This window comes from Crotalus tigris, unplaced genomic scaffold (assembly GCF_016545835.1).
Source record: "Crotalus tigris isolate CLP2741 ecotype Arizona unplaced genomic scaffold, ASM1654583v1 scf7180000024427.8105951120:4207309, whole genome shotgun sequence".
Classification (NCBI taxonomy): Eukaryota; Metazoa; Chordata; class Lepidosauria; order Squamata; family Viperidae; genus Crotalus; species Crotalus tigris.
Window position 1 is genome coordinate 1701172 of NW_024100595.1, and position 109072 is coordinate 1810243.

Genomic DNA, 109072 nt, shown 5'->3' on the forward strand with positions numbered 1-109072 from the left:
GAACAGAATAGAATATTCTTTATTGGCCAGGTGTGATTGGACACACAAGAAATTAGTTTCTGGTGCTTAAGCTCTCAGTGTACATACAAACCACCAAGTAATATAATCATAGGAGAAGGTAGTAGGAAAGATGAGAAAGATAATACTCAGTCCTATTACATGGGCAAATATTCTTAGATAGTGCTGTGGGAAGTAGGTGTGATGGTACGAGAGAAAAAGCTGTCTCTATGTCTAGTTGTTGACTATAGCAGTATTCTTAGGAGAGGAGTTGGAACAATTCATGCCCAGGAAGTAAGGGGACTTTTGCTGCAATATAGATGTTTGTCTGCTTTAATTAAGTACCTGAGTTTACCTTCACACCTTGTGTAACCCTGCTGGGAGTAAATAATTCTTTGCTTTTCCTTTCCAGGAACAACACACACACACACACACACACACACACACACACACACACAAAACCACATGATGAGGCAGCACAGCAGAGGGTGCTAGTGGGAGAGGTGGAATTAAGTAATAGTTTTAAGCAAGGAAATAGATCCCAAATCTAAAAAGCAATATGGAAGTGCAGTCGAGCATCCTCTCAGAGTATCTTAGATTATGCAGAGCATTTCAAAGGGAGGCAAGTATGATTCACAGCTTTCCTTGAAGTCTTTGTCAGCAGAAAAGTGCAAAATTAAAAAAATAAAATAAAATAAAATCCAACCTATACACCTCATTGGATATGCTGGATTCACTTAATCATGTGGTTTGCATAAGGACCATGTGGTTCACTTTACGACCATCATAAACACGGTTGTAAAATCAAGTCCGGTCACATAGTGCCCAATGTATGACTGCAATGATTTAAGACTGAAATTCTGGGCTCCACAAGGAATACTTGTAATGCAAATTCAAGTTTGGAAAACTGGACCTATGGATTGGATAGCCTATGCCTGATGCAAAGATAAAAGCTTGCCCTTGAATGATGAGGAACTCAAGCCTGGAAGTGTGGGGGTAATAGTTCCTTGTTGCCTGATGGTGTCAGGAATAAAAGAATGTGGCAAATGTTTTTCTCCAGAGCTCCATTCGTGTTCCTGGCATAAATCCACTCATGGCAAAAGTGGATCTTGAAGCTGGTGAAAAACAGAGCAGGAAATTGTGGAAACCTGTGCATAGCTTTCCATGAATAGTGCTCTGTGGCTTATTAGCCCCCCAAATAAGAACAACATAATAATAGTAGTAATAATGATACTACTACTACTACTACTACTACTACTACTACTACTACTACTACTAATAATAATAATAATAATAATAATAATAATGGACCTGATAGATGGATAAAAATGCCAAATCCAGCCTGAACATCTGGCTGACTGTGAAATTAACAACAGCAACAACAACAACAATAATACAAGATTGCACACACTGACTACAAGCAATGCCATGACAAAAGCGCAACAATGACACATGGGAGGATTTGCAAGAAATACCTTTTTCCTGCAAGGAAGAACTGGTGGGATCATAAAATAGAGACAGTAATACAAAATGAAGGTAAAGTGCTCTGTATTTTAGAATTCAAATCAACAGGCACCTGCCACATAACACATAACAAATGTCGGTAAGAAAGAGAAAAAAAAAGTCTTGACAGTGAATGTGGCAGTAGTTGAAGGCAGCAGAATGGAAGAAAAAGAACTTAAGAAGAGAAGATAACAGATAATACAAAGACCTGCAAATGGAAATGGAACGACTGTGGTAAAAGAAAGCAAGGGTAGCACCAACAGTAACAGATGCCTGGGCTGCAAACATCTGGAGCACTACTTGAACACCATCAGCACTGACAAAATCACCATCAGTCAATTATGACCAACAACTTTACTCAGAACACTTAAATCCCATGACAATACTTTTAACACCATCTAACATTCACATCTGCCAGGTTCTTAGGAGAGGCTTGATAGATGGTTTAAAATGTCTCAAAAGTGCTTTTTCAAAAAGCAATTGGACTTTCTTGTTTTTCTTTGAAGACGTTTCACTTTTCATGAGTCAGAGCTGAAGAAGCTTCTTGGATGAGAAGCGAAACATCTTTGAAGAAAAACATGAACGCCAGTTACCTCTTGAAAAAGCACCTTCAAGAGAACCATGACCTGGATGACTGAGAATCTCCATAGATATTTAGCTTTGGATAAAAATGCCAATTCTGTGTCACAAACTATAATAATAAAGTCCAGCCCAGAGGAAGCCTGAATTTTCTGATAGAAAACTCACACAAAGACACACAGGCATTAATCTAAAAAGGCGTGTACAACATCTATTCGACATACCTCACAAAAAATACTAAAGGAGGAAGGGTGACAGACTAATGAATTAAAAGGGCAGGGATGAATGAAAAATACTCAGTGTCCTGTATTGGTAATAAAAAGAGGCTAAAGGATAAATTTTATCACCTGAAAGCAAGCCAGTCAATTTGGATAATGGAATTAGTATATATCCAACTTTTGCCTCCTTAGAAAAGAGTAATACAAAGTCTATTTGGAAATGTATCTTTGGATAATGACTACGGTTTCATTAAATATTGGTTATTTGGGTATGCCATATAATTATGATCATGAACGGATTTATTTTAACCTGTAGTTCTTCTACATTTCTATAATAAACATATTAGTATTTTTTAAAACATTGTTTAAAGTACATTTGCAATATGTTTAAGGTTCCAGGAATCTTTGAGCTTTAAAACTGTGCAACAACCAATTGCTTGCCCAGACTGGGCAAATAGCCATATATAAATCCTTTTTAATGTTGGATAGGGACCTGAAAAATCTTCATTGGCTTTTCTAGTGTGGAATGACATTGTGGGCATCACAGTGCTATTGTGCAATGCGAATGCGTGCAACTTAAGTCATTTGCACCATGACATTGTAATACATCATGACATCATGACGCCAACAACATCATAATAGGCAATGATATCTTATCAATGGGGCTTGTACTAGGTAGATGCCTCTCTTTGCAGTGTAATCCCATTTCACACAGAACCTTTATGATAACGGGAGATCCCTCCATCTTTCCCTGCTGTTTTTGAAACATATTTTCCACCTCTTGTGTCATGCTCACCTGAATAGGAAGGGTTCCAAAGTAGCTGGTAAAGGGAGGGGGGGGGGGTAATTTAATCTTCCCTCCCTGGGGCACAGCGACCCCTGCTGGGTTTTACTTGCATTATTAGTGAGGCTGCAAGAGAGTAAAGCTAAGAAACGGGAGTTCTTGTGAACAAAAGTTCTAAGAAAGCGCTTCCCAAACCTGAGTGAATTCACCCAGAATTGGGTAAAAGTGAGGGTTTTTTTGGGGGGGGGGTAAGAACACACAAACCCATTACCCATCACTATGAGGACATTTAAGTTGACTTGAAGATTGCCACATGTATTAAAATATATTTTAAAAAATTCCCAAAGTATTTCCTGTTAAAATGAAAATTGATGAAATCACCAATGGTAATTTGTGGAAATGACATAAATCCTGTTAAGATGAAAATCGATGAAATTGCCAATGGTAATTTGTGGAAATGACATAAAGTTCATTCAGTGATATTGTTTTTAATAATACAGGTAGTCCTCAAATTATGACCATTTGTTCAATGACCATTCAAAGTTATGATGGTGCTGAAGGAAAGGTCCTACAACCTTGAAGTTCAATAAGATTTTTGGATAAGCAATTTGCGGTAATGAAGGAAAAGATTTGGGAAGCACTTCAAGATCTGGACTCCTTACTGCAGACATGTCAAACACAAGGCCTGGGGGCCAGATGCGGCCTTCGAAGTGGTTTCATGTGGCCCGCGAAGCCATCCTGGAAACAGTGAGGGAACGGCCCCCGCTGCCTTGGCCCTGGCCCAGGCCAGCCGGGAGCCAATGTACAATTTTGTGGTGGCTATCTATGCTGAAACACATTCAGTCCTAGCTCCATAAGCACCCCCCCCCCCCCGGCATGGCCTGAGAGGAACAGTGAGGCTCCTCCAGTGGACTATGCCTTGGCACTTGCCCTGGTCCCACCCCCTTCTGCCAGAGACCCTCAGATCTGTCCCACTCCTGCCCAGGGCCCCACAGCCACCCTTGACGCAAACGATGTAGAGCTGGCCACACCCACCCAGTAGACCACACCCACTCTACCCATGCCCACCCAGTAGGCCACACCTACCCTGGCTACACCCACTTGGCCCCCTGAGGGCAGCCGCAATGCTGATGCGACCCTCAATGAAATTGAGTTTGACACCCCTGCCTTATTGCAACTGTAAAACTGGCTTATTAGGGCTGTGAACATGTTGCTTGCTTATCCTACTGTCCCAGAAAGACAGAGAGCTGCTTTTATAAGTCATCAGCAGATTCTGCATTGATACTTTGGCATACTCTGAAAGTTCTTTGGGGAATTAAAATGAAAGCTTTGCGGGCTTGACTTTTTCTCCAAAGCACCAGAGGGCAGAACAAGAAGTAATAGGTGGAAGCTTCTCAAAGAGAGATACAACCTAGAAGTAAGAAGAAATTTTCTGACAGTGAGAGCAATTAATTGATAGACTAGCTTGCCTCCTGGACTTGTGTGTGCTCCATCCCTGGAGGTTTTCAAAAATAGACTGCTCAACCATTTAACCAGGATGTTATAAGGTCTTCTGCCTTCAGCGGAAGGTTGGACTACAAGACCTCTGAGGTCCTTTGCACCCCAATGATTCTGTGTTCTATGTTCTACTCAATGTCAGTCTTTCAAGGTACAACAGGCGAGGAAACAACTTCACAAGAGCTACTGAAACTCTATTTATTATAATCTGCAACAATAGAGTTTGTTTCTTTCCAAGAGAATGAAAGGGAGTAATTTTGAGCTTCTTCTTCTTTTATTTCTTTCTCTTTTTCAAGGCTAAGCTGATATTTATGTATCTGCTGTTCTATCCTTTCTTCATCCATGCTTCTCAATGAATTCTATTCTAAACAACTCATGATTGTATTATCTTCTCTGCAAAATCTGGGCCTATGGGATCATCTCACTTCTTCAGATCTCTTATATTAGGCAGCCCAGTATAAGCACACAGCAAACAATTGACAACTCAATTCCATCCTTCCATTAATGGACACTTCCAAAAAACATATTCTCTCAGAAATTAAAAAAAAAGATCTGCAAGGATCTGCACAGAATAAAAATAAAAATTTAGCTGAAAAAAAAACCCCAACTTCCCACTTTCTTCTCTCTGTGTTCTTTGTGGAAGAGGTCCCATACCATCCCCAACTTCCTTTGAGCCTTAACCATGATGTAGCCAGTTTTTGTCCAGGTTCTGACATACCATCTAATGTAGAGTCCAGTGCTTTTATAGTAGCGGTCATTATAGTTCAAGGAAAAGCAATATAACATAAGATAAAGACATTAAAAGAAGTAGAACAAATTAAGAAGGAATGAGTTGCGCAAGAAGAATGTAGGAGATGAGAATAGTAAAAACACTCAGAATAGAATAACAGAACAACAGAGTTGGAAGGGATCTTAGAGGTCTTCTATCCAACTCCTGCTCAGGCAGGAAACCTTATACCAGGGGTAGGCAACCTTGGCTCTTTTATGACTCATGGACTTCCCAGAATTCCTGAGCCAGCTGGCTCAGGAATTCTGGGAACTGAAGTCCATGAGTCATAAAAGAGCCAAGGTTGCATACCCCTGCCTTATACCATTTCAGACAAATGCTTGTCCAATCTCTTCTTAATATAAGCTCAATATAAAGCTCTTCAGGAGAAGCCAATCTTCTCTAATTTGGGACTGTAATTCCATAATTTCCAGCTGGCCATGAAACTGGAAATGTTTTTCAAGGTCCCAAAAGTAATTTATTTACTTAAGTTTATTTAAACTTGCAACACACTTTATTTATTCTTTAAAGACAATCACAATTAGTGTTCTTTTTATTTTCCCTTTTGTAGATTTTGCAAAAACTAACACATTTTTAAAAATTATTTGCAAAACTACAGAGGGGAAAATAAAATGAAGACTGATTGTGATTATCTTTAAAGAACCAACAAATAAAAAAGTCTACAAATGCATCTAGAGTATATATAAAAACACACACACAAAAAATCCCTAAGAATATAAAACTGGTTTTACATTTATATATTTATTTTCATTTATTTATTTGTTCGAAGGGAGGACAAAAAAAAAATCTGATTTTTTGTTGTTGTTGCCATCTATTGGTTTTCTGAATTTTGGCAGTCCAAACATTAATGCAATATAGCTATTCATGCCCAACATGTTAATTTCTCAAAATCCTCCACACAGAAAACAAGATAAAAGGAAGGAAAGTGTTGTCTTGCTCCCAAGAGACCTTCTGCAGGGCAGAAGGCCAACTCATTTACAGCTAGATCAAGGAAAACAAGCTGAAATTAAATCCAAACATAATTTGATTGGTAAGGAGGAAGCTGGATTCTGGAATTGAGGTGAGGCCTACTTTGAGTGGGGTTACACATCCACCGATAGTTTCACACTTAACCCTAAGCTCATATTGACTTTGCAGGTCACCATTAGAATAACAGAATAACAGAGAACTGTAACAGAATATTATAATAGAACACAGTCACAGAATAATAGAATACAGGTAGTCCTTGACTTACAACAGTTCATATAGTGTCAAAGTTACAATATTCAAAGTTACAATGGCACTGAAAAAAGTGACTTATGATCGTTTTTCACACTTACAATCTTTACAGCATCCCCGTGATGTGATCAAAATTCAGATGCTTGGCAACTTGTTCATATTTATGACCTTGCTGGGTCCCTAAGTCATGTGATCTGCTTTTGCGACCTTCTGACAAGCAAACTCAATGGGGAAGCCAGATTTACTTAACTACTAAGTTAACAACTGCATTGATTCAGATTAACAACTGTGGCAAGAAAATTCGTAAAATGGGGCAAAACTCACTTAACAAATGTCTCACATAACAACAGAAATTTTGGGCTTCATTGTGATCATAAGTCGAGGTTTACCAAGACCTTGGAGATCTTCTAGCGCAGTGTTTCCCAAACTTGACAATTTTAAGGCATGAGGACTTCAACTCCCAGAATTCCACAGCCAGCAACGCTGGGTGTGGAATTCTGGGAGTTGAAGTCCACATGCCTTAAAATTGTCAAGTTTGGGAAACACTGTTCTAGCGCAACCCCTATTCAGGAAGGAAGCAAATGGTTCTCCAATCTCTTCTTAAAGACCTCCAGTGTTGGAGAACCCACAACTTCTGGAGGCAAGTTGTTCCACTGATTGATTGTTCTAACTATCAGGAAATTTCTCCTTAGTCCTAGCTTGGTTCTCTCCTTGATTAGTTTCCATCCATTCTTCCTTGTCCTGCCTTCAGGTGCTTTCAAATATTGGAACGCTGCTATCATGTCACCCCTAGTCCTTTTTTTCATTAAACTAGACATACTCAATTCCTATAACTGTTCTTCATATGCTTTAGCCTCCAGTCCTCTAATCATCTTTGTTGCTCTTCTCTGCACTTTTTCTAGACTCTCTACATCTTTTTTATATCATGGTGACCAAAACTGGATGCAGTATTCCCAGTGTGGCTTTACCAAGGCATTATAAAGTGGTACTCCTAGGGAAGCTTCTTCTTCTTCTTCTTCTTGTGCCATATCCGTTATCGGACCTTGGTGATCATGTTGGCAATCCTGTTTTTATCAGCAGCCACACGAAAAAGTGCTGCTGAGTTTTCTCCAAACCAATCCCTTAGATTTTGAAGCCACGATATTCTTCTTCTGCCTGGACCTCGTTTGCCTTCAGTCTTTCCCTGGAGATTGAATGGCGTATGCCGTATTTTTCTGGGTGTCGCATCACGTCTGAAATATTGTAATTTTTGTTTTTTAATTGTTTTGATGATTTCCCTTGGCTTTCCCAGGCAGCTTATCAACTCCGCATTTCTGATCTTGTCAACCCAGCATATATGTAACAGCCACCTGTAAATCCACATTTCAAATGCTTCTAGTCTCTTCAGGTGGCCTTCTGTCAGAGACCAACTCTCTACTCCATAGAGCAGGATAGAAAAAATATAACATCTGACAAGCCTGATTTTCAGTTTTAGGCTTCTGTCGTGACTGCAGAAGACCTTTTTCATTTTGAAAATGCTGTTCGGGCTTTTCTATCCTTGTCTTTATTTCAACAGTCATGTCCCAGCTTTCATGTAAATTAGAACTGAGGTGAGTGATCCTTTCAACTTTTTCTAGTGGTATTCCTCCTGAATTTATTGGTGGTAAATTAACCCTTCTTAAGATGGTTGGACTTAGCAATTGTTATAACTGTTATCCACCTTTGGTTACATCCTATCTTGACTAGTGCAACTTTTTTTACTGGGCCAGGATGGCAGCTGTCCTTGAAAAGTGTCTGGAAGTCACAATCAAATAGGCTGCTAATGGATGCAAGGGATGGGAATCATATGATGTTTGTACTGAAAAGTCTCCACTGGTTGACAACTGCTTATCAGACAAAAGTGCTGGTACCCTTAAAGCTGTAAACAGTTTAGGCCAGGAATTCTGGGAGTTGAAGTCCACAGGTCATAAAAGGGCTATAGTTGCCCATGCAGACTTGGGCTCTGGCCTGCTTAACACTTTGAGGGACTATTTCTCCTGCCATGGACCCGCCCAGTTGCTATTGTATTTTTCAAACTTGGTAACTTTAAATTGGGTGGGAATTCTGGGAGCTGAAGTCCACCTGTCTTAGAGTTGCCAAGATTGAGAAAGACTGACTTATTGGTGGGAGTAATAAATCAAATCTGATTTAACCTATTTTATGTGTTGGACTACCCACAAATCCCAGTCAATATGACCAGCGTCTAGGAATGATACAAGGATCCACAGCCAAGTCACCATGGGACAATTCGCCAAGGGAGAATTCACCGTGGCCAACTTGCCTTGGGACAACTTGCCACGGGACAGGAGTTACACTAATATCGAAGAAATAGTAGAACAGAATCATTAAAGAAAGGATGCCGAAGGAGGGACAAAATGAAATGTGAATGGCAAGATTAAAATAATTCCAAATTTCAGATCATTTGGACAAAACTATTGGATTGCATTCAGTGTAATAACTGTAGGTAGAAAGTTAGAGCAAGTTGCTCCAAATCTTTTCTGTCTGAGAAGCCTAAACAGTCCTTGACTTATAACCAGTTGCTTAGTGACCATTTGAAGTTACGACAAAGCTACTTATGACCCAGATTCAAAGTTCTGATGTTTAGGGCCTCCCCAGAGTCACGTGATCAAACTTCAGGCACTTGACAGTACAGCTGAATTGATGAGTATAGTGTCTCATCAGGTGACCATGTTTTATGATGGTTTTGAGGAAAACCATCACTTCCATTTTTTGATAAAATAGTGCCATAGTAATCAAGGAGTTCACTTAACAATCACTGTGTTTGTTTTATGACTGCTGCATTTGTTTAATGACCACCACAAAAAAGGTCATTAAATCAGTTCAGTCAGGTGACCAACCTGTTTTACAACTGTCATGACGTACGACTATAATGGGTAAGTTTCATTAAAGTTATATGTTGAGGACTACCATTGGCTGACTGGGGAATTCTGGGAATTAATTTCACTTGTTTTAAAGTTGACAAGGCTGAGAAGCTCAGGTCTAAATCTTTCAGAGCTAAAACTTCAGTGAACATGAAGTGAAGTGTTTTCCAGCAAGGGATTTGGCTCAAAAAGTGAAATTAATGTTTAATTTAACCATGCCAGCAGCAACACTAGATGCTCAGTTCTGAAAGAACGCTGAACTCTTCATCACCAGGAGAGGAAATTTGCCTTGAGACTATTTTTCTTTCTCCTCTAAAATGAGAAAAGATGGCATCATCTATAAACATTTGGGTCCATCTTATAATAAAGACAAAGAGTGGAAATCTTTCACTATTAGAAAGCAAAAGGAACTGCTGAAATAATTCAGATATATTATAGAAATAATTTGAAATGTTTTGGTGCCATACAAATATCCATTTAAGGAAGCTCACAAAGAAAAGTATGTGACATTCCCCCCCCCCATGCTGAAGAAAATGGATTGGGCAGAACCAGTTCAAAAAAATCTTCTGGTTCAAATTTAAACACAATTAAAATTAAATTAAATCTGTACAATTTCCCTGGAGATCTAATTATTTGCTCTTTTGTCATGCTAAGAGTTGCAGTTGGATAGTAACTTTCTCCAATGGTTGAGGAGGTAATAAACATCAAGATTTTTCAGACAGCCTGGGCAATCAGAGCCAAGTTGTGCTGTTTTCAGAAATTCATCTCCAGAGTCCTGGACAGAGTGAGTTGTTGAATGGCAGGCAGTTTGTCAGAGATTGACCTAATTTGTGGTAATTTGTCCTTTGCCCAGCTGCCTTGCACTATATTTAGAGTCCGTGATTATCTAGTGACCCAGGGGTAGGCAACCTTGGCTCTTTTATGACTCATGGACTTCAACTCCCAGAATTCCTGAGCCAGCCATGCTGAGGGGAAAGGGAGAGGTTTTCAAACTGAGCCATGCTGGCTCAGGAATTCTGGGAGTTGAAGTCCATGAGTCATAAAAGAGCCAAGGTTGCCTATCCCTGGGCCTAGTCTAACTTTTATTCCCTTATTAATTTTTCTTTAAGGGTGATGGGGAGAATTCGGGCTTGATCTGTCCAGTGGGTTTATGGATGAGGGAAGAAGGGAACTGTCTGCAGCAAATATGCAATTATTTCAATATTCTAAGTTACTTTTCTGCTGCCTGAAGCAAACATATTGGGGGCCTTTTTCCACTCACCCACCGCCCCAATTCCACAGGAAACTGTTAGAGAATTTTAATTTCTCTGTTGGTGAAAAATAAATCAGAAGCTCTTACAGTTGATTGCATTTAGCTGATTCAAAATAACTTTTTTATATTTATATCAAAATATTTACAATACCATACATTCTTCTTTACAGCAACATAGCTTAATGAACACTTCTTACAGAGAGATACAGAAGCAAACCTGAGACTGAAAATCCAGCTCCTAACTCAATACCTTTTTTGCACAGACTCAGTAGCACTTTCTTCACATTGGTTGACTGAGTTACCACATGACTCTTCCTGCTCATGAATATTCCAACAGAAACATAGCAGTCTCTGAAGAAAAAGAATGCGTTAAATGATGTCATACAATCTAAGTAGCATTAAATCTACTGGAGCCAGCAGCTAGAACAAAACAACAGCAACTTTTCCACATACAGATAGTCCTCGACTTACAAAAGTTTGTTTAGTGACTGTTCAAAGTTACAATGACCCTGAAAAAAGTGACATGACCGTTTTTCACACTTACAACCATTGCAGCATCCCCACAGTCATGTGATCAAAATTCAGACTCATATTTATGATGGTTGCAGTGTCCCAGAGTCACGTGATCACATTTTGCGACCTTCTGACAAGCAAAGTCAACGAGGAAGCCAGATACACTTAACAACTGGGTAACTAACTTATCAACTGCACTGATTCATTTAACAACCGTGGTAAGAAAGGTTATAAAATGGGGCAAAACTCACTTAGCAAATGTCTCACTTGGCAAGCATAAATTTTGGGCTCAGTTGTGGTCATAAGTCTAATTCTGCTAATTAATCTTTCTGCTAATTAACCAACAACCCAGTCCTATAATATTTCTTGTAAATTTACTCTCCTGCTACACAGGTACTCTACGACTTACCACCACAATTGAGTCCAAAACTGAAGTTGCTAAGCAAGGCAGTTTTTATGTGAGTTTTGCCTCATTTTATGCCTTTTTTTAACCACAGTTGTTAAGTGAATCACTGGAGTTGTTAAGTGAATCGTGCAGTCATTAAGCAAATCTGTCTCTCCCCCCCACATTGATTTTGCATATCGGAAGCCAGCTGGGAAGGTCACCAATGGCAATCACATGACCCTGGTGTCACAAGTACATGCCAGTTGCTAAAGGCCTGAATTTTGTCTACATGACCTGAAGATGATACAATGGTCATTAAGTGGGAAAATCAATCATAAGTCACTTTTTGTGATACTATTGTAACTTTGAACAGTCACTAAATGAACAGTTGTAAGTCGAGGACTACCTGTACAATGAATGCCAAGTCTTTTGAGGGCCATTACTACTGATTAATTTTAAAAGGCAATGCTAATCAAGGGCTCTCACTTCTAGCCCCATAGAATTGAAATCTTCACAAGTTGTGGCCGATTTGTGTCTTCCCTATTGTGGGAAGGTTTATTGCAGCCTTTCCCAATCTGGACTCCTCAAGATGGGTTGGATTATGGGTAGTCATCATAACCTGTTCATTTAGCAACTGTTCAAAATTACAATGGCACTGAAGAGAAATTACAACTGATCTTCGTACTTACAACTGCTGTAATGTCCCCAGGGTCATGTGATCCAAATTAGGGTGCTTAGCAACCGACAGGCTTTTATAACAATTGCAGCCCCCCCGGAGTCACATGATCACCATTTTGTGACCTTCCCAGTCGGCTTGCACCAAGCAAAGTCAATGGAGGGAAGTCAGATTTGCTTACCATTTGCTTGATTCACTTAATAACTGCAGTGATTCACTTAACAACCTTTGTTTAAAAATAAGGTCATGAAATTGGGTGCAACTCGTTTTCCAGCTGTCTTGCTTTGCCACAGAAATTCTGGTCCTAACTGTAAGTCAAGGATTACCTGTACGCTGATTTTAAGCATCTTGCTAGAGCAGCGGTTCTCAACCTATGGGTTGCGACCCGATTTGGGGTCGCCCATTTTACGGGGGTCGCCAAACAATGCGATCCGCCATTTTCCCCCCTCAGTGGGCACCGCCGCGCATGCGCGCTGCGCATGGGGGCGCTGCCGCGCATGCACGTGGCGCCACACATGCGTGGCACGTTTGTGTGACGGGGTCGCCATCACACAAATGTTGAGAAACGCTGTGCTAGAAAGTGTCAGATTGGAGAAGATGGATGTACTTATTTACTACTTGTTTCTAGGTCAGCCCCATTATATTGTTATATGTGAAAGACAAGCTTACTGTGGCTTTTCTTTTTCAGCTCAGAACTCAGGAGGAAGTAAATGAAGAATAGGAAAATATTCCTATTAGCAGAAGCTCCTGCCTGGAGTCTCTGCTTGCAGTTTTATTGACAAGCCCTTCTCAATCCTTCCAGTCAGCCCTGCAAAAGATTTGATTTTCTCAGGTTATGTGAGCCTTCTTTGTCACAAAATTGCCAGCTGGTTAAACCATTCTTGTAAACTCTTCCCCACTGCAATTCTCCTGCACAAAAAGGAAGTGTAGAATGTTCATTACTTTTTCACTGATACTTCAGCTGTTAGGAGGTTAACATCTTGATGGCTACAGGATGGAAGCCTGGACTGTGGAAAGAAAGAAAAATTCATCCAGTCTATAAAGATTATTATTAAGCTTTGTAGACCGAATTAATTAAAAATGAATATATATATAATTTTAATTGTTAATTAATTCGGTCTACAAAGATTAGTAATAACTAAATTATATATATATATCCATGCATACATACAAACAAACATACTTATTAAAGACATACATATATATATATGTATGTCTTTAATAATTTTGACATTTAAAGTCAATCAGATAAAAATAAAGAGCTTTGGGATGTAAGATAAAAGGCTTTTTTTTTTTATTAACTGCTGAGCTTTCGTTAACAACCTGTTAACATCATCAGAGCAAAGGGCTAAATGAGAAGGGGGAGCATGTGCATAAATTTACATAACAGTTAAAAAACAGTTGAAGTGAGGCATGTGCACACATTGTGCCCAAGAAGCTCTTAAAGGCATAGAGCAGTCAGTCTCAAGACCATTTTAAAAGTCGCGCTTGTCAGCTGTTTGGCGCGTAGATCCAGCATGCCTTTTAGCCAGCCTCTTGGATTGTATAGTTTGTTTGGTGTAGGGTTGTTGTGTGTGTGTGTTTTGTTGGGTACGGTTATTTGGAATGTTTGTGTGTGTTCGTTTGTTATGCTTATTAGTTGTGGGTGGTTTTGTGGTGTTTGGGAATTGGGCTGTAATATTTTGTTCCATTGAATGTGATAAGTCATATTTCGTTGTAGGGGGGAGTTTTGGTCTTGGTCTTAATATTCTGTTGTTACTTAGGTGTTGTGTGTGTATGTTTTGTTGTGTGTGAGTATCTTGTGAGGTTGCCGGATTTATGTTTTGGATGTTTGTGTCCTGGATGTTGTGGTCAGGGCGGTTGTTGTTTCTGTGTGTGAGAATATCAGAACATGGTGTGTTGGTTGTGTGAGTTGTCATGGTTGTGTTAGAATTATATTATTTAGTTAGGTTTGATGAAAAGGATTGTGTTGTAGAAAGGATATCTATTGTGTTGGTTTGGGGTTTGATAAGTGGCTGGGGTGGTGTTTTTGTGTTATTATTGGTTGGGTTGAAGTGTTTAGGTACTTTATGTTTTTGTAAATGTCTTTTTAGGGTTTGGTAAGGAGGTAGTAGGTCTATGTGTCTATTAATAGAATGACAGTCTGAAAACCAAGCTTCTTTTAAAAGACGGCCTCCTTTGGTGGAATCATGAGCAATGACTTCTGCTCCTTTAAAGTTGAAAGTGTGGCCATGCTCAGCTATATGGGTCCAGACTTGGGAGCGCTGTTCTTGTCTTCTTACTGCCAAAACATGCTCATGTATTCTGGTCTTAAGTCTTTTTGATGTTTCTCCAATGTAGTTACATTGGCATGTGTTGCAGCTGATCTTGTATACGATGGAGGACAAATCACTGATTGGTAATGGTTCTTTGGGTTGCATCAACTGGGAACGTAATGTTTGGTTGGGTTTATGTGCTATGTTGATCCTGGCGGTTGCTTCTGAGACTCCATTGATGTATGGGAGTGTTGCCCAAGTTGTATTCGTTGGAGCATTGTAGTTTGAGTGTGGTGTTTTATCTTTGCAGCAACGTTTGATGAAGCTTGGTGGATAATTATTTTGTTTGCATATGCTGAGAAGGTGTGCTTTCTCTTTAGATTTTGCTGTTTCTGTGCTGCAGTGGGTCTTGATTCTTTTGAATAAAGTTCTTAAACAGCTGATTTTATGCGATCTAGGGTGATTGCTTTGGTAGTGGAGAATTCTATCAGTGTGAGTGGTTTTGCGATAGACGGTGGTTGATAGGTTGCCATCTGGAAGGCGATGGACCAAGACATCCAGGAAGGGTAAGGTGTTGTTGTCCTCCTCTTCTGCTGTAATTGGATGTCTGGATGGAATGAATTCAGTTTCTGTAAGAATTTGGTGGTATCACATCGCTTTATATATATATATATATATATATATATATATATATATATATATATATATATACACACACACATATATTATAATTTACAATAAGGTAAGGTAAGGTAAGATAAGATAAGATAAGATAAGATAACCTTTATTGTAATTTTTTTACTGTGGGCACAACAGCACACATCAAAAATGAAATTTAGTTGCCCGCTCTCAACACATACATGACACACACCTAAACATACTATGTACAACATATGTATAGACCCACATCCCTACATATACGTAACAAATAAATATTAAATACTGTTCATCTTGAATATATAATGGAAGGAGGAAGCTTGAGAGTTCACAAGGTTAATACTGTATGGAATGAAACTACAACTGACTCCGGATCAGTGGTTCTCAACCTTTCTAATGCCATGACCCCATAATACAGTTCCCCATGTTGTGGTGACCCCCAACCACTTATACATCACCGGGTGCCAGGGGCGTGGCCAAAGAAAAGGGGAAAAAATAGCAGACAGCCTTGTTTGTCGACCCCCGTGAAATGGTCGTTCGACCCCAAATGGGGTCCCGACCCACAGGTTGAGAACCACTGCTCTGGATGTTCTGCTTCAGATACCACGAAGCCTCTTCCCAGAAGGTAACAAGGAAAACAGGTTGTGAAGAGGATGTGTAGTGTCCCAGATAATCTTACGGACCCTGCTCAAGCAATGCTTCTGTGCAATGTCCTAGATGGGAGGGAGGGAACAGCCAATGATCTTTTTGGCCATTCTCGCCACTCTCTGCACCGCCTTCCTGTCTGAAGCAGCGATGCCTCCAAACCAGACTGTGATGCTGTATGACAGGATGCTCTCAATCATCCCCCTGTAGAAAGTGGCCAAGACAGGGGAAGGAAGATGTGCTTTTCTCATGCGACGCAGAAAATGCAGGCGCTGCTGTGCCTGCTTTACCAGTTTCTCACTGTTGAGGACCAAGCCAGTCTACTTGTTAGCAGCATCAAGTTTCTAAAAGTACATGGTTTCAAGTTAGAATCTTCAAGTTAGAATTCCATGGATTGTTCTCATGTACCCAAGCAGTCCTCGACTTACGACCACAATTGAGCCAAACATTTATGTTGTTAAGTGAGACATTTCTTGTTAGTTTTGTTCCATTTTACGATCTTTCTTGACATAGTTATTAAGCAAATCATTGCAGTGGTTAAGTTAGTAACATGATTGTTAAGTGAAACTGGCTTCTCCATTGCCTTTGCTTGTCGGAAGGGGATCAGATGACCCCTGGGACACTGCTGCCGCCGTAAATATGAACCATTTGCCAAGCGTCCAAATTTTGGTCACATGACCAAGGAGATGCTGCAATGGTCATAAGTGTGAAAACGGTCATAAGTCACTTTTTTCAGTGCCATTGTAACTTTGAACGGTCACTAAATGAACTGGGGTAAGTCAAGGACTACCTGTAATATTTTCTGCTTGAAAGTATTTTTGAAATTATTGGGTTTTTTTTAAAGAAAAAACAAAGCTGATCATTTCAATTTTTTAAAAAAGTCTGAGGGGCACCACTTTCATGGGCTAGTTTTGATTATTCATGCTAAAAAAATCTTCTATCTGGAAGGTGTGGATAAGTACTGTTCAGTTTAACATGCAATTGGCCTCCCTGCCAATTTGTTAAAAGAAAGTTTTCCTGCACTATTCACATCCATTCACTGTAAAAACATCCCCACCAGATTCACTCTCACTTTTTTTGCTGGATAGGTGATCCACCTTCCTAGGAAAGTTCTAGGTTGCACCTATCTGATGTTTTCAAAATTGTGCATGGAGAACATGCAGAGTCCAGAGGCATTCTTGCAAAGAGAGAACATGGTTTTTTTTTTCACACCATGAAAGCTTCCTGTTGGTTGATTGATGTTGAGATCAAAAGAATCAATTTTAAAAAGTGGGAGGGCAGGAATTCAAGATGGGCATCCAAATATTACATACATTTTCTCTTTCTTGGTCACCTGCTGAAGCAAACAATGCTTCCCTTAACATCTAATTAACCTTCTCCTGGTAGGAATTTCTCCTATCAAAAGTTGGTGACATTAAGCAATAAAGACTGGAACGTAGTCAAATGTCTTCTTTCCATTCTGCAGGGCATGGAGATGCAATTTTATGGCCAAAATAACACTTTTGGAAGGAGCCAAAGTTGTTCGCTTTTCTTGATATTTTTTTTTTATTATTATTTTTTGGAGGGATGGGGTGAATAACCAAAATGGAATGAATAGCGAATAGCAGTACCAGAGTTTGCTTTCCATTAGAAATTCAGGCTAGCTTCTGCCTTTTGGGGATCAACTATCAGTGGTGAAAGAACCAGCAGCCAAAAATACACCACAGACCAGCACTTGGTAGGGAAATTATGCAAGTCTTGGAAATGACATTCAGATGCTGCAGTGAGTCTATGCTGTAGAGGCAGTTTGGTATAATGGTTAAGGAACCGGGCTAGAAACCAGAAGACAGTGAGTTCTAGCTCTATCTTAGGCATGAAGGCCAGATGGGTAATTTTGGGCCAATCACGAGGAGACTGTGAGTTCTAGTCTCACTTTAGGCATGAAAGCTGACGGGTGACTTTGGGTCAGTCATTACAAGCTTATTGTGGGAGAAATAGGAGGGGGAAAGAGTATTGGATGTTCACTGTTTTTGAGTTGTTTATAAAAATAACAAAGGATACAAGAAATAAATAAAAATATGAATGAATGAATGAATGAATGAATGAATGAATGAATGAAAGACCAGAATCATTCAGACAATGCTTTTCCCCATGACTCTCTGCAGAAGCAAAAGCTGGGCTTTAAAGAAACGAGATAGAAATAGGATCAAAGAACAAGATAGAAAGAATTTTGGTGCTTTTGAAATTTGGTGCTGGAGAAGATTCTTGAGAATGCCACAAATGATTAAGAAAATAAACCAATGGATTGTTGAACAAATCAATCCAGAATTCTCACTCAAAGCATAAATGACCCAGCTCAAATTACCATATTGTATTTTGGACATAGACCTTTCTCTTGGGAGAAGTCCATCATGCTGGGAACGTTGAATGGAAAGAGAAAGTTTCAGTGGCCAGGGGTAAATTATATGGGCTCTCTTATAGTGGTGATTGAAGATCTATATCTTGGAGAAAATCTGTGTGGATACCAACAGTCAACACTGAATTGATGGATTATAATAAAATCAAAGCTTTCGTTGTCTCTTCTTGCTGAGCTGAGACGTACATAAGGGAAGAAGGATTTTCTGCTTCTCCTGCTGTTTTAAAATATCTCAGGCAGGGTGGTGGTTTCAAGCAGAGAACTTGGATCAAGTCCTCCTGGATTGTGGAAGTCAGCTGACAAACGTTGGGCTAGCTAATATCTTTTCACACAACTTAGCTTACGGGATTGCTCTGAGAATTAAAGAGCTACTCTCTGGAGATAAGGTGACATAGAAATAAATGCTTAGCTGCTCAGACACAGGGAAAAAAAAATCAAGGCTGCTAACTAATAGAAAAAGAAGTGATGGTCCAGGCCAGTGGTATTGTATCTAACCTGGACAACATTAAGATTTATGGACTTCAACTCCCAGAATTCCCGAGCCCTCATGGCAGGCTGAGGAATTTTGGGAGTTGAAGTCCATCGGTCTTAAGGTTGCCTATGTTAGACAACCTGATCTAGACACAAACTAGCTTAAATGAAGGTACAACAACCACAAGGGGAAGGGAAGAACATACACATTCTGCTTTGGTTTTGTGCAACCAAACATCCCCATCTAGAGATATAGATCTGCATTGGTGTCTAGCATTCATCGCAGTTAGGGATCCACAACAAGGCCCAATGCAGGTGCCACAACACTGATGGGTCAACTATCCTCAGGTGTTCCTCCTGGCCCTGCCCATTAGAGATAACTAGTAAAAACTGAAAATATTTTCTTTGAAAATGGCCAGTATCTCATGAGATGGCCCTAATTATGTGACATTTCAACATTCTCACATGGGGTTTCAGACAAGAACACCAAAATCTTGGGAGGTCTACAGGATTGCAGGAAACGACATAAGAGTGCCTAGCAACTGACAGTTATTGATTCCAAATAGCTCACTTGGTCTTCCTTTTTACACGGAGAATGCTTGGAATTGATAATGTCTCCAAGCAAGAGATTCTTAGCAGCCCTACAGGAGCTTCCATATGGATCTTCATCTTCTTTCTTTCTTCTTGTCGTGACACAAAAATACCATTTTTAAAGGCCATATTTTCACGCAATTGCCTTTATTTCATCCTTGGCTAACTACCAAGGGGACCTGAATTTATCCTTTATCATTCCTATGTTACGGAAGTGTTTTCCACAGTCTGCTGACCATGCACAACTCTTCATTGATGATATTAGTGAGGACAAGTTCAGGGGAGTGGATTTGCCAAGTTTTTATTTATTTAAATACTGGCTTTATTATTTTTATAAATAACTCAAGGCAGTGAACATATCCAATACACAGCAATCCCCAAGCTTTCTAATTCGGTGGACTGGTGGAGGCGATGGCAGCAGCAGCAGTGGCGGGGGGGAAAGAGAGATGGTTTCTTGCCCGCATGCATGCCACTTTCACAAATACAGCTTCAGGCACACATGCAGGAACACACATGCTTCCCCATCACTTCTTCAGCCCCATTCTAAACAGGCTGCAGCCCAGCACCAGACTGTGGACCCCTGCAATAACAGGATCCAATCTGAATATTGTATATTCTGATATCCAATATATCTTCCTCCTCCTATTTTCCTCACAACAACCCTGTGGATTGTTGGGCTCAGAAAGAGTGACTGGCCCCAAGTCATCCACCCGGTTTTTCATGCCCAAAGTGGGACTAGAACTCACAGTCTCCTTGTGAATGTCTAATGGAAAGCAAACTTGGGTAGCGGTGTTCAATATCTGTCCCATTTTGGCTATTCAGCCCATCGTAAAAGCCAAACCCAAGAAAAGCCAACAATTTTGGCTCCTCCCAAAGTTATTTTGAGGGCCATAAAACTTACACTTCCAAGCCCTGAAAAATGGAAAGCAGATATCTGACTACTTTCCAATGGGACTAGAATTCACAGTCTTCTGGTGATTGGGCCAAAGTCATCCAGCCGACTTTTATACTTGAGGTGGGTCTAGAATTTACTGTCTCCTGGCTTCTAGGCTAACTTGACGCCCTAGGCTTGATTTAGACTTCTGCATCACTGCACATCAGGGAAAATGTGTGTCTGTTGTTTGGGGATGTTTGCATAGCTGTTGCATTTATACTCCTGCGAATATTAACATGCTCAACATGCTTAAACAACAAAGCACACAAAACATAGAAGACATCAACCAATCAGCTTTTTTTTTGAACCTCCCTCCCCACAAAACAACCTTCCATCCATTCCAGCATCATTTATCTTTTTTTAAAGTGTATGGCTGGGTTTGTACATCACACCAAAGCATAACATGATTTCTTGGGTTTGGCTCACGTACTGGTAGTCCTCAACTTACAACCATTCATTTTGCAACCAGTTGAAGTTACATCAACACTGAAAAGGTGACTTATAACTGGTCCTCGCACTTTCAATTGTCAGAGCGTCCCCAGGGTCACGTGATCAAAATTTGGACAATTGGCAACTGGCACGTATTTACGATGGTTGCAGCATCCCAGGGTCATGTGAAAGCTACCTGTGACCTTCCCATCTGGTTACGGTCAAACAAAGTCAACGGGGGAAGTTGAATTTGCTTAACAACCATGTGATTCACTTAACAACCATGGCAAAAAGGTCGTAAAACTGAGTGTGACTTAACAAACACCCTGCTTAGAAATGAAAATTCTGGTATGGTCATAAGTTAAGCACTACCTGTATGTCAGCACAGCCGTTATTACCTACTCAAGAATTATGGTTAAAGAAAGCTATGGCTTGGGTAAAGTGCGTAAGTTCATTCATCTTCACAATAGCTTTAGAAAAACAGCATTATTTTGTCCTTTCATTTATATCAGGAAAGCTAAGGAGGCCAGGTAGCAGTTTACTTAGGATCAAACAGGAAGGCTGTGATTGAGAGAAGAGTAGGAGCTCATGGTTGATACCTTTAAGCATTGCTCCATTTTTCCCATTATGTGAATTCATAATTGCAAAATTAGGTTGTAAGAAATTCCTATGTTATTTCAGCAGAGTGATGGCACCAGCTTCAAGGGTGGACAATCAGCAAATAAAAACAACGATGCTTTGTTTCCAGTTTGCCTTTTATTAGCCACAGTGTTCAGGGCTGGATCCTTTGTAGGAAGAACGGCTCCAAAGCAAAGTTGAGGCAGATCAGATGGATGGTAGCTTTTCTTTCCTTTCCTTTTAAGGATAAAGGAGGGGTGGGAAATATGTTGGAAGAAAAGGTTGTTTCGGTTTAGGATGGTTTATTGGTTTAGTAGGCATCTGTAGAGAGACAGATAATTGGCAATAGGGCAAGGGAGGCTAGTATCCTTGGAGGTTGAAGGAACTTATTACACTAATCTCACGGGTAGCAGAGGCTTTCCGCTACTCTGCTCACTCTCTGCAACCTCTTGTTGCTGCGTCTGATTTCTACAATTGCTGCAACTGCAAGGATACTTATCCCAGTGGAATCCAATGGCATCAATGAGGGAACCGGAACGTCCGCTGAAATAACGCAAGACGGTGTTTGGGTAGAGTGGTGCCCCACTGAAACTGGTGCCGTCGTCCCTGCCGAGAGGAAAGTAGCGCCCCCGGTTCGTGACGAAGACCACTTTCTGGAGATAAGTTTTATATCTTCCAGATACTTGAATGATGGACTCTCCTGGGAACAAGAAGATTTCCTCCAAATCTCCCGAATTGCCACCAAGGTAGTTACTCCAGTCTTTTCCATAACGGACCTGCAAGCTAGAATACATAAACAGGATCTTAGTTCTCTCGGACCAATTTCAATCTGTGAAGTATGAGTTTCCAGATTAGAATCATATTATTACCAATAAAAAGGCATCTTAGTTTCCTTAATAGATTTTCTTTGAGAAGAACAATGAAGAAATGAGCAATGGGGGGAAAAAACGGAGGTTAGAAACTGAGGCTACCTTTGTAATAACTCTTCTTAAAATTCTGCAAAGAACGTCAAGACAACTGCACAATGGAGCTTTTGTTTGGTCTTAATTACACCTACACTGATTAAAGGGAGAACTGGCTTAATGATGACTAAACCAACATCGGGAACAGTCTTTATTTCCAACAAGTGTAGAAATTATTCCTGGGCTGTCAGAAGCCTTTCTCCGAGAGTGTGTTTGCTCGCATACTAAACCACACAGGTTATTCATTTCATCTGGCACTATACATCAACGTTCGGTTAAGTAATCCTATAGTTACTCTGCCATGTGAAAAAACATGGGTTGGAAGAAGAGCCATTGACAATTCAAAATGAAACAACAGAAGAATCTAGATGAATATTTCTCAAGCTTGGCAACTTGAAGTTGCATGGACCTCAACTCCCAGAATTCCCCAACCAGCATTCCGTACTTCCCTGCTCTTGTGGGTTGGGTAGATATGATTGGGAAAACATAGGCATTCAAATGATGTGGTCCCTATGTTAAATTTGATCCAGTGTCTTATCCCAAAGATACTATAGTGTAGATGAGTGTTTCTCAAACTTGGCAGCTTGAAGATGTGTGGACTTCCAGTCCCAGAATTCCCCAGCCAGCATAGGAATTCTATGGATCCCTTCTCCTAAGGAAGTCCATCCAGCAACATGAGAAAGGGCCTTCTCCATGGTGGCTGCCTCCATGTGGAACATCATCCCCATGACGTTCTTTCACAAGGCCCCTAAGTTAAAGTTTTACCAAGAGGCTGGAAACCCCAAAGTGGGATGGAGTTCGTTAAGTGACTTATTTAACAGAGGAATAGAATCAAGATCACGTGAAGTATTAATACCACTTTAAATGCCTTGGTAAGGCCACACTTGGAATACTGCATCCAGTTTTGGTCACCACAATGTAAAAAAATGTTGAGACTCTAGAAAGAGTATAGAGAAGAGCAACAAAGATGATTCGGGGACTGGAGGCTAAAGCATATAAGGAACGGCTGCTGGAATTGGGTATGTCTAGTTTAATGAAGAGAAGGACGAGGGTTGACATGATAGCAGTATTCCAATATTTCAGGGGCTGCTACAAAGAAGAGGGAGCAATCTACAAAGCAATCTAGAACTAAGGAGAAACTTCCTGACAGTTAGAACAATTAACTAGTGGAACAATCTGTTTCCAGAAGCGGTGAATGCTCCAACACTGGAAGTTTTTAAGAAGAGACTGGACAGCCATTTGTCTGAAATGGTATAGAGTTTCCTGATGACCTCCAAGGTCCCTTCCAACATTATTATTATTATTATTATGGATCATCGCACAGTCAGCCAGATGTTCAGACTGGATTTGGCATTTTGTCTACCTATCGAGTCCTTACCCAGGACCTGGGATAGGCAGATGTGGATGTTTGATGGTGTTACAGGTATCGTCGCAGGATGGAAGCAGTTCCTAGTAAGGCCGCCTTTTGCAATTGACTAATAGCGAATTTGTCAATGCCAATTGTGTTCAAGTGGTGCTCCAGTTGTTTTGGGATTGCACCCAGGAGCCTATGACTATTGGTACTACCCTTGCTTGCTTTTGCCACAGTCTTTCTATTTCTATTTGTAGGTCTTTGTATTTTGTTATCTTCTCCAGTTCTTTCTCTTCTATTCTGCTATCTCCAGGCATTGCCACGTCCACTATCCAGACTTTTTTGTCTTTCTTATCGACAAGTGTTAAGTCTGGGGTGTTATGTTGCAGGTGCTTGTCTGTTTGAATTCTGAAGTCCCAGAGCAGTTTAATTTATCATTTTCTATGACTTTCTCTATTTTATGATCCCACCAGTTTTTGCTTACAGGCAAATGATATTTTTTGCAGATCTTCCAATGCACCATTGTTGCTACTTTGTCATGTCGCTGCTTGTAATCAGTCTGTGCAATCTGCTTGCAACAGCTTACCAAGTGGTCCACTGTTTCTTCAGCTTCTTTGCATAGGCGGCACTTACTGTCTGTTGCTGTCTTCTCAATTTTGACTTTGTATGCATTTGTCCTTAAGGCTTGGTCTTGTGCAGCCAGAATTAGTCCCTCGGTCTCTTTCTTCAATTTTCCTGCTCTTAGCCATTGCCAGGTTTTATTATTATCTGCTTTCCCAGCTATTTTTTCATGTATTGGCCATGTAGTGCTTTGTCTTCCCATGCCTCTATTCTGTTCTTCATTTGGTCTTTCTTGTAGGCCAGTTTGGTCTCTCCAGTAGTTAGTAAGCCTTCCTGATATACTAATTTCAGTGCATCTTCATCATTGTTCTTCAGATATTCTTACAAAGCCATTTTTTCTTCTTCAACCATCTGATGTACTTGTAGCATTCCACGCCCACCTATTTGCCTTGGTAGATAAAGTCTATCAATGTCACTGCGTGGATGAAGGGCATGATTCATTGTCATTATTTTTCTGGTCTGCCTATCCATTGCTTTTAGTTCTGCTTGAGTCCAGTCCACTATTCCAGCTGTGTACCTAATGACTGGGATTGCCCAGGTGTTTATTGCCTTTATGGTATTTCCTCCATTGAGTTTGGACTTTAAGATCTTCTTCACTCTCTTGATGTATTCACCTCTAATCTTTTTCTTGACTTCAGTGTGCTTGATGTTGTCAGCTTGAAGAATACCCAAGTATTTATAGTACTCTTCCTCATCCAGACTCTTAATGTTATTTTCGTGGGGCATCTTGATTCCTTCAGTTTTCACTATTTTTCCTTGTTTGATAGTAAGTGTGGCACATTTGTCCAAGCCAAATTATTTGATTATGGTCAACTGGGAGGGTAGGGAGTTATTGCTTTTTATTGTTTTATATTGGCCTTTTATTTTTGCAAGCTCCTTGGAATCACTGAGATTGAATTGGGCGGCCATATAAATTTTCTCAAATAACTAAGATTGAGTATCTCATTTCAAAGCTGAATTTGATAACAAGCAGAGTAATTCAGTTTCAGATCCAGCACGAAGTTCTCAGAGCCATGGCTTTAATATGATGTAGCCTATTATCTTTCTGGACTCATCAATGATTAACAAGCAAAAAACATGGATTTAAGTATAATAACTGGGGAAGGAAAGAGAAAAAAAGGATGACCAGCAGTCGAGATGGTTCCTCTTGTTGGAAGATCTGAAGGACAGGTCAGGGACAGATCATCATGAAGAAAACCTAATTATGGAGTCGGGAATTCACAACCTAATGGCACATAATCATAATTATAAGCAATATTTTCATAAACAAGGTTTAATCACTACTCTGCTGTGTACAACAGGGGTCCCCAACCCCCGGTCCGCAGACCACTACCAGTCCATGGCCCCTAGAAACTGGGCTGTGCAAGTGACGGGCAAGTGCACAAAGCTCCATATGCACATTCATGGAATTAAGTTGCATGTACAAAACCATCTCCCACCCCTACCCTCCGCTGCCACCATCCGCCACTGCCCCTGCTGATCCCCAGAGCTGGGAAAGTTAGGGACAGATGGTATACAAGTCTGATTCCAGAAATATCCACAAATTGGAATTCTGGCAAACGTAAGTTTTCACATTTGTCCATGAAACTGATTCAGGCTATTTCTAAAACCTGAAAGGGAGCCAAAATCAAACTGAAGGAATACAAAAGTTATCCCCAAGCCTTTCCCTCTTCCACATGAACAGAGAAGATCTCTAGAGCAGGGGTCCTCAACCTCGGCCACATGAAGACTTGTGGACTTCAACTCCCAGAATTCCCCAGCCAGTCATGATCCAGATTAATCTTGCACAGCCAACCTTGCTTCAGATGAACTGACTAAAAATCCCATCAGGCTTGGCCAGCATAGCCATCTCTGAATTGGTTGAATTCTGGGAGTTGAAGTCCACACGTCTTAAAATGGCCAAGGTTGGAGACCCCTGCTCTAAAGAACAAATATCCTTATGATGACACTTGTTTGTGTATGCATCTTACATGCAATAGCGTAGCTGAAATCCTTCCTCTTTTTATATGTGCTGCGTACGTGGTCATTACTGCCATCTTAATCTCTTTTAAGCCCTTCCTTGAGATATCTCTACATATTCAAGTACATTTTAGATTTTACAGACTGGTTGCTTTAATTAAATTTTTTTTATAGTTTTGGAAGTGTAAGCTGCCCAGAGCCATTGATTGGGATGGGTGCTGTGGAAATGGAATAAGTAAATAAATAGGCTTCTGTTTATATTTATGTTGGCTGTTTTGATTGCAAAATGCTTTTTATTGTTTTATTAATATGGGAAATGTAAGTCACCCAAAGTCACTGAGATGGGCAGCTTTAGAAGTTAAATAAACAAATCTGATCTGCTTCCCCACAAAATTGTGTTGACACAGGAACTATATAGAGAAGGAAGGCCCTTCTTCGTGGTCTTGCTAGAGGGACCTCCTTAGGAGAGGGGACCCATAGCATCCCCTACTTCCGTGCTTTGGTGAGTTGGGTAGATGTGGCCGGGAAAAGACAGCCCTTCAAATATTTATTTATTTATTTATGAGACTTATATACCGATATATATATATATATATTTACATTGCCCCCAACAATCTGGGTCCTCATTTTACCTACCCCGGAAGGATGGAAGGCTGAGTCAACCTTGAGCCGGTGAGATTTGAACCGCTGACCTGCTGAACACAGTCAGCTAAAGTGGCCTGCAGTACTGCACCCTAACTGCTGCGCCACCTCGGCTAACGTGGTCCCAAGCCATTATTATTATTATTATTATTATTATTATTATTATTATTCCCTATGTTACAAGTGATCCAGTGTCTTATCCCAAAGATACTCTAGTGAAGATGAGAGTTTCTCAAGCTTGGCAACTTTTCGATGCATGGACTTCAACTCCCAGCATTCCCCAGCCAGCCATACCCTACAAAGTTGTGTTGACACACGGGGTATTTTAATTTCCACCAACCCTAGCAGGTTTTTCCTTCATCATACATAATCCTGAGCCACAGCCCTCTCAACCATTCACGTACTTACCCCACAATGTACCAACTGTTAACCCGGACCCTTATGGCTGTTATGGGCCCCTCAAGTTGGTTCCCAGAATGAGAAAAGCGCTTTCCACCTGTCCCCCCATACTCCCCAGAAAAGGAGGAAGTCCGAGCAAACTCTGAAATAAAATTAGGGGGGGGGAGAAAGGGTTGAGCTGTGGTAGGGATGTGTGGGTAATAGCCCCACTCACTGTGGAACAGACTTTCCTTGAATTTACCTGCATGGAGGTTGAGGCCACACAAAAGGAGGACGATGAGGATGAAACAATTCTTCCTGGAAAGACAATTGTGTATACAATCAATAAGCTTCCTTTTTTTTTACTATTATAGGTAGTCCTCGACTTATAATCATTTGTTTAGTGACCAGTTACAACGACACTGAAGCGAGTTTAAGCCATTCCTCACAATTACAACCATTACAGCATTCCCCATGGTCATGTGATCAAAATTTGGGCACTTGGCGACGGGTTGTCACACCATCCTGAGGGCCATGTGATGGCCATTTGCAACATTCCCAGCCAGCTTCTGACAAGGCAAAAATGAGTGGGGGGAAGCCGGATTTGCTTAACCACCATGTGATTCCCTTAGCAACTTCAATGATTCATTTGACCTTGGCAAAAAAAACCCAAACAAAAAAACCATAAAATTAGAAATAACAACAATAATAATAACTCTGTAATACCATCAAACATCCACATCTGCCTATCCCAGGTCCTTGGTAAGGACTCAATAGGTAGACAAAAATGCCAAATCCAGTCTGAACATCTGGCTGACTGTGCAATGATCAATAATAATAATAATGTTAGAAGGGACCTTGGAGGTAATCTAGTCCAACCCCCTGCTCAGGCAGGAAACCCTATACCATTTCAGACAAATGGCTGTCCAGTCTCTTCTTAAAAACTTCCAGTGTTGGAGCATTTACTGCTTCTGGAGGCAGGTTGTTCCACTGATTAATTGTTCTAACTGTCAGGAAGTTTCTCCTTAGTTCTAGGTTGCGTCTCTCACTGATTACTTTCCACCCGTTGCTTCTTGTCCTGCCTTCAGGTGCTTTGGAGGATAGCTTGACTCCCTCTTCTTTGTGGCAGCCCTTGAGATATTGGAATACTGCTATCATGTCAACCCTCGTCCTTCTCTTTATTAAACTAGACATACCCAATTCCAGCAATCGTTCCTTATGTTTTAGTCTCCAATCTCCTGATCATCTTTGTTGCTCTTCTCTATACTCTTTCTAGAGTCTCAACATCTTTTTTACAGCGCGGTGACCAAAACTGGATGCAGTATTCCAAGTGTGGCTTTATCAAGGCATTATAAAGTGGTATTAATACTTCATGTGATCTTGATTCTATCCCTCTGTTAATGCAGCCTAGCACAGTGTTGGCCTTTTTGGCAGCTGCAGCACACTGCTGGCTCATAGTTAAGTGATTGTCCACTAGGACTCCGAGGTCCCTCTCACAATTACTACTATTGAGCAAGGTACCCCCTATACTATACCTGTGCATTTGGTTTTTCTTGCCTAAATGTAGAACCTTACTTTTTTTCACTATAGATAGCGCCCAGTGTTCAAGTCTGTCAGGATCCTCCAGTATCCTAAGCCTGTCTTCTGGAGTGTTGGCTATTCCTGCCAGCTTGGTGTCATTGCAAATTTGATGAGTTCCACATCGATCCCCTTGTCCAGATCATTGATGAAAATGTTGAAAAGCACTGGGTCCAGAACAGAACCCTGGGGCACCTCACTACACACTACACACACTTACCGTAACTGCCTTGCTTAGCAATGGAAATTTTGGTCCCAATTGTGGTCATTAAGTCGAGGACTGCCTGTATATTGTGACACTGCCCTTTTCCCCATAGGTAGCAGGCATACTTCCAATCTGCTCACTGTATTTCTTGCAGTATCTCCAAGGGGTGACATTGGTCACCGAAGCCTTAATATTCCTCATGCTCCAATTTTTACATGGGAACAAAGGGCTTAATGGCAGAGCTTTAAAATCCAATTCTACCGTACTCTCTACAAATCCCAGACTGACTTCTCTTTCCAGAAAGCTGCTGCTAGAAAGAACTCTAGAGCCACCGGGATATAAAAAGCACGACCATTTACGGGTCACCTGTATCAACACAATTTTTGAGATTTAGGAAGTTTTTCCCCTATTAATTATTTTATTAAATTTAGAAACCATCCAGCTCCCTCTCTACCACTGAAGCAATTCTTAAAAACTTAGATTAAGGGCAGTATATAAATTTTTCACCTAGATTGGTAAGAATGGATTGTTGGTTTTCTTTGACTGTGTTAAGTAGAAAAAAAATTCTTGTCCCATTTCTTACTTACATCGTGACCAACGCAGTCCCAGGTTTGGAGATCTGTGGCTATCTCCTAAAAAGTCCTCTATGGGAACCTTCAACCTCTTTTATACTGCTTCCATTGCACCATATGTATCACCGTTATCTTGGGAACAGGCCTGCTGAATCAACATCATAATTTCTTATAGATTTCTTGGGCTGGCACTTTCCTGGAAGTCAGCCAAGGAACCCCCTCTCTCTTTTTCCTGGCTGCCTGGTGGCCCCGGCTTGGCTTCGAATTCTAGGATAAGCCTGTCCTTCTGACCAACTTTGCTAAGGAGTGGCATTTGTCTTTTTTTTTTTTTTTTGTAAAAATTTTTATTTTCAATTTTATAATACATAACAATCTTACAAATACTTCAGATAAAAAATAAAACAAATTGATACACACCACATTCGGTCTTGCCCGCCCATTTCCCCCCAAACCGCATCTCACCTCAAACCAACTTACTTCTTTCCCTCTTTTTCTTCACTCACCCCCTCTCCTCCTTCACCTCCACCTTCCTACTTACTTCTCACCTTCTTCTTCTCCCTCTTGATGCGGTCCAGGGGAAATGCCCAAGCAGTTCCTCTCTCAAAATTAAAACATTAATATTATATACAATAAGACTATTTCTACTTTATCTGAACTACTTAAACTTCAACCCATCCACCCCCACCCCCTCCCCCCGACTTCCCAGAGCAAAATACAGGATTATGCAAACATATTAAACATAATCTATTTAAGTTTACTAATTATACAATGAACAAAATCATAAAAACCCTTAATTCTCTTCAAACTTTAACATTATAAGTTTATAAACAAAATCATTACTCATAGAATAAGTGAAACTTATTCACTTAGGAGTGGCATTTGTCTGAAGGTGTTTTCCAACTAAAGGACTTACAAACTGGTTTGAAGGAAGCAAAGCTTTGAAGTTGCTCATCATTAGTAAACTGAGAAGACCCACAGGTTACCTGAGGAGGTCCATAGTTCACCTGAACAGCTGACATAGCTGGTTCTCTTTGATCTAATGTTTCATGTATGTATGTATTGAAAACTCTCGTGTATTTTTAAAAATGAGGAAGAGCAAGAAAAACAAAAGTAAACAGTTTAATCCAGGATTTATACAGGGAGGGCCTGGAAGAAAGATAAAATGACAGATACCTTAAAAATTAGAGGTAAGAAAATACTCTAGAGCAGGGGTGTCAAACTGCCGCCCGCAGGCCGAACGTGTCATGGTCCATTGCCGGCAATGGAAAAAAAGTCGTGATACGTTGTGACACGTCACGTGACATTGTGAGTTTGACACCCCTGCTCTAGAGCAGTGTTTCTCAACTTTAGCAACTTTAAGATAGGTGGGCTTGTTGGCTGGGGAATTCTGGAATTTGAAGTCCACCTACCTTGGTTATCAAGGTTAAGAAACACTGCTCTAGAGCACAAGCACCACTCCACAGAAAGTCTCCAAACAAAGATTGCACTCTACCAATCTACACACATGAAGCCAGATTCTCCCTTATGTTGCACTTCTCCACTGGCTCTTGATCCTTTTGTATGTCAGATGCTCTCAAGGGAAACAGTAACACAGGGGCTGGCCATTTTGTGGGCAGTCTGTCCTGTCGTATCTTTTTTGGACATCCCACTAATACCACTACTTTGTCACAGGTTCTTTTAAGAATTCCCAAGTCAGCAGGCTCCAGGAGATCAGGTCAATACATACACAAAGACTCAAAGGCTAGTACTCACTGGTCTCTCTTCTACTCTTTCCTATTATACCTTTATTCCTCCAACTAATATTCCTTATGAATCCTACTGCTGGAGAATAATATCTTTTTCTATCTGCTTTAGGCTACTTTACTTCCATAGACCAACACCAACACCACTACCACCCCTCCCTTCCTCCCTCCCTCCCTCTCTCTCTCTCTCTCTCTCACACACACACTCACACACACACACACACACACACAGTGTGTGTGTGAAAGAACAGGTGCTGCCATTTTATAGGCAACCTGTCCTCTCAAATATGCAAACTTTTGAATCAGATTTGGAAGTTAAGTGGCAGTCCGTGCATATACACACTTCGAAAGGCCTGGGCACAGCATTCTGCACCTGCCAGATAAATACATCACAGGACTCTGAATATGAGGTCACCAATGCCTGAACAGATTAGGTCCAGGAAAGGTCGCAGCTGACATACCAGCTGAAGATGATAACAGGTGCTCTTGCCCTCCAATGGCAGTTCAAGAGTTTGTGGTTCCTGAAAAGAGGACATCCCCCCCATTTGAACAGTTAGAATTCCTGCTCCCAATTTTTGTGCCTGGGAACTATCCATCTGAATGTTTTACCAGGATTGAATTTGTTTATCACCCCTCCACAATACCACCACCGTTGCCGGACATTCGTTCAAAACATACAAGCAGCCCTCAATTTACAATCATAACTGGGACCAGCATTTCTATTGCTAAATAAGACATTTTAAGTTGTTAAATGAATCATTAGGTCGTTAAACTGGAATCGGCTTCCCCTTTCCTTTGCTTGTCAAAAGCCTTCTGGGAAGGTTGCAAATGGCAATCACACAAACTGGGGATGCTGAAACCGTTGTAAATACACGCCAGTTGCCGAGCACCCCGGTTTTGATCACCTGACTGGGGATGCTGTGATGGTCCTAGGTGTAAGGATCACTCATAAGTCATTGTTTTTCCAGTGCTGTTGCCATTTAGGTCAATAAGCAAATAAAACTAGCTACAGAACTTTTTCAAATTTAGGTCTTATTGAAAAGTAAAACTGCATGTCATCAGTGCATTGATACCAAATAGATGCAAAACATCTGACGACTGCCCCCAGCAGCTTCATACATGCTAAATAGCTTTTGGATCAAAATTAATAACTTGTGGCTCCAAGCAGCTGTCATTTACAGTGAAGAGGAATGATTACTCAGTGCTGCTCCTTGAACATAACCTTAAGTGCTCAGCCTCTAAATCATGGAGTTAATTCAGGAGAATAGGGTTACCAATCTCATCCAAGGCTGCTGAAGGATCAAATAGGATCAATGGAGTCACACTCTCTTTTAGTCCTGCAGGAGATTACCAAGCAGGGCCACCCAGATTAATTCTGTTCCAAAGTCAATTCTAGCTGGCTTTTAAATGTCCTCAAAGAACATCTGTACAGCTATTATACATCCAGTTTATGTCTTCAGGATTCAAAGATTTGAAAACTACCCCAAACTAATTAGACCAAATGGCACACTGGAGCCCTCCCATATGTATCACATCAAAATGCTGCTTTTAATATAAACTATGGTGAGCTTGTACTGCATTTCAGTGTGATTTATACTTCTACATTTGACGCATATAGATGAATATATGCACAGTTAATGCAAATCAGCGTCCTCTATTGTCTTTCTTTAATGATGGATTTTCTCTTTTATGGAGATGTATAAACAGAACTGATGAAGATGGAGGATAAAGTTAAGAGATGAATTACATGTAAATATTCACCAGGAAGTAAACCCTGATGAGTTCAATAAAAACAGAAGGTGGATTTCTCATTTTAGCAAAAATGGCTGTTAATGCCTGCTATGATAGAAAAGACACTACCAGTCGTTCTCAATCTTTTCTTCATCATGGACCCCCTTTGTGGCCATAGACCAGGGCTCTTCAGACTTGGCCCTTTTATGACTTGTGGACTTCAACTCTCAGAATTCCTCAGCCAGAGTACCAGGCTGAGGAATTCTGGGAATTGAAGTCCACAAGTCATAAAAGGGCCAGATTTGAAGACCCCTACCATAGACCAAGGCCATGGACCACCAAGACTTAACTCAAAATTTAAATCATAACATTTCTTCAAGCCTTTGTGGACACCTTGTAACACGCCACCCTCAGGGGTCCGCAGACCACAGGGTGAGAACCACTGGACTATACCATTTCTCATCAGAGTCAATGGGAAAGTTGTGATTTATACACATCACTCTGTGTAACACCTATGGGGTCAGAATAACACACTCAGTCTATAGAAATCTGATGCCTTTCCTGACTTCTGATTACCTTCCTATCTTTGAATTGGCAGAAAACTATCCAGTCATAACATTTGCTATTTCTATCTCCAATTCCTACTAGATCTATAAGTGGGGCTGGAATGTTTGTTGCTAAGCAAAATGGTCATTAAGTAATTTCTTGGTTTCACTTTCAGATGTTGAGACTTTGGAAAAAGTGCAAAGAAGAGCAACTAAGATGATAAAAGGCCTGGAGACTAAAACATATGAAGAACGGTTGCAGGATTTGGGTTTGGCCAGTCTAGAGAAAAGGACTACGGGTGATATGATAGCAGTATTCCAGTATTTGAGGCGCTGCTGCAAAAAAGATGGGGTCGAATATTTTCCAAAGCACCAGAAAACACGACAAGAAACAATGGATAGAAACTAATCAAGGAGACGCAACCTGGAATTAAGAAAAACTTCCTAATAGTGAGAACAATTAACTACTGGAGCAGCTTGTCACCAGAAGTTGTGGGTGCTTCATCACTGGAGGTTTTTAAGAAGAGACTGGTCAGCCACCTGTCTGAAATGGTATAGGGTCTCCTACTTGAGCAGGGAGTTAGACTAGAAGACCTCCAAGGTCCCTTCCAACTCTATTCTGATTGACTTTTTTGCTGTAATCATTAAGCAAATCACCAAGATTGTTAAACAAAGCATGCTGTTGGTTAAGTGACTCCAGCTTCCTCTATTGACTTTACCATTGGAAGCTGGCTGGGAAGGTTGCAAATGGCAATCACAATCATAAATAATGTCAGTTGCCAAGTGTCCAAATTTTGATCATGTGACTGTGGGGAGTGGGTGTAAGTCACATGATCACATGACTGGGGATTGGGTGTAAGTCATTTTTTTCAGTGCCACTGTTAATTTTGAACAATTGCTAAGCGAATGCTTGTAAGTCGAGGACTACCTGTGCTGTATTGCCTGTTTTGGTTTGCTACTAAATGGCATTGTCTTCTTTTGTATGTGCAAACATCATGGAGAAAAATCTACCCATGTAGTTGCTAAGCATTGACAATGACTTGATGGCACATAATCCATCAATGCCACCAGCCATCTGCTAATAGAATAACAAAAGGGAAACAGGGCAGAAACAGAGCTTGGGCAAGTGATGAGTTCTGACAGATGATCACAGTGTTTGTCCAACTGAGCCATCCAACAGGAGACCAAATCTGTCAATCAGGGAGAACTGAAAGAAAAGAGAGATCGAAGCTCCCATAAAACCTGAATGGCTGGTCACTGGATTGAGGTTGTTGTGCAATAAAGTCAGACAGCTCGCTCTCTCCAAACCTGACAGCACAACCTCTCTCACTTTACCAGCCAGCTTAAGCCAGCCTGAGTTCAGAGCTCTTTCAAATATCTAGTTTCTCCTAGGTGTTGAAGCAACCCACAGCTGTGCCCAACTCTTTTATGACAAGGGGAGAAAATGGCTGTTCCCACCATCTGCAAATCATTATTTTGCAATAAAAGAACAGAGAACTGCACCAGGTTTTCCACATCCTAAAATAACTTAAGGGAAAAATATTGATTGATTGAGGCCTTAAAACCAGCACGGATGCCTGGCAATTGCCTGGAGAAGTCTGCCTTAACCACTATACTAAACTGGCACCATAAGGCGGGTTTTGCAATCTTGCCAAGATGCATGGACTTCAACTCCCAGAAGTCCTCAGCCAGCCATGCTAGCTAGGAAATTCTGGGAGCTGGAATCTACACATGTTAAAGTTGCCAAGGTGGGGAAAACCCAGCTCTAAGAGAAAAAAACATGACTTTAAAATAAAACAGCTTAAGATCATTTCAGCCTGGCACATCAGTGGGATGAAATACAGCCATGGCATATTTGTGTTGCATTTATGTGCAAGTGATGTTTCAGCTCTGAATCAAGCTGTCTGGATTCCCTTTATCCAGCTCCCACCCCTTTTGTGTGGGGGTGAAAAGACAGAATGAGTGGAGAAGCTTGTAGAGAAGAATGGTCAGCCACTATTCCAACTTGTACAGACAAATTGTTGAGAAATAAATCTATTATTTTTTAAACCTTGCAAATAGAAATTTCACATAAGGGAAAGGGTGGGTCTGGACACTGGGAGTTTTTTGTTGAAGGAACTAGTTTTACAGGACAGAACATTCCCAGAGAGCAGGATCTGTGAACACATTGGCAACCACTGACGGCCAACTACAATTGCTTAACTTTCTGAACTATGTGTAATCCTTGACTTATAATCATATTGGGCAAGAACTTCCAGTCCCAAACAAGGCAGTTGTTAAGTGAATCACATCCGATTTCTTTTGACAAGATTGTTAAGCAATCTTAAGTAGTTCTTAAGTGATTCCTGCAGTCGTTAAGTGAATCCAGTTTCCCCCATTGACTCTGCTTGTCAGAAGTGGTTGGCAAGGTTTCAAATGGTGATTATATGACCCTGGGACACTGCATCCATTTAAATACATGCTGGTTGCCAAGTGCCTGAATTTTGATCACGTAACAATAGTGGGATTGCTGCAACAGTTGTAAATATGAGGACTGGTAGTAAGTCACCTTTTTTAGTGCTGTTTTAATGGTCACTAAACAAATGGTTATAAATTTAGGACTAACTGTAGTGAGGTGCTGTGACTTGTCCAGCAAGCGATTATTTAAATCCAAGCCTAGCATTTACATCTGATAACTTTGTTCTGTTGGTTTTTTCTGTGCTTTGGTTATTAGCTCAAATCAAAGGAAAAATATTAAATAAATCAGATGTGTCAAACTTGTCAGCTTTAAGGAGTATAGATTTTAACCTACCACTTCCCTTCCCCCCAAAGTTAAGATCCCTGCCAGCACCAAAACCGGTGCAAAACAAAATGAAATAAACAATAAAACAAAAATACAATTCCTGCTCTTCATTCCTCTCAAAAACATTTCTCTTTTTTCTCTCTGCGTCCATTTTTCCTTACTTCTCTTTCTCCCTCATCTCTTGCCTAGCAGGCAATGTGATTTTGTTTTGTTTTTTTACAGAATTTTTATTAAAAGTTTTCACCTAGACCAGGCGTGTCAAACTCGCAACGTCACGTAATGTGTCACAATGTTATCACAACTTTTTTTCCATTGCCGGCAATGGGGTAGGTGCGGTTTCAGCATGATGCATCCGGCCGGCAGGCCAGCAGTTTGACACCCCTGACCTAGACCAAAGATTGACATAAAACATACCAAGTCTACCATAAATGTACATGTTGTATTTTTCCATTTCTGCTTAACGAATAGACATGTAGAGACACTTAGCTAAGCTACTTTTAGGAAAGGAGATGTAGTAAGCTGGAGGAACAGAGAGAGACTATACACACTGACTCAAAGCATACTTTTAGAATAGTGCACACTACTGTAGAATAGTATATAGTTTATGAATGAAATATTATTCAATTTATATAAGGTTTATTCTTTATAAAAATTGCCCAGAGTCAGTATTTTAAAGCATAACTATGAACCAAAGTGTAGCCCTGTTTAACTGAAGCATGAACTCTATTACATACATAGCTTCTAGATAAAAAGCAAGCACTCCTACAGATAATAATAATAATGATGATGATGATGCCTGGAGACAGCAGAATAGACAAGAAAGAACTGAAGAAGATAACAAAATACAAAGACTTACAAATAGAAATAGAAAGACTGTGGCAAAGGCAAGCAAGGGTAGTACCAATAGTAATAGGCGCCTTGGGTGCAATCCCAAAACATCTGGGGCACCACTTGGACACCATTGGCATTGACAAATTCGCCATTAGTCAATTGCAAAAGGCGGCCTTACTAGGAACTGCTTCCATCCTGTGACGATATCTGTAATACCATCAAACATCCACATCTGCCTATCCCAGATCCTTAGTAGGTAGACAAAATGCCAAATCCAGTCTGAACATCTGGCTGACTATGCGATGATCCATAATAATGATGATGATGATGTTGGAAGGGACCTTGGAGGTCATCTAGTCCAATCCCCTGCTCAGGCAGGAAATCCTATACCATTTCAGACAAATGGCTGTCCAGATAAACAAGGGAAGATATAAATCCTTTTTAACTGCAATTATTCAGTTTAGGTAGACAGGTTCACCTTGTAGATAAACTACACCCTGAGTTAGCAGGATGTTACAAATCATGCCACAGACAAGGAAGGAGAGATAAGACAGAAACAAAAGGGGCCTTTCATCTAATAATTGGAGGGTCTGGTTGCTAAGCAGTAGGAAAGCATGTGACCAGACTGGACCTATTAACTGGGCCTGGAAAAGAAGGATGTGGCATATTCTACGGGACAAGATATAAAAGTTTATGCTGAAAGTGATTCAAGTGTGGTCTCTGGGATTTGCAATTACCAAGAGATCCACCAGCCTTTGCAAATGTTTCAATAAAACTTTTGTTTTCCAACACCCTTGGAGTTGAATTTTTATTCCTTACAAAAGGAAAAGAATAAGGGCAAGTGCAGGAAATAAAACAGGCAAACAAAGGGGGGAGACAAAGACTAACGATTATTAAAGATTCAATAAATAAACAAAGATTATTAAATACTCCTCAGAAAAAAAGAAAATAAGTTACTGGGCTCCCGACCTTCTTTTCAACAGCGATCAGCGAACACTTTGCCCTTCCTCCATCCCTTAAGTGTTGCAAAAATCCAGCCCCCCCCCATTCCATCCTTTTTTTCCCCATCCTCAAATCTAGAAATTGTGTTCCCCCCCCTCTCTCTCTCCGCGGACACACATTTTCAACCCCAAATCCAGACGAGGCAAAGGCTTTCCAGCTAGAAAACCTACGTATTGTTTGGCCACGTGGCTTCTGCAAAGCAGCCGGGCTTTTCCTTTCCGAGCCGTTTTAATCCCTCGGCGCCCCAGGCTGGCTTCCTCCCGCCCGCTCCCCGCAACCCATCGCCCGCCCGCCCGCCTGCCTCTCTCCCCGCGGCCAGCAGATGGGGTCCGCCGGCGTCGCTGGCCTCCTCGCACGCAGCTTGCCTTTTCCTTCCTGCCTGGTTCCTGCCTTCCTGCCTTCCTTCCTTCCTCCGGCCCCGTAAAGATGGACCCCCGGCGCCTCTAACAAAGACCCCGCCAGGCACCCCGCCCGCCCAGCTTTCGCCGCTGCCGCCGCCTCGGCTGCCGCTCCTGCTCCTCTTCCAGCTCCTGCTCGCCCGGGGTTTGCTGGTCTGCCGGGGAAGTGGGGTGCTTGGCGCGTCTGCGTCCCGGGGAACCCCTTTTGTCTCCGACCGCAGCGCCCCCCCTCCGCACCCATGCCTTGCTGAGACGCTGCGAAGCCCACCCGGGGGGGGCGGGTGGGGGAAGGACCCCCTTCTGCAGCATGGGAGCCCCCACCTTCCCCCCCACTGGCCCGTCGCTAGGACCCGTCTTGGGCTGAGGATTGAATCCTTTTCCCTGTCGGGGAAGAAAAGTTGAGAACACCCCAAGATCTGCCTTGCCTCGCTTGCCGTTTTCAAGGCAAGCCTCCCTTAGGCCTCCCTTTGCACCCTGTTTATTCCTCCCCCCCCCACTCACACCTTGCAGATCTAAACCCCTAAACTTTACTTCCGCACTTATCCGGGCATCTTTTTTCCAATCTGTTGCCCCTCTTGTTGCGTAGAAGTAAGGGGGTGGTGGTTCTTTGATATCTCCAGATTTAATCACATATTCCTGTAGCCTAACAGGGCTGGTTGCCAAGAGAGTTGCTTTCTCTGCACCCCCTTTTTATTGGGTCTGCCCCTCCCCCCTTTTGATTGTTGAGAAACTTTCCCCAAAGTGTACAAGTGAGTTAAGGTTGATTCAGATGGCAGCTGTTCTGTTATAGTTATACCACATCCTCATTTGAGGTTTTCCATTCTGTTGGAAGGGGATATTTTTGCAATTTTGGGCGTTTCGGGTCACCGAACCCCCTTCTAATATTTTGCTGGGAATACCGCAGCATTTTCACACCTCACTAGAAAGGCAATAGACCTCGTACTCCAATTCGTGAAGTGCTCTTCCTAAACTTACTTCCATTTCTCTTGCTCTAATCTAGAGAGTGCCTCCCTTGCATAGCTTGTATTTCCTAACGTGTGGATAAGATTCCCAAATTTTTTTTAGGCCTCTTGATATTTCAGTACAGCCCAGGATATCCATCATCTTGGTTATATGGTGAGATAAAACCTCAGTGCTCTGTTCTCTGTTTAATATTTTTTAAAATTAACGTAATCCCAGAAATCCTGTTTAAATGTCTTATGGTTACACAGAGCTCACCTATTAAGAGAAAAATGTTATACAACATTTCTGCTCTTTTCCTATAGATTGTCAAGGCTTTACATCTATTCTTAATCATTCTCCCCTTTTATGTTTAATGTAAGTACAATATTCCAAATTTTTCTGTGCATTCTGGAGAAAACGCACCTTCTTAGAAATCTTCCCTGATGCCCCCCACATCAGAGATTTGGTTAGAGAACTGATTTTCATCAGTTGCTCTGTCGCCCCCCCCCACTTTCAGCCAGGGTGAATACAGTCCCTGAAACATATCAAACTGTCCCAGAATATTTTACCCTTTATTGTAATAATCATTTTAAATTTAAAATAAGCCAAGATACCTCTTTAAAGATTTTTTTAAACCTTAAAGGAGAAAAAATACTACTTGTATAAAAACACTCCTTCGTTGGAGCGCACAATTTTGCATGCATTTATTTTGCTTGTGAGATTTGCCCTAATAAGCCAGGTATTTTCTGCTCAATATTCCCGAGCCTCCTTTTTGCAAACCACAATTGATTTCAATTCCAGAGGGCTGTTTTGCGCCTCTCCCAATCTTCTTGTCCAAAATTAGTGTCTCTCACATACCCCTGTCCTAATTTGTCTGATGGCTTTCCAAGACCCTAACCATCCGCTTCAAGCTCAGCTTTGTAGCAATGTTTTTGGGGCATTGACGGGGTTAATCCAGCCACCTTTTGCTGCTGGGCTAGGTGGGGGGCAGAAATATTATTGCAATAATGGGGTACAGATAGCTCCCCCCCAGCAACAGCAGACAACACTTGGCAGTGCGATGATGGTGGACCCAGAACCAGATCGACCCATCGGTTATGGTGCTTTTGGTGTGGTATGGTGAGTGAGGAGTTATTTACTGCTGTATGATAGTAGAGAAGGATGAAGGTAATAGAGGCAGGAAAGGATTGATAGTTACAATTACAATTCAGACTAGAATTTCCATTGCTAAGCACCCGATTTCACAAGCTTTTTTGCCCTGGTTGTTAAGCGATTCACTGCAGTTGTTAAGTGAATCATGCAGTTGTTCAGCAAATCTGGTTCCCCGCATTGACTTTGTTTATCGGACTGTCAGCCAGGAAAGTTGCATAGGATGATCACATGACCCTGGGACACAGCAACCATTGTAAATACAAAATGGTTGCCAAGGGCCGGAAGTTTGATCACATGATTGGGGGGATGGTGCAACACTCCTAAAGTCTGAGGATCGGTCATAAGTAACTTTGTACACTTGTAACATCGAACGGTCCCTAAACAGGTGGTTCTAAGTCGAGGACTACCTGTTTAAAAATAATTTTTATTAAAGAAATTTTTAGGATAAAAAGCAGTACAGAATTTAGAAAAGAAATAGAGAAAAATAGTGAATTGTAAGAAAGGAAATAGAAAAAAAAAACGGAAAAAAATATAAAGAAATGTTTTCCAATCTTCTTAAGAACAGATCTTAAAATGTATTTTCGTCTTTTGCTCTCTCTTTCTAAAATTACATTGTAATTGCCTCCTTGCTGTGGTCTACCCTTTCTTATTACCAAAATGTAAATGGAAGGACATTTTTCTTCTTCCTGCAGGTCTGTGACAGACCCTCGGGATGGGTCACGAGTTGCACTCAAAAAGATGCCCAATGTTTTCCAGAACTTGGTCTCTTGCAAACGGGTCTTCAGAGAATTGAGAATGCTCTGTTACTTCAAACATGACAATGTGAGTGTGGATCAGTTTGCAGAGCCACTTCTGGGACAGATATGGTCCTTCTATGGCACCCTGGGTTTGGGTTAAGTTTCCCCAGATTTAGGAATGTGCATTGTGGAAATGTGTAGGTGTATATTTTGATTTTCAATCATTCTGACCTTTTTTTTAAATTTTCTTTTATTTACTGTTTTTATGTTCTAATAATTTGTACATTGCCCAGTGTCTCTCTGTGAGGGAAATGGGCAGTTTCAAAATTGTGGGGTCCTTGGTGCTCTCTGATCTTGGTTGTTTTCTTGCAGACAAGAGTAATATAATTCATTGAGAAGCAGTGGAAGGAGGAGATGGCCTCTGATGGTAGGCCAGGGCCAGTGGTAGGCCTTGCTCCCTGGCACAAAGAAGCTGGTGAAGGGCCATTTCACCTCAGGGACAAAGCTGGAAGATTGAAAGAGATGGGCATAAATTGATGGTGTATAGCAAGGGTCTGCAACCTTGACAACTTTAAGACTTGTGGACTTCAGCTCTCAGAATTCCTCAGCCAGCATAGGACGGTTGGATGGTGTGCCTTGTTCGTGAAGTTATGAAGGGTCTCTTGCACTGACCAAGTCATTGCAGGTGTGGGTGGCAGGGCTGACCCTATTATTAGACAAACTGTGCAGGCTGCTCTTACCAGCTAAGTTTCAGTCCTGTTTCCGAGTAGATACATTATTAGTTGCTGTTGTCCTATTTTTATTACTAGGAGGGGGCGAGTGGTACATTAATCTTGATAGGCCTGTCATGCCAAAACACCAGATTACAGTACAGATATTAGGTTCCATCACTGGTTTCATCCTTTCTGTCTGTGATGGGATATTTTCAGATTTTAATAGAATAACAAAGTTGAAAGGGACCTTGGAGGTCTTCTAGTCCAACCCTCTGCTCAGGCAGGAGACCCTATTTCAGATAAAAAAAAATGTCTTTTTTTTTTCTTTTCAGGTCCTCTCAGCACTGGATATCCTCCAACCTCCACAGATTGACTGTTTTGAGGAAATGTATCCTTCATTCCACCTGTAGCTAAGTTCTTTCCTCATTTTCCCTACTGTTCCCATGCTCCATTTTGTGCTACCGTTACCTTTTGTTGCTTTTTCCCCCTCTACACATGCTACATGTGAGAAGAGGAAGTGAAATACTTATTGATTGTTCTTGCTTTTCTTAAGTTTGATTTGATTCTTTTTTTTTTGCAGTATCCTTATGTTCTATTTCTTTTGATTTTTCTCTTTTACTTCTCACATATTTTTTTATTTCCTTCATTTACAGTACTGCTTTGGATTTCCCTCCTTATATTCTCATGCAGTTCTTTGAGGTTGTCCTTGCCACTGTTCCTTGCCAAGTTTTTCAGCCTCTGTCGGCTATTTTCAGATGATCCAAGTTTATGTGAAATCCCTTCCCTCTTGCCCCAGTCTGTATGTTTACTTACCTGAAGATGATTGAATGGTTCACTAGCTTTGCTCCAGTCTTTGGGTTTTGAAGTCAACTGCAGCATGGTATTCCCAATAGGTTCTCTCTGAGCTTGAGAATGCTAGGAAATCTAAGTGCTCAGTCTCCTAAGCCAGATGTCCACAGCCTTTGGACACCAATAGGTACAGTTGCTATTTTAAGTCTCTTATAGTTGGCATAGATGGTCCTTATTTACCTAATGGTAACTTGGTGAAGCTGCTCTCCATCATTCCTTCAACACTCCTAAGAAGTTTCATACCAGTCTAAGTTCCTCAGTTGTTTCTGGGCAGCTTCCTCCACTTTTATGAGTTCCTTGGGGTCTGACCCAGAGGCTTTCTTAGAAATGGTGGTAGGACTTTATTCTGGACCTGCTAGCTTCCCATTTAACTTCTTTGGACAGTAAATACATGAATCTAATGGAATATGAGGAGGGCATGGAACCTGGTGGCCATTGAGGTTTGTGGGGTCTGGATACCATGCTAGAGATTGAGGTCTGAAGTCAGATCCTTGCCGGAGACCGTGGCTTTCTATATATGAAGAGTAATGAGAGTGGATGGTCACGGATGGTCTGACTGTGGTGTCCTTGGTGCTGTCTGAATTTGGTTATTTGTTTGCTCAGAGGCCACCAAGCTCTGTTTGCAAGTTGAAAAGACCATCAGGTCTGATTGTTCCTACTTTATCTTTTCATGCGTAAATGTTGCAGCAGCACCTAGGTAGAGCTGTCATATCTTACATGTTATGTTTTCTTCCAGTTTCATCTCCTTAAAATAGTGCTCACCAACCTTTCTACTTTGGCGGCCTAGCCTGGCAAGGGGGAGCATGTGAGTGCCAGGTGCCTGCACGCGCACAGCTTCATTGGTGTGAGCACTGGGTGCACATGCCCTCCACATGAATGGAGTGAAGGGTGCTTGAGTGGATGGTGCTTCCATTTGCGTCACTCATGTGAGTGGAGCTTTGCATGCACACATGCTTGCCCATCGCTCACAAGGCCTGGTTTCAAAGAGGCTGCAGCCCTATAGTGGGCTGTGGTCCAGGGGTAGGGGACCCCTGCCTTAAAAGAATAGAATCATAACTTTTAGTAATAAATACCTAGTTATAGCTAGCAAGCAGTTTATTACTGAAAGTTATGATACTATTCTTTTAACCTCAGAGGTCAACAACACAACTTTAGCTAGTAATTGTATAATTAATGTGTATTTATTTATTAAATTTGTTTATTTAATTTATATGCTGCTCATCTCATTAACAAGTAACTCTGGGCAGCGTACAATCATCAATATTCACAGAAGCCGTGGCCTCATATATTGATGCTCAGTTGGGTTTTTTTTTTGTTACAAATATTCTAACTTTTTCATAATCCCCCATTAGAGTCTGTGGTGTGATTGTCAAAATTGCATGAAATTTGAGTGGCATTTGTGGGCAGGAAGTACCTCATTTTGAGATTGTGCAGTAGTATAAAGTACTAGAAAAGATTGCTTTTGCTTATTTTATCTGTACTTTTGTCTTCTTTTATTTTCCTTGCAGTTAAGAAAAGGGTTTCCGTACTGATTTTTAAAATTTCTTAGTAGTTAGGTTAGTCCAGTCTCACACACATTTCATGTCTCAGTTCTGCACTGGAGATGCTTTTGAGGTTCTTTAGTTCTTTTTGATTTATGCCAGTCTTTCCTTAGTTTTGTGTCCTCCAAAATTGATATGAGTTGGCATTCCAGCCTATATGCAGAGTATCAGGTTAGCGATGGCTGATTTGTAAAACAGTTTTCTTTCTATATTTTCTTATTTTATTTTATCTCACTTTGTCCTGCTGTTTGGTATATATGCCTCCTTATTCTGAGCTTGTTGGTTTTACAAAATGGTGGGAAAGTAATTTTTCTTTTTGCTTCCAATGGGAAGAGCTGGGTATTCAGATAACCTCCTTTCTCTGTTCTGTTCCCCATCACCTTCCTTGACAATGATCATCAGTTATGTTATCACTGAATTGATGCAAAGTGACCTTCACAAAGTCATAGTTTCTCCGCAACCACTCAGCTCTGATCATATCAAGGTCTTTTTGTATCAGATCCTCAGGGGTAAGTCTGACTTGGAAATGCCATAAATTGGGAACTCTGTCCATTTGGGCAAAGTTTTTTATTTAGATTCAGTGCGAATGTAGAGCTGTCTGGCTTGGCAGCCGTATAACATGGCAAGGATTGTAATCATTCAGGAGAAGAATGTGAACAAATAGGACAATGTCTATACAGAGTTGGCTGATGCTATGCTGTCAGAGCATGCACAGTCTTATTGCGCTGAGGTAACCCAGGAGTAAATACAGTAAACAGTGGTTTGTATTAAATGGTGGTTTGTATTACACTATCTACAAATATACACTAGAAACAAAATACATATACATGGTGATAATTCAGCAAACTCCAATATACAGCAATTAAGAGAGAAAGACTCCAGCAAGGCCTTCCCTTTTATACTCAAGCTCTTAAAGGAATACAGACTCCTGCTGAGTCATTCCTAACATTGCACCATTCATCTCACATTATACAAATTGGTTAGCTTCTAAATCATATGCATAGCCTGCAGTTGTAGAATCCTCAATTCGAAGTTACAAGATTCCATAACTCCACTGGTGATCAAAGTTATGGGTGCCAGAATTTAGTCAAGACTAGAATTAATTGAAGGGGACAAGAAGCGAGGGTGAGAATAATCAGAAGTAGGAAAGTTTAAGGATGAAGAATCAAAGAGAGTAAAGGGTATTTTACATTGTCTCAAAGGGGAGACTGGATCTCAGGGGCTTCAGGTCCCATGAAGAAGAAGGTACAATTCATTGATGGGTTGCTATCTGTCTAATGCTTTGACAGTAGAGGGGTTGGAAAAATGTTGAGATCTTCCTTGTGCATGTTTTTGAATTGGGATGGAGAGCCATGGGGGCGGAGATCCAGCAGGGGTTTGATAAGATGACCAGACAAGTTGTATTTCTGTTAACCCTCTTGAAGGTCTCTTCCATATGTCCTCTAATATTACCAGATTTCTTTTGCCCTTTTGTCCTGCTCGTTTCCTTTGCTCCTGTCCTTCCTAATTATGTCCTGTTGCAAGTCATTTATTTTAAAAGTTCCTCCCATTCCCTTCTTTTCTGACGATCCTTGCATAGTTGCAATTCCATAAAATACACCTGAGAAAATTGATCATTTGAGTTCACTGTTGTAACAGAATTGGAAGCAACAGCTCTGAAGCAAGGAGTTTCTTTTCAGGATTTAAAAATCATGCATATGTGCGACTTAAGAGGCTATTTTCTTAGAAGAGATAATGAGTGTCCCTTTTTAAATTTTCTTAGTTATTTAATGTTAAGTAAAATATATTTGGAATCAAACTCAACACTAGGCTCAGCACTTTGGCAGTAGTTCAGAACTTACATAAAAGTTTTAGTTTTGAAAACTATGTTGATAATGAGTTTAATTTTAGTTTTAATTTTTATTGCATCTGTTCACTCCAGTTAAGTTTGGGAACACCCAATGTATTTTTTTCTTTTGCCTTACTTCTCCAGGGCTAAAATATTTGCACTCTGCTGGTGTCCTTCATCGGGACATCAAGCCTGGGAATTTGCTGGTCAACAGCAACTGTGTCCTCAAGGTAATTCATCCTAGCCAACCCAGGCAGTTTTCAAGATAGCCACCTCTGGGGAGACTGTCACGTCCAGCATTTTTAGCTATTATGGCCAAAGATTAAATGTTTTCACCCACCCTCCCACTCCAATCACTGTGAATCATACTATGCTAAGAATAAGGATGTTGGGTGTATACATATGTGTATAGTTGTGACAAATCTATAAGTTGTCACGTACGCCATTGTACCCAAAGCTATTGGTGGTGACACGGTGCCCACCATGCTGTAGATTTTAACACATACATATCTTCAATAATTCTCTGTCTCATAGTCTTGCAGCTGATATAGTCACAGCCAGCAAATTGCTATTTTTGATGTGACAAAAGAAAAAAAATTAACCATGCAAGAAGTGATCAAATGAATTGTATTTAATTTAATGCAGTGTACTTGAATTTGAGGCACAGAAACCTTTATTTGTGTACAAGTAGTCCGCAAATTATGAATTTAATGGCATCTGCCCATTACGGTTGTAAGTTGTGATGTTCATTTAAGTGAGGCAACCACGTGATCTTGCTTAACGATCCCACCTCTGCCATCCTTCATGTAGCCGTTAAGTGGAGCACTGGATGCCTCGGGTAGGGGATAACTTGGGAAACCTAGCGCAGGCCCAGGCCCACCTGCCCCAGACTCGTAGGGCCTCCCCCATCCTCTGTGATCTGCTTCCTGCCCCTTGATGTTCCCATAGGCCTTGGGCCTGCTTCCCTCACCACTACTGGGGTCCACAGGCCTTTCTCACCCCTCTCCCCCAGCAAGGTCCTTACAAGCCTTGTGAGCTTCCCTAATGCTGGCCAGAGAATTCTGGGAGTTGAAGTCCACACCTCTTAAAGTTGCCAGGGTTAGGAAGCATCCATCCAGCTCCCATTTTAGAATGCATTAATTAATACCATTCAGTGGCATTGAAAGAATATTGATTCCCAGAAGGAGCAGCAAATAATGGAGAAAAATAGGTCTGGAAGTTTTATTTCTCTAGAAGCTTCTTCAGGTTGACCACACCTTTTCATCTTTCCTTCAGATCTGTGATTTTGGTTTGGCCCGGGTAGAGGAGCCAGATGAGTCCCAGCACATGACTCAAGAGGTGGTTACTCAATATTACCGGGCCCCTGAAATCCTGATGGGCAGCAGGCATTACGGACGTCCAATTGACATTTGGTCCGTGGGCTGCATTTTCGCCGAACTCCTTGGCAGGCGTATCCTCTTTCAGGCCCAGAGCCCAATTCAGCAGGTATTGAAGAAAGAGTTGCGAAAGTGTGTGGTTGCAGAAGGCATGAAAGAACATTTCAGCTTGTGCTTCCACAAAATGTCCACTACTCGGCACCAAAGGAGTAACTTCTTTCCCTTTTCTCTCTCTTTCTCCATTTCTTCTTCTTCTCTTCTTCCTTTGATCTACGGGTGGCAGTTGGACCTGATTACAGATCTCCTGGGGACTCCTCCCATTGGTGCCCTCCGTTCAGCCTGTGAGGGGGCCCGGGCCCACATCCTGCGTGGCAGTCACAAGCCGGTGAGTACCACCAGGGCTGGGACGGTAAGAGCCATGGGAACAAAGAAAGTCTTTTAACACTTGGCATTTTTTTCCCCCTAGCCATCGTTGTCTGTCCTTTACATGCTCTCTGGAGAAGCCACCCACGAAGCTGTGCATTTGCTCTGCCGGATGTTGGTCTTTGATCCAGTGAGTTGGCCATGTAGTCCAAGGAAAACTTTAGACTAGTCAGGTTGTCTCTCTCTCACATTCACCTCGCTATTGTTGTTCAGTTGTTAGGGGCATAAAATTGAAGAGGTAGAGATAAACCCTCAGATATGCCAAATGATAGAGACAGTATACATCCACTCCTCACTTAGTGGCAATCTCAGTTAGCAACCATTTGCAAATACAGCAGTATTAAGAAGTTTATTTTCTGAGCATTGTAAGCATTTTTGATCAAATTTTGTGTGCCTTAAGACAATATACACTGGAATAAAAGTGATGCTGGCTGTCTCCTTATAAACTTAAAGAATTAACAGGTAATCCTCGGCTTGCGACCACAATTGAGTCCAAAATTTATGTTGCTAAGTGAGAAATTTGTTAAGTGAGTTTTGCCCCATTTTACAACTTTTCTTGCCACACTTGTTTAGTGAATCACTGCAGTTGTTAAGTTAGTAACATAGTTGTTAAGGGAATCTGTCTTCGCCACTGACTTTGCTTGTCAGAAGGTGATCACATGATCCCGGGACACTGCAATTGTCATAAAGATGAACCAATTGCCAAGCATCCAAATTTTGATCACATGACCACAGGGCTGCTGCAGTGGTCGTAAGTGTGAAAAACAGTCATAAGTCACTTTTTTTTAATCCCGTTGTAACTTCGAATGGTTACTAAATGAGTTGAGGGTTTTAAATTGAGGATTTGTTTTAATCTTTTCAATTCCTTTCTGGTCTTCATTCAGATTTGCCCCCTTTTCAGATTTGTTCTCTGTTTTTCCCAAGAATATATGGTCACTGTCCTTACAGGCTACTCCTATCTGCCAACTCTGAGCAACATACTACTCTCCAATATGTGATTATGCTTGAAAACATTTAATCAAACTTGGATTTATTATAAAGTTATAATCAGTGGTGATTGTTACATGATGTAACTCAGCCATATGTACCATTTGTCTGGTCCTTTTAGTAATCAGAAATTTTATGTTTTTTATTTATGAAATTTACATGCCAGCTATCTCACTATCTGAAGCAACTCTGGACAACATATACATTAAATAAAATTAATTAAAATAGGATTTCTATAGGGGAGTGCATAGAGTTAAAATTAGTGTCTTGTTGGAGGATTGGTTTGTCTCATCTTGGTCTACTGTAAGGCAGAAGCCAAAAAGATACCATGGCTTAAGACAGGGGTCTTCAAACTTGGCCCTTTTATGACTTGTGGACCAACTCCCAGAATTCCTCAGCCAGGCACACTGGCTGAGGAATTCTGGGAGTTGAAGTCCACAAGTCATAAAAGGGCCAAGTTTGGAGACCCTGGCTTAAGAGAATAACTCAAGAGCTCTTCTGTATACATATTGCTAGTAAGTCATAGAGGGAGCCATCTGGATGTTTTTGGCAAAATGAAAAAAAAAATCTCTTTGCAAAATCAGGCATTGAATTGAGATTTTTTAATTGGTTGATACTGTACACCAGTGTTTCTCAACCGTAGCAACTTTAAGATGTGCGGACTCCCATGTTTCTCCAGCCAGCATGTTGAGAAATGCTATTGTACAGGTGGTCCTCAACTTAGGACAGTCGCTCTTAGCAACCGTTCAAAGTTATGACCTACCAGATAAAGGGACTTGTGACCTGGATCTGAAGTTCCGATGGTTCCTCACCACCACCACAGTTCAAGTGGCTGCATTTGGGGCACTCAACAACATGGCCATATTTACCGCCGTTTGCATTATCCCATGACCACATGACTGCATGCTACGATGGTTTTGTCAAAAAAATGGCATTTGCTTTCAATTTTAGGCAAAACCATGCCATAGCGAACAGATCACTCAACGATCATGATGTTCACTTAATAACCGCCACAAAAAGTCATAGAAGCAGGCTGGTCATATGACTGACCCATTTTTTTCAACCATTATGATCTGTGACTAATGGGAAGGCTCCCTTACAGTCATAAGTCTAGAACTGCCTCTATACAATAGAGTTCTCCCAGTGGGACTTTTTTGGTGATGCTCACAGTCCTTCCTTTTTCTGCAGGCCAAGCGGATCTCGGCCAAGGATGCCCTTTCTCATCCTTACTTAGATGAAGGGCGACTGAGATACCACACCTGTATGTGCACTTGCTGCTTTTCGGTCTCCTCCGGCCGCATTTACACCAGTGACTTTGAACCCCGGGCCGACCCCAAATTTGACGGCTCTTATGAAAAGAACCTTGCTTCTGTCTGGCAGGTCAAAGGTAGTTGATTGAGTCCAAACCACCTCACAAATCCTGGGGTGTTCAGAGGGCTCCATTTTTAACATAGTGATGGCGCAGTGGTTACAATGCTGGATTATGAAACTATGAAACGGTATATAAGTCTTAAGTGTTATTGCTAACGGTCTGTGGAGATTCTTAGTCATCCAGGTCATGGTTGTCCCAAAGGTGCTTTTTCAAGAGGCAAGAGCTGAAGAAGCTTGAATGAGAAGTGAAACGTCCTCAAAGAAAAACAAGAAAGTCCAGTTGCTTCTTGAAAAAGCACCTTTGGGACATTGCTATTGCTAGTTGCTAATTTAGGAGCTAAATATTGATCTTAACTGTCTTACACTAAGTACGTGAGAGCAATTAATGTACATAATTCTTCCATGAATTCCACCAGACTTTGTGATTTCAGTTCTTCTTCATCCTCCTTGTTTTTTTTTGTATCATCTTATATAATTATGGAGAAGTCAAACGTTAACACATCCTTTTGTGTCACTTCATGCTAAGAAGCACATCCCATTTGGGTTGCTTCCCAAATTCCAATTCCCCTGTGCAACCATGTAGCACTAATGGCATTTATTCATTTTGGAGGAGGAGGAGATTTACAAAGAGGGGACGAAGATTTTGCAGAAGTAGGGATTTATCTGAATCTGCAGGTGATGTTCTAAGTGTCCATGGGGCAAGTCACTTGGATGGCAAGTGTCCGAATGTGCGATTCGGTTGTGATTTGCTGCTTCTATTATCCCAAACAGGTGTGATGGCCTTGGCTTGCCTGAGTTAGGAGAGGCAGAATGAAAATACATAGAAAAATAGAGGAGAAGAAGAGAGGGGCATATATTATGTAAATATACCGTATTTTCCGGCATATAAGATGACTCGGCGTATAAGATGACCCCCGACTTTGGAGAAGATTTGCATGGTTTAGAAAGTCGTCTTATACGCCGGAAAATACGGTAGGTCTACAGATTTGGGCTGCAAAAATTGGGGAGGGGGGGATTTTTGTGGCCCTGATGGTGACCAAATAAAAGTGTACTCTTTGTTTTTCAGAACTGGTGCACAGGTTTATCTTGGAACAGCAGCATGGGAAACGGGTCCCACTCTGCATCAACCCCCAGTCAGCTGCCTTCAAAACCTTCATCCGGTGAGTCTTTGAAATTGGTAGCTTGTTGTACCGTCCCTTACCAGCAGGTTGGGGGCTCTGTCTTTACAGAAGGAGAAAGAGGAGGTAAGACAGGTACTCCTCGACTTACAACAGTTTGTTTAGTGACCGTTCAAAGTTACCACTGTGCTGAAAAACGAGACTTCTTTACAGTTTTGACCTTTGCAGCTTCCCATGATCATGTGATCAGAATTCAGATGCTTGGCAACTGGTTCGTATTTATGACCGTTGCGGTGTCCCAGGGTTATGTGATCACCTTTTGCGACTTTCTAACAAGCAAAGTCCATGGGGAAGCCAGATTCACTTCACAACCGGGGTTACTAAGTTATCAACTGCAGTGATTCCTTTAACACCTGTGGCAAGAAAGGTGATAAAAAGAGGCAAAACCCATCTAACAAATATCTCACTTAGCAGCAGAAATTTTGGGCTCAATTTTGGTCGTAAGTCGAGGACTACCTGTAATACTTTTTTTTATTTTATTTTTCTCCCACTCGGCAGCTCCACAGCATGGCATTCTTCCAAGGTGTCCAGAAAGGAAGAGAGATGAAGCTGCCCCTTGGATGGTCATGACGGAAAAAGAAAAGAAAGACCGAAGAAAAGGGACAGAGGACACAAAGGGATGGCATTGCTGCTGGCAGCGGAGAGATGAAAAGAAGAGGGAAACGCTGCCCTTCATCCTGCACTCTTGAATATTTTGACTTATGGCCAGACATTTGGGAAAGGGGGTGTCTGGGTCGTTATTATATTATTATTATTATTATTATTTGAAAGTGGAGAAGTTGGGGGAAGGGATTTTTTTTCCCCACTGATGGGTGTCTTTTCCCTTCCCCCGTTCCTGTACTGCACTGGAAAACTCTGGGTTGTGGGCACTGTCTTTGTGAGTTCTTTCTCTTCTCCCTAGCTCTGCACCAATATTTTCCTTTCCCTATACACATGGGGTCTTACCTGGCTTCCTCCCAAAAGAGATGGCCAGGTTGGAATGAAGAGAAGTAGTGTTCTTGAAATGAGGGGTGTCTGTTCTTTCTGGCTGGGGAATTCTGGAAGCTGAAGTCTAACATCTTAAAGCAGACAAGGCTAAACACTGCCTTAGGCTAAGGATGGATGTGTTTCCCTTCAAATCGCTTTCCCCTTAAAAGTTTTCCCAGACAGGGATAGGTGGGAGAAATAGATAAGCTCAATTTTTCGAATCTACAACGGGGTTCACACATTTCCTGCAACCAAGGGTTTTGTTTTGAGGACTTGTCTTTGGTCTCCAGGAGCTTCTGGGAAACCTGTACAACATCCGTGTGGCTTCCTCAAACCTGTCCTGTATAGCTGGGGGGGGGGGGACACAACTTTGAGTAGAAAGAGCACACCAATAATGATATCCCTTTATTCCAGTGTTTCTCAACCTTGACAATTTTAAGGCATGTGACTTCAACTCCCAGAATTCCACAGCCAGCAATGCTGGCTGTGGAATTCTGGGAGTTGAAGTCCACATGCCTTAAAATTGTCAAGGTTGAGAAACACTGCATTCCTTCCCCCTCACCTTTCTCCTTCCCAAACAATTTTCTGTTACCCTAAACAGGCCAAAAGGACATGTTAGGTTGGAGTAAACATTGCTTCAAAGAAAGAGCAGTAGTTCCCCCCCACACACACATAAAATTAAATTTTGGAATAAGATACTAAATTCTTTGGTGTGTGCTTTTGGCCTCTCCCGACTGCCTTCTTTCCAGATTTCCCTTGTCCCAGCATGGACACTTCCTGTTGTAAGAAGCCGTTGGAGGCCCTGACACATTTCTTCTGCATTTCAGAAAATGCTTCTTTTCTTTAAAAATATGTGGCATTTTCTGAAAAATTTGAGTTTTTGACCTTGATGCTGGATGTGGAATGCCTGTAAAAGTCCTCCCCTCCCCGCCCCTCCACCTTTCCTGCCTGCAGTCAACTCAACCTCCTTCCTTTATTCAATGTATTCCTCAATTAATTCCCTCCCCCCTTCAAAAATCTACCTCTTTTCTCCTAGTGGATTTCATGTGTGCATGTGTTTGGGACACTTGTGTTATTAATTTTGTATTTTTATTTTGTTGGTGGTTGATGATTTCTTTACTTGGCTGGTGTTTCATCTCTTTTTGTCAATGACCCATTATTAATTTATGATCAGAGCAGTTTATATACTAGTTTAAATCCCAAATGTGTGCGTGTATTTCTTCCTTGTGTCTGGAAAAAAAAAAAAAAAACGCATGAGAGGGGAAAAAAAAAAACCAATAACACAGAACCAATAACCTGGAAACTTGAACTGTCTTTGGCTGTAATAATCCCCTTCCTTAATTTAATTGTGCTGCATAGTAGCTGAATTAAATTTATGCTGTATATTTTTCTCCTGTGGTGGGTTTGGTTTGTCTCCTAGTCTTTTTTCCTTGGAAGGGGACCAGTTGTTATCACTGCTGAGCAGGGGACAAGCTGTCACCTGAGTTGAAAGATAAGTCTGTTAGGAGGAAGTGCTTTGCTCTTAGCCCACAACTCCGAGTGGGTGTGCCCAGGAAGTGATGTGACTCGCCATGTATCCCACATCCTTTTCTCCACTGTTGTCAAAGGCAAGTCAAGGGTATGACGCTCTTTGGAGGCCAAAATGCTTGAACATTGAAGACAGAAATCCAGCATAATTTCCGATATCTGAGGTTAGAATTCTTTTTTTCCTCCCCTTCTTCCAACTTTTCCCTCTGCCTCCCCTTCTTCCACCCCTCCCTCACTTCCCTTAAGTATGGCCCCTTTTCCCATGCCTCTGAGCTGAAAACATACCTCGCATTTCTTAACCTGGCATCCTATGATTGGGCTGGGATTATGGCTTCAGACATCTCAGCTATCATCTGAAGGGAAAGTAGCATAACCTTACAAGAAGAAAATACAGAGAAACTCGTGGCTAGCTTAGACCCTGCCTTATATGTTTTGGATTTTTATTTTTATGGCGATTAACTAAGTTTACATCCCACCTTTCCTTAAAAAAATCTTTCCATTTAGTCTTGTTTGATAAATTAAGGATAACCTACTTTGTCCAAAGCTATCTTCAGATTTTTTTAAGGCTACCACAGAAGATTGTACCTAAAATTATATAGAAAAAGATACGACAGCCTCCTTTAACCTTGTGTTGTCCAGATATTTTGGCCTATATATGCCTGGTGTAGAGTATAGCTATGCAGCAATTTGGAATTGATTCCAAAAAGTGCTTTGGAACATATGCGGACACGAATATAATGCTTTCCTGCAACTCTTTAAAGCATCCATGTCTTCTGGGATCTTACAACTGCCCTGTGCAGCTGTCATGATATTCTAGGAAAAGATACGGATGCTTTAAAAAGTTGCAGACATATGCTATATTTGGTATATATATCCAAAGCAATAAATAGCCCTAGTATTGAAATAGTTCAAACTGGAGGAAACTGTCCGGGATACAAGATACAGTTGGCTTAGAAGGACTTTTAAAATGGTTGGGATTTGCAAGGCAGAGTTCTTGTTCTATTCTAGCCTTTCTCAGTCATCTGTCTTTCAAATGTCTTTAGGCTACAATTCACAGAATTTCTACCTAATAATAATTACAATGGCTGGATATTTGGAGATCTCATCCTACACATTGGGAAAGCACCAAGTTAGTACTGGTATTGCACTTAGAGCATTTTGTTGGGCTGACGAATATGAGTTGTTTTTGAGTTGTTGGGCTAAGTTTGCACAACTCTCTCACATCCCTCAGTTGCGTCAAAGATTGCTAACTCTTTTACATACGGTTCTCTGACCCGTCTCCTCCCATTTTCTTCTCCATCCAGCTTTTTTCTAACAAAAGTAATATTGGTTCCAGATGCAGCCAACTTGATCTGACTTGGTCCTTGTCCATTCGCTGTCATGTTGGGTCCCTCAACAAGTGTTGAGTTGCCGCCTCCTTCCACTGCCTCCCCACTAAGTGATTGTGGTAACTGCTTGCTGATCATGGTAAGCCTGGCGATCGTTGCAGCTGTGTTCATTGTGGTCTCAGCTGTCCTCTGTGAATGGGTTTTCCGGGGGTCCCTGCCCCAAGAAACAGGAGCTGTGCCAACTGTGTGGAGGCAAGGAGGGACGCTGTGGATTGAGCCCACAAACAATAATAGACAACCAGATGTCCTCTCAAGGCCATCAGCTACAGTCCCACTTTGGATTCAGCGTTCAAATGACTGGTTTCTGGACGTTTCTCCTGCAGGACTGGAGAGCTACCATTCCACTGAGGACCTCCAGAGAGAGACCCCCAGTCCCAGCAGCACTAGCCCTCTCTGGAACCACAGCGAGCCATTGTGGGGGATCCAGCCACACGTAACTCTGCCAGACATAGATAATTTCTTCCGAAAGAATAGCCATGTTACCTATAGTTCTCAGCACTTGGTTTAATGGAAGGTGTCCAGGGCAAAAGGTGCCACTGTTCTACTCTCTAAGGTTCAAAGATCTTAGACTAGCTTACCTGATGGCTGATCAATATATGTTCAACTTCAAAACATACCAAAAACGCTTTGATATGTGTACGTGTATGAGTGAGAAAACACAAACATTGTTCCACAAGACTCTCCTACTTAGGAGCAAGGGAGGAGAATGGAAAACAGGTCTTGGAAAAGATCATTGTCAACCTGGTGACTGGGGCAAGTATTTAAAGACTGGGATGAAAGGATACCAAAACTGGAGTTTTGGAACTAGAGGTGTGTTCCTTGGAAAAACACGGTAGTCATAAAAATAGTTAAAAACAGCAATAAAACTGATATTCTTGACCTATGACCACAACTGAGCCCCAAATTTCCATTGCTAAGTGAGGCAGTTGTTAAATGAGTTTTGCCTCATTTTATGACCTTTCTTGCCCCTTGTTAACTGAATCACTTCAGTTGTTAAATTAGTAACAGGGTTGTTAAGTAAATCTGGCTTCCCTCATTGACTTTGCTTGTGACATGGTTGCTAAGCATCTGAATTTTGATCATTTTGAATTACAGGGAGGCTGCAACAGTTGTAAGTATGAAAAACTCACTTTTTTCAGCGCTGTTGTAACTTCGAACGGTCATTGAATGGCTGTAAGTTGAGGAGTACCTGCAACTGTTGATATTAAATTTATGAACAGTCCTTGATTTATGAACAGTCACCTAGTCACTCTGCAAAGTCATGATGGACCTCCATGGAGGTCCTTCTGACTTGGTTCCAAGTTCTGACAGCCGCCGTCTCCCTCCCCTCCATGCTTGCATCACTGCCTTTTGGGGTGCTCAGCAACTGACCCCACACCTATGGCCATTTGCAATATCCCATGAATGCATTTTACAACTTTTTTACTGAAAACCTAAATATAACAAACAGTGGGTCTTCTTAAGCACAGCAGTCTCTTATCGACCACGGCAGTTGCTTTACAAAAAGCATTGTAAAATTGGGTCCATTATAGTTATAAGTCAAGGGCTACTTGTATCGCTCCTTAAAAAAAAAAAAAGCTTTCTAAACTTTTGTGTACCATTCATCTCTCCTCCATGATTTTTCAATAATCCCTAAATTATATCCCCCAGATTACGTATTTTTTATCATCTGCCACCCAAATGCTGGTTGGCATAAAAGGAAGGAACTGGGATTTTTGTGTCCTTTTAGAGCACAGCCACGAAGGCCTAATTTCTCCTAACCAACCTGTCCCAATATTAAGGTGCATTCTGAAGGCACTGTTGAATTTTCTTGCGGTTCAGAATAAGGCTGGTAATGACCACGAAATTTGCATTTTATCCTGTAGTGCCTTGGTTGCAGGTTGTTCTCCACAGTGACTGATCTGGACTAAGCCCAGGGCCTTTGTGGTGCCTAATTAAGACCTTATATTCTCCTGGTCTAAGGTGGAATGAGAATATTTTGGAACTGACTGTTCCTAAGGACAGAGGGTATGAATGTTAATTTATCTAATTTTGCATTTCTGGAGCAAGGCACCAGACCTACGTTCTAAAGTTCCAATCCTTTAACCTTTATTGTTCAAAGGAGTGAACTGCAATTCTTAAAAGCACAAATATTACAAAAATGTCTACCTAAAAAGGCAAAAAGGATTTTTTAAAAAAACAGTAAAAAAGTGAACCAAATGTATAACACTGGGAAAAGTTGCATGCAAACACTATTCACTCAACACAGTTGGCGCCTTTTGGAGGAAAAGTGATGTATGCCCTTGATTTCTCCAGCCATCTCTATCTTTCTGCTTTTGGCGCTCATGGCTGATTTCTGTGATTTGTCCACCACAACACAGGAAGGGACGTCTGTGAAGATCTCTGCTTATGAAAGATGGCAACATCCCTCGGATATCCTTTGAAGGATGACAGAACCGCAGACTTTAATGCCAAATGCATCATTTCATTGGTTGTGTTGCCAAGGCTTTAATCATGTTTATTTTTATGGGTTCGTGTTTTACTGTTAGAATAATGTTAGTGTGATTAGTTGCTCTGTACATCTTGCGGTGACAAAGACATTGATAAACTACCTCCATGAAACATTGCTTGTGTTCTTTTGTGGTCTTGAGTCATGACTGGCTCTGTAGAGTGGAAGGAAACCATAGAGAAAGGACTGTACCATCACCACCAATGTGAAATGTGAAACTAACCTGGAGATCTGAGTCAGTAACCATTAAAAAAAGCTCTTTGCGTCATACTCCTTGCTTTTCTGTGTGAACTGAATTAGGCCTTCTGTGACCAAAAGAACTGCCGAAATGCAGATGAATACTTTGTTTTCAAGAAAATAAGACCCATCTGGAAAATAAGCCCTAGCAAGATTTTTTAGGATGCTTGTAATATAAGCCCTCCCCCCAAAATCAGCCCCAGTTAAGGTTGTCAGCCAGACAGATGCATTTAGTACTGTATTTCCCCGAATATAAGCCCTAACCAGAAAATAAGCCCTAATGTGTCTTGGAGCAAAAATTAATATAAGACCCGGTCTTATTTTCAGGGAAACACGGTACTACAAACTCAAGTGTAACACTGGCAAACTTCTGGCACTCCCTAGATTCTTGATGCAGCCCTCCCTATTATCAGAGCTATCCTGGGAGTTGTATATCATCCTAGCTATATTGAAGGTGGCAAGGGTTTTGTTTCATTAACTCGGATCATCAGTTTCTTATCTTGCCACATTTGCTCTTTACTGGTTAAATTGGCCTGTAGAAGTTTAGTTATTTGTTTAATTGGCTTACATGACCCCAATCACCATCAGCTCTGAGCAATTTATGGTACATACCCAATCTCTTTTTGGTATACTAAAAACATTTAGTACACAGGTAGTTCTCACTTAACAACCTGTCAGTTAGCGACTGAAGTTACAACAGACCTTGGTTCCAGGGCACTTGACAATTAGCTCACCTTTATAGCTACCTGCAGTGTTCCATGGATCATGTGAGCATTTATGATGCTTCTTTGGCAGTTTCTGGCAAAAAACATCCATGCAAATACATTGGATCACTGAAAAACCACGATGTTCACTTAAGGCCTGGCATTCATTTAATGACTGCTGCGAAAAATGTCATAAAGTCAGGTCAAGTCATATGAGATTTTTGATGTCATGAGTTAACAATGGAATTCTCCATTATGTTGTAGGTTGTGGACTTCCTGTATGTAACACGAGAAATTACCAGAATGGTATATATATACATCTCTTCAGAAGAAGTGAGAGATGCAGATGTTTACATTTGTCATGTCTACAAATGGGGGGGGGGAGGTTACAAGTCTTCCATCTACCCACCTCTCCCCTATTTTTATATCCTATGTGGTGGTTTCAAGAGGCAGGTACTCTATGACTGCTTTCAGCCTATATGGGATTTATCAGACACAGGTAGACAGATCTTAGTCAATGGGGTTCAAACCACTATGGGGGGTTGAACTCATGGATCTTGGCACTTTAGAGCATCAGGACTTAGATCAGGGGTCCTCAACCTTGGCAAGTTTAAGATTTGTGGACTTCAACTCTCAGAATTCTGGGAGTTGACGTCCACAAGTCTTAAACTTGCCAAGGTTGAGGACCCCTGACTTAGATAGCTCCTGAGACTTTGCATATAGTTACTTAAAGTGCTAAAGTCCATTTCAGTTCCCCACTGAGGGTTTGAACCCCATCAAATAATACACAGCTACCTACATCTGACAAGTGTCAATTAGGATAAAAGTGGGGAGCTAGTGCCCGCCTCCAGATGGATAATGTGAGTGGTAAGATCAGGGAAAAAAAAAAAAACATTTAACAAATCAGCAATTCTACTTTGTTTCCCACCAGGTAAGCAAGCCAAGACCCCACTTTGCAAGAGAAAGCAAATTCACAATATCTCAAATCCTGATGGGATATGGAAGGTTTAAGATTGATTGGCGATGGGTTGTTAAGTCAATGTTCATTCTTAGCAACCACATCATCACATGATGATCTATCCCCAATCTGTTCTTTAAAGCCTTCTAACCTTGGTGTTCTCTGAGCTTGGTTGTTTTCCTACAAACATTTCATTACCCAAACTAGGTAACCACATCAGTACTAGTACTGGGACGGGTGATATTTATTTATTTATTTATTTATGAGACTTATATACCGCTTTAAGTGCAAGCACTCTCTAAGCGGTGTAGACCAGTAAGCAATGTATGTATGTATGTATGTATGTATGGGTCCTCATTTTACCTACCCCGGAAGGATGGAAGGCTGAGTCAACCTTGAGCCGGTGAGATTTGAACCGCTGACCTGCTGAACACAGTCAGCTAAAATGGCCTGCAGTACTGCACTCTAACTGCTGCGCCACCTCGGCTCTTACCTAGTTTGGTAATAAAACATCTGCAAAAAAGCAACCAAGCTCAGAGAGCAGCAAGGACCCCTCATTTCAACCCTGAGCTATCAATATTCTCCTCTATTTGTCTTCTAACCCTTCACCACTATCACTCAGTCCGTTCACCTTGCTACTGGTCATCCTCTTTCCTCCTGCCTTTCCCAAGCCTAGTCCAGAGAGCTAGGTCTTTGCATAATGAATAGAATAGAATAAAATAACAGAATTGGAAGGGACCTTGTAGGTCATCGAGTTCCACCTCTCACCAAGCACTTAATGTGTCCTTAGTAGATAATTTGAGCTGGATCATTTGTGCCTTGAATGAGAACTACGGATTGATTTATTCAATGTCCATTTGTTTATTCCCTTGCTGTCCATGGTATTTTCAGGAGTTTTCTCCAAGAACAGTTTTTAAGAAACTTCTAACATCCAGCAAGATTGGACCTAGGAAGGTTTCAGAATTTGATGTTTTTCCAAGGGAGAGAGGCTGCAACTGAAGCATCCATGGTAGCAGTGTTCCAATATCTCAGGGGCTGCCACAAAGAAGGGGGAGTCAACCTATTCTCCAAAGCGCCTGAAGACAGGATAAGAAGCAACGGATGGAAACTAATCAAGGAGAGAAGCAACCTAGAACTAAGGAGAAACTTCCTGGCAGTTAGAACAATTAACCAGTGGAACAACCTGCCTCCAGAAGTTGTGAATGCTCCAACATTGGAAGTTTTTAAGAAGAGAATGGACAGCCATTTGTCCTAAATGGTATAGGGTTTCCTGCCTGAGCAGGGGGTTGGACTAGATGACTCCAAGGTCCCTTCCAACTTTACTATTATTATTATTAAGTTCTTGCTGATGACATTCCTTGATTAAAGAACCTAAGGAAACCTAATATTCTTTATCTATCTGAATAACAATCAGAAGAAGGCTGTTCTGAATCTACAGTATCCAGGTCCTGTAGGTTCTAGAAGTGACAAGTGCACTTTGAATTGCACTTGGAGCCACAACGAAGTGGAGATGTTCTGTGACTGAACAGTTCAGATGTGACCCAGGACTTGTAAGCGTTCTCCAACTGATAAACATAATAAATTTACCTTTTATATGAAAATACAGATAGAAAGTTCCTCCACTTCTCCAGACAGCAGAAGCCCCTCGTAATGTGCCTAGAAATTGTTGCAAGAACCGTCTGTGAAACAATAGGATAGAATGAAAGTTTCCCACAGTGACTATAGTGATGACACGTTAATTTGACAGCAACTTGTTAGCCCAGTTGCTTGTTCCTACCTTGACTAAAATATATTTATCTGGCTAGCCACACAGAAGGAAAATGAAGATTAACTTTTGCAGCTTCATTACTGTATCCTGATCTTATTTTGTCTTCCACTGTTGAGTATCTTCCAATAGCCGTTACATAAAGGCCGTTATCAAGCCCTCCCAGATTGTTTCCTGTTTCTTACAAATTCCTTCACTAGTTTCATTTCTTTTGCTTCTTTCCTTTTCCTTTGTGGTCTTCAACCTGTGGTTGCCACCCAAATGTGTGACGAATTGAAGCACTTCTCCAGCCTGTTGTCTTCAGATCTGACGATATGGCTACTAGTTCTCAACATTGGTTAAGGAGCATCTTTGCCTCCAACATCTCCATGGTTAGGAAAGGCAGCAATTTTACTTGGAAAAGGTGCTAAGTCCAACTCCAGTTTCGAAATAGGCAGGGACTAGGAGGGTGTGTGTGGGGGAAAAGCTTCTAAAAGCAGCTTTTACATTAGTAAGGGAGTCATGGCATCTGGGCTTCTTTTCTTTTTGGTTCGAAACATTTCGCTACTTATCCAAGAATCTCAAAGGTCTTTTTTCAAGAAGCAACTGGACCTTCTTTGTTTTTCCTTGAAGATGTTTTGCTTCTCACCCAAGAAGCTATTTCAATTCACTTCATTTGAGAACTGAAGAAGCTTCTTGGATGAGAAATGAAATATCTTCAAGAAAGTCAAGTTGCCCCTTGAAAGAGCACCTTTGGAACAGCCATGACTTGGATATCTGAGAAACTCCATAGATATTTATTCAAGTAGCTTCCTTAGTCTGAGCACGTTGGTCAGGGGGAACCCCTCCATTTTTCATTTTTTCACCTAATCTAAATAGGCTGCTTAGATGAGTAGGCAGAGAGGCATTAAGGGCCTTGTTCCTAAAACCTTCTCTTAGTTGGGTCACCTTCCTGGTGAACCTTTGAAGTGATCCCTATCTTGGTGGTCCCTATCTTGGGAACTTATGCAAGAGCAGCATTAAAAAAAATGGAGGACAAGTTGGGTCTGAGGCCTCCACCTCTATTGAGGGAAGGATTGTTCACTTTAGCATACATGGATTTCCTCACTTCTCTCTCAAACCATCTATCTTCCCTGATCAAAATGTGAACATTATGGTCCTCAAAAGAGTGCCCTTTTTCTTTTAAGTGAAGGCATACTGCTGATTCTGGTCCTCTGATGTTGCTTCTCCTGTGCACCTGTGAAGAAGCTACTTGGATAGCTTCTTCACAGATAAGAAGTAAAGATGTCTAATTGACATGGCTCAACCTCCAGACAACTCTATCTGTATGATTTGAGAATCTTCATCGACATTACTGTTAAGTCCTTGGTTTAATGGCAAATGAAGAGCACGCATTCTGTAACCAACAGCTCTTTATTTCTCTTCTGCTCACTCCAACAACAACTCTGAGGCTCACAGGCCTCTTATCTTGTGACCGGATCCCTGGACAAAACGGTTACAGGGAATGGCACGCTTTCGTGCCTCACGCATGTGCGCAAGGCTGGCGCCATTCAGTCTGGTCCCGGGCAGCTTGCAAATGCCCAGGACCATAGCAATGTCCCTAGCCTGCTTTTGCAGGCTCCGGACACAACACCCCTTCCCCCCGGATAAAGCTTACCGGGTACACATGTGCGACCTCTCTGAAGGGACGTGGTATCTGAATCCATCATTTAAATGCATGGACTGTAGATATCTATCTATCTATCTATCTATCTATCTATCTATCTATCTATCTATCTATCTATCTATCTATCTATCTATCTATCTCGTGGATCACACCCTTGTATGATGCCATGCCATTGTTTTGGGAATTATGGTACCAGCACTTCAAAACCCAAACTACACCATTTATTTATAGCATTGCTGCCTTGTTTTTTTTTCCTGACTTGACAACGTCACAAACTTCTTAAAGTGTTTGGGTGGGTGTTTAACCTGTTGCGACCTCCTTGGACCTTGGGAACACCCTTGGCTTTCTTGTTCAACTACCAGGGTTGAGATGCCCTCTCTTTGCTGCCCTAGTAGTCCCAGTGACCTTGGTTCTGTTGCCTGGCCTGCTTGCTCGCCCACCTGGCTTGGCAGACCAGGACTTTGTTCCATCCCATACCCAGTTGACCTGTGTAGGCTGGCTGGACTCTCTGAGTCCCACTCAGTATTTCGTGGACTTGTGGTATTCTCCAGATCCACAATGGACCTTCCTTGGGAACACAGTCCTTCACTCCCAAGCCCAACAGAAGGGTTGTCTGGGGTAGCTGCGGTGCCCCAATACCCTATGGTTCCCCATTCTGTGCCAGAGGTACCAGAGTCAGGATTCGCCTCTCTGTCTACCCCCTTTCCCAGTGACTTTCTTCTGGGAGCAATTGCAGAATTGGGCCAGTTTCCTTGGGTTGATGCCAGTTCTCTTGTAGTCTTTGATTTGTTTGGATACCCCCAGTTAGTCTCTCTGTCTGGAGTGCTGTAGTGTGTGTGTGAATAGTGTGGGTACCCCCGTGTGACTCCCTGGCCGGAGTAATTAATGGTGTGGGCATTTTCCCATGTCCCCATGAATTCCTGTTGGGCACACTTGCGGAACCTTGAGAGGTGCCTTCCCTGGCCTTCTCAGCTGCCCTTGACTGCTGACAGTGACCTTCAACACTCACATTATAAACCTCCTCCCGCCCCAGAGAAGAAGTAGGAGCGGAAGAGGAAGAGTCCAGTCTCGTACGCAGATGATCTATGTGCCGCTGAAGAACACAACTGTTGCCCAAGGACATGTCGTAGGACAAAGGTCCAGAGACCTTGCAGATCACAGCTGGAATCCAAAGATGACTGGGCCCATAGTTTCAGGTCCAAACCGGAGCGCCCACTTGCAAACACCTAGGTGCCCGTGGCTGTGAGACTGAAGGTGGCACCCGATCAGGGTGCAATCTGTCAAGTTTAGTTATTAGTCTGCGACCCAGCGGAGTTCATCTGGGCTCTTTCCAGTGGATGTACAAGGTGTGGTGCGGTGTGCAAGAAGAAAGTCTGCTAACCTGTGATGCCAGTCACCGTAAGTCAGTTTATTGAGAGCATCCTTGGTGGTGCTCACCATACGCTCAGCCATACCGTTGATGGTTGGGTAGAAAGGAGTCAAAGTCGCATGACAGATCGTGTTGGCTTGAAGAAAAGCCTGGAACTCAGAAGAAGTGAATTGAGGACCGTTATCTGAAACCAGAACATCTGGAAGGCCATGTGCTGCAAAAATGCCTCTCAACACCTGGATTGTCCTGGCAGTAGTAGTGGAGGAAACAGGAACAACCTCTAGCCACTTTGAATGGTTATCAACAAGGACCAAGAAGAATTGTCCCTGAAAGGGCCCAGCGTAATCTATATGGACTCTGGACCAAGGTGATTGGGTTTCCTCCCACCTATGCACAGGGGCCTGAGGCACTTCTGGCCATGAGTGCTGGCACAAATGACATCCGTGCACATGAGCCTCTATAGTCTTGTTGAACCCAGGCCACCACAGATGGCTGTGCACAAGCACTTTCATCCTGACAATGCTAGGATGACCCTCATGTAGGGAGACCAAGCTTCTTGGTCTCAAGGAGGCAGGGATAACAATCCTGCTGCCCCACAACAGGCAACCCTTAAAGGTGGATAACTCATGCTTCTTGAGCCAGAAGCTTTGGAACTCAGTACCTGGACTTCTGTCAGGCCATCCAGACAAAACCCATGAAAGCACACGTGTAAGAGTGTGATCTGTGGCAGTTTCTGCAGCCACATTCCTGGCATTGAGGGGAGATTCTGGCAACTCCTGAATGGAGAGAATATTGATGGAAGGAGCAGGATCTGCTTCTACCAGCTTCAGAGGTAGACGACTTAGGCCCTCAGCGTGACCCATTTCCTTACCTGATTTGTGAACTAAAGTATAATCATAAGCTGATAGGAAAATGGACCACCTCAGCATTCTAGGGGATATAATGTGAGGGGTTTGTTTGTTAGTGGTAAACAACCCAGCAGAGGCTTGTGGTCTGTGTAGACCATGAAATGGCGGCCGTATAAGAAATCATGAAATTTCTTAATGCCAGCCACTATGGCCATTGCTTCCCTGTTTATTTGAGCGTAATTACACTCAGCAGAAGACAGAGTCCTAGAACAGTGGTTCTCAACCTTTTTAATGCCGTGACCCCCAACCGATCGTAAGTCGAGGACTACTCAACCATTCGTAAGTTGAGGACTACTCAACTGGTGCAGCACCATTTGCAGAATGGGACTTTTGGTGGGCTCAGCAGGGCATAGACAGCCTGGACAATTCATATTGGCTTTTGAAAACCAATAGAATTAGACTCTATTCAAGAGAGTCTATTCTATTGGCTTTCAAAAGCCAATAGAATAAAAGGGAGTAGCACAGCTAAGGAAAAGGGGGAAAAAATGGCAGACTGCGTTGTTTAGCGACCCCCGTGAAATGGTCGTTCGACCCCAAATGAGGTCCCGACCCACAGGTTGAGAACCAATGTCCTAGAATAATATGCCACAGGAACCTAAGTTCCATCAGCCCTCAAGTGGCTAAGTACAGCTTCTACCCCATAAGCAGATGCATCTCAAGCGATGCAGACAGGTAATTGTTCATTGAAATGTGCAAGCACATCATTGGACGTTAGCAAGGCCTTGACCTCATTGAAGCTCTTTTTGTGGATTTTTGTCCACTGCCAAGCTGCCTGCTTGTCTAAAAGCCGATGTAGTAGTCCTGCTACACCAGCTTTGTGAGGTAGAAAAGCATTGTAAAAATTCAAGAGGCCTAGGAAAGCCTGCAGTTCACTTTTAGACTTGGGGCTAGGAACCTGTTGTATAGCCTTCAATTTAGATTTAACAGGGTGAATACCTTGGGCATCTATTCTGAATCCTAAGAAATCTGTAGAAGTGACTCCTATCTTACACTTGTCTTTTTTTAGTTTTAGGCCTGCTCTTCGGAAATGAAGCAAAACAGCCCTTAATCTCTCTGCTAAATTCTGAGTAGATTCTCCAGCAATAAGGACATCATCAAAATAGGGGCAAACTCCAAGGATACCCCTAAGTGTACTCTCCATGACATTTTGGAATATGCCAGGGGCTACATTTACCCCAAATTGCAGTCTCTTGACCTTGAATGCACCCCTATGCATTACAATGGTCTGTGCTTCAGCAGCTGCTTCATCAACAGGTAACTGTTGATATGCCTGTGCCAGATGGAGCTTTGAGGGAGGCCAAAATATGGCTGACTACTGGTACTGGGTATGCATGCTGTTACAGTGCCTTGTTTAGTGAGCACTTGTAGTCTGCACATATGCGTATGTCCCCATTAGCCTTGAGAGGAGTGACTATGGGGGTTTCCCATGGACTTGAATCTATAGGCTCTAAAATGCCTTGCTGGATCAATTTATCCAGCTCAGCATCAATTTTACCCTTTAGTGCAAAAGGTACTCTCCTAGCTTTAACCCTAATGGGTGTGATAGTGGGGTCAAGCCTTAATGAAACTGGAGGCCCATTGTAGGACAAAAGCTGTGGACTAAAGACATCTGCAAACTCCTCACAGACTTCTGCTAGGCCCAATGTTTGCAAATATTGCAGCTCAGTAACCTGGATTCCCAAGGCCTCAAACCAATCGAGTCCTATAAGACTCATTCGTTCACCCCCAACAACCAACACATCCGATGGACTTTCAAAATCCTTGTGCTGCACTGTAAGGGTGGCCTCCCCTTTTACACACACCTTGGAATTTTGAAAATATGTTAAGATTATGTTGGATGGCCTAAGTTTGGCCTGGAACCCACTACTATTGCAAATCTTTCTAAATGTATGAATGGAAATGATTGAAAGAGCGGACCCAGTGTCCAGCTCCATGGTTAAAGGAACCCTTTGCAACCTCACCTTAAGTGACAACTTCTTTTTAAGGGGTTTGTGTGTGCCTGTTCTGCAAATACTTCTGTGCGATGCGCAGAAACCCACCCTGTTTTGGCTGGGGAACCTGGTACCTTTCAGACACAATTCTTCTCAAGGTTGTACCTTCTGGCGACCCAAATAGATGGGTGCTATGTGGCCTTGCCTGCCACACGCTCTGCAGATGGCACCTGAAGCATTTGGACGCAGCTGGAGCTTTCTCTTTGCCTTCCTTCTGCTTCCTTTCCGTGGACTGGTAAAGACAATCCACCTCTTCTTCAGGATCTTCCTCCGAGCCTTCTTGGACACCCTCAGGGTGCATGAAGACTGCTTCTGGATTGTTCTTGATGGGCTGCATATTCTTGACTGCCCCACCTGCTGCCTCCTCGGCCGTCACCTCTCTCAAAGCATCTTGGAATTAAATATCTTCTTTTGCAAAGAGTCTGTTGTAAGTATCTGTTCCTTAAACCACATACAAAACGGTCTCTCAGCCTTTCTCCCAAATCATTGAATTTGCAGGGTTTGGCTGCTCTTCTCAAAGCTGCAATGAATTCCTTGGCTGATTCACCTGCCCTCTGGTCCCTCCGTTCAAAAGTATGTCTCCACGCAATGACAGACATCTTGGGCTGGAAATGTTCTTTCAATAACTTCTTTAAGTCTGTGTATGTTACAGACTCTAGAGGAGCAGGGGCCGCCAAATTTTCCATGATTTCAAATGCATCCTGACCACAGACACAGAATAGGGTTGCAGCCTTCAAGCCATCTTCTCTGACTTGGTTCACCCTAAAGTAATTTTCTACTCTAGCAACATAGGACTCCCATCTATCTGGGTGGGCAACATCGAATCCTGACAAATGATCTATCTTCGCCATCCTTACTTCTAGGCCTGGGAAGGAGTCTATCAGCTGAGCTTACCTCCAGTGACGCTGTACTGGCAGGCCAGACGCTGAGTTTAATGCCGTCTTCCCTTCCTCAAGGACTCCTTGGGTAAGTCTTACAGCCTTCTTCTTTAAGCCTGCAAGTTATCCCACCTTCGTCGCTAGTGTTAAGTTCTTGGTTTAATGGCGAATGAAGAGCACACATTCGGTAACCAACAGCTCTTTATTTCTCTTCTGCTCACTCCAACAACAACTCTGAGGCTTGCAGGCCTCTTATCTTGTGACCGGATCCCCGGACAAAACGGTTACAGGGAATGGCGCGCTTTCGCACCTCGCACATGCGCGCAAGGCTGGTGCCATTCAGTCTGGTCCCGGGCAGCTTGCAAACACCCGGGACCATACCAATGTCCCGAGCCTGCTTTTGCAGGCTCGGGACACAACAATTACAGTCGTAAGTTGTATCAAGGAGAGAAGCCACCTAGAACTAAGGAGAAACTTCCTGACAGTGAGAACAATTAATCAGTGGAACAGCCTGCCTCCAGAAGCAGTAAATGCTCCAACACTGGAAGTTTTTAAGAAGAGACTGGACAGCCATTTGTCCGAAATGGTGTAGGGTTTCCTGCCTGAGCAGGGGGTTGGACTAAATGACCTCCAAGGTCCCTTCCAACTTTACTACTATTACTATTACTACTTACAAGAACATTTAGTACTAGACTGTGAAGAACTCTGGTCACTACTAAGTCAGAAGGATACAAAACTGATGCAGTACCTGCTGAAATATGGAAAGGAATGAAGAGTCAAGCTTCCTACCATCAAAGAAAGGAAACTTAAGAGGGTGTGCAGACTATTGTACAATATCCTTAATTTCACATGCTAGCATAACCAGTCCTGCCTGGGGTATTCTGAGAGCTGAAGTACACACTTCTTAAAATGGCTAAGGTTAAGAAACATTGGTCTAGAACATTGAGCATGATTTTAAAACTGGAGGAAGAAGCATCAATAATCTGAGCTCTGCTGATAATACTATTCAGATAACTAAACATGCAAATAATTAGCAAGCTCTGATAAGGAAAGTCAAAGAACACAGTGAAAAAAATGGGACTCAGATTAAATATAAAGAAGACCAAGCCAATAACAGCAAATATAGCAGCCTATCTTAGAACAAATAGTGAAGATACTGAAGGAGTGGAAAGTCTCTGCCTTTTAGAATTAGTTATCAGCAGTAAAGGAACCAGTAGCCAAGAAACCAGAAACTAGTACCAGAAACTAGTACTTGGTAGAATTGAATTAAAGATCTAAGAAAATAAATTCAGATGCTCTAATGTAATATTTTTCAACCTTAGAAACTTGAAGATGTGCGGACTTTAACTCCCAGAATTCCCCAGCCAGCCATGTTTGTTTCGTGATTTGAAGTCCACACATCTTCAAGTTGCTACGGTTGAGAAACACTGCATAATGAGATTATATCTAAAACAGAATCATGCAGATCATAGTTTTACTAGATACAATGGAAAGAATGCTGATGCTTTCAAGCTTTGGTCAAAAGTTGGAGAAGACTTTTGTGCATACAGTGGACAGCCAAGAAAACAAACAGATCATTGAGCAAATGACCCCAATGTTTTCACTCAAGGCACAAATGCCCAGTTTCAAATTATCCTATTTCAGACACATTATGCCAAGACCTAGCTCTCTGGAGAAGCCTCAAATGCTGAGAATGTTTGTGCACTTATCGAACATCTCCCGCCTAGGATCAATATTCAATAAATCTTACATCAAGGTCCAAATTTAGTTGCTCATCTCCCAATCCATTTTCAGGTTACTGCCTGCAAGAAATTGGTTGACATGATTGCCCAGCAGAGTTGACCCAGACTGCAATTATGTGTTAAAAAACTGGGTTTGATTGCTTCTGGTTTCAGGAAAGTAATCTCTCCACAGACTGAAACAAGATAAGATAAAAATGAAATGCAGTAATAGGTAGGAAGAAAATGGGAAGGAAGATCCATAAAACCCCAACTATTCCCATTTCTATCGACAATAAAGTATTAAATAACTGGCACAGAGAAAGAATGGATTATATATGAGCTAACAAAAGGCCAAGGATTACATTCCAGAACTTGCAAAATTCAAAAGATGGAAGTGTCCCCAAACTTCAGATTCTATTTTCATGCCAGCTGCCCAACCTGAATTCCAGAGCAGATCATATTTCTTTATCATTCTACCTCCTCAATGCAAGAGGCAGAAGCTTTCCAGGGACTACTCAAATAAATCTGGGTTATATTCATAGAAATAAGCTATTTTCAATAGACAATGCATTGTTTCTAGTCCTCCACTTACAGCCACAATGGAGCCCCAAATTTTCATTACTAAGCAAGACAGTGGCTAAGTGAATTTTGCCTCATTTTACAACCTTTCTTGCCACAGTTGTTAAATGAATCACTGCAGTTACATTAGTAACATGATTGTGAAATGAATCTGATTTCTCCATTGACTTTGTCAGGTCACAAAAGCTGATCACATGACCGATGGACACAGCAACAGTCATAAATACAAGCCAAGTGCCAAATGTCCAAATTTTGATCACTTGACCATCCATGGGGATGCTGCAACTTCAAGTGTCATAAGTCACTTTTCTTCAGTGCTGTTGTAAGTTTGAATGGTCACCAAACAAATAGTTGCAAGTCAAGGGCTACTTGTATTATTGCTGTTGTTAATTAGATTTAATATGGACTCTGGGGAGCTTACAACATAGAATACTAAATTTAAACAACTGAAAACATATTGAAGGTTTGAATATGCCCAGGTCTTTCCCCTCTTTTTTCATTCTGAATATCTACTTTTATGGTGATGAAAGCACTAAATGTTTTGCTCAGTGAAAAGTCAGTAATCTGTAAAGATTTTATCATTAACAGGACAAAAATTAAGATCTTTCCAGTTTTTTGCTGTTCAATACTGTCAAAAAAAGACATAGAGGCACAAGAGAATTATGGAGAATAAGGGGAAAATTTTGCTGAATTTGAAAATTGGCTAACTCATCATAGTGAACTTTTACTTGGCATGATTTATAATGTATTGGTGAAACATAACTCAGAACCTCAACGAGTCAAATATTGTTGTGGTGGAGAAAATGAATGTTGTAAATAAAATGGAGGGTGTACTTTTTTTCCTGCCTGTGTTTTGGATGTGCCTGGGGCCAATCCCTGTTTCTCTATTTCTCTAACCCTAATCAGGCTCAAGTTGACCCTGCCCCAAATAAAGCCTCATCCAGCCACATCAACTAGACCAGGAATCAAAACCTCCTCACCAGCACACAGCAAACCCAAGAGTAACTGTTACAGGGAAATTGCAATCTAGAGACACCCCAACCTTTTATCCTCAATCAGGGACGTGCCCTTAATTTTTTAAATATATCTATTAAATTTATTATCTCCATATTGTATCTTGTTAACATTGCCCCAGCTCTGCTGCCCTCTGAAAGGGCTGCTTTGCCTAAATATAGAAATAACCCTGGATGCCTGAACAATGACCTACCTAATTTCTCCCAAAATTGCCAGACAGATTTATTTATTTATTAATAAAATTTATATGCCGCCCAATCCCTAGGGACTCAGGGCGGCGTACAAAATTAAAACAATAAATATAACAATAAAAAGGAGTGCATTCATACAGCATGTCCCAATCGTGTCCTGGCCCCCCCGGGGACATCAACCCCAGGCCTGCCGGAACAGGAGAGTTTTAATGGCTTTCTTGAAGGCCGGCAAGGTGGGAGTAGTTCGAATCGCGGGGGGAAGTTGATTCCACCACATTGGAGCCACCACAGAAAAGGCCCTTCCCCGAGGGCCCGCCGGCTGACATTGTCTGGCCAACGGGACCTGAAGGAGGCCCAATCTGTGGGACCTCACCGGTCTCTGGGAACTATGCGGCAGTATACGGTCCTGTAAGTAACCTGGTCCTAAGCCATGAAGGGCTTTAAAGGTGATAACCAACACCTTGAATTGCATCTGGAGACCCACAGGAAGCCAGTGCAGCTCACAGAGGATAGGTGACACATGGGTGTACCTTGGTGCACCCACAATCGCTCTCGCGGCTGCATTCTGAACCAACTGCAGCCTCCGAACGCTCTTCAAGGGTAGCCCCATGTAGAGCGCATTACAGTAATCCAGTCTTGAGGTGACAAGGGCATGAGTAACCGTGAGTAGAGCCTCCCGGTCCAAATAAGGCCACAACTGGTGCACCAGGCAAACCTGGGCAAAGGTCCCCCTGGCCACAGCCGATAGATGTTGTTCCAAATTTAGCTGTGAGTCCAGGAGGACACCCAAGTTGCGTGCCTGCACTGAGGGAGGTAAGTTTACCTCCCCACCAGGACCAATGATGGACCATCAGGATGACCCTTGGGGGGGCAAGACCCAGAGCCGCTCGGTCTTGTCAGATTCCATGTGGCTCCCAGCTTCTATGTAAAAAAAAAAAGTCTTTGTTTTGTCATTGTTCCAGGTCCCTCGTTCTTGCAAAGCAGGGACCCCTCCCTTTGCAATAAATATGGTTCCGTTTTTGCATGTGCTCTGCATTTCAGAATTTTGCATGACATTGCATGATTACATGGATGTAATATTAGAATACAGTATCTTTATAATGCCTTGGTAAGACCACAATTGGAATACTGCACCCAGTTTTGGTCATCACAATGTAAAAAAGATGTTTGGACTCTAGAAAGAATATAGAGAAGAGCAGCCAAGAGAGGATTGGAGGCTAAAACATATAGCAATAGCATTTAGACTAGGGCAGGGGTAGGCAACCCTGGCTCTTTTATGACTCGTGGACCAACTCCCAGAATTCCTGAGCCAGAATGGGAGTTGAAGTCCACGAGTCATAAAAGAGCCAAGGTTGCCTATCCCTAGACTAGGGGTTCCCAACTGGGGTGCGAGACAATATTCCAGGAGATGCAAAAACTTGAGTTTTCAAAATTATAGTGTATATGCATAATTCGTTGCCATTATTTCGACCTTTGTAAGGGTGCGAGAATATATCAGAAGCATTCTAGAGGTGCGAGGTATAGAAGAGGTTGGGAGCCACTGACTTAGACTTATATACTGCTTCATAGTGTTTTACAGTCATCTCTAAGCGGTTTATAAAGTTAGCATATTGCCCCCAACAATCTGGGTCCTCATTTTACTGACCTCGGAAGTATGCAAGGCTGAGTAAACCTTGAGAGGGTGAGGATCAAACTCCTGGCAGTGAGCAGAGTTAGCCTGCAATACTGCATTCTAACCACTGTGCCACCATGAATCTTAACACATATAACGAATGATTGCTGGAATTGAGTATGTCTACTTTACTGAAAAGAAAGACTGGGGGGGGGGGTGACATTAAAGCAGTGTTTCAATATTTAAGGGGCTGCCACAGAATAGAGGGGGGGGGTCAACCTATTCTGACAGGCAGGACAAGAAGCAACAGATGGAAACTAACCAAAGAGAGAAGCAACCCAGAACTAAGGAGAAATTTCCTGACAGTTAGAACAATTAACCAGTGGAACAACTTGCCTCCAGAAGTTGTGGGTACTCCAACACTGGAGGTTTTTAAGACAGCCATTTGTCTGAAATGGTATAAGGTTTCCTACCTGAGCAGGGGGTTGGACTAGAAACCTCCACCGTCCCTTCCAACTCTGCTATTCTGCTAAATGGACTATGGGAATTTCAATGGAAAAAGTATATTAACTTTACTATAAATATTATATTTAAGAAGAACTAGTATAAGATATTTTACATCAGAAATCTTTACTGCGGTCAAAATTGCAAAAACATGTAAACTCCCTTTCTTCCATTTGTGGTGACAATGTTGCAACAATATTGGAAACAAATTCATCATAGAAAGGAAGAAAGGCATAATTATATTTCAGCTAGACTTATTTTTATTAACCTTTGCTAAAACACCCTTTATACACACACACACACACACACACACACACACTGAACTGACATTAAAGTACATATGATTGCAGGATTATATGCAGTTGCAGGATTATATGCAGTGATGGGATTCAGCTGGTTCGCATCACTTCGGCAGAACTGGTAGCTAATTTTTTGTTGCCCAGGCCCAGAACGCACTTCCAGGAGTGGCATCAACAGAGAGAACCGGTTGTTCACATATATGAATCCCACCAATGATTATACAGTTTTTATTGGAAAAGATTTCTGATCCCCTCTACGGAACAATGATTAATTAAATTATGGGTGTATGCTTTGATATCTAGAATAACTTCATATTGGAAAAGTAACTCTGATATAGAAGTTAGTCTTATTTGGTAACCATTTCAGGATTCCAATTTGTATATATTGTTGTTATATATTGTACCACAGCTCAGATTTGGCTTCTAGAGTTTATATTTTAATCTAGTTTATATATTATATATTATTTAAAGAATTACTTCAATATATTGTTTATTATTTATAATTTTTCTTCTTCCTTTATTGATTTTAACTGTGCTAATTAAACCTTTTTTTCAGATCAATGAAGACATGGCTTGACTGAAAGCTGAATATGAAATCCTTTATAGTATGTTAAAGCATTAATGGCACATTAGACTATATTAAGCATATCACAATTTAGATCTGCTTGTTATTCAAGGTGGCAGTCCGCCTCTATGTTTGTATTGGCTTATCCCCCCCCCTTTTTGCTTATATTTCTTATGTTCTTTTTAAGTAGTGTTAGTATTGTTTCTTTTCCTCTGTTGTTTGGAATTATAATAAGAATAATAAACTGAACAAAACCCAACTACAGGCAGTCGTCAACTTACAACAGTTCATTTAGTGACCATTTGAAGTTACAATGGCACGTAAAAAATGACTTATGACCATTTTTCACACTTAAGACTGTTGCAGCATCCCCAGGGTCACATGATCAAAATTTGGACACTGGGTAACTGGCATGTATTTATGACAATTGCAGTGTCCTGGATCATGTGACTGACGTTTGCGAACTTATGACAAACAAAGTCAATAGGGAAGCCAGATTCAATTAACTACTGTGTTACTAACTTAACAACTGCTTAACAATTCTGGCAAGAAATGTTATGAAATGGAGCAAAACTCACTTAATAACTGTCTTGTTTAGCAATGGAAATTTTGGGCTCAGTTGTGGTTGTAAGTCAAGGACTACCTCTAATTGGGCAAGCTGAGCTGTCCTAGGGTCATATGTATCCTGGGATCATGTCATATAATCGCCATGTATCACCTTCTCAGCCAGCTTCCGACAAGCAAGGTCAGTGGGGGAGGCCAGATTTGCTTAATGATTGCGCAATTCCTATAACAACTCCAGTGATACATTTAATAACTGTGATAAAAGGTTGTAAAATAAGGCAAGACTCACTTAACAACTATCTTGCTTAGCACTGGAAATTTTGGGCTTAAATGTGATCGTAGCCCTTTAACCACTCTCAGTCCATCCACTCCAGATCCATGTGCAGATCTGTACATTGGAGAAATAAAAAAAATGCTTCGTAAATGCAGGCACAACATAGGAGAACCCATCAGGATAAGATTCACAGCCCCTCTGCATTCAGCAGACAGCAAAGTCCACATTTTGGACATAGAGGACTGCTGGTTTAAAAGAGGGGTCAAAGAGGCCATCTATGTCAAAACTGAACAGCCCTCTCTGAAGAGTGGAAGGGATATGACACCATCTAACTCCAGTCTACAACACAGTCCTTTCAACAGTTCCAAGAAGGCTCCACATACATTTGCACATTCAGGTGACATTGAGGACACAGATAAAACCTCCAGGTGACCTCAACGACTCTCTAAAAGAATGCAAATGGCCAGCTGTCTGTAAGGAATATAAATCCTTCTATTCCCCACCATCCAGTCAGAGCTGAAGAAACTTCTTGGATGAGAAGCAAAACGTCTTCAAAGAAAAACAAGGAAGTCCAGTTGCCTCGTGAAAAAGCATCTTTGGGACGTCCACTCCAGAGTTGCTTAGTTTAGACATCAGTAAGGGAAGACTACATATTAGTGGGGAAATAATGTCCTGGTGACCACAACAGAAAGAACTTATTAGTAGTGACTCTCCCATCCCCATCCCTGGCCAAAGAGTAGAATCTCAGCAAGTTTCAAGACCACTGAACTGGCATTTAATATGATAACAACTGCAAAGATTAAATGCTTTTTTTATTGAAAAAGATCTTCAATTGCCTCTATGGAACAATGATGAATAATTTTGAATAGTTCCATCTCTTTGGCCAGCCTCAGTGGGCACAGAGTGTTGAAATTTTTTTTGGGGGGGCACCATTAAAAAGCTCTCTCTGTTGTAGTTACCAGGACATCTATAGAGTCTCTAAGACTTGTTTGGAGGAACTAGCCTGGTTCTGAGGAACTCAGGAGCGGGAGGACCCACCCTTGATAAGAGGAAGACATGCAAGCAATGATAAGACATGCAAGCTTTTGAGATGTATTACTTCTTCTTCTTTCATGTGCTTCAGGCGTACAAAGAGCTGCTGCTTGTAGACCAATCAAGACTGTGGATTGGTAAGCTAAAAATCTCTTCCTTCTGCTAACTCCTTGCAAGTCTCACCTGAAAACCTGGGATTGGTCCCTGGGTGCTGGTTGCTCAAATGTTCAGCTCCGCCTGCAATTTCATTTGTCCATTTCTGGTCCCTCTGCTCGATCTCTTCCCTGTATAGATGAGGGTGCACATTTCTGTGTACTTGCATATGACTCACCTTTGCAACTCTGAAAAAACACAGGAAGTTGGCCGAAATGAACAAATGACTTGGGTTTTGTGTCACTTTTATGCAGTTGCCTAACTTTTTGCTTTTGGTAGAAACGGTGAGGCACAGACACTTCTGGAGCCTTTGTCTAGGGAAATGTGCTTTGTATCTGCTCAGAAGTACTCTTTCATCTTTTGCCCACTCTGGGGATATATCAAGAGAAGGCAAAACGGGGGGCGGGGGGGGGACAGAATCTTCTTTTCAACCCTGAATACCTTATCCAAGTCTTCAGCCTCAGATTGGTCCCACAGACCTGATGCTACAGAAGTGGGTGGAATTGACATGATTGCCACCACTCAAAGCCACTTCCTCTGAATATAACGGTTAGCTTCTTCTTTTTCTACACTTTCCAGCAGCACCACCTGCTCTGGTTTCATTCACTCCTTCCTGCCCAATCAAGCGAGAACGGGGGGAAATGGAGGCAGTTCATGGTTAGCAGAAAAGAACTTTTCCTTGAAAATCCCGAGACCCATCCTGGCTTTCTCTGAAGAAACCTAGAAGAAGGTATAGCAGGGTGGGTTGGTGGGCAGGGAGGCGGGGGTGGGATGCATCTTACTTATTCACTCCCTACAAAATTATGGGGGGGGGAGAAATATCAGTAGGAAGTTGTTGCAGGGAGTCAAGGTAAAGGAGGTGAGTGTATTACTAGAGAGAGAGGTGTAAGTTTTATTGTTGTTCTTCAGCCAAATGCTTGATCACCAAATGTAGTTGGATATCTATGTCTCAATTTTGGATTCACAACAATCCTGCAAGGTGGATTAGGGTTATGATCTAGCGGAATAGATGATGTGGAATGTAAGGCTCAATCAAGCTACAGTGCAGGTCTTCTCCAATCGAGGCCTTCTCCAATTAACTGGGCTCTGAGTCCCATCATCTAGACCAGATTGACATAGTCTGGAGAACACTGGTTTGGGGACAAAGTTTCCCTCCATCATATTTGGAAGAGGAGATGTTAGTGAGCTGAGAAAAATTTGAAAGGAAAGCTGGCATGTAGGGTCCCCCCTTCTGATCTTCTCTCCTAGCCTTCCAGAAACAAGCTTCAGTTTGCATTAGAAGGGAAGTTTAGTCAAGGCAGAAGTGAATGTGGTAGCCAGAACAGATGGTGTACAGTGGGGAGGTGGAAATGGAGATGGGATTTGACTTCACAAAATAAATATTTGGGGCTGGTAAGCATTGTCATCCAGACCACCTTACAGATCTCGCTGTTCTTCCTTCGGTACCACTCTCGAATCTTTGGCGGATATATCCTGTTCCCAAATCCTTGCACTAAAACTCACTGATGTGCAGCAAATAAGATGCCGCAAGCGATGGGGTTTGTGTTTGCATGCAGCAAAAAGCAGAGCTGCCACGAGGAAGGCGTCAACCCATGATATTGTTTGTACCAATCTCCTCACCTCGAGTCTTCCAGCTAGACTAGATTTTTCCTTGAATCATTTCTGGCCAGCCATGCCACAGTAGCACCACTGGAGTCTCTCTGCCCAAATAGAGTGCTAAGGACATAGCTCTGCTTGTTGAATGTGAAAAATAGGACTGAAATAGAAATTCTCAGTGGCTTTCCTTAAAAACTCTGGCAGCTGAGCTCAGTTACTTTAGTGAGACCGATTCTCTTACTTCTCTGATTTTTAGTCTCCTAATGCAATATTCCCCAATCTCCACTAGTTTAAAATGTGTGGACTTCAACTCCCAGCATGGCTGGGGGATTCTGGGACTTGAAGTTCACACATCTTCAAGTTGCTGAGGTTGAGAAACATTGTCCTGATTATCTTCATTTCCCCACGAGCTTCTTACTTTTCAACCTTCAAATCCGGATTACTCTGGATCCCAGCTTTTATTAATGGGACAGCTCCAATTGGGCCACTTAGCATCTTTCCTGTTGATCAAGAACCTTGCCATGATGTGATGGCCTAGCCTGTCACCCTGTCACCAAATCCCAGTTGCAGAAGTGACAACACCCTCCCTGGCTTCTGGTGCTTGTAGGACGCCCCTTCTGCTGAGCAAGTCAGGTTAATTCTCCAACCTGACATTTAAAACAACTGGTGATGTATAGATGAAGATAAGCCATGAATACTTCAGGCCAAAATGGGGCATTTTTCTCTTGCTGGTGGAAGAGACTATATGTCAACTGCTTCATTTGGCTTAGAACATAACTGCATGTGGGGATTCCTATAGGGCAGGGGTCTCCAAACCAGGCAACGTTAAGACTTGTGGACTTCAACTCCCAGAATTCCTCAGCCAGCATAGCATAGAATTCTGAGAGCTGATGTCCACAAGTCTTAAAGTTGCCAAGTTTGGAAACACCTGCTATAGGGGCTTGTTTGCCTCCTGGTCTCTGGGGATGGAGTTACCAAATGAAGAAGAAAAGGCAGCAGGTTTATAAGAAAAAGTACCGGCTCTGAGGCAAGTGCAAGTCATATAGGGTTTAGTGGCATATAGAATAGTTATCAAAGGCCTTTCATCTTTAGAACACAATATTTTATTTTCAAAACTCTCTAAATGCTCCAGTTATGTTGTTCTCTTCTAGATTTGTCTTCCATTATCCAAATACACTTGGTATTTTAACTTTAATGATCTACTGTTAGCAAAACAGTTTCAATACCCTAGCATGGTGTGTATTGCAAGGCGAGATAATGGAGTTTTAATGACCTTGATAAAGGTCACGGGGGGGGGAGGGAGACTGCCCTAAGGACAAAAAGATAAAAAATGCTTCAGTAGTCATCCAGGCTAAAATCTGGGGCGGGGGGGGGGAACTCCCATTTGATGGTGACGAAATTTTAAACATAATATTTAATATTTCTTTAAAAGATTTTAAAAACCGTCACTTCCTAAGCAAAGAGAAATAGACAGATGTCTTTTCAACATAGGAGTAAACGAAGAGAGTCTTGAGAAAGATAAGCAGTTGCAACACTAGAAAGCTGTTTTTTAGTTTCTATTTCCTTGTAATCTTGCCAAACATCTTCATTAAATGTATGAGCACTTGAAAGTTTCTGCTCTCCTAGTTTTTAACTATAGTTGAAGGTTTCCTGTGGACAGTTTGGGACTTATTTTTCTGTCCAGCTTTCTATTGTACTTTCTTAAAATAAATATCTCCCTCTCCTTCCCCCCCCCCTCTTTCCTCTCCTTTCCTTTCCTTTCCTTTCCTCTCCTCTCCTCATGTATGAAGAAAGGTCTCCAAACAATTCTCATTCAGTTGTGTTGAGTGTGGTGTTGGTAGGAAATTTCCTGCCCTGTGAAACAGCAAGGAAAGCTGCAAAGAGGTCCGCCTTCAGGCTGACAAACTCATGGTGCTATCATCTCTTCTTCAACTTTGTCTCCAACATGAGAGTCTACTTGGAAGGTGAAGAAGATGATGGTTCAAATGGGTGAGCAACACACATGACCTTGCATGTTGCAAAACTCACATGTTTTATATGGGTTTGGCCTCACAGAGGCTATACCACTAAGAAGCCCTATAGGACCTCCAGTCTCTCTGAAGGTTGGTGGCAGTCCCTTGGCTGTTTATGAGAGATTCTTTGCCATTTATATCCAGACACCTTCATCTTCTCTACTAGACTTCCCTTCCATGGCTCTGTCACAAAGCCAGGCCCCTCCATGTGGCTGAGAGAATGATTACACAATAGACGGAGAACTCTACACTCACTTTGCAGCAACAAATTGCTTCCAAGTGTTGTTTGTCAAGGCTTGAATAAATACGCCTTGTTTTTTTTCTTCAGACTTTGGTGTCATTGTCATTGTCAGCCATTCAGTCATGTCCAACTCTCGGCCACTTTATGGATCAGCGCTCTCCATGCCCCTCTGTCTTACACCCTCTGTCTCCTTCAGATCTGCAATGATCATCCTGGTGTCATCCTTTATAGTGTTTGGCCAGGCTGTACTAGGGTGGCCCCTTCTCCTTTTCCTGCTGATCACCCCCAGCATGACTGACTTTTTGAGTGAATCATCTCTCATGACATGACCAAAGTATGACAGCCTCTGTTTGGTGATCCTGGCTTCAAGTGATATTTTTGGTGAGATTCGGGCTAGGACTTCTTTGTTTGTTATTTTTGCGGTCCATGGGATGTGTAACAATTGCCTCCTAAAGAGCAGGAAAAAAGACTTCAAAACACAGGGTCAATTGTTTATGGAGATTCTCAATCGTCCGGATCATGGTTGTCCCAAAGGTGCTTCCTACCCCCCCCCCTCAAAGGCAACTGGATTTTCTTGGGGCTTTGAGAAGTAAAACATTTTACTTCTCATCCGAGAAGTTTCTTCAGTTCTAACTGACCAGTGAAGAATGGAAGGGTCAACTTTTTAAGGTTATTCTGTTCCCTTTGTTCATTCATTAATGAACATAAGTAGTCACCACATTCATCTTCTGTAAATGAGTTGGAGATAATAAAATGGTTTTTTTTTAAAAAAAATATTCTTCTTCAAGGAAAACAACTGGAAAATTACAGAGGAAATGGGGTGGAACATAGTCTAGAGTTACAGGAGGGAGAGAGCAAAGAGACAGAGAAACTTGGAGTCTTTCATATGCAGAAAGAAGGTGAAGGCAGACCCTCCCTAACAATATGTAGTAGTTATGCAGATAGTAGCTTTAGTCTGGTAAGGTTTTTGTCAATATCTATGGAGATTCTCAGTCATCCAGGTCATGGTTATCTGAAAGGTGCTTTTTTTTTTTCCAAAAAGAAACTGGGCTATGCTTTTTCTCATTGAGGAAGAAATGTTTTTCCCTTGAAGAAAGAAATCTCTTCCTACATCGTTTTCTTCAAGGAAAAAACATTTCTTCCTCAAGAAGAAACATAGTCCCCTCTTTCTTTCAGAAATAATTTATTTTTCCTGTTTGCCAAAGAAATGACTTGGAAGTAACTCTACATCTCGTTCTTGGTTCCTTGGGCCATACTCATCTTTGGCCCACTCTTGAGGCAAAGGAACCAAAGATTTTTTTAAAAAACAAACAAACCCTAATTCTTTCAGAAATAATTTATTTTTTCCTGTTTACTATGTGTGTTAGCCCTGGCTTCCAGCTGATGTCATCCCTGGGCGGAGAATTCTTTCTTGCCTAACTTCACTATTTCCTCACAGTTTACATAGGGCAAATGTAAACTCTATCTGCTATTGCCACCTAGTGGTTGGAAGTCAAAATGTTCTTTTAGGAAAAGGGCATGTCGCATCTCTGGACTTTTAGCCATGTGGTTGCATGTTGGCTACCAGATCGAGAGTGACGTGAAAAGGGACTGAACACCAAGTATTGTTCCATTTTACAGATGTAACACTGGTGACTAATTATATGGCTTCATAAAGCTGAGTTCTGCACCCCTTGTCACATTCAGCAGTTTTTCTGCAGAACTCACAATTCACACAGACCTGTTGATAATTCACAGCCAATCTCCAGTGATGAAACGTGGCTTAAAGTCACCTAAAGAGGATCTCCTGTTCTTTGCTTTAAGATTACAGTTCCACTCTTTCACCGCCTGCTCACAAGCCTATTTTTAACTCTAGATTTTGGAATGCATTTTCTGAAGGTGGATTGTAAGTTGTGTATCATTGGTAAGGTGTCTCTTCTTCAGTATTCACACATGACATGGAACTAGGGAAACATACCTTTGGACCACCAGAGGTATGGGTGGGTGGGTGGATGGAGGGGCATCAAAAAATCTGAGCCAGAGTGAGCTAGTGCTTGCAATTCCTCATCTCTATCCAAAACTTAACAGGAAAGAGCCATATGGTTCTCTTTGCATCAACATAGGCATATCTTTGGATATGGATCTCCAAATACTCTGGGCATATAAAAAATCCTTGGGTACAGCCCTTTGCCAGTTTAGGCCATTCTCCTCAGACTGAAGCTTTCAAGTCATTCTATAGTTTTGCTCCTCTGTCTTAAGTATACAATTTTCTTTTACAACTTGTCACATTTTTTGTTCCCAGATTCTTTATAGCCATTACTTATTCCACATCAAGAGGGCCTGGACTCGGGAATTCTGCTACCATGGAAAAATCAAGATTCTTGTTCCAGCAAGTAATTGGCCACAAGATGCTCTTTGTTGTCTTCCTACTTTTTCCCACAGATATTCTTATAGAGGGACAAAATACAAGTGAGGTCATTGACCCCCAAAATGTGGCCACCTATGTAAGTACGACATCCAGTTTAAATATAAGCAACTCATCTTTTGTAGTATCTCCTAAGGTGATTTCCATGACACCTGTTATGTCATCTCTTGATGCCACCATGTCTGGCATTCTTAGCAGAAGTATGAGCACTTCAGTGCAACCAGCATCATCCCTCAGAGCGGCACCTCCAGTCTCAAAACAGGAACTACATTCTTCCACTGTCATGAACGCTGTTGCCCCAGAAGACACTTCCTCCCCTATGCCAAGTACTGTCACTGTCTCTACTGAAGGAAAAAAATCTCATAGAGAAGCAGCGGAGGTACGAGAATCCACAACACCTCTTGGTCAAAAGGAAGTTTCCTCTAAAATGACTGTCACACCACACTTTGATAGAGAAGCAGCGGAGGTACGAGAATCCACAACACCTCTTGGTCAGAAGGAAATTTCCTCTAAAATGACTATCACACCACACTTTGATAGTGAGAAGGTATCTTCTCCAACAAAGGATTTTGGAACCAGATCCCAAGGGAGCTTCCTTGAGCAATCATCCCACACAATCGCCTACACAGAAACTACAAAGAGCACAAAATCAAAACAGGGCAGAAAAGGACCAATATCACCGGATCAAGCTGTCCCAGAATTAACTCAGACTCCTGAGACCGGCAGCCACCATCCATCTGGTCCTTTCACCACATTGGTGACATCTACCAACAATGCATCAAAATCTGACACTGCTGATCAAAGTCCTTCAGAGACGAAACGTCCTGTCATCATTTTGGTCGTTGTTGTCTCCATCCTGCTGCTTGTCGGCCTCATAGCTTTCCTGTACTTTAGGCGTCGCCGTCATTCTGGCTCTACCAGCTTCAATGCCCCAGAATGGCCTGGACAAGCAACATTGCCAGATGATACAGGTTTGGATAAGGACGTGGAGCAACAGGTGGGGGCTGTAGGGGAAGGGGAAACCCGGCGTGGGACTCTTGTGACTTTCTTTGGGAAGCGTCAGTCTAGGGTGCCTTCAATAGCTATGGAAGACATGAATGGGAAGGGAGGCATGGGGGAAACAGAGCAGCTGCTTTGTGGAGAGGCTGAGACAGGGTCCACTTCACAGGCGACTGGGGATGCCAATGGCAAAGTATCAGAGCCCCTTAAGGACTCTTCTTAGGTGTCCCCAGCCTTCAATAAGTTAGGAGAAAGTTCCTCCTAAATGGGACTTTCTTTGCCTTCCCTTGAAGACATTTCACTTCTCATCCCAGAAACCTTTTCAGTTCAGTTTAGATGAGAAGCAAAAGGTCTTCAGGGAAAAACCAGGAAAGCCCAGTTGCCATTTGAAAAAGCACCTTTGGACCACCATGACTCAGATGATTGAGAATCTCCATAGACATAACTCCTAAATAGAGAGTAGAAGATAGAATCACCTCTTAGGCCTCTTCTGGAGCAGATAGTTTTTATGATTTACATAGGCATTGTTGGGTATGTCTCATTATCCTACAGGATAGATGTATCCTATATCCTCTATACCAGGGGTAGGCAACCTTGGCTCTTTTATGACTCGAGGACTTCAACTCCCAGAATTCCTGAGCCAGCCATGCTGGCTCAGGAATTCTGGGAGTTGAAGTCCACGAGTCATAAAAGAGCCAAGGTTGCCTACCCCTGCTCTATACGCTGATCATTATGTTATGATGTCCCTTGTTCATATATGAGGGATGAGTGGAAGATAGAGGAGTGAAAGAGAGATTTCTTTCTCTCCTCTTCTGAAAGTCCTCAGCATCTCATTTCTCCTGCTTTCTTGTAAGCCATAGGTATGGCAGATCCGAAAGCAGAGAGAAACTAAAACATTGGCCCAGCCCAGTTTCACTAAGAACATTTTTTTTCATTTTCCCTCTTCTTTTAGAGGATTAAAAGGTTGATGGGAGGTGGATGGTTGACAGATTTCCAGGTGAAGAAGGGTCTGTGAGGGGCTGTGTTTGAAGAATGATGAGCATTGATCAGGGTTTGAGTCTATATTGTAGAAGAAAGTCTTAATCCCCATTGCCAGAAAGAAAGTATACTAACAAAAGTTCTGTTTGCTAATTTTCTTTATGATGCTGCAAATTGCTTGGCTGAGTCATGCTCAGAAGTGCTGTGTGAATGGCTTTTGTGTACACATGTAGGAATATCCTAACTAGATTTTCTTTTTTTTAACTCAGATTTTATTAAATCAGATTTTTCATTAAATCATCTCTCTGGGATGTCTACAAAAGAAAGGCTTTATATGGGCACCCCCAAAGAGCTGATATAGCTGGCAGTAAGATATATGTAGGTTTAAATGCTTTTATTTCATTCAGAGACCTTTCCAATTATTCTGCAGTGCTTTGTCCTTTGCATCACTTCAGAAATACTAAGTTTAAAATAGCCATAGGAGAGGGTATTTTTTCCTTTCTAAAAAGTCTCTGGATTAAGATAAAGGCAAAATGGAAATATCTGATAGACACAATGTACAAAATGTATAAATATAAGAGTTTAAATTTTGAGTTATATAACATATATTAAGTAGGAAATAGTATTATGCTTTGCCTGTCCTTGCTCATATATTAAAGGTTTGTTTCTGTAGGTTCCAGTGGATTTCAGAGAACTTGGCAGGTTAAAATAGTTCATCTTATTACGTAACTTTTACATTTTTTTCTAGGGTAAATAACATTTGATCCTGAATAATTTTACTCTTGATGCTGAAATGGCTTTCTGAAGGCAATCTCTTTTCTCATTAGCCTTGAGATAACATACTATACAATGTTTCTTAAACTCACTGAGATTGAGAACTCATAGACTTAATGAAGATGTTTGGCAAGATTGTTCCTCTCCCACACTTCATTTATCTTTGCCCCTGTGAGACACAAAATTAGAAGACCAAATATGTGTTTTCTGAAAATAGTAGAAAGGCATCCCTATTTGTTTTTTTTTATTGAAAGTTTTTGCAATTTTACAATAAAATCCCTCTCCCACTACCTCCCTACCCTCCCAAAAACCCTCCCCCCCCCTCTTCCCAGAGCTGAATACAGGGTTAGCTAGAACTAAAAATACAAAACATTTAAACTTAAGTAAACCTCAAACAAAAATTACATTAAAAAAAAGTCCAATATATATATATAATAAAAAAGTCCAATATATATATACATAATAATAAATACATTATCTTAAACTTTAAACTTTAAACATAAATTATTCAAAAGCTAAATAATATCTTTTAATATCATACTTATACTGTATAAAGTTTATCCATCTTTTTCACACCAAGAGATATTTCTCTTGCGATTGATCTTTCAAATAAGCCGGAATTTTTGCCATTTCAGATAAATAAGAAACTTTAAAAAATCATTCCTCCAAAGTAGGCAAAAATTCCTTCTTCCAATATTGTCCTATCAACAACCTTGCCGCTGTAATTAAATTTAATATTAAAATAATTTCTTTATCATCACAATCAACAATAATACCTAACAAAAACAATTGTGGAGTGAATTTTATCCTTCTCTTAAAAATTTTTTGAATATTCCACCATATCTTTATCCAAAAAGCTTTTATACTTTTGCATGACCACCAAATATGATAATACGTTGCATCCAAACAACCACATCTCCAACATTTAGGTTGCAAATTTGAATACATACGAGACATCTTTTGTGGATCAAGGTGCCATCTATAAAACATTTTATAAAAATTTTCCCGTAAATTTTGAGTTTGCGTAAATTTAACATTCCTCACCCAAATTATCTCCCATGTTTCTAATAAAACTGGCTCATCAAAATTTTGAGCCCATTTGACCATGCTTGTTTTCAAAAACAAGGGGAACTTTGCACAGAGGTATTTTGTCATGGGCTGGACTGGAGTGAGGGACTCAAGATTGGAGAATCTTGCAGACTAATAAAAAACCCAGGTCTTATGGAACTAAGTTAAGATACCCTCAAATCAAGGTGGACTCTAGGTGACTTCATGCATGTGTTCCTGTTATTTTCTTGACAAAAACACACTCATGATATGTCACTCTCTTCTTCCCAGGCTAGTTTATAGTCTTGCAGGTCTCCCATCTCAGGACAAAGCAGATCAACCCTGAGACAAGACAAGGTTGATCAGGAATATTATCACCTTCTAAAAGCCTGTGTAACTAAACTTCTCTAATAGAGCTTCAGTCTTTAAATTATATGCAGTAATCATGTCACACTCATTTAAAAAAAACCAAGTATAGAGTGTTTGTTGTCTCCTTTTTAAAATAAAATGTGAGGCAGCCTTTCCCACCACAGTTAAGAAGACATCAAGACAGCATAATATTTGGAAAAGTTGGCTTAATTTCCAAGTTTTTTGTACCCTAGTACTTATTTGCTTTCTTGAATTGATATTCTCAGTTTGTTTGTTTTTTTAAAAAATCTGTCTCAATTCAGATTTGGATTCGAACAGATCTTTAAAGTCAATCCAGTGAACTACAGCTTTATTCGTGGGGCCTTTGGTGCTCTCTAAGCTTCGTTGTTTTCTTGCAGATGTTTCATTACCAAACTAGGTAACATCATCAGTGCTAGAGCACCAAGGACTCCACAATTTAATCCTGAGCTATAAATATTCTCTTCTATTGGTACAGCTTTATCTGTGCTAGTGTCCCCCATTACATAAGCAATGTCTTGCTTAATTTTATTTATTGAATAAACCACTCTTGTCTCAGTTCATGCTAAGCTTGGTTTGCAAGCCATATTTGCTGCATCTGGAGAATATGCTAAACCATGATCCAATATTGTAGCTCAGCATAATCAATGAAGTCAGTTGATATCCTTCAAATACCCAGTCATCTGAGGTCTTTTGGTAGTGGTTGTTAGAAAATACAGTTAGACATTTTTAATGAACAGCAGACCAATTACACAATGGCAGAAGATAAACATTTAAGTAAATAAACCAGCTAATAAATACAAATAATAAATTGCTGTAAGGAAATGATTACTTCATTTAATGTTTTCAAGCACTTAAAGGTTGTCCAGAGAATCTGTAGATCTTTTTCAATTCTATAATTCTGTTTTTCCATTATTAGAAATGGGGAACTTCTGATCCTCCATAGGTTGATGAATTATACTCATGATGGCCAGACAATTATCAGTAATACTCAGCTTCCTCACCTGTGCTGTGTTCCTGAACAAAATTTCAAATCAATGTCTTTCTAAGAGAGAATTTTCTGAGGAACATCTAGCATGCTTCATAAGATACTTGTCATAGTTCCGAAAGAAGCAGCTTTTCAAAGAACTTTGAGGCTTTGTTTACCTTAAAGAATCCTTTTATTGCTACATAGCTTCGGCATGTACATAATGAAGCCAAAAACTGAATCCTCCCTCCCCCAATCACCCATAACAAAGCATAACTCACTCCTTCATTTAATAGTCATCAATCACATTTTCCAATTAGTTTGAAGTGCGAACTTTCCCTCCTGTAACTCCTCTAGTTACATCTGACCTTGGAAATACTGTACTGAAATATGTTGTGGCTAACTATTCCCCAATTACATATTTTCCCACCCGCTATTCTAACATTGTTTGATTTTAACTCTAGAAGTGATATACAGATTAAATAAAACAGGTTTGCTTCTTCATTTATGTCAAGCAAGAACATCCGATGTTATCCGACAATACTGTTTGATCATGATTGGTTCTAAGATTCCTTAGAAGGAAACATATGACAGCAGGGGTATCTGCTGGTGGGGACTATCAAAAAGGTTAAGATGGTGGCTACCATGGCCTACTTTAAGCACCACCCATTTTTATGTGCATATGTAAAAAAAGATGGGACTTCAATCACAACCTCTTTTTTTATTAAAAGTTCTTTATTTTTTCCATGTAAACATTAAAAAAAAATACAATACAATTTTGAAATAAAATAAATTCATAACCATTAGTACGATCTGCCCACTCCCCCCCCCCGTTGCATCCACCCTCTCTTGAAACATTCCCTACTTCCCTCCTCTTTCTCACCTCCCATCCTACTCTCTTCCCCTCCCCCTCTCCTCTCACTTCCCTACTTCCTCTCTACACTTTCTCACCTCTCATCCCTATCAAACCCATGAATGCAGCATAAGGGGAGTGCAATCACAGCCTTTTTGTTTTTGTTTTATATTGCCCCACTAATACGATACCTGACAATTGTTTTTTTTGTTGTTGTTGTTTCATTGATTTCCATTCAGTTTTATATATTAGGTCTAGGACTTAGTCAATTTGAATTTCTCTTGTGTAAAACTCATTGAAATGAAGAGGAGCTAAATAAGAACTTATGTGCCAGTTTCTGACTTAACTTTTCTCTTCCTTTCACAGCTTCTTTAGAATTCTAAATTCTTTAGGATTCCCCTGTATTTTCTGTAATTGTTAGTTCAATATTTTTTTATTCATTTATTTCAGAAGTGTATTTTATAAGAATGTGTGGAGCTTCATTCAAGTCTACCCAATAAAAAAATCTTAAGTTCAATTTAAATGTTTGCAGCATGGTTCTTGATGAAGTTGAAACCAGCTATTATGATCAGCTTGGCTTCATTTTAATTCTCTCCCCTCAGCACAAAGAGGCCTATAAGACAGACCTGGGACCTACCAAGAATGATTTAGTCCAGTGTCTCTCAACCTGGGCAGCTTGAAGATGTGACTTGGGGAAGCCATCTGGGAAATTCTGGGAGTTGAGGTCCACCCATCTTCAAGTTGCTAAATTGAGAAACACTAACTTAGACTTTGTTACCTTCCAGTTCTATGGACTTCAGTTCCCAGAATTCTTAGTAATGGCCCCATTTACCGGGGTGTTATGGGAGTTGAGGTTGACACATCTGGAGAGCAGCGATGTTGGAAAATACTAGTTTTGAACATTGTTTGCCATCGGATGGACATTCTGAGTTATTTATTTTGACACTCTGGAGGGCAGATCTACCACATTTCCTGGATTTAAGAATGAATATGCTTTTAGTTGTGAATATATAAAAAATTCTGAGACTAAAAAATGTGCTTGCATACAGCAATTTGAAGAAGGATAAGGGGACACCACTATTTCTAAATTCTCTCTCTCCATCCATATCTATGTATTTGTCTATCATCCATCGATGCATCCATCCATATCAGTCTACCATCTATCAATTATCCATCCATCCATCCATCCATCCATTCATCCATCTATCCATCCATATCTATCTATCTATCTATCTATCTATCTATCTATCTATCTATCTATCTATCTATCATCTACCTGTCTAACATCTAGCTAGCTGGTCATTTAAATTTATCCAAGGAAGTAGAATAGGCTTTGAAAGGAAGGAATCTGCCACTAAATCTCCAAGATGGCTACCTTGTCACCAATTTTCATTTTCTCTCTCAAAGTTTCTAGCTACTAGTATTGCTATAAACAGCTTCTGCTTCTCCATGCTCTTCACCCAGGGTAGAAATTATTCCAATCAGCTGTACCTCTATGTTTCTGGTGATTTTGAGATGGAAAATGCTCACAAAATATAATGTAAGCTTGAAAAGAGACTTTCTCTCTCTCTCTCTCTCTTTCTCTCTCTCTCTCTCTCTCACACACACACACACACACATCTATCATCTATATCAGGGGTGTCAAACTCAATTTCATTGAGGGCTGCATCAGCATTGCGGTTGCCCTCAGAGGACCGGGGTGGGTGTGGCCAGGGTGGGTGCGCCCTAATGGGTGGGTGTGGATGGAGTGGGTGTGGCCTACTGGGTAGGTGTGGCCAGCTCTACATTGTTCGCGTCAAGGGTGCCTGTGGGGGCCTGGGTAGGAGTGGGACAGATCTGAAGGTCTCTGGCAGAAGGGGGTAGGACCAGGGCAAGTGCCAAGGCATGGTCCACTGAAGGAGCCTCACTGTTCCTCTCAGGCCATGGGGGGGGAGGCTTATGGAGCTAAGACTGAATGTGTTTCAGCATAGATGGCCATTACAAAATTGTACATTGGCTCCTGGCTGGCCTGGGCCAGGGCCAAAGCAGCGGGGGCCGTTCCCTCACTGTTTCCAGGATGGCTTCACGGGTCACATGAAACCAGTTCGCAGGCCGCATCCTGCCCCCGGACCTTGTATTTGACATGTCTGATATATATCTTCTGTCTGTCTATCTGTCCAGCTATCTAGCTATCAAAAGTAATACTCTGAAATGGCAAAGATTTCGGCTTTCTTAAAGCAACAAACGCAAGAGAAGTTCCTTGCTGTTTGGGACAAATGGATAAAATTTATACAATTTAGATTGGGTATACAAAAATATCATATAGCTTTTTTATAAGTTTTATTTATATATATATATATATATATAGATATTTATATATATATATATATATATATATATAAATTTTTTAATTTAATTTTTTATTTTTATTTCTTAATTTTTAATTAAGCCTATATTCTGCTCTGGGAAGCTCAGGGGGGGGAAGGGAGGGTTTTTGTGAGGGGTGGGGGATGGGGGGGTTTTTTTATATATATGTAATGTTTAGTTTCTTTTTTGTATATGTTGTCTTTTGTTTTGTATTGTTTTTGTCTTTTTGTAAAATTTATAAAACTTTCAATAAAAAAAAAAAAAAGTAATACTCTTTGAAATCCCCAGGAGCTATCATAAAGTTCTCCAACAGATGGAACTCTTGCTAGCTAATCCTCAAGCCTTTCAATCAAAGTTTCCCAATTTAAGTGCTGTCCAGATATAGAAACTTCTTTTCCCAGAATTCTCCAGACCCTTTAGCCAGTGCTGAGAATTCTGGGAGTAGAAGTTCACCCATCTGGAAATTGTCACAGTTGGGAAACACTCTACAGGATCTTGTCTCTCCTCAGGTTTCAAAGCCATTTGAGAAGCAGGCAATTGGGATATATTTAGGATATTAATGCTAAGACTCAGAGGCTTGCCGAGGGGATAATGTCAGTATTTTGTATAATCAGTCAAGTCCTTTGAAATTTCCTTAGAAGTGATCAGCCTTGATGAAATGTCCCAGTGAAGCCAGAAGACCACTGGAGGGCATTGTCTTTCTGGCATTACATTAAAGCACACACCTGTCTGAGCATAATTACTTGTCAAACCTCTTTTGTTTTCCTTGCCAATATTTTGGGAGCAAGTTTGTAATGTCTGCCTTCACAGTAAATTGGCAATGTTCTTTGTTGTCATTGGGCATTGATGAAGCAGTAAACATTTCTAATAACAGGCTTCCCTCTCCAAGAAAATTAAGAAGATATTTAGGACACCAGAATTATTTGATCTAATCTCTCTACATGCTGATTATTTTGCAGAGAATAAACTTCCTGGAGTCTTGTGTCACAGCTTGCAGGCTATTTCAATTCTGGGAAGCTTTTTTGGAGTTGAAATTTTCTGCATGTGCTGGATATCAGGTCCTATAAGTTTCAGCCAACATGCAGGATGGATGTTGAAAACCAATGTTCTCAAAACATTTGAGAACATTGTCCAAGTATATAGCTTTAGGGCAGGGATGGGGAACTATGATACCTTTATGACCATGGCTGGCTCAGGAATTCTGGGACTTGAGGTCCACAGGTCATAAAAGGGTCATAGTTCTCCACCCCTGCTTTTGGGGGGGGGGGAAGGCTTAGATCTGGATTATGGATTTGAAACCGGGGGTAGGTCACCCAAGACCTTTGGACTTCATAGTGCCTGAGAAGCTATTTTTTCCAGACTTCAGAGGAACAATTTCCTGACATTTTGAGGACCTCTCCATCTCTGGCCCAAACTCATAGGAATAAAAGGCAATTGTAACCTCTATGCATACCTATCTCAGATCTGCTTCTCGTGGCTCAGGTCTCAATCTGGCTCTGAAGAAGCTGGTCTAGTGGAAAGTCAGCTTCAGGAGACACCAAGCCAGGAATCATCTGAAGCTGATCAAAGGCGGGTATCATGAGAACAGCTGGCTAGTCAGAAGATGGTGCATGACTAGCCTCCAAGACCCTGGACTCAGTTAGCAAAGCAGAGAGCAGAGCAAAGATGTTCAGTGAGGCTCCTTGCCAAGCAAGGGCAAACTCTACCTAGCTGGCTACAGCCTGATTTAAGAGGTAGCCCTGACCTATGTTTCTTTGTTGGAAACAACTGTATGGTTTCCTGCTCTGTGTCATTCTTGTGTACAGATGGCAGTCAACTTATGATTGGTTGTTGTTGTTAGTTGTGAAGTCATGTCTGATCCATCGCGACCCTATGGACAATGTTTCTCCAGGCCTTCCTGTCCTCCACCATCTTCTGGAGTCCATTTAAGCTCATGCCTACTGCTTCAGTGACTCCATCCAGCCATCTCATTCTCTGTCGTCTCCTTCTTCTATTGCCCTCAATCTTTCCCATCATTAGGCTCTTATCCAGTGAGTCCTTCCTTCTCATTAGGAGGCATTCAAAGTTATGGCTCAAAAAAAGTTACTTACAACTCAGACTCAAAGTTATGGCTGCCTCACCACCTCCACAGCCAAGGGATCATATTTTGGGTGTTTGGCAACTGGCTAGCATTGATGGTCAGTTGCAGTGGCCCATAGCCACATGATTGTGTTTCCCTACACTTTTTTTACATTTTCTGGCAAAAGTTTCTCATTGGAAAAGGTAAATTTGGATTACAACCAGGGGATTGCTTCAAGGGCCATTGTAAAAACAGTCTTAAATCGTCCAATCATGTGACTCAGCTTACAAATGCAACAACTTACAATCACTCAGTTGTGGCCATAAGTCATGGACTACCTGTATTCTACTTGTGTAAAAAAAAATTGAAACTCTAATCTTTGGATTGGCTGACAATCCTGGCTTGACTCTTTGAACTTTGAATTCTGGGCTTTGACATTTTTTTCTGGAAGTTTCTGTTGAGAGTGAAATTACTCAGATAAGCTTTCTTTCCCAGAAACTTTGTTTTGATTTGATTTACATTCCTTTCCTTGTCTGCTGTTTATCTATTTAGCCTTGAGTAAATTTCTGCTGTCACCTAGCAACGCTGAGTGTGTGTGTGTGTGTGTGTGTGTGTGTGTGTGTGTGTGTGTGTGTGTTTGAAACCTGAAACAGGATCCTTATCATCACAGGGCAGAAACAGGTAACAGGACAAGAAGCAACGGATGGGAACTAATCAAGGAGAGAAGCAACCTAGAACTAAGGAGAAACTTCCTGACAATTAGAACAATTAACCAGTGGAACAACCTGCCTCCAAATCTGTGAATGCTCCAACACTGGAAGTTTTTAAGAAGAGACTGGACAGCCATTTGTCTGAAATGGTATAGGATTTCCTGCCTTAGCAGGGGGTTGGACAAGATGACCTCTAAGGTCCCTTCCAACTTTACTATTATTACTATTACTATTATTATTATGGTGACTGAGAATTTCTCTTAATATTTTTGGAAATCTGATGATCACAATTGGTAGGATAATAGTGCATGTGCCAGACCAGTTAGTTAGTTTAAGTCCACAGGGGTTTTCAACCTTGGCAACTTTAAGACTTGTGGACTTCAACTCCCAGAATTTCTCAGCCAGCAAAGCTGGCTCAAAATCCACAAGTCTTAAAGTTGCCAAGGTTGAGAACTCCTGGTTTAAGAACTGTGTTAGAGTATTGAGCATTTACAGGGTTAATGTTGTATCATTGAGAGAACTGTATGTAAGAACATATAGCATTTAAAGGGTTAAACGCCATTTCCTTAAGAGATGGCTTCTGGGTAATGTAGTTCAGTTGTTAGTTAATCCTATAGCTCAGTGATGGTGAACCTTTTAGAGACCGAGTGCCCAAACTGCAACCCAAAACCCACTTATACATCATCGGGTGCTGGGTGGGTGTGGCCCATTAGATGGGTGTGGCCCATTGGATGGGCGTGGCTGCTGTGGTAACAGCAGACTGGGTGGGACTAAAAAGTTCAACCAATCAATTCCAACTTTGCAAGATCTTTTTTTTCCCACACGAAGTTGAAATTGATTGATTGAACCCTTTTTTTTTGTACACGGCAGCAGAGGCCTAAAGCAAAAAGGTTTTATAAAATCCAGCTGAAAGCCTAGGACTGGGGCGACGGCTTGCATGCCCACAGAGAGGGCTCTGAGTGCCGCCTCTGGCACCCGTGCCGTAGGTTTGCCACCACTGCTATAGCTTATCTAGACAGTGGGAGGAGTTATTGCAGGACATCCTGTTATATGCCAGGATTGTAAAATCCTTTGTGAAACCAGCATATGGATGCATGTATGGCATCTACAACCACGCTAAGCTGATATGGAGAATTACTGCCTTTTACCTATTGCATACTGGGTAAAATTATTTTTTCCTTGTGTTTGAGGATATATTTCAAATGGCTTTTCCATTTTAGGAACTCTGTTAAATCTATTGTTGAATGTGACGGATCACTCGGTTCCACCCATAAGAACTGTAAGTGTGGTCTCTTTGTAAGGTTAAATAAAAAAAAGATTATCCATTTATCTCCAAATTATTATACCAGTTAGTCCTCCACTTATGATCACAAGTGGGATTGGATTGTCCATCGTTAAGTGATGCAGTCATTAAGTGAGTCGCACCAGATTTTATGACCTCTTTTTCCATAGTCATTAAGTGAGGACCATGGTTGTTAGATGAATTGCATGGTTTTAAGTGAATCCGGCTTCCTCCATTACTTTGATTGTTGGAGAACCTCTGAGAAGGTTGCAAATGACAGTCACATGATTCCATGGTGCTGCAATTGTCAAGCTCTTGAATTTTGATCACATGGCTGTGGAAACATTGTGACAGGCGTCAGTGCAAGGACAGGTCATCGGCCACATTTTTCAGCAGTGTTGTAGCTCTGAACGGTTGTTAAACAAATAATCGTAAGTCGAGGACTACCTATGTAGAACCTTGGTGGCGCAATGGTTAGAATGCAGTATTGCAGACTAATTGTGCCAATTGCCAGCAGTTCGATCCTGACTGGTTCCAGGTTGACTCAACCTTCCATCCTTCCGAGGTGGGTAAAATGAGGACCCAGATTGTTGGGACCAATAGGCTGACTTTGTAAACTGCTTAGAGAGGTCTGTAAAGTACTGTGAAGTGGTACATCAGTCTAAATCAGGGGTAGGCAACCTTGGCTCTTTTATGACTCGTGGACTTCAACTCCCAGAATTCCTGAGCCAGTCATGCTGAGGGGAAAGGGAGAGATTTCCAAGGTGAGCCATGCTGGCTCAGGAATTCTGGGAGTTGAAATCCAAAAGTCATAAAAGAGCCAAGGTTGCCTACCCCTGATCTAAATGCTATTGGCTGACCTTGTTTGGATTCTAAAACATCTCAGAAGAAAAGGATAACAAAGCCCTTCTCATTGCTGCTAAGAAAATAGCAATGGAATTTGGAGTGTAACCCTGGAGAGAAAGGTTGCTAAGCAAAATGGATCTGATAGCAGATATTCTTGGCTAATTAAATGATGGTACATAAATCACTCTGTCTTCTCAATTTGATCCACATTATATTGGATCCACCCACACACTTGGTTTCAAGTCATCAGGCGAAAAATAAGAGATAACTTGCTGAAAAAAATAATTAAAGGGGCTTCTTGCTTTATAAACAATGATCTTTGAACAAACATTTATGGAATTGCTTTTTAATAACTATCCTGGAGAATGTCTGGGATGTACCTTAAGAATCTCTTTCAACTAATTAAGCACTCCCCACAGGTTGAAGAACCTGGAGCTATTTAAATATATTGCACCAAATGATAGATTTTTTAAAAAAAATATGAAAAAAATAAAATAGTAAATATATATTTTACCAAGAACAGCTAAAGATATGCAAACAGGATCTTTCTGGACTTCCATGTTCAAGAGTAGAATGTAATCTAAGATTTAATACAAAGGTTCTTGGCCTGAAATTTTCTACTTTTTTTTTTTTTACTAAAAGTTTTATCTGGGGCTTATGATTTGGTAATGAAACATGTACAAGAAAACCACCAAGCTCAGAGAGCACCAATGACTTCTTTCACTCTCTGGCTTGCTATTTTCCATATCTTATAGTCACTAAGCTTTTAACTCCTTCCTTCCTTTTTTTCTTCTGCTGACCAGCTTGTCCTATCCACTGTCTCAGTTCACGGCAGAGATAAACTCCCTCAATCTTGAAAGCCAAGAACAGTCAAGTAAATGGCACAGAATGACCACTTCTCCTCTATCATTCTGGCCAGTCAGAAATATTGGGCCTTCTTTATTCATTTCATCAGTTCTCTAATGCTGCTTTCCTAGCTAGCAATTGGACTCTATGGGGCTAAGGGTCCTCCAATGGACCTGGAGGGGGGGGTCTTACCTGACTGTGGTGGTATCCCAAATGGTGTTAACCAATTAGATCTAACCATCTTTTAACATTTGCTGCAAGACTCAAGAGCAAAGAAGCATTGAGGGGAATTTAAACTCTAATTTGGCTGAGCCACTTGATCACAACTGATAGGAAAGGTAGATGGGTCCCAAAGATGCTTCGGGTTGACACTCATTCCCTTTAAGTAGGCTCACACTTGCGGCCTTTTACAAAGGCGCTTGCAAATAAACAACAGGGATGTCAGCAACCAAGCGACATGCAAGCTTTGACATCTAACAATATGAAAGGAAATATTAAAAGGGAGGAAGGATATTAAGATATTTGCTGTTCTTGAGTCTGATCCCATAATAAGAAATAAGACTGGAAAGTTCTGAGCCATCTCTATTCCCAAGATGAAGTGAAAAATTCTGAACCATGTCTATTCAGATCGCACATAAGGACTCAAATGTTCTTCCCCTTTAAGAAACTAATAAAAAATATTCTACAGGTGAGAAAACTAAAATTCCAAAGTGGGGTGATGACTGCTTGAATTCTCTCCCCCCACCTTGAAAACTTAGTCTTAGCGAAGAGGAAATTCTGCAAGCTTTTTCAGTCATGGGTTTATGATATTGTTAGAATACATTTCGTTTCATGGCTAGCTATTGGCTATGATTACTGGTGATATGAGATACTTTCTCCCCCCCCCCCCCAAAAAAAATCTGGGGATTCATTTAGAAAAATCTCATTCAGTCTGGTTTGTGTGAACCAACTGATAAATTGTTATACACATTACAGCTAAGTCAAAAATTATATTTTTCCTATTTTTGCCTGGCTAAACTGACAGCCTTATTGATTAATTAAAATCAGACTTTGTCTATGCAGCCAGATCCAGATGTCACACTAGAGATTTAGGCAAAACGACACTCAAAACTGAAAAAAAAAATGTAAGGTCTTGACTTGGCTCGAATTTTATTGAAAATACCAGGACTTAAGCAATTAATGAATTATTTGATTTCTATTGATTTCTTTTTAACATACCTTGATGTTCATAACTGAGACTTGCAGTTGAAAGTTTCTCTCAGTATTTTGTGTATACAAATTCCTGTTTAGTTCAATAGGACTTTGGGCACAAAATTGTGTTACATCAGCCCAGTTCTAAACAAAAGCAATACTCCTTAACAAGTTAGACCTTTAAAATAATTTATGTGCCACATTAGCAATATTAAAAAGGAGGAGGAAATTAAATAAAGGGGGGGGGGAAACCATACCCAAATCCCTTATACCTTCACCACCCAGTTATTCTACATTTAGGCAAGAAAAACCAAATGCATAAGTACAGCACAGGTGGCACCATGCTCAATAGTAGTAACTGTGAGAGGGACCTCAGAGTCCTAGTAGACAATCACCTAAATATGAGCCAGCAGTGTGCTGCAGCTGCCAAAAAGGCCAACACAGTGCTAGGCTGCATTAACAGAGGGATAGAATCAAGATCACGTGAAGTATTAATACCACTCTTCAATGCCTTGGTAAGGCCACACCTGGAATACTGCATCCAGTTTTGGTCACCACGATGTAAAAAAATGTTGAGACTCTAGAAAGAGTACAGAGAAGAGCAACAAAGATGATTAGGGGACTGGAGGCTAAAACATATAAGGAATGGTTGATAGAATTGGGTATGTCTAGTTTAACGAAGAGAAGGACAAGGGGGGACATGATAGCATTATTCCAATATCTCAGGGGCTGCAATAAAGAAGAGGGAATCAAGCTATTTTCCAAAGCACCTGAAGGCAGGACAAGAAGCAACGGGTGGAAACTAATCAAGGAGAGAAGCAACCTAGAACTAAGGAGAAACTTCCTGACAGTGAGAACAATTAATCAGTGGAACAGCCTGCCTCCAGAAACAGTAAATGCTCCAACACTGGAAGTTTTTAAGAAGAGACTGGACAGCCATTTGTCCGAAATGGTGTAGGGTTTCCTGCCTGAGCAGGGGGTTGGACTAAATGACCTCCAAGGTCCCTTCCAACTTTACTACTATTACTAATTTTCTCTTATATTTCCAGAACTTTTTCCTTTCCTTTTTATCACAAAATGTCAATACAGTTCAAAAGGAATTCTTTATATGGATTCTTTTTTTCCATCCAACACAATCCCTGTCTTTGTCAAATGCTGCTCTTTCATTAAAATTGCTATTTAGAGCTGTCTTTTGGATTTGTGGTATCAGGGTGATGGAAAAAGTGATGGAATTTTAGAATGTTTGCAACATTGGAAAACCCCTGTTTCAATGTGGTTTTGGACATTTTAGCAGATGCAATCTTTAATTGCTTCAAAAAGCTAACACAATAAATTATCACTGGAACTGGTTGTTGCCTTGCTTAGGTAACCTAAACCTTGGGTAACTCTGATCAGCAGTATGAAATGGGTTGGCTGGACTCATCAGCAATTCCTTTCACTCTCCTGCCATCTTCCTATAACCCTTCTTCCTTCTCCTCGGTGTCATTTTCTACATCTCCCCTAATCACATGGCCTTCCGGTGTTGTGTCCGCAGCACAAGCTCTCGGGCAATTCCCCTGAGGCTCGCTGCACATACGACGACACCTTTTGTTCCAGCAGAACCGTATGTGAAAGTAGCCACAGCAAGCTATTATGAAAAGGATGGCGGTGAATGCCATCCCCCATAATGCCATCCGTTTGTCAGCTCTTCCTTTCACTGCACATTCAACTGCTTCGGGGCAACTGATGGCATTTGGAGAGCAGATCCAGGAACGTCCTACCAGTCTGGGCATCTGGATGAGAAGTATAATACACAGGAAGCAGGTCTCACTCGTTAGGAGAAGTGCCACCCAGATGTCAAAGAGAGGGATGCCACAGATGTTTGCGAGGACTAACTTGGCATGATCCTGTGGACCAGGTATAGATGGTGCATTACTGGTGGGTGCAGCATTGGAACCTGGGTCTCTTTGGGGTTGAGATGAAGGGCCCGGGTGGCATGGATTATTCCCAGCACATGTACATGCTGCACCACCAGGGCAAGGTAGAGTCGGTCCAGGGATCATGCCAGCCCCACTCATGGCTTTATTTTCATCAGTGGATCTGTGGTGGGAATCCCCTGCCATCCAAGGTTGGGGCCCCATCCTATTGCCCAAGCCCATATCACTCCTCCCATGAGCATCAAAAGCTAATTGCTGCTTGGTTTTCATTTTACCTCCAGGACCTGGTCTACGTTTGATGGCCACGTTCATGGCATCTGGCCTAGGCTGGGCTGCAGTTTGGTCCATATTGCTTTCAGAGATTGTTTGGCATTTGGTTGCCATGCTATATTTGATTTCCTCAGAGTATCTGGGGTTCATCTTGCCTCTCCCCACACCCTTTCTACCCATGGTGTATGCATAGTCAGTACCTTCACCATATTCTTTAGGGCCTCTGTACCTCTTTTGAAGACCCTCATGATCTTTGTCCTCGGACCCATACTGAGGAAGCATTTTACTTTGATGTATCACGGGAACAGACGCATAGTTGGTAGGAACAGTGCTGGGTAGTGTTTCATTAAAATAGGATGCAGCACTGATCGATTCTTTAGAACCCCGAAGGGAAGGCATTTCATATTGATCTGTTTCAGGGCCATGGGGAGTCATCTTGGCATGTTGCATATCTATTGGGTATGCAGACATTGTGTGTGGAGACATATCATACCAGTGGCCGGGCATTTCAGAGGTGTCAGCATATCCAGGATGAGAAGGCATGCCATAGCCTCCATATGGCCACGAGCCAACACGGGGACCATAACCTCCAGGCATGTGGGCCATAGGCATACCATCACGATCATGCCAAACATTGTGGTGAAAATGTCGGTAATTGTGCGATCGGTAATTGGAGGGATTATTGCGCATTGGAAGACCATGAGGTCCAGCCAGGTAGACACCTGATGCCCCACCTGCCCCAGCAGTAACCACAGCCACACCTCTGTTACTACTCCCACTGGTGCTACCAGTGATTTTGTCATTCTCATCATCTTTCTTTTTCTTTTTCCTGGGGGTGGTGAGCCTCATAAGCCCCACCAGGAGGAGCACGACCATGAATGCCAGCGCCCCTGTGGATGAAACCGCGAGGGGGAAATATTGATTTTGGCACAGGACCGTACAGAATTCCTTTGATTTGTCTTGGGTTGGGGATACCCAACTGCAGATCACGTCCTGCTTCAAGGAATCCCAGGGCCCGCTGGAGAAGAAGATGGCCACAATGCGGAGACCTGTGAGGAAGTACCATGGAGCGACACCCTTGCACTCGAGTACGCCAGAGAGGGATGATAGCAGTGGCCGAAAGAACTGGATAAGACCGGTAAGGATAACGGACATCTGTTGGGGACAGGAAAAACACAAACAGAGAAGTTATTCTTAATTTAGGAATTAAGTAATTTAGCAAGTTACTGGCAAAAGTGCTGGGGTTAGCAAAGGCCTTTTCTGTCTAAGGAGCCATTTCACCCAAAGCCAACTCCTTACTGAAAGGAGGTATAAAGATATAAAGCGGAAGATGGCAGAACATAAAGTCTTCCCCATCTCAGCACCCTCCACATGGATTGGGACCATAATTATAAGACTAGGACGGTGGCTGAAAATTCTAGGCATTGTAGTCCCAATTTATCTGAAGGGTGCTGGCCTGGGGAAAGCAACTGATCTGATCTGCTGTATGAACTCATCCACAGACTTCTCTTGAGCAATCCCAGATCTTGCCTTGACATCAAGAGAAGCAAGTGCCGATTGTATAACTTAGATAAGATATCCAATCAATCTTTAGAAAAATAATTCTAAATAACATCAGGAGACTTGCATTCCTATACAGATTCAAGCTCAGCTTGGCTTTGATCTGCATTGGCTTTTTCCTTCCTTTCCTCCCTTCCTTGGTTCTTGAACTACAGGCTATTCCTTCTTTTTCACATATTATTTTATTTCTCATCCTGTTTCCTCCATTTGTTTTTTTTTTATCTTCAGAATTAAATTGCTATACACCATGGGTACTTTTAGCGGAACTTTAAAAAGTCCAAATAGGCAAGATGGTGGTTGCAACTGTGACATCCAAATCCTGCTCCCTTTAGGCTTTTAATCATGTGGTTGTAAGTATCTTGACTTTTGGGGCACAGCCCAATGGATGCCTCTGCTACCCACTTCTCCTTGATCTTCTCCAACCTCTGGTGCTTTTGTTCTACTTTGCCTCCAATTGGAGGAGTTCTTACTGCATGTTAAGCAGAAGTCCTCCTGGATTTCTCAAGTTCTCCATCCAGTTCACCATCCTTCCCTCTGAAAACATTGCCACCTGGCTGCAAAATATCCTCCGTTTGTGATGGTGATTTATTTACTGGCTGATGTGAGGCTTCCACTGTGTTCAACAAACCCATAAGTGTGATCTGGAGAAAGCATGACCCCCTGCCCTGCACTTTTGCTTTAGGTCGGTTTTCAGAGAACATGGGTTTAAGGGTCTCTCACAGCTCTATACATCTGCTAACACAGTGGTTCTCAACCTTTTTATTGCCGCGACCCCCAACCGGTCGTAAGTCAAGGACTACTCAACCGGTCGTAAGTCAAGGACTACTCAACTGGTGCAGCACCGTTTGCAGAATGGGACTTTTGGCGGGCTCAGCAGGGCAGAGACAGCCTGGACAATTCCTATTGGCTTTTGAAAGCCAATAGAATTAGACTCTATTCAAGAGAGTCTATTCTATTGGCTTTCAAAAGCCAATAGAATAAAAGGGAGTAGCACAGCTAAGGAAAAGGGGGAAAAAATGGCGGACTTCGTTGTTTGGCGACCCCCGTGAAATGGTCGTTCGACTCCAAATGGGGTCCCGACCCACAGGTTGAGAACCACTGTGCTAACAGAAGCCCTACAGCATTGTCCTCTTAGCAGGAAGGAAAAACAGAAATAGAATATATTTGTATGAGCTTAAAGTGCCCAATAAGCATCAGACTACTCACCCTTCTTCACCTCTGATGGCTTCCCTTGATTGTATCCCCCGCCCTCCAGCATGAGTAGCATGCAAAGCATGTCCAATTGTACAGATCTTCAAACAGATCTCCAAACAGCTCTTGTTTGTGATCAACTGAAGGAGAAAACTCTAACACTGGGTGTCCTCAAACACGGGGGACAATATAAAACAGGAGGATAGAACTATCCCTTCTTTGAAGAAGGGCATAATTTACTCAAGCAAAATCTTCCTCCTGCCCCAACACCAGATCTTGAGGACCATGGATGGTGGTGGGGAGGAGTGGAAGGCATAAAGGTTTTGGACTTCTCTCTAGAAAACTGATAGGGAGAATGGATCTGCTGCCTTAAAGATGAGTCTTTATTATTAACTAAAGTCCAGATCAAAAAGATCTCCAAAGCTCCCTCCATCTTCAGTGGAATGATCATTCCCTTCTCAGCACTGTTTCTGTTTCTTTTCTTCTGATTTGTCATAATTTCTTCTTTAGCCCAGGTCCAGCAAAAAACTAATCTGTTCCTAAGAGACCATTCCATTGATTTTGATTTGTATCTGCCCCTGTCCTTAAGGCTCCTATTACAAGAAGCCTTTGGCTTACAACAGTTCATTTAGTGACCTTGAAGTTACAACAGCACTAAAAAAGGACTTATGACCATTTTTTCACACTTATGACCGTTGTAGCATCCCTGTGGTCATGTGATTTATATTGAGATGCTTGACAACTGACTGATCTTTATGATGCTCGCAGTGTCCCGGGGTCATGTGATCCTGTTTTGAGACCTTCTGACAAGCAAATGGGGAAAACAGATTCACCTATCAACCATGCTACTCGTTTAACAACTGCAGTGATTCACTTAACAAGCATGGCAAAAAAATCGTTAAATGGAACAAAACTCACTTAACAAAATTTTCATTTGCTGTTTGGGATAAATGGATAGAATTTATACAATTTAAATTGGATATAAAAAAATATCATATTGCTTTTTCATAATTTTTATTTCTATATACATATATATATATTTCAGTCTTAACTTTTTTTCTTTTTTATATATATATTTTTTTAATTCTTTTTTAATTAAGCCTATATTCTGCTCTGGGAAGCTCAGAGGGGGGAAGGGGGGGTGTTTTGGGGGGGATGGGGAAGGGGATGTTATGTTTAGTTTTTTGTATATGTTGTTTTCTGTTTTTGAATTGTTGTATTTTTTTCTGTTTTTTTGTAAAAACTTATAAAAATTTTCAATAAAAAAAATTTTTTTTCATTTAACAACGTAAATTTGGGACTCAGTTGTGATTGTATGTTGAGGAGGACTACCTGTATTAAGAACCTTATAAAGAATATGAGAATAAAGCAGATGAATGAATTGCTTTGTTAAGTTTGAAACCAACACATCTCTTTTAGCAGGAGAATCAAAGGCAGCGTGACTCAGCCTCATTGCCTAAACTACGGTTCAATGAGTATATAAGCTGTTTAGAGGTCAACGTGTGACATCAAAGTTCAGAGGATGCTGATAAGGTCATTGGGTAGAGTGAAGAGACAAGTTAGACAAGGAATCCCAGATCATTTCAGTAAAAGTAACTAAGACAATGATACAGACTTTGGGAAATAAAAACAACGAATCTGACTATCGTATAAATCAATAATTTCCTTCAAAATAATCAGAAACAGGACACCTATTGACTGCAGGTGAGGGGGAGGAATTCATTAAACTTGATCCAACTAAGCAAAAACTTTAAAAAATCTTGAGGTTCCGTGGAGTGATACCCATAAAAACCTAATTTCAGAGAAAAGCCCTTTAAAAAAAGCCTGCTGATCTAATTTATTCAGCGAAGGGATGAAAATAAAGCAAGCAGCCATATAATATATTGCATTGATGCGGTCATACAGGTAGTCCTCATTTAGCAACTCACTTAGCAGCCGTTCACAGTGATGAAAGAGTAACTTTGAAATCAGTCCTCATATGTATGACCTTCACAGGTCTGTAAAGCAAAGGAAAGCTGAAGTAAGACCATAATCACTGTTGCCGTTTCACTTAGCAACCACTTCACTTAAACAACTGACTTAACAACTGACTATGTTCACTATACAAAGACCACCTGTATATTACTGCATGGTTGTTCTTACTGATTAAATTTGTATACTGCATCTCAAAAGGTTAGAATGGATGGTGACCCTGATGGAGACAGGTCTGCTTGCCATCCTGCATCAGCCAGATTGCTTTACTTCCCAGAAAAGACACATACTGGTCCACCCAAATTAATCCCTTAATTCTGTCCAATGTGCAGTAACCAAGATGACTCCTCCATACCTGTGGCTATTTGAGTTTTCCCCTCTTCTTTCATTCGTCCTCTTTCGAAGCCCGGTCTCCCTTGCCAAAGGCCAAAAGGTCCTAAATTAAGGAAGGTATATTCCAGGTGAGCTGCTGCCAAACAGCTTGCCAGCTGGACAAGAACAGAGGCTCTCAAGGCTGATGCTGGGTACTAGCTGGCAATATCCTGAGACACGCCCTGTTCCACCTACCAATGAATTTCTCAGCCACCCACGGGGCATCCCGGGGTTGTTACAGCAAAATTGAGGCTAGTCCTGAATGACAGCCTGATTTGCTTTCCTGCACGAGGGCACCCCCAATCAAGTGGGTCTTGCCTACACAGACTGAACCACAATAGCTTTGCCCCACGCTTTTTAGATTTATGAAAAAAACAGCAGCTGCTAATCATCAGAAAGATAAGGGGAGAAAAATCAGCCTCTCCCACAATATCAGGTGCTTATATCACCTCTCTTTTAAGACTTCCCCAAGCCCAAGTTACATGCAGCTTCATGTCACTAGTAAAAGCTATTTTGTAGGTGGAAGTAAAGAACCAGATGCTTTTTCTATGGTTCGTCCTAAGGACAAAACTTTAGAAAGTATCTCTGCATCACAAGACTTCAGTTTATATTTGCATTGCTATCCCAACATGGTTTTATCCCAACACTGTAAACCTACATTTCTAGGGACCACTATAGTGACCTTCTTTTTCTAGGGTTAGATCTCTTCTCTGATGGCAAAACTGGCTACTTCTTCAAAAGAAGCAACAGACAATAACAAATGCTCCAAACAGTGCTTGATGAAAAAATATGTTTATTTCCTGTGGTACGATAAGGTTTATGTGGATTTTAAAAATCATTATGTTAGGCGTGCCTTACTGAGAATATGAAATAGATACAACTCAGTATCCAAAAACAACTGTCTGGCTGTCAGCACAAGAGGCATTTTATAGAAGAGACATAATAGCAAACATAAATAGGTAACTTGTGAGATATTAGAATTTGGTCAAGGGGAATGTAAAACGAAATCAGGAGAAGAACTGATGGCAGAGGGATATAGCTGTCAATGGTTCTCTTATTTATTTATTTCTTATTATTATTAGAAAGATTTAAAGTAGACAAAACAAGTTTATAGGTCTGAAGTTTCTAAAACTGAGTTTGAAAGAGAATTGTGTACAAATAAAGAATATGTAGTTACTAAAACGTATAAGCTTTTATTGAAGTTTAAAATAGAAGAAGAAGTGAAAGAGTGTATGATAAAGTGGGCTAAACATTTGTATTGTAACATACAAGTGGAACAAAGGGAAATATGTGGTAGAAAGTATTGAAATTATGTTAAAGAGAATTTATATGAAACGATGTACTGTTAATTCATGTCACCAGATAAATTGTTTAGAATGTATAAAGGCACTTTCAGATTCTTCATTGGAAATGGGAACAAGAAGGGACATTTTATTATGTTTGGTGGACGTTTAAAAAAAAACACTAGAAAATTCTGAATTCAGTGCTAGATTTCAGTTCTGCCCATCCTGGATCTCCCAGCAATCTGAACTGAACAATCCCTAATTGTAAGGGAAGAGCGTGGGGAATAAAATTTTCTTCTATCTTTTCTTTACACCATTTGTAATTTTATATATTTCTGTCATGTCCGATCTTCCATATTTCCTAAACTCAAACAGTTCCAAATTTTGCAACTGTCTAAGGAGATTCTCAGTCACCCAGATCATGGTTGTCACGAAGGAGCTTTTTCAAAAGGCAACTGGACTTTCTTTGTTTTTGCTTGAAGACGTTTTGCTTCTCAATCAAGAACTGAAATTCCAAGAACAAAACTGAAAAAGCTTCTTGGATGAGAAGTGAAATGTCTTCAAGAGAAAATAATGGAAGCCCAGTTGCCTTTTGAAAAAGCCCCTTTGGGATAAGCTTTGCAATGTTTCCCGGCAGGGACATTGTTCTACTGATTATTTTAGTTGCCCTTTTTGTATTTTTGTCCACCATTTTGGAGCTGCTTCAAGGAGCACGAAGCTGAAAACACCAGCCTGAAGATGACGAATGGGACTTCATCGAAACGTCGCCAAGACACTTCCATTTTTACGTGGGAGAAAACCCGAATAACCAAAGACCTACATAGAAGAGACATAATAGCAAACATAAATAGGTAACTTGTGAGATATTAGAATTTGGTCAAGGGGAATGTAAAACGAAATTAGGAGAAGAACTGATGGCAGAGGGATATAGCTGTCAATGGTTCTCTTATTTACACCCGCGAAAACCTCAGAAAACACACACATATATTTTGCTATATATATATATAGCAAATCTAGAGAGTTCCCTAAGACCACAACAACAATCTTTCACAGTATATGGGCAAGCTGTGGCCATCTGATTCGTGATAATATTGCTTTAACTTCAACGAAATTAAACAAAGACATGCAAGTCTCCCATAGGCTTAATGCAAGTATGTTGGGTTTTAAATCTATCAACTCCACTCCTATAAAATGAAAAAGGCATGTTGGTCTCATTATAAAATGATGTTTTGCCCACCCATTCAAGGTATAAAAGCCCTTTTCTAGTGTCAGTTTTATTTTCAATCCTTTTCCAAATTATTTCTGATTTTTTTTTCACGTCTATGATGTCAGATACCAACACACTCACTCTCACTTTATATGTTAGAATTTCCAACTGCAACGTGCAAGACTTTGGATGTGGACTGATAATAGTCATGGTTTTAAAAATCTTTTTTTTGGGGGGGGTATCACTTCTCAATCCCTTTTTTCTTTCACTCCTTTAAATCATTGAATGTTATGGGAAATTTGGATCATATGCAAATTGGGTTGCTTTGTTGTTCCCCACAAAAACCTGATCCTTCATGAGCGAGTTAAAAAGCACCAGGTTCTACTGAAGCCCTCGCAAGATGTTCCTTCTTAACTCTTTGCATTGTGAGATTTGTTCCTTGGTTCCTTCCTGCCAAGACTTCAAATATTCTGAGGCAAGATTTATATTATCACATCTAACCACAGTATAAATGAGGGAGGTTTTTAAACTTGCTTTATATTTTGCAAATGAAAGTACCTAATCCTGCATATTCTTACCAATGCTTGAACTTGGTTTGCCCTAAAAAAAAAAATATCTGAATTGTACAATCCAAGTTTGCCACTTTGAAAAAAACCCCAGCTATATTAGAGATATGCCCTCCCAGAAATGCATATGCTCCTGAAAATAATATATAGAAAGGCATACATTTCA

The 109072-nt window shown here is 41.3% G+C and overlaps 3 protein-coding genes across 9 annotated transcripts; 2 read left to right on the forward strand and 1 right to left on the reverse strand.

Annotated features, from left to right (window-relative positions):
- Positions 1 to 21423: 21423 nt before the first annotated feature.
- On the reverse strand, positions 21424 to 29688 carry ZG16 (zymogen granule protein 16). Its single transcript, XM_039330475.1, has 4 exons — positions 29588 to 29688; positions 27480 to 27535; positions 27248 to 27380; positions 21424 to 22087 (listed from the first exon to the last, which is right to left on the reverse strand). Coding segments are annotated over exons 1-4 (585 nt in total). The 5' UTR covers positions 29590 to 29688; the 3' UTR covers positions 21424 to 21693.
- Positions 29689 to 38526: 8838 nt separating this feature from the next.
- LOC120302219 (serine/threonine-protein kinase NLK2-like) lies at positions 38527 to 53058 on the forward strand. Of its 2 annotated transcripts, XR_005555098.1 has the most exons (12): positions 38527 to 40664; positions 41390 to 41519; positions 42480 to 42535; positions 44940 to 45046; positions 46510 to 46595; positions 47641 to 47850; positions 48025 to 48126; positions 48208 to 48294; positions 50340 to 50538; positions 51294 to 51494; positions 51589 to 51682; positions 52199 to 52231. XR_005555098.1 is itself a non-coding variant. In XM_039330302.1 (11 exons), the coding sequence occupies exons 1-11, from the start codon at positions 40423 to 40425 to the stop codon at positions 52245 to 52247; spliced, it is 1362 nt and encodes a 453-aa protein (XP_039186236.1). In that variant the 5' UTR covers positions 38530 to 40422; the 3' UTR covers positions 52248 to 53058. The 2 variants fall into 2 exon arrangements, 1 of the variants encoding a protein (XP_039186236.1); XM_039330302.1 differs by lacking the exon at positions 51294 to 51494 and having other exon boundaries at positions 38530 to 40664; positions 52199 to 53058.
- A 2579-nt stretch (positions 53059 to 55637) lies between these two features.
- SPN (sialophorin) lies at positions 55638 to 84930 on the forward strand. Of its 6 annotated transcripts, none has more exons than XM_039330297.1 (5): positions 55642 to 55660; positions 76971 to 77016; positions 77612 to 77762; positions 80419 to 80617; positions 83163 to 84930. In XM_039330297.1, the coding sequence occupies exons 4-5, from the start codon at positions 80574 to 80576 to the stop codon at positions 84505 to 84507; spliced, it is 1389 nt and encodes a 462-aa protein (XP_039186231.1). In that variant the 5' UTR covers positions 55642 to 55660; positions 76971 to 77016; positions 77612 to 77762; positions 80419 to 80573; the 3' UTR covers positions 84508 to 84930. The 6 variants fall into 6 exon arrangements, with proteins under 6 accessions (XP_039186235.1, XP_039186231.1, XP_039186234.1 ...); XM_039330295.1 differs by lacking the exon at positions 55642 to 55660 and adding an exon at positions 75026 to 75049; XM_039330296.1 differs by lacking the exon at positions 55642 to 55660 and adding an exon at positions 75026 to 75049 and having other exon boundaries at positions 80423 to 80617.
- Positions 84931 to 109072: the final 24142 nt, after the last annotated feature.

Bases quoted from the DNA above. Each gene is read 5' to 3' on its own strand.
- ZG16 (XM_039330475.1), bottom strand. The intron at 27,381-27,479 runs GTAAATTCAAGG...ATTTTATTTCAG, and splicing joins TGGCCTCAACCTCCATGCAG to AGTTTGCTCGGACTTCCTCC. The intron at 22,088-27,247 runs GTAAGTACGTGA...TATGTATTCTAG, and splicing joins AACAGTTGGTACATTGTGGG to CTTGCAGGTCCGTTATGGAA.
- LOC120302219 (XM_039330302.1), top strand. From the start codon at position 40,423: ATGGCTTTCCAAGACCCTAACCATCCGCTTCAAGCTCAGCTTTGTAGC. The intron at 42,536-44,939 runs GTATCCTTCATT...AATGATCATCAG, and splicing joins ATTGACTGTTTTGAGGAAAT to TTATGTTATCACTGAATTGA. The intron at 50,539-51,588 runs GTAGTTGATTGA...TTTGTTTTTCAG, and splicing joins TTCTGTCTGGCAGGTCAAAG to AACTGGTGCACAGGTTTATC.
- SPN (XM_039330297.1), top strand. From the start codon at position 80,574: ATGAGAGTCTACTTGGAAGGTGAAGAAGATGATGGTTCAAATGG. The intron at 80,618-83,162 runs GTGAGCAACACA...TTTTGTTCCCAG, and splicing joins GAAGATGATGGTTCAAATGG to ATTCTTTATAGCCATTACTT.